Raw genomic sequence first — 121353 nt, forward strand, 5'->3', positions numbered from 1 at the left:
TATATATATATATATATTATTTAATTTATTTTAATATATATTTTATATTGTAATATGTATTTTATAAAAATAAATAACTTTTAATATAGATATAATATAATTGAATCAAAATATTATATCTAGTTCTAATGTAACAATAATGTTTTCTTTTTTAGGAAATTCCACATGCTACTATAAAAAAGGGTATTCAATCTCCATCCATTTTGCCTTCAAAATTGAAACTGCTATAAGCTAAGAACAGAAGTAGTGTACAAAAAATTGAACTTTCATTCTTTCTAACACTCTTGTTCATGAAAATGATGACGTGCCATAGTTTCATTTACCCCAATCATAATTATTATTATCATCATCAGAATTTCTACTTTGTGGCATTGGGAAGAGGAACTTCAATGGCTGCTGCAAGTGCTTCACCCACCCCTGTTCTCAGATCCGAGCTTAAACCCGTGGAACCCGTGGAACAAGATCTTCAAACTGCTCTTAATTTTGTATCCTCTCCTCGCCAAAGGGAGCTTGTTTTCGTTGTCAATCCCCAAGGTTTGTTGGTTCTTCACTTCCTCACTTACTGTTTTGTTTCTGAGAAAATTCCCAAGAGGAAAAAAAAATGTGATTTTTACTTATTTTTAGCTCAAATAACTGATGAGGTGTTGTGATTGGAGCCTGCCCATTATTTACTTTGTTGAAAGTTCAAATTTTTGAAAAATTGGAACCATGAAACTTGGGTTGCATATGCGAAAGGAAACTTTTTATATACATATATGTATATAATGTATATTTCTCCTTTGTTTTTGAGCTCAAATGAATGATGGGGTGTTGGAATTGGAACTTTACCACGATTTATTTGAGGGAAAAGTTCAGTTTTTTTTTTATTTATTTGTTACAAAACTTGCACTTTGATTTGCATGCAGGTGCTAATGGTCGCACTGGTAAAGATTGGAAGAAGTTGCTTCCATTTCTAAGGTCTCGCCTTGGTAATGATTACAATGTGAGTACACTATCAGCTTTGTCATCAGCCTATGTTTTGTTTTTAATTTTGAATCCGCAAATTCTGTTGCTTGTGTTTGTTTGCAATTTCACAATACTAGAGATTAACAGTTTTTGATTCTTCATTTTGTTTTTGTCCTTGATAGATTTGTGAGTCATTTACTACGGGTCCTCGTCATGCCATTGACATAACAAGAGAGGTTGGTTATTGATGAGCTGAAATCAATTGTGAATTTTATTTTTATTTATGTTGGTTCTTCTGAGTTATTAAGATGTTATTCTTGCCATTTAGGCTATAAGGGAAGGAGCAGAAGCAGTCATTGCTGTCGGAGGTGATGGAACTATTTATGAGGTGCACCCTGCGTTTTTCGCCCGTTATTTTTCTGTTTAAGTTTATATAATTGATTACACTATCGGACTATGAAAACGGACGACATACAGATAGACAAAGGACACATGATATACTAACATATATGTTCAAGATTTATATGATATTCAAGCATTCAAAAACGCCATAATACTAATAATCACTAATCACTAATATCTAAACTCACCCAATTATTTTTGAACCATTTTTAGTATATGTCATTTGTATCAATACTTGTAGCTACTAATTTCGTTTGAAAAATTTATACTAATATCCGATCTGTGTTTGAATTGGGTTTGAATTAGTAAAAGCAGAAGTAATTGGCCATGGCGGTGTCAGAGAATTGTCTTTTAACTGTCAAACATTGACATTTGTTGGATTCATAGACATCTTGCTTAGTTGGTGTGTCCATACTTCATAGGATTTGGTTGATGATATATTTAGACGGATTTCTTGCCATCTATATTACTACATACTTTAGTTTAACACTTGATGTCATTGAAAAACTTCTATCCGGGAGATGAGAATGTGTTCGATCAAGCTTGCCTTGAGCTTGTATTTGTAAAAGCTTTTGGTGATTTGGTAGCAATTAGTTTATTTTAGGCACACCGATTTCCATGATTTCAACATTCTTGATTGATTGTTCACCTAAGATATTTTGTTAAGAGACAATATTCCTCACGCATCACAGTATGTTATAAGCAGGTTGTTAATGGTTTCTTTTGCGATGGAAAACCTGTTGCTAGTAACAATAAAGAGAACTTAAAGGCAACTGCTCTTGGGGTGAGTTAATTTCCATAAGGACATGTAGTATTCTCATTTTAACTCAATCATGCGGTGTTTGATTCGGTTATCTCTAAGAAGATTGTATATGGGGCATGTTAAGAATATAACCATGTTCTGTCCTTTTGTAGGTGATACCCTTGGGAACTGGTTCTGATTTTGCAAGAACATTTGGATGGTTAGTTCCTGTTTATCATGAATTCATGATTCTCCTTTTGTTTCTAATGTACTTCATTTGCTCAAGAACAAGGAAGTGAATAGAAACATCTACTCTGCCTTTTTTTCTTCTCAGGAGCAATGATCCTTATGCTGCTGTTGAACGTGTTGCTAAAGGTTCAACCTCTTTTCTTGCGGTTTCTTTACCTTCATATCGAGCTTGTCTATGATTGCTGCACAATATTTGTTGCCATATCTATTTTTTAGTTTTCCACTCATGACATGTTTGAGTCTTTCTTAGGGATGAGATCAAGGGTAGATGTTGGTGTTATCACTGGACCCACCGGCGATCAGAATTACTTCATAAATGTTGCTGACATTCATTTGTAAGGTTAAATTGGGAGTTTCAGGTTAAGCATTCTGTCACGGACATCATTTCTAAATCGATTCGTGACAAAATTTATGCAGGAGTGCAAAGGCAGGATTTTACGCTTCTAAGTACAAGAAATTCGGCAACTTGTGTTATGTCATTGGTGCATTGCAAGCCTTCATGAGTCATTATAATCAGGATTTCAGGATCAAGGTCAGTACAACTTGGTTTTTCATCCCTCAGCTTTTGTATACAAAGATAAACATACAAACGTGTTTGGAATTGGGGACAAATATATGATAGTGTGTCCCAAAATACAAATTTTTTGTCTTTTTGTCTCTGTATACATGTCCTAGCACAGCTATCAAACGTAGCTTGTGCATATGAGGCCCAAGATGTGCAAGTTTTATGATTCAATAAAGTGCAGGTCAATGAAGGTGAGTGGGAGTTTTGTCCCCAAGTGACGGCCCTTTGTGTTGGAAATGCAAAATTCTTTGGTGGCGGTATGAAAATTACTCCCAATGCTGATCCTCGCAGTGGAAATTTATCGGTAGGCACCCTTATTATGCTGGTTAAAATCCTTTCTTTAACTCCTGTTAATATATTTTTCTCATGTAAATTCTGCAGGTTGTGATTCTTCAGCACTTCAAGTGGTACGATTTTATCCTAAACTTACATAAGATTTACAGTGGGACACACCTGAAGGTGAAGAATGTTTCTTCAAGAAGGTATAAGCTCTTTGGTGAAGATTGTCTTGGTTTATGACTCATGAATGTGTATATCATTATTATTTTAGTACTTATGCCTTGAATCGAAAGCATCCCAATTATAGAGACGCGAGGAAGGCAGAATTTTTATCCTTCCGTATGCTGGAATTTTTGACTTAGTTGATCTTACAGTCATCAGAAGTTTGACTTTGAATATCTTGTTATTATTGTGGATGTTGGTGAATGTTGCTAAGAAGATGATTGTTATGAGCGTTTGTGTAAAACAGAATTTCGTAAATAACTCTACCGACCTTTGTTTTGATTTGGATTTCTTAATATCAGCTAAGCCTTCTCCCACTAGGTGAGGTTTGGTTTGGCTACACGGACCAAACAGCACCGTGTATCCCACCTTGGCATAAAATATATAACCATGTCGATTCAATAGAAGCTAGTTCTTTTGTTAGCACTTTTAATTTCTTTTAGGCTTGCTTACGGTTGAGCTTGTACTAATTTGGTGCTTTCTTTGTGTTTGGTAGTGTAAATTCTATTGAGGTGGAGGACATTTCAGGCAGAGGTGGAGTATATATTCAATCTGACGGCGAGCATTTAGGGTTCCTTCCAAAGAAGATTTGTGTTCTTCCGTCCGCGATTGAGATGATATGCTGATTCAGCTCAATAATAACATAACAGGTTCAATGACAATACTTAAAAGCAGCAGAATATTAGTTTATCATAAGTTTTCCTTTTTGTTTGACTTGATTGCTGGCTTCAGCACCGGCGAATTGCACAGCTTTTGCAGCTCAGAGGCAACATTTTTTTCTGTGTAATTTTTGAGAAGGGAAAGATATATTAGTTTGGAACTTGAAAGTTTCTTCATGGATTGGTGAAAGCAATATTGTGTTGTTTCCTTTGTAATTTTAGTTGGTTCTAATTTCTAACGGAGGAAAAAAAAAAGAGAGAGAGATAGAGAGGGTGCTGGAGAGTGGTGTCTTATTTGGGGTTGCAAAAGCATAGCCTGGGACACAGTTGTTATTTTTTGAGTCAGCAATGTGTTGACAGTATAGTTTATCTATATTTACTGTAAAATGTTTCATAGTTCAATGCATAATTTATGAAATGGCATAACAGATTACAAGTTCAATACTTTTGATATCTTTTGTAAATATATTTACTGTATATTTTTAAGTTTGGATCAAAAGTTAGTTAGTTGTTACCTTTTTTTTTTTTTTTTTTCACGGTATCTCCTAAGCGCGATATACATGGTATCCATGTCTATCAGTGATGATATTATATCATAAGTTTATCCAAAAATAAAAAGTGAGTCATAGTTGGATAAAATATGAATAAAGTTTTGTAATATAATTTATTTATATCTTTAGATTTTTACGAAATACTTTTTTTACAATTAAAAGTGTCCAGAACATAATATCAAATAATAAAAAATTTCTAATTGTTATCCTAGTTAAAATCCAGAAAAAAAAAAAAAACTATGTTTGATAAAAAAATAAGAAACATATCAACTTCGAAGCTACTATATTTCTTATTGTTTGTTTTATGTGTGACAATTGTGCATATGAATATTGACTTCTCATTAAAAAAAGGGAAAAAAAGTTTTTGCTTTTAGCATTATTATTGTGTGGCTGTTATTTATTGATACCTTAAAGATATTTAAACTAGGAGCTTCTTCTTTCATATTTTGCACTCTAACTCCTAATGGCATTAGCAACCATAGCTTCTTTTCCTTCAATCAAATTCAACACTACTCACCAAAACAATTCTTTGATCTTTCTACCAAAACAACACCACAGCCATAGAATCTGTAAATTAAGAAGAATTCAATTCAATGGAACAGGACATAATCAACAAGAAGAGTCTCAACAACCACAGAACAATAACAATAATAATAACAATGCATTGTTAAAGGTAGCATGGTATGGTTCTGAGCTTCTTGGCATTGCTGCTTCTGCTTTGAAGCCATCTTCCAATGAGAAAGCTCCTCAGAGGCTTCTTGAATCCATTGATCGTGATGCTGTTGTGGATACTATCAAACAAGATTTTCAAAGGTCCTATTTTGTCACAGGTGAAACTGAAACCATACCCACCATTATTTCCTTCTTTTCTTATGTTAATCCCATTTTTTCCTATATATATTATGTGTGTATGGTTTGAAATTAGTACAATTTTGACTGTCAAAATGTGATTTTTATAATTCTACATTAGTGATATGGTAATGCCTTCATATACAATGTGATATCAAATTATCTAATTAGAGAAAACTTAGGTTTTTAAATTCCGGTTGTAGTTGTGGTTGAGATGGTTGTGATTATGGTTGTTGCAGTCGTCTCGATGAATTTGAGTCTTTTGCATAAACTTTTTCAGCAAAGTTCGAATTCTAAACTTTTAGTTTATAGAAGCTCTGATACCATATCATGAAACCACTTGTGCTAAAAGGTTAAGCTGATAGGAGAAGATATATGAACAGTTATTATATCTCTAACAGGCGCATTGCATGATGCAATCAGCAATTTTTAAGATCATATAGGCTAAAATTAAAGTCAAGCTAATATCAGTTGGTATTCTTCCAGCTAGTAATTTGAGTATGTTTATATGTTTCTCTAACCTTCTTCCAAACCTCTCAGGTGATCTCACATTAAATGCTTATGAAGACGACTGCGAATTCGCGGATCCAGCAGGATCCTTTAAAGGGCTTCAGCGTTTCAAAAGGAACTGCACTAACTTTGGATCTCTTTTGGAGAAGTCAAATATGAAGCTCATGAAATGGGAAGATTTTGAGGTGAATACAAACTTCAAACTTTTTAACATATTTCATAGTGCCTCATCACATGCTACACATTTGGATTTAGAAACTTGAATACTGAAAAAAACTTCATCTTTGTTATATGGTTTTTATGACAGGATAAAGGAATAGGCCACTGGAGATTTAGTTGTGTCTTGTCATTTCCTTGGAGGCCAATACTTTCTGGTACGAGAAACGATTTATCTTCCTAATAGATTCGCTTAAACATTGCCTTACAGAAAGAATTGGTTATTTTAGATGATGATTAAGAAGATTTTTTAAGAGACTATGCGATTAACTCTTCTGTTGCATTTCAAACCTTTTTCATTTCTATGCATTGGTTGAGCCATTGAAGATCATATATAATTAAGTAAACTTTTTCCTAGTAGATCTCTTATTACTTGAAAATAAATGAATACAATTGTGCATTGCTTTATCTGTTTTTCAGAGTAAACTTATTTCATATTTTAGTCATCATTCATTGCTAGTTTCTTGGTTTTAAGTTTTAACTTTTAATAAACATGAATAATATAAAATTTCTAATAAAATAATTAACAATTAATTCTTTGTTAAGAAAGATCTGTCTGTGAATATGTAGCCAAACGACTTTGCCTGGTAGGATAAGGCTTTGTTGTTGTATTCATGCAGCACGAATATTTATTATAATAAATTCAATTTGATCATGTTGATAATATGTTGCAGCAACTGGATACACAGAATATTATTTTGATCCACAATCAGGAAAAGTATGTAGGTGAGAAAAATTTTATACTTTTAATAATGTATATCCATGATTCGACATCTCTAGAAGGTTTAATTATTTTGTTGGTCCCTATAGTTTTACCAAATTTGTAATTAGGTTCCTATATTTTTTTTTTCCTTTCAACTGGATCCCTACATTGCTTTTAATTTTATAATTAGGTCCTTCCTAGTGTAAAAAATATTAGAGTTAACTGAATATTTTTTTGCAAATTGAAGGTATTCATAGTTAAAAACCTAATTAGATTTTCGACCTTATGTATTTTGGGAAAAATATTCTGTTAATTTTAACGTTTTTGACATGAAAAGGACTTAATTACAAAATTAAAAGCAATGTAGGGACCCAATTGAAATGAAAAAAAGTATAAAGATCCAATTGAAAATTTGGTGAATTATAAAGACCAACAGAGTAATTAAACCTCTCTAGAATTGATGTATTATCATTTTGGCAACTAATAAAATGCTTGAAAAATGAATGAATTCAGGCATGTGGAGCATTGGAATGTTCCAAAAATGGCTTTGTTCAAGCAAATTCTTAAGCCTAGCAGGGGATTTGGATTAAAAGACTATATGAATAGATGGTTGAAAGCATTTCAAGTGAAGATTTAGATTACTATGGTTTGATGAGTGTGTCAACATTTCAAGTCTCAAGATATAGCTTTATAAAACTGGAAACTTTGGATGCATGATGTATGCAACATGATGAAGATGGAAAGAGGATCAATTTGAGTAGCAAAATGATATCTCCACTCATTCGGTATAGGATATCGTGTCGATTCATGGTTCATTAGCTATTGTAATCTAGTTAATGAGCCAGGTCGACACGATGTCACTTGTTATTCGTGATTACTATATTGACCCGAAGAACTAATTCTTAGAATTGTATATGCTAGGAACTCACTAGATGGTGGAAATCTCATGTAGATATATGGTTTCCAGAGAATTATGTGTTCATGAAAGTAGCTTTTGTTAGAAGAAAAGTATTTGCTGCTGAAATTTGTCTTATGCTTCATTTTCTCTGTACAATTTTGCTAAGTCATTTTTAGTTATTTATTTGTATTTGATTTTGATTGAACTAATAATAATAGGATTTACCTAAGGTTTAGAAATACAATGATTTTGGGACATTGTAACTTGTGAGTGTTGTTCCTTATTAGTGCTAGATTAAACCAAATTATATATTGGTAATATTATATGGTTTAATTGATTAAACTAATGTGACACTAATTCAGTTAGCTATCTAAGTTGATCACCAACTTAGTTTTATTAATATTAGTGAAATTATGGTTTACCACAAATATTAATTTAATGACTCGGTTGCACAATTAATAATCATGTTATGAATTTGTTCATACTGTAGCCAGACCCAAAATGAATAAAGCCTCATCTAGAGATGAGATCCAAGCAACACTTGTCCGACCTCACACGACGACATCAGTTCAGTTCTACTTATCTAAATAAGTAACTAACTCCTAATATATCTCTTATAAATCTAGAAGGGAGATTTCAACAATTTCGCTAACAAAAAAGAACTCAATCTACTAGGAACTTGTTTAAACCCTTGCTAACTGAAGCATCGGTGTCCGAATTCGACTTGAAATACGAAACTCGCATAGCAATAACGTCACAATACCTGGCCGACTTCTTAGCCGAGTATACGGGAATCTAAGGGGACATATAGCCAAATACGTGAGTTTTTATTATCCAAGGATAGTTATTTACAATAAGTACTTACTATTTGTTGAGTTCCTCGTGCTATATGCTTCATATATCACAGGTAAGATCCAACTATGTCACTCCATTTTATGTCGTTATTAAAAATAACATGTAACTTATTTATCTTAGTTCTTGTAAATTTATAAAAGAAATATTTATAATGTTTTTATTTCATTTAGATTTGAATTGTTAGGTTTGCTAGGAATTTATTTCCTTCATCACTGGTTATAGCTTATTTTGGACAGTGACAATACAACACAAATTGCATTTTATTTTTAATCTTAACTCTTGATTGACTATGCAGTGTGATTGCAGGACTAGCACTTCGTGTGACCAATGGAATTATTGTCTTGGAGGTAATTTTGTTGCACAATTAAAACTTTTTCTTAGAAGCTTAATAATGCATGGCAATAGCGTGTGTGAATCAACAAAAATTATTCTGTTTGATCATAAAGATCCTTCCTGTGATAATGTTATGTATATATGGTCCAGACTCCAGAGACAAGATACTTAATTTATGTTAACATTGTACAATCATTTTTTTTCACTCTAAGGCATTACATGGGCACACTATGGCAATACTTAATAGCAGCACAAAATTAAAGAGAAGGCACAAAAATACAACACCAAAATTTAACGTGAGAAAAAATATCTCAGCTGTAAAACTTGAATAATCAAAACTTAGCATAAGTACTATCCTCTTTTTGGAATTTCTCAGCTGTAAACTATCAATCAGACTAAACTTGAAGTTTAAATCCACAAGCATGGTAGAAACTTTGATATCTCCATATACAAACAACAGGATGAAGAAATAAACAAGCCAGAAAATACTCAAAAGAATTTTCATCACAGATGTATTGATTAATTCATGTAAAGAACTCTAATAAATAGTTCATCACAGAGTTGGTTACCGTGGTTAATATACATCTCTTAAATTACAAGCATAGCCAATCATTGTGTGACACCAACAATTAGGCACATCACTGCAGTTTAAACATTCTAAAACAGTTATATTTTCAGTGCAATTAATTTACCTAGAAAATATCCTGATGGTAAATGATGTATAGATATATATTAATTTTTATTATGAAAGAATAGGATCTACATTCCAAAATTAGTGGTACAGTATAATTTATTGTTAATTATTGTTCACACTTGACACATAGTAAGCAAAAAGCATGGAGAATTTGAACAGTAGTTAAAAGAGAGGTGTTTGTTGAGGATAGTGGGATATATAGTAGATACTGCTAATGAAGCATAAGTTGTAGAGAATAATTTGATTGAATAGTTAAAATGAATATGTATATGTATGAATTTTTTTCAAAAAGAAGGTTTGCATTATCACAGTTAATTACCTGAGAGTCTGACATTGGCACAGCCCTGTATCAGTGTAAGTACCAAGAGATTAGTTCCTGTATACACCTATGGAAACCTTTTAAGCTAATCAATAATATATTTTAGCTTTGTTGAATATTGACATTTTTTAATCAATTGTGGAACTTTGGAAGACTAACTCTTATCCATTCATTTCTCCTATTTTGGTCTTTCATACTTGCTTTGTCATTTTTATTACTTCTGCAGCACAAGTATAAAAAATGATCCTAATGGATTTTTTCTTAATGAACTGAATTTCCTTTTGGAAGAGGATGATTCTTCTCTTTCATTTATTCAAGGAAGAGAGTAGTTCTTGTATACACCTATCAAAACCTTTTAAGATAATTAATAGTTGGTGCATTATTTTCAATATTCTTTGGTACAATCAAATTGAATTGCTTTTAGTTTCCTTTAATTCTTTTCTTTATTTTCTATAAAAAAGGAGAGAGAGAAAGCAGACAAAATGAAAGGTACATGGTATATTCAACCAAGCTAGACTCCAAGGCTTTATTTCCCCTACTTGTGTGCACATTTGGAATTTGGAAACATTAAGCTACTAGTTATATAGAATGTACCTCAATATAATTTATAGGCAAGATATTTAACATTGTAAAATGATCATTCATGATAGGAATAAACTAAACCTGTCAAAGGCATAATTTGGAAGCACCCAAACATAGTATAAGCACACTATGGCAATAGTTAATACCAGCAAATAATTGAAGATAAGACAGAACAACAGAACAACAAATTTTAATGTGGGAAAAAACCTCTCAATGTGAGATTAAAAAACCCACGGGAAGGTAAAAATTTTCACTATTTTCCAAATCAAAGCTACAAATAAGTCTCAAAACTTACAAGCACTACTAAGGATGCATGCAGAACTCCAGGTACAACAGACAATAGACGGCTGTTGCTTACAAACTTTTTGGCTAGAGAGCTCGGATTGTAGTCACACCTCAAAGTTGAAGGACTATGAATGAAGAACTCCAGGTAAACCAGAAAAGAATTTAACCATCCGATCATTCATTTGTTCAGGTTAATGCACTAATTGGGATGTAGAGGGACTCTCCAAAAAGTGTTTGCTTGGGCCTCACACAAAGGAAAATGATCATAACCTGCTTGATAAATACACAATGATGTATTATTCCTTTTTAGCTTCAAAAACAGAACGGAAAGGGACAAATTCAGCTTGAGAAGAGATTGACATCAAAATAATACAGAAATGCAAAATTTTACAGAAGTACTTACATGCTCACCAAGTTGCAATTGCCACAGAAACATGAATATTAGAGAATTACCTGCACAGAAATCTCTGTTTAGACGACTTGAATGGTTGGGATGTGAGAAATTTTGGGCCAAATCTGTTGATGCTTATTCTTGCAGTGTTCTTTCAGCAAATGACAGTGTTCAATTTTGAGTAGCAAGAGAGAGGGAGGCAGCTTTTCTCCTTCCATATTCTCCAGCTTTGGACACCAACGAATGGTCAATTGTTGAAGGGAGGTGAGGCGGAGAAGCTCGTTGCACTCCAATGTCTCCAGATTATGAAAGTATCCAATACGAAGAGTGGTAAGGGAGGGAAGGTGAGGGAGCGAACCCACCTCTGGGTATGACTTTATGTTCTCACACAAAGAACCATGAATGGTAAGATGAGTGAGGGCGTGCAAGTTGGGCATCCATGATAGATCCCTCATTTGTTGCTCACCAATTCCCCAAGAAAGTGATTTCAAGTTAGGCTGCAAACCACCCTCTGGCAATCTGCAAATGTTTGGGCAATCATATATCTCGAGGGACTGTAAACTTGGGAGTAGACTCTTCATATCACGTGGTAATGCCTCCAACTTTGAGCACCCACTGACATAAAGATGAGTCAAGTTGGGTGCAGCCAGTCCTTCTCCTGCAAATGACACTAATTTGTCGCACTCAATGATGGTGACTTCTTTAAGAGCAGCGTGTGGTGCCTCTGACATTGACACTGATTCCAGATTCCTACACCTGAATATGTTGAGATTCTTGAGATTGGGAAAGACATCCAACGACAAGGAGGTCAGTGAATCACAGCTGTGTATTCGTAGGTCTACCAAATCATATTTCTGCTGCTGTAGCTGGGGGAATTCTAGTTTTCTACACCTCTGGATGAATATTTCTGGGAGCCAACGTAGATGGTTGATGCTGATCTTTGCGTTAAATGCAGACTCCATCACAGATTCACTTCCCCCAATTGATAAAGTATCCTCATCAAGATACATGGCCACGGTGGGCAAAGAAGAAACTATTCTGAAGAATAGCCGATTAAGCATCTCTTCCTTCAACATCGGGCAATTTCTTATTTCAAGCTTTCTAAGTTGAGGAAAAGCTTTTGAGTCAGGTAAGTGCCATTCCTTCCAACATGCCATGTTATAAAATACCAAAGTCTCCAGTGAGGGAAACGGTGCAATATGCGAAGAATGATGATCTCCTTCATTCTCGTAAAACTCCTCGCCAATACTCCTCAGCTGATCCAAACCTTTAATGCGCAGGGACTTAAGAGATGGCAGCTGTCCAAGTGAAGGCAGCATGCAGCAATTCTTGCAAGACTCTAGAGATACACGTGTCATGTTTTCGTAGGAACAGTTCCCCAACCAATCTGGAAATATTGTACCCTTGTATCCCTCGATTTTCAACTCTTTCAACCCTTTATGCGGTTGCAAGTTATCGAGCATGTCTCTTTCTTTTTGAGTACTTGAAACCAAATCTTCACCTGAAGACCATTTTAAACATAATTCATCAATGTGCTTCTTATCCATTATCTTTGCCCTCTTTGCTTCTTTAACATCAACAATATTCTCCATCTTCTTAATCTCGAGGGATCCGTGAAGATTCACTAGCCCTCCTAGCTCCTGGATTCCATTGTCTTCGTGCTTGCCAACCACAAAGGAACTTAAAACATGCAACTGATTCAATTTGCTCATTTTTCTGGGCATTTCTTCCAAAGCAGTTTCTCTAATATCAAGATGGCGCAAACTCACAAGATTATGCAAACCACTAGGCAGCATAGTTAGCTCATAACAACGACGTAACTTCAATGTTTGCAAATTACACAAGTTGCACAAAGACTCTGGCAATGTCTTAATATCAGTCCAAGAGAGATCCAAGTAACGCAGATAGATGAATTCTCCTATTAAATTAGGCACCTCATCAAGTTTTGTAAGGGATAAAACTCTCAAGTATTTACACTTTGATAATATCTCACATGTTGCCGTTTCAATGTTGCAGTTGGGAGATGAGAAACCGCTAAACAATAATGTTCTCAAAGATTTTACTTTAGAAATAGAATTATAAAGTTTTGAGCTACAACGACGTAAATCTACACGCAAATGCCGAGTCTGAATCCTTATCTCCTCCTCTTCACCAAGTTCTTCTGAGTTGCAATAGAAATCTCCAGCAAGGAATATTGCTAAATCATGCAATAGATCATGCATCACAAAATAATCATCACCGTCTTTAATCTTCGTGAAAAATAATCTGGAAGTTAGTTCATCAAAACACTCACAACCAACTTCTTCTAAACTCTCTCCTCTCTTTGGTGGTGGTAAAAGATCTTCTGCTATCCACAAAAGGATTAATTGATCTTTTACAAATTTATAATCCTTGGGAAATAAAGTACAATAAACAAAACAACCCTTTAAATATATAGGAAGATGGAAGTAACTTATAAGTAATGCTGGAATAATCTTACTCTTCTCCACCGAAAATCCCCAAATATGACTCATTAGTATCTTGTTCCATTCCTCGACATCATGCTTTGTACGTAACAAGCGACCAAGTGTTTCTGCAGCTAATGGCAAGCCATCACACTTCTTGACAATCTTTCTACCTATTTCTTCAAGTGCTGCTTTCCCATTTGATTCTGTAAAAGATGCATTTTCTGCAAACACTGACCAACAATATTCCTCTGACAACTTCTTGAGAAAATAAGGGCGACAATTTTGAACTGCGGAAGCAACATTTTCCTCCCGAGTAGTCAGAAGAACAATACTTCCCTTATTCCCATTTTGTTGGAAAGGGGTCATAAAATTACTCCATTTGTCACCATCATCACTCCAAACATCATCCAGAACAATAAAGAACTTCTTATTGGACAATTCTTCTTTCAAAGCATTTTGAAGTGAATTGAAATCATCGAGACTACAAGTACCTCCATGGAGCTGCTTTATGACATTCCTTGTAGTCTCAACAACTTCAAACTCCTCCGAAACACAGACCCATGCTTTCAGATCAAATCCCTTCATGAACTCCCCTTCATTGTTGTACAGCCATTGGGCTAAAGTTGTTTTACCAACCCCACCTATGCCAACAATAGCAATCACAGACAAGTGGTGCTCATTGTTGCCATTCAGCATCTTCTTTAAGGCCTCCTGGTCATCCTCCCTGCCATACACATGCCCTTTTACAAGAGAAGTGGACGGAGTCCTCCATGATGAGCTACCAGTGGGAATCTTTTCAAGACCAAGGAAATCTTTTTGTTTTCCAAGATCCTCAATTCTTCTAACCACCACTTCCATCTTGTCTACCATCTCCCTATCTCGGTTGATGAAGAAGCTAAGGGACCAGGAAGAACTTGCATTCTTTTGAGTGGTGGCTTTGAGGAGGACAGCATCGAGCAAGTCCTCAGCACAGTAAACAGCATCCCGGAGACTATCGAGCCACTTCCTCACCAATGGCTTACCGAACTGCTTCAACTCAGCATCAGCAACAAGAGCTTCAGCACCCAACAGAGCAGTCTTCAGCCTTTCAACCAAGTCAGGGCCAAGCTTCTTTCCCAGGACCAAGTTGACCGCATCTTTTGTAAGGAGCCTGTCAAAGACAACATTAATGAAGCCAGAGAGGAAAGCTCCACCAACAAGTGCACCAGCCATGATATGATCTCAACAACAACAGAAAAGTGAATGAATTTGCAGAGAAAGGTAAGAGAACAATGGTTGCAGGGGGTAGTGAACTCAATAATAGATGGGTTCAAAGAAGGTAACTATAAAAAATTCAGTATCGGTGGAGTGCTTAGCTAGCTTTGCAATCAATCATGGTCTTATGTTAATAATATAAAACTAAGGAGCATGAATCTGCATATCAATCATGGTCTTATGTTAATAATATAAGTTAAAATGTGTTGGCAATAGACGTTGACTTTCACGCCTTCACGTGATGATAGCTAGCTTATCTATGAGGTTGCTTTAAAAAATATGTGATGCTTTGGGACTAATAATTTTTGTATTTTAACTCAGTACAGCATTAGGCGCTCATGATGATTCTTTTATTGGACTGCTGCATGTAAATATTATCTTCTTGTCAGAGAAATACAGATAAAACCAAGAGATCTTTCCAAAGAAAGTGGCATATACAAGCTACATAACCAACAGTTAAAATTCTTCTTTGGAAGGTACATCACAATTGAATTTTATCAGTATGTGCTGAGTCATACTCATAAGTCATAACTCATTCACACCTTTCTTGAATCTTCCCAGAAACTGCATCCCTTTAGGCTAAGGCAATGTTTTGCATTTGGGAGGAAATAAATTATCTTTCACTCTAAGAATGGAGGGAATAAATTAAACCTGTCAAAGGCATAATTTGGAAGCACCCAAACATAATATAGGCACACTATATATGGCAATAGTTAATAGCAGAAAAATATTGAAGAGAAGGCAGAAAAATAGAACACCAAAGTCTTATCCAAATGAAAGTTACAAAGATGTCTCACAACTTACAAGCACTAATAATCATACATGCACAAGGGCACAAACACATCAACAAAATGAAATCAATGATGCTTGTTTACAGACTTTCTGCCAGTCCTACTTGAGAGCTCAGATCACAACCACACCTCCAAATTGAAGAACTATGAGTGAAGAATCTCCATTCAAACAAGAAAACATTTGACCATCCGATTTTTCACTTGATGAGGTTAACACACTAAAAGGAACATAGAGAGAGACACTCCAAAAAGTGTTTGCTTGGGCCTCGGACAAAAGAAAATTATCAAAACCTGCTGATAAATACGCGATGATGTGCTCAACATTGTTGCATTTTATTTTAGCTTCAAAAACAGAATTGGTAGGGACAAGTTCAGCTTGAAAAAAAATTGACTTCAAAATAGCAATATCCCAATGGAAAATTTTACAAAAAGTATTTACATGCCGACCAAGTTGCAATTGCCATAGAAGCTGCCTAATGCACATTTTAATGGTTGAATCCATAAAGAAAGCAGATCCATCACCATCTTTTCTCCGGCAATATTCTCCAACCTGAAGTAAATTGTAAAGAGGAATAGAGTAAGTATACCAACCTGAAGCTAAAACAGAAATCACTTATTTTGATTCTGAACATATTAGTTCAGTTTACCCAAGGTAATGTAGATATGTTTGTATTGTATAAAGATTATGTTGTGCTGAAATCTTTGCCATCTGGGTACTTGTTCCTCAATAGAAGCTACCAGCAGAAGATGGTAAAAAGTAAAAACAGCAAATTTGATTCATCCATTTGTTTAACGGAAATGTTTGGTAACCAAAGAAAATCAGCCAAAAACAGCCATAACTTGCCTTATTTAGCATTCATTAATTGTTGCGATAATTAATTAATGCTAAATATGGCAAGTTCTGGCTGTTTTTTTTTTGTTTAATATGTCTAACGAAATTCTCAAATGCCGGATACACAAAATAAGATACTTACTGTCTTTCAATTTTCATTTCATGGTAATTAATTCTTATGCATGTGTAACGTGAAGATGAGAGAATTACCTGCTCAGAAATCTGTATTCAAAAAACTTGTTGGCCATTAACTAGAATGGTGGGAATGTGGGAAATTTTGGGCCAAATCTGTTGATGCTTGTTCTTGCAGTATTCTCCCAGGAAACGACAATTTTTAATTTCAAGTAGTAGGAGAGAAGAAGGCAGCTTTTCTCCTGCTATATTCTTCAACTTCGGAGCGTATATAATGTGTAAATGCTGGAGGGAGGTGAGGTGGAGAAGCTGGTTGGACTCCAACGTCTCCAGTTGCTGAAAACCCCTGAGATACAGAGTAGTAAGGGAGGGAAGGTGATGCAGTGAACCCACGTCTGGAAATGGCTTTGTGCTCTCATATTTATCTCCATACATGGTGAGATGAGTGAGGGCGTCCAAGTTGCTGATCGACGATAGAGTCCTCCATGGTCCCCCGATAGCAAGCTCTTTCAAGTTTGGTGGAAAACCCCCCTCTAGAATCGGGATACAATGCACGTAGAGAGAGTGTAATTTGGGGAGAAGAGCATTCATTTGATACGGCAATGCCCCTAACTTGTAGCAGTATTGGACATCGAGATTTGTCAAGTTCGGTGCAGCCAGTCCTTCTTTTGGAAATGACACAAATGAGTTGCAGTGATGGATGGTGAGACTTTGAAGAGCAACCAGTTTTTGCCTTGGAAATGACACAAATGAGTTGCATTGACTGATGATGAGACTTTGAAGACTTTGAAGAGCAACCAGTTCTTGCCTTGGAAATGACACAAATGAGTCGCATTGACTGATGGTGAGACTTTGAAGAGCAACCAGTCCTTCTCTTGGAAATGACACAAATGAGTTGCAGTGATGGATGGTGAGACTTTGAAGAGCAACCAGTCCTTCTCTTGGAAATGACACAAATGAGTTGCAGTGATGGATGGTGAGACTTTGAAGAGCAGCCAGTTCTTCTCTTGGTAATGACACAAAATTGCGGCATCCTTGGATGGTGAGACTTTGAAGAGCAGCATGTGATGGCTCTGACATTGATACTGATTCAAGATTTTTACACTCGAGTAAAGTGAGAGTCTTGAGATTGGGAAAGGCATCCAACGACAACGAAGTCAGTGAATCGCAGCTGCTACTAATGTATAGCTCCACCAAGTCACATTTCTGCTGCTGTTGCTCGGGGAATTCCAGTTTGCTGCAGTTGATGGCTGCCAGCCATTTCAGAGATTTGGGTAAACAATTGCCCGGAAAGGATATAGCAAATGAACACCCAGAGATTTTTATTTCTTGGAGACAAGTTTGACGGTCGATGCATATTGCCTTAAGTGCAGACTTCACGGATTCAGTTCCGCTAATTGATAAACCATTGCCATAATAACTGTAGAACTCATCTCCCTCTCCCAGTATCTCTAGTTGTCGAGTTTTGGAAACATCTGACAAAGAAGAAAGGGTTCTCAAGAATACCTGATGAAGCATCTCTCCCTCTAACATTGGACAGTTGCTTATTACAAGCTCCCTGAGTGGAGGAAAATCTTCAGAGTCAGATATGTGCCACACCTTCAAGGATGGCATGTTATAAAATTTCAATGTCTCCAGTGAGGGAAATGGTGCATATGGCAAAGAATGATGATCGCTTTCACTCTTGTAAAACTCCTTGCCAACACTCTCCAGCTTATGTAAACTACTAATCCTTAGAGACTTGAGATGTGGCAGTTGTCCAAGTGAAGGCAGCATGCAGCAATTCATGCAATACTCTAGAGTAATACTTGTCATATACTTGTAGGAACAGTTCCCCAACCAATCTGGAAATATTGTACCCTTGTATCTATTGATTCTCAACTCTTTCAATTCATAGTGCGGTTGCAAGTTAACGAGGATGTCTCTTTCTGTTTGTGTGTTTGAAACCATATCAGCACCTGGAAACCATTCCAAGCTTAATTCATCAATGTGCTTATCCGATATCTTTGCGCTCTCTGCCTCTTTCACATCAACAATATTCTCCAACTTCTTAATCTCAAGTGATCCATGAAGATTTGGAAGCCCTCCTAACTGTTGGATTCCATTGTGTTTATGCTTGCTGACGACAAAGTAATTTAAAGTTTGCAATTGATTCAACTTGCTCAGTTTTCCAGGCATTTTTTGCAGAGAAGTTTTTGTAATAACAAGATGCCGCAAACTCACAAGATGATGCAAACCACTAGGCAATGCAGATAGTAAACAACAATGCAACCGCAATGTTTGCAAAACACGCAAATTGCACAAAGACTCTGGCAACTTCTTACTATGATAATGAGAGAGAGTGAGGTAGCGCAGATGGATCAATTTTCCCATTGAATCAGGCAACACATCAAGTCTTTCAAGGGATAAAACTCTCAAGTATTTACACTTAGATAATATTTCATGTGTTGCCATATCATCGGTGTTCTTAGAAGAGCAGAAATCTTCAATAAGCAACAATGTCCTTAAAGATTCTACTTTAGAAATAGAATTATAAAGTTTTGGGCTACAACGACTTATATTTACGCACAAATGTCGAGTCTGATTGCTGATCTCCTCTTCACCAAGTTCTTCTGAGTTGCAATAGAAATCTCCAGCAAGAAATATTGCTAAGTCATGCAAGAGATCATGCATCACAAAATAATCACCATGATAATGAATCTTTGTGAAAAATAATCTGGAAGTAAGTTCATCAAAACACTCACAACCAACTTCTTCTAAACTCTTTCTTCCCTTTGAGGGTGGTAAAAGATCTTCTGCCATCCACAGAAGGATTAATCCATCTTTCTTAAAATTATAATCTTTGGGAAACAAAGAACAATACACAAAACAACGCTTTAAATGTGCAGGGAGATAGAAGTAACTAATGAGTAATGCTGGAATTATCTTACTCTTCTCCACAGAAAATTCCCAAATATTACTCGTCAGTATATCTTTCCATTCCTGAACATCATGCTTTGTACGTAACAAGCGTCCAAGTGTTTCTGCAGCTAATGGCAAGCCACTACACTTCTTGACAATCTCTCTGCCAATGACTTCAAGTTCTGCACTTCCATTTGATTGTGGAAAAGACGCATTGTCTGCAAACACTGACCAACAATAGTGTTCTGACAACCCTCCGAGAAAATAAGGGCGACAGTTCTGAACTGCTAAAGCAACATTTTCCCCGCGAGTAGTTAGAAGAACAATACTTCCCTTCTTCCCATATTGGAAAGGGGTCATAAAATTACTCCATTTGTCACCATCATCACTCCAAACATCATCCAGAACAATGAAGAATTTCTTGTTCAACAATTTTTCTTTCAAAGTATGGTGAAGTGAATTGAAGTGCTCAAGATCTTTAGTACCTGGAGAGATCTCCTTTATAACATTCTTTGTAGTCTCAGCAACATCAAAATTTTCTGAAACACAAACCCATGCTTTCAGATCAAATCCCTTCATGAACTCTTCCTCATTGTTGTACACCGATTGGGCTAATGTTGTTTTACCAACCCCACCTATGCCAACAATAGCGATCACAGACAATTGATCCTTATTGTTGTCATTCAACATCTGGACTAAGGCCTTCTTGTCATCTTCCCTGCCATACACATTCCCTTTTACAAGAGAACTGGATGGAGTCCTCCATGATGAGCTACCAGTGGGAATCTTTCCAAGACCAAGAGAATCTTTTTGGTTTCCAAGATGCTCTATTCTTGTAACCACCTCTTCCATCCTATCCACCATCTCCCTATGCCGGTCCTTGAAGAAGCTAATGGACCAGGAAGACCGTACCTTTTTTCCAGTTTTAGCTTTGATGAGGACAGAGTCGAGCAAGTCGTCAGCACAGTAAACAGCATCCCGGAGACTATCGAGCCACTTCCTCACCAATGGATTGCCGAACTGCTTCATCTCAGCATCAGCAACAAGAGCTTCAGCACCCAACAGAGCAGTCTTCAGCCTTTCAACCAAGTCCGGACGAAGCTTCTTGCCCAAGACCAAGTTGACAGTATCAGTTGTAAGGAGCCTGTCAAAGACAACGTTAATGAAGCCAGAGAGGAAAGCTCCACCAACAAGTGCACCAGCCATGATATGATCTCAACAACAACAGCAAAGTGATCGGATTTTCAGAGAAAGGTAAGAGAACAATGGTTGCAATGTAGTGAACTTGATCGAGTAGTTTTCTTAATCAAGTGTAAAAAGGTGTCAAGCAAGTCTTTGAGGTAACTTAAAATAATTCAAATTTCAAAGTAATGGAGTGCCCACCTAGCTTTGTTTAATTCATCTTTTTAAATTTTTGTTTGAATGATGAAGCAAGTTATTAAAAGAAAATAGCAACAAATTTATTTTATTTTTTTAAAAGAAGATTTTTCTGCACACTATGGTAATAAAACTATGAGTAATGCTACACATTTAGATTTTTTTATGAACTAGTCTAACTAAATTAAAAAATAAAACTTAAATTAATGCTAGTTATAACTGCTTTTTATGATGTTAAATAAACTTGATTAATAAAAAGACTTAAATATGTGGCATTTTTCTAAAATAATTTAAGGTTCATAGACATTGGTTCCCGCCAAAATTAGTTGGCCAAAAGACAAAGGCAATTGACTCAGAGTCTCCGTGGTAACATTAAAAAAATTGTTAGTGTGAAATGTCTTGCAGGCTCTTAATTATAACACTATACTTTTTAGTTTTTAATTGCTATTGTTAATTGTTAATTGTTATTTTGGAATGTGCAACGTTATTGCATAAAACCTTTAATCGTATCCTAACAAATTTTTGAAAGACGCGTGGAAAGTTCCACCCAACTTTTGAAGGACCAATGGAATTATAGTCTGTATGGAAAATTTTTTGTTAAAGTAAAAATCATATGATTCATGAGCTGTTTATGGTTCATATTCATAATAAAATAATGATGCTGATGCTGCAATGTTAACTTTCTTAATACTGATTAATTAAGGATTTAAGGTCTAGTTTTTCTTTTCTTATTCCCTTTGAAAATTGTTTCTAACAAACATGACTTCTATTTATTTATCTATTAGTAATATATTAAAAAATTAAAAATTGTTGAGTTAAAAAATTAACTAAATTAATTAGTGATGACAAATATTATTTAATTGGACAAAATAAATAATTAAATGTTGATTGTTTATAATTATATGAAGCTAATTATTTATTGTTGCAGGCCAAAATCAAATTAATACCGTAGCCTAAATTGAATGGAAAATGAAACAAGGCTGATGGGTTGATAACACAAACAAAGCCCAAAAGAAAACAAAGATAAGAAATCAAAACGGGCCAAATGAAGTGATCCAATCCAAGCCTGATTTGATATTCAATAAGCAAATTCCCTCTCACTTGCTTTCACCAACTCAACGTACACTTTTGCCTGCTTTGGTCAGAACTCAAAGAAAGTGAGAGAAAACTTCTTCCCTAAGCTAATCATCAAAGAAGCAAGAAAGAGAAAGACTAAGCTTGAAAGGCAGAAGTCTAATCAACCATTTCAAACCAAATCAAGCTTAGGTAAAGGTTAAAGGTAACCCATTTCCTTATACATGCATCAGAATATTAGATATTCTTCTCTTCATCTTCAATGTTACGCCTATCCATTCTGAGATACATGGGAAAGATGCTGTCTGTTCTTCACTGCTGTAAATCCACGGTCTCAAACATATCTTGGGGACCAAGTTGGTTTGCAAGGGCTGAATAAGGTTTTACCATTGGAAACATTTGGTTATGATGACTTGTGGCTTTCGGTCAACCAAGGAGGTTAGAAGCAAAGTCCCTAATTTGAGTAAAAATGGAAGAAAGTGAACGGCTAGGTTGGTGAAGCACAAAGCTCAAGAAATTGACCTAGGAAGAGCAACCAAGCAATATGCAAGGAGATAAAAGAGGTTTGCTGTTCATTCAGAAGCCAAGGATAGAAAACCAGAGTTTGGTAAGTTGTATTCTATGAAGAGTTCCCTGAAGAAGTTTCTCTACTTGGATAATGCTTTCTTTCAAAGAAGCATTCGGTCAATATTGAAGAACAAACTCAGAGACGTGCAAGTCTGGTTTATCACATAGCAAAGAGGTTGTTGAAGAAGTCAATCTCCTTCATGTTTTACAAATTGTAATGTACTTTTCAATGTTTATCTTTTTGTAATTTCTTGAGTGAAAAGGCAAATTGAGAGAACTCAAGTAAGAAGCCATGAGTGGAAAAAGGCTGAGTGATACACTTGAAAAAAAAGTCTAGAGTTATTTTCAGATTTCTTTAGGTAAGTTTGTGTCTTGTATCCAGTACCAGTGAGGTACCCCTTTCTTAGTTGGGTTAGCACTAAGAGTGAAGAGTTAGGTATTAGCATAGCCATTGTCAAGTTAGGTTAGGACTTGAGTGTGAAAAGATTGTGTCAATCCTGTAGAATTGGTGTATGTAATACTTTTAACTATAGTGAAAATTCTTCCATTGTTGTGGAGGAGACTGGATGTAGATTGCAGAGCACAAGGCAACCGAATCAGGATACATGCTTGTGTTAGCTTCTCTCTTCTCTGCAATGTTCTGTTTTCTAATATTCATGAGACAAAAATAAATTGTCTCATAAATTTTTCGCTGCTGAGTTCAAACAGAATCAGAATTCAAAGTTTGCGTTAAGGGATAATTTCAGTAACTAAAAGAAAGGCATAGATTCACGCCCCTCTAAGCCTACCACAACCTTCAATTGGTATCAGGAGCTAAGGTCTCAAGAATCAAGCTTCACCGCTTGGAGCAAAGATCCAATGGCGAACAACTTGGGCACAACCACAGTTGTCTACACCCTCACTGAAGGCCAATCAAACAACCGGCTACCTTTCTTCAACGGGAAGAACTATGCCTACTGGAAAGAGAGGATGAGGATCTTCATCCAATCTGTTGACTACAACATATGAAAGATTATTGTGAGCGGTCCAAAGATTCCAACAAAAACAAATGCTGATGGAGTGGTAACTCCAAAAGAAGAAGCTGAATGGAATGAAGACGATAAGAAGAAGATGGAGCTGAATGCTAAAGCCATCAACCTTCTTCACTGTGCTATCAGCTTTGAAGAGTACTGAAAGGTATCTAGATGCAAGACAGCAAAAGAAATATGGGAAAAACTCCAGGTTACACACGAAGGCACTAAACAAGTCAAAGAAACGAGGATTGATATGCTGCGAAAAGAGTACGAAATGTTTAACATGAAGGATGGAGAAAGCATTGATGAAATGTTTGAGAGATTCTCAACCATAATCAACAACCTTGATGCTATGGGTACAAACTATTCAGAACAAACCCTAGTAGAAAACTCCTTAGAAGCCTCACAAAAGAATGGAAAACCACTGCCACTGTCCTAGGCGAGAGCAATAACCTAAGCCCTATAACCTATGATGAGCTGAGAGGAAAACTCCTTGCCTATGAAACCATACACAAAAACCCGGACTCAAAGAAAAGGGAATAGCCCTCAAGTCAAAAATAGAACAAAAAGAAAGTGAGTCTAGTGATGGTATTTCAGATGATGAGCTCATGTTTTTTGTTAGGAGATTTAGAAGGATGATGAAGAACAAGGGCAAGTACAAGGGTTCAAGCTCAAAGGAATACAAGATGGACTTAAGCAAAGTGATGTGTCATCACTGCAAGGAGGCTGGACACTTCAAGCTAAACTATCCAAAGCTCAAGAAGGAGGACAAAGGAAAGAAAGAAAGGAAAAGAGTACTCATGGCAGCTTGGGAGGATCTTAAGAACGACTCCAATGAAGAAGAAGATTCTGAAGGTGAAGATAAAGACTGCTTCATGGCTGGAAACAATAATCTTGATGAGGTAAATTACTATGATTTGACCATAGATGATTTACATGCTATTATTGATGATCTCACTAAAAACACATCAAAATTGCTAGAAAAGTACAATAAGTGCAGATTTAAAAAAGATACTTTGAAAGCAGAAAATGATTTTTTGAAAGAAAAAGTGAAGGAAACAGAATGTGCTTTGGAGATTATTGAAGAAAATAGATTTCTAAAATCTGAACTTGAAAAACTAAAAGGAAAGCACATTATGGACCATTCTCATGAACTCATTGCTGAAAATGAGAGACTAAATGAAATGGTTAAGAAGCTGAATGGTGACTTAGCAAAATTTGATCAAAGTTCTAGTAACTTGGACAAATTACTTGCAAGTCAAATACCACTTTTTGAAAAATCTGGTTTAGGTTATATAACCAAGGAAAGTGCAGTTTTTAATGATTCCTCTATGAAATTTGTGGCTTCATCAAATACTAAATCCACATTCAAAAATTCTGGTATTGGACATGTTCCCACCTTTGAGGAGAAATTTGATGAAGTTTACACAAATGAAACTAAGCCTTCACCAAGAACCGAACTTACTTCAATTAGGCCAGGTTTGGGGTTCAATTCGAAAAATGAGGTAGCTTTTAAAAACACTGCATTTTACAACAAAACCTCTTATTCGAAAAGTCCAAATGTTCCAAAAAATTCTGGTTGGAACACTTTTGCAAAGAGGAGTAATTTCAACAAAAATCGGTTTGTCAAAAGGAAAGCACATCTTCCAAAAACCAGAAAATTTCAGCCCTTTAATCATTTTCAGTATGGTAGCTCATTTTATTTTCAGAAACATGCATCATAAAATCATTGTTTGAATTGCAAGAAATTTGGTCATTCACATTCACAATGCTTCATTGAAAAAAGAATTGTTGGAAACTAAATTTACAATGTTGTTGGTGATTTCAATGCACTTGGGCAACCAAGATGGATTAACTTCAAAGGATCCAAACTAATTTGGGTACCTAAGGTTAATTGAAGCTTTTCATGCAGATTTACCTAGCATCCAAGAATAAAAAGGATATGTGGTACATGGATAGTGGATGCTCAAGGCACATAACTGGAAGGTCAACTTACTTCATCAAACTAAACAAGTATGATGGAGGTTTTGTGACCTTTGGAGATGATGGTAAAGGTAATATTATTGCTGTTGGAAAAGTAGGTAATGAACACTCTACCTTCATTGATGATGTATTTTTGGTATGTGGTTTGAAGCACAATCTTTTGAGTATAAGTCAGCTGTGTGACTTAGGTTATTTAGTGACTTTCAAAAGATTTGAATGCTGTGTTGTAAATGAAAAGACCAATGAAGTGCTTTTTGTTGCCAAGCATTTTAATAATGTGTATGAACTTACTCTTGATGAACTAAAGGATTAAAATGTAGCTTGTTTTCATTCTAAAGAATCTGAAAAGTGGCTATGGCACAAGAGATTGGGCCACGCAAGTATGTTTCAAATAAACAAACTTGTAAAGAAAGGGTTAGTAAGAGGTCTTTCTTTGATAAGGTTTGACAAAGACATCACTTGTGATGCTTGCCAAATGGGAAAACAAATAAAAAGTTCATTTAAACCAAAGGAAGACATCTCTACTAAAAGGCCACTTGAATTACTACATATTGATTTGTTTGGTCCAACAAGAACTCAAAGTCTAGGTGGTAAACATTATAGTTTAGTAATTGTGGATGGCTATTCTAGGTTTGGTTGGGTTTTATTTCTTGCACACAAAAAATGAAGCCTCTTCGGCCTTTGAAATCTTTTGCAAGAAAATCCAAAATGAAAATGATTTAAAGATCTCTTCTATAAGAAGTGATCATGGAACCGAATTTGAAAACAATTTATTTGAATCCTTTTGTAAGAAATTTGGAATATCTCACAACTTCTCTTGTCCAAAGACACCACAACAAAATGGTGTTGTGGAAAGAATAAATAGAAGCATACAAGAAATGACAAGATCTATACTTTGTGAGAGCAATGTTCCAAAAATTTTTTGGGCTGAAGCGGTTAACACAGCTTGCCACATTTTGAACAGAACAATCATAAGGAAATTTTTGAAGAAAACCCCTTATGAACTTTGGAAAGGTTACCCACCAAACTTGGATTACTTGCACATCTTTGAATGCAAATGTTTTGTTTTAAATAACAAGGATAATCTGGGTAAATTTGATCCAAAGGCGTATGAGTATTTGTTTGTAGGATATTCTACAACTAGTAAAGCATATAGAGTTTATCATCAAGATGCTAGGATTATTGAGGAGTCCATACATGTTACATTTTGTGATAATAACTTGGTAAAAAGTATTTTAGAAGATTGTGATGCAGGAAATCATGCTCAAAAGGAAGATGAAACTGCTCAAAATCATGAAAATGAAAATTCTGGACAAGCTGAACCAGAAACTACAGCTGCTGAAAATTCAAGAGACAATTTCCTTTTGTCTCATGAATCTGAAGGAGATCCTGAAACCAGTAGTACTCAGAATGGAGATTCCTAAAGAATTATCCCGAGGAATTTGTTATTGGGGACATCTCTCATGGGGTGAAAACTCAGTCTTCAACTAGAAAAGAAAATGGAGGATCAAACATTGCCCTTCTCTCAAAAATGGAGCTTCAAAATGTTAAGAAAGCCCTTAGTGACCCTTCTTGGGTAAAAGCAATGGAGGATGAGCTTCTTGAGTTTGAGAAGAACCAAGTGTGAACATTGGTTCCAAGGCCAAGTGGAAAGAAAGTGACCGGCACCAAGTGGATATTTCGGAACAAGTTAGGAGAAGATGGCAGCATTGCAAGAAACAAAGCAAGGCTAGTGGCACAAGGATATGACCAAGAAGAAGGAATAGACTTTGATGAATCCTTTGCCCCTATTGCCCGAATGGAAGCCATAAGACTTCTCTTAGTTTATGCTGCTTTCTGTGGTTTTAAATTATATCAAATGGATGTAAAATGTGCATTTTTAAATGGTGTGATAGATAGAAAAGTGTATGTGGAGCAGCCACTGGGTTTTGAAAATAAAGAGCATTCTAACCATATTTTCAAATTATCAAAAGCTCTCTATTGTTTAAGACAAGCTCCTAGAGCTTGGTATGAGAGACTGATAAACTCCATTTTTAGGGTTTATCTTGTGCTGAATTTAGAGTATTTTGTCAATATTTTCTCACATTTACCCAATAAAATAGCATGGTTTCGTGATTGTCCATTAATTTGTGCTTAAGTGTAAAAACATGCTTTTAGACCCTTGAATTGATAATTTCAATCTTTCTTTGATTTCACTAGATGCCTTGATGTGTTTTGTTAGTAATTTCAGATTGAAAAGGGCTAGGAATGGATCAAAGGAGTGAAGAGAAAGCATGCAAAGTGGAGAAATCATGAAAAGCGAAAGATTTAAGACGCGCACGTGCAACATGCGCCTTCGCACGGATCGCGTAACACTCCAGGGACACGCACACGTGCTGTACGCATACGCGTCGATACCCGCGCTGACCTCTTTAATGAAATCGCCAGGCTTCTGGCCCAGTTTTGAGGCTAATCTTTGGCGGAAAAAGTCTAAAGAGACCAAGGACTAAAGGGGGAAGGCATCACTCAATCAATCAATCATTCATTCATTCAATCATACAATTTTTAGACATTAGTTAGGTTTTAGATGTAGCTTTTAGAGAGGGAGGCTCTCTCCTCTCTCTAGGTTTTAGGTTTTTAGGTTTAGTTCTTCTCAAATTCTGAATTCTATATTACTTCCAATTGGTTTCTCTTCTACTCTTATTGGTTCTAGCATTCTAGTTTATTCATTTCTCCTATTGATTACTTATTGTTACCAATTTAGTTCTTGCACATTTGATGTTAGATTCAATTTCCTTATTAATGCAACTTGACTTCCTTTATGCTTATTGCTTCTTCCTTCATTTGCTTTCATTGATGTTGAGATTGGTTGTTTAGATCTAATATTCTCTTATTAATTTCCTATGTTTTTATTGTGTGTACTCCAAGTGTTTGATGAAATGCTTGGAAGGATGTTAGAGTAGAATTTTATGTCATTGGCTTGGGATGGTAACTTAGGAATTCTTGAGTTACTAATGTCCAGGCAATGGATGATTGGAAGCCATTGACTCTAGTCACCACTGATTGAATTAGTGGACAGCTAGGACTTATGGACTTGGATCGATATAGCTCATTTAACTTTTCTCTACTTGTTAGAGGATAATTTAATGGGATTGATCCTTGTAATTATCATGTTATGGTTAGTGATAAGGATAGAGATCCTTGACCACCAAACCTTGCCAAGACCTTTTTGTTATTTGAATTTTCTTGTCATTTTACTTTTCTCATTTCCTATCCAAAACCCAAAAAATATACTTTCCTATAACCAATTATAAGCACACTTCCCTGCAATTCCTTGAGAGACGACCCGAGGTTTAAATACTTCGGTTATCAATTTTGTTAGGGGTTTGTTACTTGTGACAACCAAATTTTTGTATGAAAGGATTATTGTTGGTTTAGAAACTATACTTGCAACAAGAATTTATTGTGAAATTCTAGACCGCACAAAAAAATCCGTTCATCAAAATGGCGTCGTTGCCGGGAAACTTGCAAACGTGTGTCTTATTATTGGTTATTATAAATATTCGCTTTTGCTTGTTTGCTAATTTTTGTTAGCTTTAGGACTTAGTCGTTTATTTTCATTAGTTTTTGTTTTTATTTGCTACTATGAATTCTCATCCCTTTGGCTATGAGTTTGGTTCAAATTATGTTGTAGGGAATGGAAGCTATAATGATAACATGCATCATGACTGGAACAATCGAAGATGGGAGGAGTCACAAGGATTTGATCAACCCTTTCGACAACAACTTCCTCCGGGTTCGTATAGGTACAATTCCATTCGTTATGCATATCAATCTAATGGATGTGGTAGTCCTTCTTGCATGTGTCAACAACCACCACCACATACCTATAAACCCCCTCCTCAATATAGTTTTGAACCACCCTACCCACAAACCCCTTTTCGCCATTCACCTCCATATGACCCTAGCTCATACCCGCTATACCAACCACCTTATGAGCCAAATAACCCATACATAGAACCACCACAATTCCAACCCAATTACTCCTAAGAACCACCACCTCCATATCCTCATCAAGATAAACCACCTTCCTATTATGAACCCTCTCTCCAAAATAATGAACCCTCCCATCCACCCCAACCCCCACTGGGTGACAACGCCCTTAGTGTTATTCACCAAGAGCAAATAAAGCTTCAAACCACACTTACCTCTACTCTCACTAATCTCACCTCTACTCTCCAAGCTCTTATATCCCGTGTGGATGTATCAGCACAAGAGCAACATGATCACAATTATGCTATTGACACGGAACAAGAGAAGCACGAGGAAGCCCAAAAGTTGGAAGTAGTAGAGACCCTTGAAAGAAGTTGTCAAAGGGTGGAAGTCATCAAGGAGGAGTTCAATTTTGTACTAGAACAAATGGAGGAAGCCATAATTATTGAAGAGGAAGAAGTGGTTGAAGACTTAGGAGATGCTAAACCTCCATGGGAATCTAGAGTTGTAGGGTATTGGTACACGAAATTGTGATCGCACACTTTTCACACAACTCCGTGCAGCTGACCAGCAAGTGCACTGGGTCGTCCAAGTAATAACTTACGTGAGTAAGGGTCGATCCCACGGAGATTGTCGGCTTGAAGCAAGCTATGGTCATCTTGTAAATCTCAGTCAGACCGATTCAAATGGTTATTAAAAGATAAATAAAACATAAAATAGGATAGAGATACTTATGCAATTCATTGGTAGGAATTTCAGATAAGCGTATGGAGATGCTTTGTTCCTCCTAAACCTCTGCTTTCCTATTGCCTTCACCCAATCATTCATACTCATTTCTATGGCAAGCTGTATGTTAGGGGATCACCGTTGTCAATGGCTATCGTCCGTCCTCTCAGTGAAAATGGTCCAAATGCGCTGTCACCGCACGGATAATCATCTGTCGGTTCTCACTCATGTCGGAATAGGATTCATTGATCCTTTTGCGTCTGTCACTACGCCCAACACTCGTGAGTTTGAAGCTCGTCACAGTCATCCCATCCCAGATCCTACCCAGAATACCACAGACAAGGTTTAGACTTTCCAGATCTCAAGAATGCTGCCAATTAATTCTAGCTTATACCACGGAGACTCTGATCTCATGGAATGGAGGGCTCTGTTATCAGGAGAGGCAACCATGCATCGTGAACCAGGAGGCTAAGAGATACACACTCAAGCTATTGCAAATAGAACGGAGGTGGTTGTCAGGCACGCGTTCATAAGTGAGAATGATGATGAGTGTCACGGATCATCACATTCATCAGGTTGAAGTGCGAGTGAATATCTTAGAATAAGAATAAGCTTGAATTGAATAGAAAAGCAATAGTACTTTGCATTAATTCATGAGGAATAGCAGAGCGCCACATCTTAATCTATGGGGTGTAGAAACTCCACCGTTGAAAATACATAAGTGATAATGGTGTTCATTGGCTTCGGCCCCAGAGGGGGAACCAGAATAACCAAGACAAAAATAAAATAGTAAAAGGTCCTATTTATAATAAACTAGTAGCCTAGGGTTTACAGAAATGAGTAAATAATGTAGAAATTCACTTCTGGGCCCACTTGGTGTGTGCTTGGGCTGAGAATTGAAGCTTTCATGTGCATAGGCTTTTCTTGGAGTTAAACTCCAGTTCTGGTGCCAGTTTGGGCGTTTAACTCCAGCTTTTGTGCCAGTTCTGGCGTTTAATGCCAGAAAAGGGTCTCTTACCGGAATTTTGACGCCAGTTTGGGCCATCAAATCTCGGGCAAAGTATGAACTATTATATATTGATGGAAAGCCCAAGATGTCTACTTTCCAAAACAATTGAGAGCGCACCAATTGGGCTTCTGTAGCTCGATAAAATCCATTTCGAGTGCAGGAGGGTCAGAATCCAACAACATCTGCAATCCTTTTTCAGCCTCTGAATCAGATTTTTGCTCAAGTCCCTCAATTTCAGCTAGAAAATACCTGAAATCACAAAAAAATACACAAACTCATAGTAAAGTCCAGAAATGTGATTTTTGAATAAAAACTAATAAAAACATAATAGAAATTAACTAAAATATACTAAAAATATACTAAAAATAATGCCAAAAAGCGTATAAATTATCCGCTCATCACAACACCAAACTTAAATTGTTGCTTGTCCCCAAGCAACTAAAAATAAAATAAGAGAATATACAATAAATTCCGAAAACATCTATGAAGATCAGTCTTAATTAGATGAACGGGGCTATTAGCTTTTTGCTTCTGAACAGTTTTGGCATCTCACTTTATCCTTTGAAGTTCAGAATGATTGGCATCTATAGGAATTCAGAATTCAGATGGTGTTATTCATTCTCCTAGTTTAGTATGTTGATTCTTGAACACAGTTACTTTATGAGTCTTGGCCGTGACCCTAAGTATTTTGTTTTCTAGTATTACCACCGGATACATAAATGCCACAGACACATAACTGGGTGAACCTTTTCAGATTGTGACTCAGCTTTGCTAAAGTCCCCAGTTAGAGGTGTCCAGAGCTCTTAAGGACACTCTTTTTGCTTTGGACCACGACTTTAACTGCTCAGTCTTAAGCTTTTCACTTGACACCTTCACACCACAAGCACATGGTTAGGGACAGCTTGGTTTAGCCGCTTAGGCCAGGATCTTATTCCTGTGGGCCCTTCTATCCATTAATGCTCAAAGTCTTGGGTCCTTTTTACCCTTGCCTTTTGGTTTAAAGGGTTATTGGCTTTTTCTGCTTGCTTTTTCTTTTTTTTTTTCTTTTTCGCCATTTTTTTCCGCAAGCTTTTGCTTTTCACTACTTTTTCTTGCTTCAAAAATCAATTTTATGATTTTTCAGATCATCAATAACATTTCTCCTTTTTCATTATTCTTTCAAGAGCCAACAATTTTAACATTCATAAACAACAATATCAAAAATATGCACTGTTCAAGCATTCATTCAGAAAACAAAAGTATTGCCACCACATCAAAATAATTAAGCTATTTTAAAATTTGAAATTCATGTACTTCTTTTTCTTTTTCAATTAAGACATTTTTCATTTAAGAAATGTGAAGGATTCATAGGACATTCATAGCTTTAAGGCATAGACACTTAGACACTAGTGATCATGTAATAAGACACAAACGTAAATAAAACATAAAGTATAATTTTTGAAAAACAGAAAAATAAGAACAAGGAAATTAAAGAACGGGTCCACCTTAGTGATGGCGGCTTGTTCTTCCTTTTGAAGATCTTATGGAGTGCTTGAGCTCCTCAATGTCTCTTCCTTGCCTTTGTTGCTCCTCCCTTATGGCTCTTTGGTCTTCTCTAATTTCATAGAGGAGGATGGAATGCTCTTGGTGCTCCACCCTTAGTTGTCCCATATTGGAACTTAATTCTCCTAGGGAGGTGTTGATTTGCTCCCAATAGTTTTGTGGAGGAAAGTGTATCCCTTGAGGCATCTCAGGGATTTCATGATAAGGAATTTCCTCATGCTCTTGTTGAGGTCTATGAGTGGGCTCTCTTGTTTGCTCCATCCTTTTCTTAGTGATGGGCTTGTCCTCATCAATGAGGATGTCTTCCTCTATGTCAATTTCAGCTGAATTACAGAGGTGACAAATGAGATGAGGAAAGGCTAACCTTGCCAAAGTAGAGGACTTGTCCGCCACCTTGTAGAGTTCTAGGGATATAACCTCGTGAACTTCTACTTCTACTTCTTCGGATCTCATGTCGGATCTCTGGATATTCACTCTTCTTGAGCTTAAAGGGGACCTCGGGGATTACCTTTTTCTTTGCCACAACTTCATAGAAGTGGTATTGATGCACCTTTGAGATGAATCTCTCCATCTCCCATGACTCGGAGGTGGAAGCAGTTGCCTTTCCTTTCCTCTTTCTAGAGGTTTCTCCGGCCTTTGGTGCCATAAATGGTTATGGAAAAACAAAAAGCTTTAGCTTTTCCCACACTAAACTTAGAATGGTTGCTCGTCCTCGAGCAAAAGAAGAAAGAAAGGAGGAGAAGAAGAAGAAATGGAGGAGATGGAGGGTAGTGAAGGTTTCGGTCAAGGGGGGTAGTAGTGTGTATGTTGTGTGAAAATGAAGGTGGTGAGGAGGGGTATTTATAGGGTAAGAGAGAGGGTAGGTTCGGGCATGAAAGGGAGGGTTTGGGAGGGAAATAGTTTGAATTTGAATGGTGAGGTAGGTGGGGTTTTTGGGGAAGAGGTATTGAGGTGATTGGTTAATAGTGGGTGGGGAAGAGTGTTATGGAAAGGTGTGAAGAGGAGAGAAGAAGAGAGAGAGAGTTGAGGTAGGTGGGGATCCTGTGGGGTCTACAGATCCTAAGGTGTCAAGGATTTCTCATCCCTACACCATGTTGCCATGTAAACGCCCCTTTGAGTGCCAATCCTGGTGTTAAACGCCAGGTTGTTGCCCATTTCTGGCGTTTAACGCCAGCTTTTCTCCCCTTTCTGGAGTTAAACGCCAGCTTTTCTCCCTTTTCTGGCGTTAAACGCCAGCTTTGTACCCCTTTCTGGCGTTAAACGCCAGTCTGGTGCCCTTTTCTGGCGTTAAACGCCCAGAATGGTGCCAGACTGGGCATTTAATGCCCATTCTACTACCCTTACTGGCGTTTAAACGCCAGTAAGCTCCTCCTCCAGGGTGTGCTATTTTTAATGCTGTTTTTGAATTTGCTTTGATTTTTGTAGTTGTTTTTGTGACTCCACATGATCATAATCCTAAAGAAAACATAAAATAACAATAGAAAATAAATAGATATAATTAAATAAAATTGGGTTGCCTCCCAACAAGCGCTTCTTTAATGTCAATAGCTTGACAGTGGGATCTCATGGAGCCTCACAGGTACTCAGAGCATGATGATGACCTCCCAACACCAAACTTAGAGTTTGAATGCGGGGGCTCTATTTGAATCTGTATTGAGAAAAGCTTTTCATGCTTCCTCTCCATGGTTACAGAGGGAGATCCTTGAGCCTTAAACACAAGGTAGTCCTCATTCACTTGAAGGACCAACTCTCCTCTGTCAACATCAATCACAGCTTTTGCTGTGGCTAGGAAGGGTCTGCCAAGGATGATGGATTCATCCCTATTCTTCCCAATGTCCAGGATTATGAAGTCAGCAGGGATGTAAAGGCCTTCAACCTTTACCAAAGCATCTTCTACAAGTCCATAAGCCTGTTTCCTTGAATTGTCTGCCATCTCTAGTGAGATTCTTGCAGCTTGCACCTCAAGGATCCCCAGTTTCTTCATTACAGATAGTGGCATGAGGTTTATACTTGATCCCAGGTCACACAGAGCCTTCTCAAAGGTCATGGTGCCTATGGTACAAGGTATTGAGAACTTTCCAGGATCCTGCTTCTTCTGAGGTAATGTTTGCCTAGTCAAGTCATTCAGTTCTTTGGTGAGCAAGGGGGGGTTCATCCTCCCAAGTCTCATTACCAAATAACTTGGCATTTAGCTTCATGATTGCTCCAAGGAACTTAGCAACTTGCTCTTCAATAACATCTTCATTCTCTTCAGAGGAAGAATACTCATCAGAGCTCATGAACGGCATAAGTAGGTTCAATGAAATCTCTATGGTCTCTGTATGAGCCTCATATTCCCATGGTTCCTCAAAGGGGAACTTCTTTTCATTCAGAGGACATCCCATGAGGTTTTTCTCACTGAGAATCACGTCCTCCTCACTCTCTCTAGATTCGGCCATGTTGGTCATGGTTATGGCCTTGCACTCTCTCTTGGGATTTTCTTCTGTATTGCTTGGGAGAGTGCTAGGAGGAGTTTCAGTGATTCTCTTACTCAGCTGACCCACTTATGCCTCCAAATTTCTAATGGAGGACCTTGTTTCATTCATGAAACTTAGTATGGTCTTAGATAGATCAGAGACTATGGTTGCCAAGCCAGAACGGCTCTGCTCAGAATTCTCTGTCTGTTGCTGAGAAGATGATGGAAAAGGCTTGCTATTGCTAAACATATTTCTTCCACCATTATTGTTGTTGAAGCCTTGTTGAGGCTTCTGTTGGTCCTTCCATGAGAGATTTGGATGATTTCTCCATGAAGGATTATAGGTGTTTCCATAGGGTTCTCCCATGTAATTCACCTCTTCCATTGCAGGGTACTCAGGATCATAAGCTTCTCCTTCAGAGGATGCTTCTTTAGTACTGTCGGATGTAGCTTGCATTCTAGTCAGACTCTGAGAAATCATATTGACTTGCTGAGTCAATATTTTGTTCTGAGCCAATATGGCATTCAAAGTGTCAATTTCAAGAACTCCCTTCTTCTGAGGCGTCCCATTGTTCACAGGATTGCTCTCAGAGGTGTACATAAACTAGTTATTTGCAACCATTTCAATGAGTTCCTGAGCTTCTGCAGGCGTCTTCTTCAGATGAAGAGATCCTCCAGCAGAGCTGTCCAATGACATCTTGGATAACTCAGACAGACCATCATAGAAGATACCTATGATGCTCCATTCTGAAAGCATGTCAGAAGGACACCTTCTGATTAATTGCTTGTATCTTTCCCAAGCTTCATAGAGGGATTCACCTTCCTTCTGTCTGAAGGTTTGGACTTCCACTCTAAGCTTGCTCATCTTTTGAGGTGGAAAGAATTTGGCCAGAAAAGCACTGACCAGCTTTTTCCAAGAGTTCAGGCTTTCTTTAGGTTGTGAGTCCAACCATATTCTAGCCCTGTCTCTTACAGCAAAGGGGAAAAGCATAAGTCTATAGACCTTGGGATCAACTCCATTGGTATTGACAGTGTCACAGATTTGCAAAAATTCAGCCAAAAATTGATGAGGATCTTCCAATGGAAGTCCATGAAACTTGCAATTTTGTTGCATCAGAGAAACTAATTGAGGTTTAAGCTCAAAGTTGTTTGCTCCAATGGCAGGAATAGAGATGCTTCTCCCATAGAAGTCGGGAGTAGGTACAGTAAAGTCACCAAGCACCTTCCTTGCATTGTTGGCATTGTTGTTATTTTTGGCTGCCATGTCTTCTTCTTTTCCAAAAATTTCTGTTAGATCCTGTCCAGAGAGTTGTGCTTTAGCTTCTCTTAGCTTCCTCTTCAAGTTCCTTTCAGGTTCAGGATCAGCTTCAACAAGAATGTCTTTGTCCTTGTTCCTGCTCATATGAAAGAGAAGAGAACAAGAAACTATGGAATCCTCTATGTCACAGTATAGAGACTCCTTGAGGTGTCAGAGGAAAATAGGAATAGAGGGATGAGGTAGACAGAGAAGAATTCGAACATATAAAGAAGGAGAGAGTCCGAATTGCTAATAGAGGAGAAGTGTTAGTCCTTAGATAGAGGGAGGTGAGAGAGGGGGGAGAAGAATTTTCGAAAATAAATTAAAAAAGTATTTGAAATAATTAAAAGGAATTTTGAAAAAGTGGTTGATGGTTTTCAAAAATTAAAAGTGAGAAAGTAGTTAAGTGAATTTGAAAAAGATTTTTAAATTAGCAATCAAAAAGATATGATTGAAAATTATTATGAAAAGATGTAATTGAGAAGATATGATTAAAAAAAACAATTTAAAAAGATTTGATTTTAAAATTAATGACTTGGCTAACAAGAAATTTAAAAGATATGATTCTAAAATTCAAATATTGAACCTTTCTTAACAAGAAAGTAACAAACTTGAAATTTTTGAATCAAATCATTAATTGTTAGCAAGGATTTTCGAAAATAGTGAGAGAAAAATGGAAAAGATTTAATTTTGAAAAAGATATGATTGAAAATATATGATTTGAAGAAGATTTGATTTTGAAAAATTATGAAAATTTGAAAAAGATTTGAATTAAAAACTAACTTACCTCCTTTGTACTGTCCTGGCGTTAAACGCCCAGAATGGATACCATTCTGGGCGTTTAACGCCCAAAATACTACCCTTTTGGGTGTTTAATTCCCAGCCAGGTACCCTGGCTGGCGTTTAAACGCCAGAATTCTTCTTCACTGGGCGTTTTGAACGCCCAGCTTTTTCTCTGTGATTCCTCTGCTGTATGTTCTGAATCTTCAATTCTCTGTATTATTGACTTGAAAAGACATAATTTTGAAATTTTTTTTTTGAATTTTTAATAATGAGAGAGAACAACAACAAAATGAAACTAATCATGGAAAACTAAGATCAAATAAACAATGCATGCAAGACACCAAACTTAGAGATTTTCATATTAGAGACACTAATAAACTGAGAATGCACATGAGAAACAACAAAAGACACAAAACAAGAGAATTTAAAGATCAGACCCTAGAGAATCATCAAGATCAACTTGAAGATCAATGAAGAACATAATACATATATTCGAAAAATGCAAGAAAATTAAAAATATGCAAGACACCAAACTTAAAATGTGACACTAGACTCAAACAAGAAACACAAATTATTTTTTATTTTTATGATTTTATTAATTTTTTTTGTATTTTTTGAAAATTGTTTGGAAAAAGAAAATAAGGAATTCAAAATTCTTAATGAGAATTCCAGGAATCATGCAATGTTAGTCTAAAACTCCGGTCCAGGAATTAGACATGGATTACTAGCCAGCCAAGCTTTCAGTGAAAGCTTCGGTCCGAAACACTAGACATGGCCAATGGCCAGCCAAGCTTTAGCAGATCATTACATTCAACAGCAAGATTGATAGAAATCAACAAGCTCTTGTGATGATAAGTTGAAACCTCGGTCCAAAAGATTAGACATGGCTTCACAGCCAGCCAGACTTCAACAGATCATCATGAAACTCTAGAATTCCTTCTTAAAATTTTTGAAGAAAAAAAAATATATATATATATATATATTTGAATTTTTCGAAATTAAAAATAAAAACCTTAAACATAAAATAAAATTACCCAATCTAAGCAACAAGATGAACCATCAGTTGTCCAAACTCGAACAATTCCCGGCAACGGTGCCAAAAACTTGGTACACGAAATCGTGATCGCACACTTTTCACACAACTCCGTGCAGCTGACCAGCAAGTGCACTGGGTCGTCAAAGTAATACCTTACGTGAGTAAGGGTCGATCCCACGGAGATTGTCGAGTTGAAGCAAGCTATGGTCATCTTGTAAATCTCAGTCAGGCGGATTCAAATGGTTATTAAAAGATAAATAAAACATAAAATAGGATAGAGATACTTATGCAATTCATTGGTAGGAATTTCAGATAAGCGTATGGAGATGCTTTGTTCCTCCTAAACCTCTGCTTTCCTATTGCCTTCACCCAATCATTCATACTCCTTTCTATGGCAAGCTGTATGTTGGGGGATCACCGTTGTCAATGGCTACCGTCCGTCCTCTCAGTGAAAATGGTCCAAATGTGCTGTCACCGCACGGCTAATCATCTGTCGGTTCTCACTCATGTCGGAGTAGGATCCATTGATCCTTTTGCGTCTGTCACTGCGCCCAACACTCGCGAGTTTGAAGCTCATCACAGTCATCCCATCCCAGATCCTATCCAGAATACCACAGACAAGGTTTAGACTTTCCAGATCTCAAGAATGCTGCCAATTGATTCTAGCTTATACCACAGAGACTCTGATCTCACGGAATGGAAGGCTCTGTTGACAGGAGAGGCAATCATGCGTCGTGAACCAGGAGGCTAAGAGATACACACTCAAGCTATTGCAAATAAAACGGAGGTGGTTGTCAGGCACGCGTTCATAAGTGAGAATGATGATGAGTGTCACGGATCATCACATTCATCAGGTTGAAGTGCGAGTGAATATCTTAGAATAAGAATAAGCTTGAATTGAATAGAAAAGCAATAGTACTTTGCATTAATTCATGAGGAATAGCAGAGCGCCACATCTTAATCTATGGGGTGTAGAAACTCCACCGTTGAAAATACATAAGTGATAATGGTGTTCATTGGCTTCGGCCCCAGAGGGGAAACCAGAATAACCAAGACAAAAATACAATAGTAAAAGGTCCTATTTATAATGAACTAGTAGCTTAGGGTTTACAGAAATGAGTAAATGATGTAGAAATCCACTTCCAGGCCCACTTGGTATGTGCTTGGGCTGAGCATTGAAGTTTTCACGTGCATAGGCTTCTCTTGGAGTTAAATGCCAGTTCTGGTGCCAGTTTGGGCGTTTAACTTCAGCTTTTGTGCCAGTTCTGGTGTTTAACGCCAGAAAAGGGTCTCTGACCGGCGTTTTGATGCCAGTTTGGGCCATCAAATCTCGGGAAAAATATAGACTATTATATATTTCTGGAAAGCCCAAGATGTCTACTTTCCAACGCAATTGAGAGCGCGTCAATTGGGCATTTGTAGCTCGAGAAAATCTATTTCGAGTGCAGGAGGGTCAGAATCCAATAGCATCTGCAGTCCTTTTTCAGCCTTTAAATCAGTTTTTTGCTCAAGTCCCTAAATTTCAGCCAGAAAATACCTGAAATCACAGAAAAACACACAAACTCATAGTAAATTCCAGAAATGTGATTTTTGAATAAAAACTAATAAAAACATAATAGAAATTAACTAAAATATACTAAAAACATACTAAAAACAATGCCAAAAAGCATATAAATTATCCGCTCATCAGGTATTCCTCCAATATGCTTGAAATTGATGTTGAGGAGGGTAGTGCACAACCTCCAAGGCATATTCCATATGAAGAATTGGACGGAGTAGGACAAGAGGCAAGTTCCCTTGATGATGATGATTACAAATCAAGCCCCCCTAGTGATGTATTTGCATCCGCAATTGAACCCTTAAAGTTTTAAAAACCTTCCCCAAGTGAATTTGAAGATGATGTCGCGGTAGACTTTTCTCAACCTCCAACTTATGACTTGAGTAACGGGGAAGAATTGGAAGAATTTGATCAGGGCGCGGTTGAAGTTGAAGAGGCTTGCAAGGAGGTGGAAGAATTCAACGAAGAGCACCCAGGAGTGGAGCTTGTAAGGTCATTGGAAATACCTCTTCCCAAGCCATCACCATCCATCCTTTCATTCACGTGGGTAAACCCCTTATCTCTAAGCTTTATAATCCCACCTGAATATAGTTTACTTGAAACAGATGGTCAACTTCGAGCTCTTTGTGGCTTTAAGAGTAAAAGAGAGATGGTTAGTGGTAGAAGTTATCATGCAAGGTTTAATATGGTTGCACGCTCCAAGTTGAAGTGCAAGGATTGGTGTAGAGCTCAACTGAATGGGTCTAAGAAGTCATTTGGGTACTTCAGTGAGAATTCAGATTGTTTGCCGCCCGGTTGGAACAATGATGATCAACACAAAGACGGGTGCAAAAGCAAGGTTTGGGAACCCGGAATTCATTCTACCAGTCAACACTCTCGGGGCCTTGTCACTTGCTTGTACTTGCTTGAAGGTTTTGTGCGCCTAGTTTGGGATCCCGGACGCTATTGGAATTACAAACGTTGGTCGAGATTCCTAGACGAGTTCAAGCACAAGCCACCATGACAAGGAGCTCATCAAATGTCCAACTTAAGGACAATAACTAAAAGTGTTAGGTGGGAGACAACCCACCATGGTATGGTCTTTCAATTTTACTATTAGTTATTTGTTATTTTCATCAGTGTTAAGTCCTGCATACATACATTTATTCTGCGCTCAACATAAAAAAAAGAGAGAAAAAGAGAGGCGACCCATGCGTGCGCGGGAGCCACGCGTGGGCGTCGATGAACATTCTGCTCTTCCATCCAACGAACAGAAAGTTGTGGTGGAATCATGTGGCTGGTGTGCTAGAGGCACAAATAGACCCACAAGATGCGTACGCATCCCTTGCAACGTTGTCACACACGCGCACGCGTCGCACGTACAGTTCGCCCCATTCAATCTGAATAGAGAGTTGTGCGAAAACGGCACTGGAAGCGTGTGTTTCGCACAACATCAGCCCACGCGAACGCACACATCACGCGTACGCGTCCATGCCCATATCGCCATCCACGCGTAGGCGCGCCGGACGCTTCCGCGTCCCGCCCTTCCTTCGCCATCCACGGGGACACGTGCAGGACGCGTACGCGTGGATTTGAATTTCATAACCCCCCAGGGACGCGAGAGCCCCCTCATTCGCGTGCCCTAACCCCCATCCCTCCCAATGTCTCATCTCCCCCTCTCCTCTATAACCACCACCCCAGAGTTCTGCGACCAATGCGCTCGCCACCACTCCGGCCGGCGACCTCAACGCCGCCGTCGCCAACCCACCCTCTTCTTCCCTCCTCTCTTTCTTTCTTCCCTTCTCTTTCTCTCTCTTGCCGCTCCTCCCCCCACTCCTGTTAGTCATCGCTGCGGCTACACCAGCGCCGCCGGCGCCCCCACCTCCCTCACCACACTCCCTTTCCTCCTCCATTCCTCCTCCTTACCGCCTCCGTCCGCGCCGCTGTAAATTTCTGTCGTCGCCGCGAAGCCCACCGCTACCGCCACAACTGCTGGGCGGCGCTCCTTGCTTCTTCCCCCCATTCCACTTTTCCAATTCTGCTTCTGCATTCTAGGTTCCCGTGCCTCGTCACTGCCTCTCTATTTTGGTTTCTTTTTCTCTAATTTTGCTTGATTAATTTTAGTTAGTTTCAATAATTACTCTGCTTTGCCTAGGTTAGATAGAAATGCATGTTGTTAGGTAGTTAGGATGTGGTTAGAGGATTCTAGGCCTGATAAGTGCTCCGTTCCTGTTTACTATCTGAATGTACACTGCTTATTTGCTGATGATGTTGGCTTGATGTTTTGTGTGCATCATGTACTGGCTGTGCTGTTTTGTTCAATGCTACCTTGCTAAACTTCAGTTTTATGATTGAGCTTCTTGCTGACTATGCATATGCAATCCATGTTTCTCTCATGATTGATCTATTTTTGGATTCATATGTGATTTTTGTTGTTTTCTGTTATCCGAGAACGTCCAACTTACTGCCGGTATGCTGCCCAACTTTTTAGAAATTGTTTTGATCTTCAACTTGCACCCTAGGCATTGAACTTGGCACTTTTAATTTGACATCTACCTATCCTACACCAAGCTCAATTCCTAGGCTGATTTGGTTAGCATTTCCATGTTTGTTCTGTTTCCCGTGATATGCTTTGAACCTTGAATATGGCTCATTTTTTATTTTTGCATTGATTGGTAGACTTCACTTGTGTAACCCTTTTCATTCAACTTGGTTCTTAACTTGCTTTAGTTCCACTTAGTGCATTTTAACTTTTTGCAATGCCACTTATTGCATATTCAGTAACCATGACATTGTTGATGACTTATTTTCCTATTATATGCTTTTATGCACCATTTCTTATTTCATCATCGATGACTGCATCTTCCTTTTGTTTTCTGCATATGTCAATCCTTGCTTTCTATTCCTCTACCTGGCTTAATTGTTTATGTCTTGTATATCTGTTTTTCAGGATGGCTGACAGAGGGAAGGCCAAGGTTACCTCTAGAAAGAGAAAGACACCTCCTGCCCCCACTCTCTCTCCTTTTGCCAACTATGCTAAAAATCCTCTTTCAGAAAAGGATAAGGCGGATCAGTAGCTACCACCCACAGATACAGACAGGTTTCCTAACTTGTATTGTGAGCTTCGCTTCCCCAACTATCGGAAGAAAAATTTGAACATTGAGAAAAAATTGCCCCTTCCCACAGACCTTAGGCCATCCATGGAGGCCCGCATTCAGGGGCTGGGTCTAGGTTTTGTTGACAGAGAGTTGGGCAAGGTGAACACCTCTTGGGTCAAAGAATTTTACTGTAATTTCTTCTGAGGGACCCTTGAGTCGGTTTATCTGAGGGGCGATCAGATATTGGTTACGGAGGCTGCTATCGAGGATACCCTCCACTGTCTACCTCGGACCGGTGACACATGTGTCTATCAGCAGGCGGAAATAGCAATGAACTCTATGACCTTTGACTATGATACCTTGAGATGTGTCATTGCCACCCCGGATGCCCCTTGGGTGATGGATGCTGATAATAGGAGACCCAAGGGAATGCTGTTTGCTCACCTGTCGAGAGAGGCTCGGACATGGCAGTAGATGTTTGCCTCCTATGTCATGCCTACCACACATTTCACTGAGATTCCGATCGACATGCTCATCCTGATCGGGCGTGTTATGGAGGGGAAGGAGGTATACTTCTCCCGATTAATTCGGAGGTACATGTGGCGAGCACATATCCGTGGCTTACTCCCATTCCCCACTCTGGTCACTAGGATGGCTGAGCTAGCCGGTGCTCCCTGGAGAGAGGACGATGTATCACCGCCACCCCCGGACGACGGTGACAAGGATGTTATTTTGTGGGGGACATGGGTGCATGAGAAGCCCCCATCCCGGCGTGCTTCTAGAGCCCGCGTCAGAGCGTTACCAGCAGCCGGTCCTTCTTCTTCCTCCGCAGCAGCAGGACCTTTATCACCAGCAGTACCACCACCACCACCTGCACCCCAGCCGACATATCTTGTGGTCCAGCGTCTGTTCCGCTTCATCGAGCACACTGAGCGCCGCATCATGCGACGCCTGGACCGAGTAGACCAGATGTTCGTGGCGCTGGGCGTTGAGTTGCCCCCTCTCCCCGACTCTTCCGCATCTGAGGAGGAGTAGCACGAAGAGGCACTAGCTCATTCAGAGGCACCTCCTGAGGAAGCGGCACCCCCAGAGACACAGGCCCTCCCAGAGCCGCAGCAGCCCCCGGAGGAGCCCCAGCCTGAGGCCCAGCAAGATGTGACCGTTGACCCCCATTCTGAGCCCGAGCACTAGCATCGAGGACGATGCTTCATTCTAAGTATGGGGAGGTCACCGTCGGTGGATAGCTCTATTTTGGTGAACTATTTTAGACTTTTGTCCTATTTTGCGTTATTTTGTATTTTGCTTTATTTTGTTTTATTTCTCTGTTAGTACTTGCACACTTCTATTTTATTGTACTTTTTTTTACTTTGTTGCATTTTGCATTTTGGGCTTGTATATATCTTAGATATTTAGCTTGAATTGCACTTTTAGTTATTAGTTGTGATATGAAAAAATGTGGATTATTGAGCTTAGTTGACCCTTTTTGCATATGAAGTTTGTGATGATTGAATAAGGGCTTAAACTAAGGAAAATTTAGGATTTCTCAATCACAACATTGTGTTCAGAATAAGCTTAGTCAAACAATGGGATTTTTCAAGAAATTTATCTATAGGGCATCACCCCAATTGATTGGAAACTTTTGATGAACTTGCTTGAATTTTATATTTTGTGAAGCATGTTTTGAGCTAAGAACACACAACCTGTGAGATTTTGAGCTTAATTGTATGGTTACGTTATTTAACCATGATTTTCTTCTTGTGTGTTTTTTTCTCTATGATTGCAATCTCTGCTTTGCTTCATTCTATATGTCCATTATTTAGTGTATATTCATGCATACATATGATTGAGGCCATCATTTGTTATTAGCTCACTTATCCTAAATAGCCTACCCCTTTCATTTGCCTTTGTTTGCCACTTTGAGCTTTTTTAACCCCCAATTGTTCTTTATGTTACCACATCACTAGCCTTAAACGGAAAAACAAGTAATTACTCCAATTGAATCTTTGGTTAGCTTAAGATAAAGAGTGTGTGTTACTTAAGTGTGGAAAAATGTGGGAACTTTGGTTGACAAGAGTGCGTATTGTTTTATTGACAAATAGTGAGAATTTGGGTGCTACTCGTGTGAAAATTATGAACATCATATGCATTGAAAAAAAAAATTTAATATCTAATATAGGGGAATAAAACCACCCCAGATGTTAAGTTCAATAAAAGGATCAATGCATATGAGATGAACGAAAAGAACATTTAAATACATGAGTATGTGAAAAATACAAAAGTGAGATTATGGGTTGCTGGGCATGATTTTTAGAAGCATCTAGAGTGTGCGTGTGTGTTAGGTGAGAACTTAGGTTAGTCAAGGATTCAATTTATAGCTCACTTGGCCATACATACATCCTCACCCTTACCTTAGCCCATTACCACCTTGGAAAGACCTCATGATGTTTGCATTAGTACACTAGATAATTGTAGATTGGTTAGATGAAGAGCAAGGTTTTAGAAAGCATGATTAGAGGAGACTAGAGTGAATCAACCCCTAAACACTTAAGTGACTAGAGCGGATACACATTCGGAGAGGGTTCGATTGCTCAATCACATATATTCACCACTGTCTTCTATATTCTTTCAAGTTTGTAAATCCTTTTGATAATTCAATACAATTGTGGGTTGGATTTAATTCCTATTGCTTTAGCCCTTATGCTTACATCGTTCTCTTGAAAAGCTGATTTATTTTTACCTAAGCATTTACATTGTTCATAAGTAGTTGCATTTAGATAGTTTGCATATAGTTTAGTTGCATTGAATTAATGTCATACCCCTTATTTCCTTCTTAGTTTAGCATGAGGACATGCTAAGGTTTAAGTGTGGGGAGGTTAATAAACCCCATTTTTAGGGTTTATCTTGTGCTGAATTTAGAGTATTTTGTCAATATTTTCTCACATTTACTCAATAAAATAGCATGGTTTCGTGATTGTCCCTTAATTTGTGCTTAAGTGTAAAAACATGCTTTTAGACCCTTGAATTGATAATTTCAATCTTTCTTTGATTCCACTAGATGCCTTGATGTGTTTTGTTAGTAATTTCAGATTGAAAAGAGCTAGGAATGGATCAAAGGAGTGAAAAGAAAGCATGCAAAGTGGAGAAATCATGAAAAGCCAAAGATTTAAGATGCACGCACGCACTATGCGCCTCCGCGCGGATCGCGCAACACCACAGGGACGCGCACGCATGCTGTACCGTACGCGTCGATACCCGCGCTGACCTCTTTAATGAAATTGCACCTGGCAATTTCAGAGGGGCTTCTGGCCCATTTTTTAGGCTAATCTTTGGCGGAAAAAGGCTAAAAAGACCAAGGACTGAAGGGGGAAGGCATCACTCAATCAATCAATCATTCATTCATTCAATCATACAATTTTTAGACATTAGTTAGGTTTTAGATGTAGCTTTTAGAGAGGGAGGCTCTCTCCTCTCTCTAGGTTTTAGGTTTTTAGGTTTAGTTCTTCTCAAATTCTGAATTCTATATTACTTCCAATTGGTTTCTCTTCTACTCTTATTGGTTCTAGCATTCTAGTTTATTAATTTCTCTTATTGATTACTTATTGTTACCAATTTAGTTCTTGCACATTTGATGTTAGATTCAATTTCCTTATTAATGTAACTTGACTTCCTTCATTTGCTTTCATTGATGCTGAGATTGGTTGTTTAGATCTAATATTCTCTTATTAATTTCCTATGTTTTTATTGTGTGCACTCCAAGTGTTTGATGAAATTCTTGGAAGGGTGTTAGAGTAGAATTTTATGTCATTGGTTTAGGATGGTAACTTAGGAATTCTTGAGTTACTAATGTCCAAGCAATTGATGATTGGGAAGCCATTGACTCTAGTCACCACTGATTGAATTAGTGGATAGCTAAGACTTATGGACTTGGATCGATATAGCTCATTTAACTTTTCTCTACTTGTTAGAGGATAATTTAATGATCCTTGCAATTATCATGTTGTGGTTAGTGATAAGGATAGAGATCCTTGACCACCAAACCTTGCCAAGACCTTTTTGTTATTTGAATTTTCTTGCCATTTTACTTTTCTCTTTTCCTATCCAAAACCCCAAAAAATATACTTTCCCATAACCAACTATAAGCACACTTCCCGGTAATTCCTTGAGAGACGACCCGAGGTTTAAATACTTCGGTTATCAATTTTGTTAGGGGTTTGTTACTTGTGACAACCAAATTTTTGTATGAAAGGATTATTGTTGGTTTAGAAACTATACTTGCAACGAGAATTTATTGTGAAATTCTAGACCACACAAAAATCCGTTCATCAGAGACTTAGCTCTTTCCTTTTGAAAAATGGTTTTCAAAAAGGCACCACAGACACAACTCTATTTATCAAGAATTCTAATGACTCCTTCATTCTGGTCCAAATATATGTCAATGACATTATTTTTGGATCAACCAATGAATCCTTTTGTTCTGAATTTAGAAAACTCATGACAAGTGAAATTGACATGAGTATGATGGGTGAACTTAATTGTTTCCTTGGGCTTCAAATTAAATAAACTAAAAATGGTATTTTCATTCATCAAGAGAAGTAAGCCAAGGAACTAGTTAAGAAATTTGGTATAGAAAATGCCAAACCCATGGGAACTCCCATGTACCCTAGTTCAAAATTTGATAAGGGAGAAACTGAGAAAGATGTGGGTGAGATTAGGTATAGAGGAATGATTGGCTCTCTTATGTACTTAACTTCCTCTAGACCCAATATTTCTAAAGGTGTTGGAATGTGTTCAAGATTCCAATCTAAACCTAAAGAGTCTCATCTTTCTGTAGTTAAGAGGATCATTAGATATATCCATGGCACATCCAATTTTGGTCTTTGGTATCCTAAGATTGATAATTTTTCTACAGTTGGTTATTGTGATGCAGATTTTGCCGGTGATAGAGTTGATAGAAGGAGCACTTCAGGTTTATGTTGCTTCCTTGGAAAGTCCTCAAATGTTTGATCAAGTAAGAAGCAACCAACAGTGGCTTTATCCACTGCAGAGACTGAGTATAAAGCTCCTTCTTCTTGTTGTTCTCAGCTTATGTGGTTAAAAACACAGCTTGCTTATTACAAGTTAAATGCTGAAAATATTCCCTTGCTGTGTGATATCACGAGTGCCATCATTATTTCTAAAAATCCAATTTTGCACTCTAGGACTAAAATATTGAAGTTAAATTTCATTCAATAAGAGAACATGTTCAAAAGGGGGATATTAGCATTCAATTTGTTAAATCAGAAGAGCAATTAGCAGATATTTTCACAAAACCACTAGTTGAGGACAGATTCTGCATGCTTAGGACTTGTCTAGGTATTTTAAGTTATGATTCTTTGTTTGAAAGTCGCTGATATGTTTGTTGGAGTTTTTGTCTCATAAACAGGTATGAGACAATTCTGGGCATGTGAAGAATGTTCCCTTCAATCAGCGTGTTCTGGGCTTGTTGCAAGTGAAAATTGATCTGGGCCAACCTCAAAAATCAGATCTAGAGTGGTCCAATGTGTTTCCTTAAATCCAACTATCTCTGGGCCCAATATGAATGTTACATATTGTTTGCAGTTTGTTTTTGTTGGCTTGTGTGTTTAAGTTTTCTTTTTCTCCAAAAAAAAAGGTTTTCATTTTGATTTAATTTTTTTTTGTCCAGAAAGTTTTTTCAAAATTTAAAATTAATTTTGTTTTTAATTTTAAAATAAAATCAAATCTTTCTCTTTTATGATGTCAAGGCTTTTCAAGTCATATCAAAAGGTGATGCAGTTGCATGGTTTGTGAAAATCTCTTTTGGGTACGATTACCAACACTCCCTCTCTTCCCTCCATTAACTTCTCCTCAACCCCTCGGTTTCCTCCACTATCTTTACTGCTTCTCTTCCCTCAAAAGCCCGAAACTAACCAAATTAGGAAGAAAGTTATTGCAAAAAGAGCACCGCGTGAAAAGATTCATAAGCTTCCAGCAAATCCTCGACCCTCAACACGCTCTCAGGACCATACATTCACTCCCTCACTTTCTCCTCCTACCTCTCCTCCACGAACCGACCCTATGGCTCGCACGAAGAATCCCTTCAGGGTTCCACCTTCAGCCAAACCAACGCCTCCTCCAAAGGAACCTCAATCAAGGCCTGGCTCGTCGAAACCCAGCACCTCGAAAGGGAAACGTCCAGCAGCGCCTGAACCTGCCTCTGAGCCCTCACAACCTAAGTCAAGGTCTGTTCCATTACGTTCTCAGCGAGGTAAAACTCGAGTTCCTCTTAAATCTGTTAGAGAACCAAACATTGGCCCTTTTGATCACAAATCTCATTTCTTGACTTCTCATTCGAACTATAACCCTTATAGATTCAAATCTGCCATGAATAATGACTTTTATGATGGAATTATTAAGTATCGTACCCTGTGTCCCTCTTTTCTTGCTGATTTACCAACTTTTCATCTATTTGACATCAAAAAGCTTGTTTATCCTCTTTTGGTCAAAGAGTGTTATGCTAACATGACATATCATGAAGGCACTGTTCACTCATATGTAAAGGGCCGAGACATAGTTTTAAATAATGAAACAATCAGTGATTCATTGAAGTATACTGATGTTGGGCCTTGTGCTTATGCTTCTGTTAAGTGGGATGAAGGAGTTGGTGTTTCTTACAATGATGCTTTGGCTAATATTTGTGAACATGTCTCCTTGATTGATGGTATTACACCCACTCACAAAGTCCTAGGATATGAACGTGCTCAGTTGTACCGAATTATCAACCACATCATACTTCCTCAAAGTGGTTCATATCAAAGGGTTTCCTACACTGACACTCTTGTTTTATATGCCCTTCTCACCAAAACAGAAATTTCATTTGCATATTTGATGGTTAGATACATGTTCGACTCTGTTAGGAGTGAGAAAGACAAAGTACTTCCTTATGGCATGTTTCTAACTTGCATATTTGAGTATTTTGGTGTTGACTTGACCAATGAGGATTATCAAAATAGACATTCATATCTAAAGGGAGGTGGTGCAGTGAAACAGCATAAAGGACCTACTCGATCTGAAAGAGTGGTTCTATATGATGATGATGAAGAGTTCATTCCTGAGGACTCTCCTCCTCCTTCCACTGAGGGTACTTCCATCTCTATTGGCCAAAAATCTGCTCTGCTGAATGTTGTCAAGGATGTTGTTTATGAAGTTCATTGATAATCTTAACCAAGATGAAGATCCTGCCACTGATGTTGAAGAGAAAGCTAATTCAGAGGGGACCGGTTCTGATGCCTAGATTTGTCTCATGAATTTGGTACTGCCTGCTCTTGTTTTGTCTCATGAAAAATGTTTCTTTTGCTTTTCTAGACCTAGTTTTTCTTTGTATTGGATGACTGTAATAACTCTGACTATTGCCACACTTAGTTTTAATTTATTTTTTTACTCTGCTCTAACAATTTCTTGCAAGATTTAAGTTGCTATTTTTGTTGATCTTGCTTACTATCCGCCCTTGATGACAAAAGAGGGAGTGAATGGAAATGGGATAAGTAGCATTTACATGTGAATTCAATTGTGATCTTTTGATCTCTTGATTGCTGCTACTGTTTTCTGTGTTTTAAAACTGATGGTGACAAAATGGTTTGGAAATGGTTTTGCATTTGATTTTTCCTTTGGCATGTATATTGGAACTTGATGTCTTGTTTTTTGTTGCTGACATGACATCTTGCATTGAACTCCTTTAGTCAAAGATGAATTATATGCAGATCCTTTTAGTACTATTTATAAGTATAATGTAAACAATAACAAAAAAGGGAGAGCATAAATTTAGGGGGAGCTACTCTTGAAAAGAAAAGGGAGAGCAATACAAAAACAAGCAACATTATTCAAAGGAAAGTTTCCTAATTTTTCAAAAATTCAATTCTTTTTTTATTAATGTTTTATCATATTTGTCATCAATGGTTGCAATGTAGTGAACTTGATCGATGAGTTTTCTTAATCAAGTGTAAAAAGGTGTCAAGCAAGTCTTTGAGGTAACTTAAAATAATTCAAATTTCAAAGTAGTGGAGTGCCCACCTAGCTTTGTTTTAATTCATCTTTTTAAATTCTTGTTTGAATGATGAAGCAAGTTATTAAAAGAAAATAGCAACAAATTTATTTTATTTTTTTAAAAGAAGATTTTTCTGCACACTATGGTAATAAAACTATGAGTAATGCTACACATTTAGATCTTTTTATGAATTAGTCTAACTAAATTAAAAAATAAAACTTAAATTAATGCTAGTTATAACTGCTTTTTATGATGTTAAATAAACTTGATTAATAAAAAGACTTAAATATATGGCATTTTTCTAAAATAATTTAAGGTTCATAGACATTGGTTCCCGCCAAAATTAGTTGGCCAAAAGACAAAGGCAATTGACTCAGAGTCTCCGTGGTAACATTAAAAAAATTGTTAGTGTGAAATGTCTTGCAGGCTCTTAATTATAACACTATACTTTTTAGTTTTTAATTGCTATTGTTAATTGTTATTTTGGAATGTGCAACGTTATTGCATAAAACCTTTAATCGTATCCTAACAAATTTTTGAAAGACGCGTGGAAAGTTCCACCCAACTTTTGAAGGACCAATGGAATTATAGTCTGTATGGAAAATTTTTTGTTAAAAATCATATGATTCATGAGCTGTTTATGGTTCATATTCATAATAAAATAATGATGCTGATGCTGCAATGTTAACTTTCTTAATACTGATTAATTAAGGATTTAAGGTCTAGTTTTTCTTTTCTTATTCCCTTTGAAAATTGTTTCTAACAAACATGACTTCTATTTATTTATCTATTAGTAATATATTAAAAAAATTAAAAATTGTTAAATTAAAAAATTAACTAAATTAATTAGTGATGAAAAATATTATTTAATTGGACAAAATAAATAATTAAATATTGATTGTTTATAATTATATGAAGCTAATTATTTATTGTTATAGGTCAAAATCAAATCAATACTGCAGCCCAAATTGAATAGAAAATAAAACAAGGCCGATGCCCAAAAGGAAACAAAGATAAGAAATCAAAACGGGCCAAATGAAGTGGTCTAATCCAAGCCCGATTTGATATTCAGCAAGCAAATTCCCTCTCACTTGCTTTCACCAACTCAATGTACACTTTTGTCTGCATTGGTCAGAACTCAAAAAAAGTGAAAGAAAGCTTCTTCCTTAAGATAATCATCAGAGAAGCAAGAAAGAGAAAGACTAAACTTGAAAGGCAGAAGTCTAATCAACCATTTCAAAGCAAATCAAGTTTAGGTAAAGGTTAAAGGTAACCCATTTTCTTATACATACATCAGATCTTCTTCTCTTCATCTTCAACGTTCTGCCTATCCATTATGAGATACATAGGAAAGATGTTATCTGTTCTTCACTGCTGTAAATCCACGGTCTCAAACATATCTTGGGGACCAAGTTGGTTTTCAAAGGTTGAGATAAGGTTTTACCATTGGAAACATTTGGTTATGATGACTTGTGGCTTTCGGTCAACCAAGGAGGTCAGAAGCAAAGTCCCTAATTTGAGTAAAAATGGAAGAAAGTGAACGGCTGGGTTGGTGAAGTACAAAGCTCAAGAAGTTGATCTAGGAAGAGCAAATAAGCAATATGCAAGGAGATAAAAGAGGTTTGTTGTTCATTCAGAAGCCAAGGAGAGAAAATCAGAGTTTGGTAAGTTGTATTATGTGAAGAGTTCCTGAAAAAGTTCCTCTACTTGGATAATGCTTTCTTTCAAAGAAAAATCTAGAGTTATTTTCAGATTTCTTTAGGTAAGTTTGTGTCTTGTATCCAGTACCAGTGAGGTACCCCTTTCTTAGTTGGGTTAGCACTAAGAGTGAAGAGTTAGGATTAGCATAGCCAATGTCAAGTTAGGTTAGAACTTGAGTGTGAAAGGATTGTGTCAATCTTGTGAAATTGGTGTATGTAATGCTTTTAACTATAGTGGAAATTCCTCCATTGTTGTGGAGGAGACTGGATGTAGGTTGCATAGCACAAGGCAACCGAACCAGGATACATGCTGGTGTTAGCTTCTCTCTTCTCTGCAATATTCTGTTTTCTGATATTCATGAGACAAAAATAAATTGTCTCATAAATTTTTCTCTGCTGAGTTCAAATAAATTGCGTTAAGGGATAATTTCTGTAACTAAAAGAAAGACATAGATTCAACCCCCCTTCTCTAAGCCTACCACAATCTTCAAAGATAAGATAGTCTCTAAATATTTACCCACATATGGGTCAGTTAAATATTTTGTAGAATGGTTAAGGAAAAACATTCAAAAAATCAAGAAAGAGGGTAAAGAGATGCAGGACGAGTTAATAAGCAGTTTGGGGTTTCTATGTTAGTTAGTGTGGAAGAGCAGAAATCAGTATGTGTTTCAAAATATAAGAATTAATCCAAAATCAACAATTATCAGAGTAGTTATCCCAAAATCAGAATTCAAGAAGGTCAAAGATAAAGTTTATACAGAACAGAGTAAGAGAGAGAAACAGAAGAGTTACCTGGATAGCACCTCCCAAAGACTGGTTGAAAATTAACATTGATGCATCCTTTTGCAACCAGACAGGAAGAGCAGCAACCGCAACTGTTGTAAGAGTCAGTGATCACTAGTTCAATAACAAAAATTATGATAAATTCCAATTTGTCAACTGAAGCCTATGCTTTCAGGGAGGCATTAATTATGGTGCAAAATCTGTAATTGGACAAATCATTAATAGAAACAGATTGTCAAGTTCTTGCTCAAGCTTTAAAATAAAAAAGTTAAATAGAAAATTGATGCAATTATCAGAGATATCCAGGATTTGATTAATGAAGTTCCAGAAATAAGGATAACATGGTTCCAAGAGAAGGAAACAAATTAGGGGAGGGAAGTGAAGTTTGAAACGCAGCCTGAAGCCGGGTCGGGTTCTGCTGCTGTGTTGTTTGGGCCTGGGCCAGGTTGTTGGCCCGTTTCCCTGACAAAAAAAGCAAAAAAAAAAAAACCGGGTCTTGAGAGGAAAAACCAAAAAGAGGAAAACTGTGTAGAACTCTGGAGAGGGTGAAGTCACAGTGAGTTCCCAATTTGCATTGCTCCTCGCTCTTGTTCCATTCATTGCACTTTGTAGAACGAAAGCTACCTCATTTCTGATCTCTCCTCACTTTCCTCGAATCGAAGATACTTTTGGGGTCAGGTAAAAATGCTCTTTTTCTTTTTCTTCTAACGTTGTTTTTGTAGCTTCGGTTTTACTATTGGGTAGTGTTGTTATCTGCTTCGTTGTTGTTGTTTTATTTATTTTTGTTGGAATTTCTAAATAAGCTGAAAGGAATCAAATGGGGTTGCATACTGAAGTGAAATGTGATCTCTTGTGTAGTTTTGGTGTTGATATGGAATATGCACACAAACTGTTTGCTTGTTTTCCTCAGTGAAAGGAGGAGGAGTTCAACCTTTTTTTTTTTGGTGAATTTAGTGAGCAGTTGTGTTATTCTTCCTTTTTTAGAGTTTCGGTTCAATTGTTGTTCTGTTTTACTTTGATATTAGTGTATATGTTGAAACCATGTAGCTGGACTTTAGAATTTCTATCAAAGAGTGCAATGTGTCTCTCTCAAGCTCCTTGCCTTTTTTTATTGATTAATGCTGTGCTTATTTGTTGAGTGATGTTGGCTATGTTGTGCGTACATCCAGGATGAGGATGTCATTGATTCGGCCTCTGTTGGCAAGGCGAGGTTTCAGCACAAGCTCTGAAAAACTTGTTGCTTCTGTGCTCTTTGAGAGGCTGCCAGTGGTCATTCCCAAAGTCGACCCTGTAGTTTATGCATTTCAGGAATTTTCGTGAGTCTCAATTTCCATTGGTTTCTATAATTTTGTGCTGTTTGAGTATGAAAACAAAGAGAGGAAAAATAATTTTGTTTTATGTTACGGAATTTATTAATATAAGTTTTAAGTCACAATATTTATGTCACTGTGGGAGGGATTTAAAGGAGGACGAACCATAAGCTGAAGTGATGACATGGGATCTCCTAATCTGTGTGAGTTGGGTGTTGTGCAAAGTAGGTGAAAGATAAAGTATCCTCTTGGTGTTTGTCCATTGTTTGTAGTATTTTCATATAATTCTTAATCCTAATATTTAAATACTCTAATCTTTGTTGGATTCTTTTTTGGATCCCCATTCTGTCTTATCATCCGTGTTGAATTCTTGTGTGCCCAAACTATAAGAAATTATTGGAAACAATTAATAAATGGTATAAATTATGTCTTTAAATATTGTTCCTTTCGTCTGACCTATTGTTTATTAATTATCTTGCTGATATTTTGGTTGTAGCTTGTCATGTTTTCTATATTTATTTTTCAATTTTGGATTTTTAGATTTCGATGGCGCCAACAATTTCAACGCAGATATCCTGATGAATTTCTAGACAAATCTAATGCTAGGTATGTGTACTTAGGATTTATGTATTCCATTTTCGTTTTCTTTTCACATACTCATGTTAGAATTATGTTACTTCCAGGGGCAAAGGTGATTATCAGATTGACTACGTGCCAGCACCACGAATCACCGAAGCTGACAAAACGAATGATCGAAAGTATGCACCAATTTGAGTAGACCCCCTATGATATTACAAATTCTGTATTCCAATTATTTTTTAATATATGTAGGAAAGATGAACTAAGACTGCATTAAAGATGCCAACAATTACTATTTCTCTTATGAAATATGTACTTGGTTCTTCTCTTGTCCTCATCTTGGGAGTGATCAAATTTTCCGTATTCACTTGGTTTCTATTTTCAATTGCTTTCTGGCAGTATTGGTAATTGAATGAGTTTAGCTATGAGTAGTTTCGCTAGGCCAATCCAATGCTTGGCTAGGTAATATTCAGATACTAAAATTTGAAAGCTTTAGGATAGATAGAAGCTTATTCAGGCCTTTTGCTTGTGCTTGTAAATTTTGGGTTAGAACTGCTTGAATTTTTCTTCAGACATTATTGCTTAGTTATACATATTCTCATACAGTCTTACTGCTTGTTGCTATAGGTCATTACAAAGAGCTCTTGACCGAAGACTTTACCTTCTTCTCTTCGGTAATACATATGGGGCTCCAAGTGGGAAGCCTGTGTGGCATTTTCCGGAGAAAGTTTATGAATCAGAGGAGAACATGCGCAAGGTGAACTTTGGCTTTAGTATCCTTATTTTGTTTTCTTCTTTCCTCTCCTAATTTTTGAAATTTTTTGCAGTGTGCTGAAACTGCATTGAAATCAATCATAGGGGATCTTTCTCATACATATTTTGTTGGAAATGCTCCAATGGGTCATATGGTTGTTCAGCCTACAGAAGACACATCTAAATCCACCCCTTTTAAGGTATACTATTAGAAGCTTGACATGTTTCAATACGTCGGCATACGAGAGCATTTTCTTGAACCTTCTGAATCTAGCTTCTGGAGTGCTTATATCTGTTCTCTCCATGTGGATTTCAATTAAACTTGCTCATTCTTTTTTTAACTGAAATCTTTTTTCAGAGATTCTTTTTCAAGTCACAAGTAATCGCGAAAAACAAGTTCAACATTGGAAAATGCGAGGATTTTGTTTGGGTGACAAAGGATGAATTGTTGGAGTACTTTCCAGAGCAAGCCGAGTTTTTAAACAAGATGATCCTCAGCTAATTACAGCAGAGGACGGTTGTTTCATTAGGATAATTGCAAATTAGTTCATACAATGCTGCAGGACCCTGAAAGATTATCAAGCTAACATATAGTTTATGGTCAAAATAGAAGTTTATTCTTGTTTTGGAGATTTATGAGTTTATGGTGCTCAAATGCTATTGTTTTGGATCTCTTCTTTCCTTTTATTTTCTACCCCTTTTTTCATCTGTATTTTCTGCCAGTTTTGCTGTAATAAATGAGTTGCCTTTGTGATCTAGTGTTAGAATGTGTTGCCCTATTTTGTTGAGAGTCTCTCTGGGTATCATCACATCTTTATCAGTTCACCAACTTTGTGCCTCTTTTGGGATTTAAAAAATTAGCACTTTTTCCCTGTCATGCTAGGAAGCTTCAACCATTTCTTAGGGCTATCTTGATTTAAAAAAAAAGTATTTTGCTATTTCCAAATATTTGGTTTTATCTTTCTATAAACTTATGTTAGAAGAAAATTTGCATTGCATTTGTAATATTTTGATACCATACTACTGTAAATGTCACAATTATGTTCATACCTAGAATTTAGGGCTTAAATAATAACTATAAAAATACTACTCAGTATACTAAAATTCAATTGCCAGTCAAATTAATTATTAGGTATTTATGTATATTTATACATATTGATTTATATTTTTTTAACTAAATAATTAACTTTCTATAGGTAATTGCTGATTGATTGTTGATTTTTATATACGCATAAAGTAAATAAATAAATAAATATTGAAGTAACCAACTTGAGTTGGTCGAGTGGTTAGTTCACTCGTCCGCTTAAATAAGTGTTGGGGGTTTAAATCCCGCCTTGTACATGTAGTAATCCATTGACCAGCAGCAGACCTTTAAATAGAACTCAAATCTACGACAATTTAGTTATTGATCTGTCGGGTTGGGAGATACTGTCTGCAACCAAAAGAAAATATATATTAAAGTATCAAGTGTTGAAAAAGAGTGCCGAATTCCTAATGCAGTTTGCACTTTGCACGTGTATTTAAATTCAAGATTAACTTGAATGTTGTTAAGCCACTACAGAAATTACAATTGTGAATATTCATCATCTCAAAAAAAAAATTTCAAAGAAAAATTGTGTGTCAAAGCATATATGGTCAGTCAAACCCACGTTTTACCGGTTGGTAAACATTATAACTACATAATTTAATTATGTGAGAGGAAATTGGAGGACAGAATTAATGTGTTCCAAACAAGAAATGTTTGTTCTGGTGAGTTAAAAAAGTGAGACGAAATTAAGGACACCAAACTATATAACCCAAAAAAAAAAAGAGTACACCCATCTCTTTTAAAATTTGGTACAATTTAATCTATAATTTATTTCTCAAAAAAATATTGACCTTTCATGATAATAATATATTTAATAATCTTATATTTTGTAAAATATAATACTAAATGGGAGTTCTCATGTAGTGGAATAAAAAATTCTTAGAGAAATAATATTATTGAGCAAAGAAAATATGACATGTAGAAAGATTTTGTTATTTAATTAAACAGAGTATACTTATAAGTGTAATTTTTTTTTTTTTTCAAAAAAATGAATGGTTCTCAATTCTCTAGTACTTATGGTGAGTTCCCTATATCTTGCACCCAATTCTAAATCCACCAACTAAATTTCAACTACTTTCTGTTGAACTGCCATCTAAGTACACACAATAACGCTCTTATGACAATGGTGACGTGACCAACATACATACCCTTAGTTATCGTTCGTTATCCCCAATGAATAATGCTCTTACCTTATTATTAATCGATTTAATATAGTTTTAATAAATTGTCAATTAAATTTTTATTTTTTTTTACTTATATTCTTATATTATGTCAAATTTTGTAAGTAAATTTTTACTACGACAAAAATGTTAAAATTTATGGAATATTCTATTAAATTATACAGAATATTCAGTCTAGTGTTATGTATATTTGTTTGAAAAAGTATATAGAACCAACTTTAAATCAGCCAAGAATGAGACAACTTAATTAATTATAAATATAATAATTTGTTTTGTTTATTTATAATTTAAAATATTGGTTATTAAATGTTTCACCACATTCAAATTAGGAGGAGATATGTTCAATATCATTGTAACGTGAATCACGGAAATTGATTTAATTAGCTTCCGTCTCTTCACCCTCCTTCCGACCTTCTCTCTTCAAATGTCTAAAACATGATAAATCAGAAAATAGATTCAGAACCATCCAATTTACAAAGAAAAAAAAAACATTCTAATACCTAGCATAAGCACCATCCATATAGAGGTTTTTGGATTCACTCAAAGATATTTGGCTGATTTTTAGCTGAAACCATCTTAATTTCCTAATATTATTGTATTTGTTTTGTTTAATAGAAGACTTAATTACAAAATCTAATATAATATAAAAATTTAATAAAAAAAATATAAAAATTAATAGAATAATTAAATCTTATTAATCTAATGTTTCTATATATTGTACACGTACACATACATGCGTGTACCTTTATATGTATAATAAGTTGGCTGCCCTACCATTTCTACCTTCCACCACCCTTAATTAATCTCCTTTATATTAATCTTAACCCTAAAACATTCCCATCTTTCCATTCCCATCATTGTTCAAATGGAAAACCAAGATCCTTCACCACCACAATTGTTGCTACCACCACCACAACAAGATCATCATCACTCTCATAATGATAATAATATTCATGACGAGTCTCAATATAATCCATTGTTCTTCTTGCCACCACCACCTTCTCCTTCTTCCTCCATCATGATGATGCAAAACCCTTTGGTGCAAGAAAATATTGATTGGGTTAGTTTCCTCTCTAATGGAGAAAACAACAACTTGTTTATTGGAGATAATCATAATACCAATAAAGAAACAACAATGGAATGTGCTTCTTCTTTTTATGCTTCTACTTCTACCTCTACTACTTCTATGCCGTCTCTGATGACTGAGGTTCATCAGAGCGGCGAGGACGAGAAAAAGAAAGGAGGAAGATTGATGAAGAAGAAGACGAAGCCGAGGTTTGCATTTCAAACAAGAAGTGTGGATGATATTCTTGATGATGGTTACCGATGGAGAAAATATGGACAGAAAGCTGTGAAGAACAGCATGTATCCAAGGTACGTACGTAGTATAAAACAAAATTAATAATAATAAAAAAATATAAGTAGACAATGAAAATACTAAATAATGTGAACAATGTATACATTGGATGTTCATTTCACTAGGTATACGGATGATTATTCTAATATTAAGATTTAGATGGGTAATTTGGAGATGTCATGTGTTTTTATTTGATTGGTGGTTGTTCATGTTGTTCAAAAAAGTCATTGATTACCTAACATAACCCTAATAATAATAATATGCCATGTTCTTTAATTTGTCGTTGAAAGCATGAATCTCTAACATTAGACAATATTAAGAAAAATAAAAATGTTATTTGTGTACTAAAATCAGCTACTAATAAAATCAGTCATCAATGTATTTATGTGTTAATACATAATTTAATTTATTTTTAATATATATTTATATTTTAACATATATTTTATACTAATAACTTATTTTTGTAACTAATTTTAATGTACACGTAACATAATTATAAAAAAATTTATAACAAAAATAAGTTAATAAAAATTTAGTATATCATCCAAAAATTGAAAAATTGTACTATGTTCAAAATTTAAAAGCTAGATATTTAAATTTTATATTGAATAAATTTTTATTATTTTCTCATATCTACTATATATATTATACAATATTAATAAAGAGGATTTAAGAATATAATCACTTTTTGGTGTCTAACTTAGCTTTAATTTTAGAAATAATATTCTATTTTTTTAAAACAAAACAGTTATTTATTTGATATCTTTTCTTTTTTTTTTTTATTTAACTTTTTTCAGTTGTATACAACAACATAAATTTCAAAACTTGTCTATTGAATAATGATGAGCTTCAAAAAGTAAAATAAAAAAAAATGAAATGAATTGACATATAGGTATGACATTAAACTGGACAAGAGGGCACCAATAATGTAAAAAATTATATATATATATATATATATATATATATATATATATATATATATATATATTTGACGGTATATAAATATTAAACTATTCTCTCATCCAAATATCCAATTGTTTAGTTTTGACAATGATTAAAAAAAATTATTTACGTCTATATCAGACTTGGAAGCTGTGTGACTTGAGATTCTTTGGCATCAATGATAAAGGATTATATAACTAAGATGAAATATGATGAGAAAAAACACAATTATGTAATGTTTAGTTTGATAATAATAAATCAATCAATCACTCATATTCTCATATAATTTTTTTTGTTACAAAACATGGATGATGGGGCAATGAATTAAAGAAGCTACTACCGGTGCACTCATCATACATGCAATGTGAAGAAACAAGTTCAAAGGTTGTCCAAAGACACAAGCATAGTGGTGACAACTTATGAGGGAATTCATAATCACCCATGTGAGAAGCTCATGGAAACCCTAACTCCTCTTCTCAAGCAAATGCAATTTCTAGCTAGCTTCTAATAATAAAGTATAAAGTTCTAACGGTGACATTACTGAAGCTTCTCTATATCTTCTTAGCAACATGCACATGTAATTTATTTAATTAGTTTTAGTTTATATATATGTATCTCTAAATCTCTAATTATGTAATTTTCCAACAATAAGTACAAATTATACACATTACAAGTTGATTTTTATACTTTTTATGTACCCTAGCCCTTGAATATAATTAATGTTACTGAAACTCTAGGCACACAAAATGTTTATTGTTACTTATTTGATAATTTTCAATTTATAATAAGAGGAATGCTGGGCCAGCAACTTTTGTGATCTGTAGTCATTAAATAGCTATCAACGATGATTTTAATGGTGTGAGATTGGTGTGAGATTTTATTTAATGACTCTTTTTTTTTTGCTGATTACATACTGGCCAAAATTTAACAAAGTTGCTGGCTCCCTAGACTATATAGTGTAAAAGATCGTAGCTTCTTCTTTCATATGATACATACATTGTACCATGAATATATCAACTTGGTTAATTTATTCTTGGTGGATTTCGTTTTTCTTAATTATATACTTTCAATATATATATTGAAGCATAAATAAATAAATAAATAAATAAAAGTAGTCTACATTGATGTCTAGTTGAACAAATTAAATCAGGCTTGTTTGAGATAAATCCAAGGCTATTTGTAAAGAGGTGAAGTTCTTGATGTAAAATCTAAGAATAGTATTAGGAGGAACCACCACTAAAACTAATAAAATTGAAACTTAATTCATTGGGGAAAAAGAAAAAAAAAAACTCTTAATCTACCAAAAATCAATATTAGTTGATAAAATATTCTAAAATATTTTTATTTTTCTAAATTCTGAACATTTTAATCAAATATTTACTATTTTTTTAAAATTAAAGGTCATAGGTAGGTGTATGTAATTTTCTTCAATAGTAGTTAAATTATTAGTGCTATAATTTCTAAGAGTCAAAATTTGATTGTTTATTCATAGTAATATACATGAATATAGATATATAAAGTTACAAGTTAAAGAATATTTAAAAAAAAAAAAGCCAAAGAGAAGAGAAAAAGGAAGCTGATGGATTACTCTTGTTTTATGGTCCAAGAACTTAAATAATTCTTTTTCGAAAATAACAATATATAAAAATATCATATAAATATTTTTTAGAAAATTATATAAAATCAACTCCAAATCAGTCAAAAATGGAACAACTTAATTAATTATAAATATAGTAATTAATTTTATTTATTTATAATTTAAAATATTAGTTATTAAATGTTTTACCACATTCAAATTAGGAGGAGATACGTTCAGTATTATTACAACGTGAATCATGGAAACTGATTCAATTAGCTTCCGTCTCTTCGCCCTCATTCTCTCTCCAAATGCCTAAAACATAACAAATCAGAAAATAGATTCAGAACCATTCAATTTACAAAGAAAAGAAACATTCTAATTTCTAGCATAAATACCATCCACGTAGAGATTTTGGATTCACCCAGAGACATTTAACTGGTTTTTGGCGAAAACCATCTTGATTTTCTAGCATTATTGATTTTTTTTTGTATATTTTTCTAATATTTTGTATTTTAATATTATGAATATTTGATAAAAAAAAATAATTAAAAATTATATTTTAATATTTAAAAAATATAAATATATATAATACAATTATCACTGATCATCATTATTTTTATGCTGATGAAGCAAAGAATAATGCATGGTGAGTTTAACTTTAACACCTCATTTATTTTCACCCACACACTTGCATGCAATCAGAGATATTCATGTAAATGTCTCATACCGTGCATGACAAGGACCCTTCCCGCTTTCAACACGTGTCCATCACGTGTCGGCATAGCATAACGAAAACCCACACGTGTCAGTATCAGCAACATCGCATAGTTATAGGATCAAGATCAGTAAGCCTCATCCACTCCTATTAAAAACAAGAACCCATATTGAAGATGAATGAGAGTTAATTAGTTCTTGTTTGTTTCAATTCATAGTTTGTTGTTATTATTGAAAATGGCTCAGTTATTGGATAAAGCGAAGAACTTTGCAGCGGAGAAGATGAGTGATGTGGCGAAGCCTGAGGCGCATGTAACTGACGTGGACTTCAAGCGCGTGAGCAAGGATCACATTGAGTATTTGGCCAAAGTCTCTGTTCAGAATCCTTACTCTGCTTCTATCCCTATTTGTGAGATCAAATACTCTTTCAAAAGTGCTTCAAGGTATTTTTCATTATTCTTCATCTCATGTTTTTTTTTTTCTTCTTAGCTTCATTCTTAACTAACAGATGAATTATCTCTACCAATAGTTGTCAAATGAATATGAATCTATGTATATGCTATATGAATGTAATAGGTTTGTTAAGTATGGATTTTAATTACATGTTAATTGAGAACAACAATTTTTTTTTTAATTTTAATTGCAAATTTTTTACTCTAAAGAGAGAATAAGTTTTTTTTATTTTATTTTAAAAGAACTTATTCTCTAAAGAGTTATTCATATATTGAATCAATTGTGATAAAATATATTTATATCAAAAATAAAAAATTAATTATTATATTTTAAAATACAATAATAGGAGTGTAAATTACCTAACCGAACTGAATCGCAAAATCGAGCCGAAATTTACAACAATAGAAAAAATCAATTTTTTTATTTTTAATTTTTTTCGAATTAAACTGATCGGTTTGGTTCGGTTTTCGGTTGGATTCGGTAAAAACCGATCCGAACTGAAGAAGTGGCTTAGTAATGATTTGAAATGAAAATTTTAGACTTAACAATTGTTTTATGTTCAGTTGTTAGAATGAATTGAAATTGTATTGAATTTGAATGTAATGTTATTTCAGTTTATTGATTGTTTTGAATATTATTTTATTGAGATTAATTTTCTATTAGTTATGATTTAAAAACCAAAGAATCAACCGAATCAAATCATTTTTGGTTCGGTTTGATTCGGTCGTTGCACAGACAACAAATCGATTAATTGGTACTCTATGAAAACCGAACCGATTGGTTCGGTTGGTTTTTAGTCTAAAATCGAACCAAACTGAACCGATAACATCCCTAACAATATATATCAATGATATTGATTTAAATGAGTTAAATAATATATATACAAAAATTTATAGTGTTTGATTTGATAGTTAATTTAATTCATGCACATAATATTTTTTATATCAAATTCAGTTGATGTTGCTTTTTTTTTTCCCTGAAAATTGAATTTAATTCGATATGGTTGAAATTAAAGGGAGATAGCAACAGGGAGAATACCAGACCCAGGATCACTGAAGGGTAAAGACACAACAATGGTGGATGTGCCAGTGAAGGTACCTTACAATGTATTGATGAGCTTAGCCAAGGACGTTGGTGCTGATTGGGACATAGATTACCAATTGGACATTGGTCTTGTTATTGATCTTCCAGTCATTGGAAACTTCACTATTCCTCTCTCTCACAATGGAGAGGTCAAGCTTCCATCCCTCACTAGCATGTTCAGCAAAGAAAATTAATCAAAAATAATAATAATTTATTATAACAATTAATAAATATTAAATAAGTTAAGTTTTATTTTTTATTTTTTATTTTTGTCTCTGTAGTATTATAGGAAAGTTTAATGTTTTTTTTTAATTTAAATTAGTGTTGGGACACATGTACATGTGCAATTGTGCATGCATAGTGCGTGCATATGCTTGTAAGTAGTAGTGCTAGTTTGTTCCATACATGTGTGTATCTATGATTGTACGCATATATAGTATATGCTTTTGAATAATTATATTATACAAGAGGCGTCTTGTAATAGTATTCTCTTCGTAGCTTCAAGCAGGTTGATCTATTGGATGGAAGATTCTTGTGATTTTCATGGTTGTGTTGGTGTACAAGTTACTAAGAGAAGAGTATGCGTTGAACTAAAAGTTTCAATTGAATTATAAAATAATTTACACGACAGAAACAAATAAGCAAAAGTAAGAATGATAAAACTAAAGTAAGACTTAATAACAGAAAGGGGATGTAGCTCAGATGGTAGAGCGCTCGCTTAGCATGCGAGAGGTACGGGGATCGATACCCCGCATCTCCACCAAAAAAAAAGTTTTTTTTTTTTAATTTTTTTTCTTTCCCAGTGATCAGTTTATTCGTTTGAATGTGACAATCAATTTGTACTCGGTTATGGAATTTATAATATAAAAAAAAGAGAGAGAATCTGTGTCAAATTTAAAAATGACAATAGTTCTGGTAAACTCGTCATTTCAATCTTAATTTTGACAGTGGACACTTTAAATTAATCATAATTTGGACTAATGGAGTTTTGATTTTGAAGTAGAATATATCTCTGACCCATCATGACTAGAGGTTGAACAAATTTTCCAATTTTTTCTGTTCATGATTATTTTCTTAGTCATGTACAATGTGTTCATGCAACTTCTTTTGTGTGCCGCATACACCATATTTATTATAATATAATCCCATCACATTCATCTTTCATTGTTTTCTTCGTTTTAGCCTTTCTTATTGTAGTTCTTATTTTTCTTGAAATAAAAAATCATCAAGGTTCCATTGCCTTTAATTTCCATCTTAAAAGTGTGCCTTTTGGCATGAGTTGACTCTTATTATGAGAAAGTCTAAGACATCAGTAATTTTTGTATTTTGTGACCAACATTTAACTATCAAAAGAAAAGTGAGTAATTTCTCACCATTGAATTTAATCTCACACCATTAAAAATACTATTGATGACTAATTGATAGTTACAAAACACAAAAATTTTTCTAATAGTTAATTAGGAATGCAAATTTATCAACGCGGTAATGGCCACCTTCTAGAAGTGTATGTGATCCATTAATTTGTTCAGACATACAATGGAAAATATATAAGCCAAGGTTCTACAGAAATTAATTAGTACATCACCGCTATCTTATTTCATGTCCCTGTCTTAGGCTTGTAGCACAATCTATATATCTATTTGTTGTAAATATCGAGCAAAAAAAAAAATTAATTAAAAAAATTTAGTTATTCACTTGTCGAATTAAAAGATGACATGAGAGAAAAAAATTAGCGTTACACTAGAAAATAAATAGCCTTTTCTTTATTTATTTAGATAATTGAACAAGATGTATAATACAGCCTTTTTTTTTCAACAATACTATAGAAATTTAAATTCTATAAGGTGAGATAATTTTATCGTTTCGGCCAATAAAATTTAAAATAAAAAGGATTTGCAAAAGTTCTATTAAATCCAAAGGAAAATTATTCTTTTCTTTTCTCGTGTTTAAAATTATAGATGTATGATGTTGTTACTCTTGCTTTGTATATTTATTTGTACCTTCTGCTACACTTACAAAATAGGTACCAAACTAAGCTACTTATAATTCACTCTAAACCTTGTTGGTAGTGATATTATACTTCATATGAAATTCTATTGAATAATCTTATAATTTACATGTAGATAACAGAAACAATTTGTTTCCATATGCAAATGCCCACGTGTAATAATAATACTAGCTAGTACTAGTGCTATTTATTCAAGGCACAAAACAAAGTGTATTAAAGTATTGGCACAAATGACAAAACAACATTATGTAATAATAAGACCGTGTCCAAATAGCGTAAACATAAATAAAAACAGGCAATGTTGTTTACATGTTTTTAATTAATTTTCTTTTTAATTTAATTAGAAAGTCTTTATTTTATTATCCGATCCCTTACTAACTTCAAATATATAGTTGCAATTTTACACTTGACTAGATATGAGCTGTCGCAGATGTATTATGAAGAAAGAAAAGAATGTAATATTTTTTGTATAGTACGATAAATTATTCATATATTTATAGGGTTTAATTTTGATGCACTGACAATATGAAACATTTTACACAGTTGTATAATTACAACTGTTTTTTTGAATAGTCATTTATGCAATCAATGTAAAAAATAATTATTTTTACTAATATGGTATTATATAATTGAACGTACGTGTAAAGCGGTTTTACACTGACAGTGCATCAAAAATTAAATTCATATTTATATGCTAAAATAAATATTTAAATTAAATTTTTATTATTATTAAAAAATTGGTCAATTAAAATATAAAAAACGTTTCATGCCAATAAATTATAGCTTAAATTGTATAGTCTCTTCATACTGATTTAAGAGATTGTGAGTTCGAGTCTTCTATCTTTGGTAAAAATAAAAAAATAAAAAAACGTTTCAGTAAAAGTTGATTAAGCAATTTTATGCAATTTATTTTTAAAAGTGCCACAATCTGTGAAAAATAAATGTTCTCTTTTTAATTACACTTATTTTTAGATAATGAAATATTTAAGATACCGCATTGCTTTTCTTAATGCATCCACATTCCTTCTTTCTTTTTCATTCTTCTTAAAAAGGTCAAAGAGTATAAAGCAAATTTCAAATCAAATTAATTAACATGAGTCACATGCTTGTGTGACCAAAAAGAAAGGGAAAATAAACACAACTACTATAAATATTCAAACTAAGTAACAAACAAAAATAATTCAAAATCCAACCACATCTTCATCAATTTCTCCATTCACTTCTTCCCTTTATCAAAACCTCGTCAAAACCTCATCAAATCAACCATGGCAGAAATTGATCAAGTTAGACCCTTAGCCCCATCAAGAGACCAACAAAGTAGTAGTGATGATGAAGAAGCTCTCATCAAAACCAAACATCTTAGGAGAATCAAATTATGTGGATGTGTAAGTGCAATTTCTTTCTTAATATTTGTAATAGTAAGTGTGATTTTATCATTCACAGTTTTTAAGGCCAAAGATCCCATAGTTACAACTAATAATATCACACTCACAAACCTAGACTTTAGTGTAAATGTAAATCCAATGACTCCTAGTGTAAAGGTTAATATGTCTCTTTTAATAGACATGTCTATTAAGAATCCTAATTCAGCATCCTTCAAATTTCGTAATGCAACCACGGCCATCAGCTACCGTGGGGTGGCCGTGGCCGAGGTGAAGAATCCGCCGGGGATTGCTAAGGCCAGACGGACATTTAGGATGAATGTCACGGCGGATGTGTTGGCCGACCGGCTCGCTACTAGGCCGGAATTGTTTTCGGATGTTATGTCTGGACACATGACCTTAAACACCTACACAGAGATTTCAGGGCGTGTTAAGGTTTTGGTAATTAAGAAACATGCTGAGATTAAGATGAATTGCACTGTGAATGTTGATTTTTCAAGTAAGCAAGTTCAGGACATGAATTGCAAACGTAAGGTGAAAATTTAGACATTGTTTGAATTTTTGTTGTAATAATTGTTCTTCAATATATCTTCTCTTTATTTATTTATAGCTGAGTTTGTTTAGAGTGTTTTATTTTTGCTCTGCTTTTCTAGGCCTAAATTTATGTAATAATAGAAATTAATATAATTATTCTAGATTATACATCATATATACATATTCCAATTATCCCGTTTGTTTTACATAAACATGGTACAAAATAATCTAGTTATGATTTTCTTCTGTTAATTTTTGCATATAAATTTCATTAATTAGTAAATTGTACCTTCTTCTGCATATGAGCTATAAGGCCACGTTTGGATATAACAAAAGGATAGAGATATTAAAATTAATATTTTTATATTTTGTTTGACAATAAACTAAATATAAAAAAAATTATGCAAATTTAATTTACTTTCATTTTTTTCAGTTTCCACACAAAATTTAAAAAAATATATAATAATAAAAAATATAATTATGAAGAATCAATAAAAATAATGAAAAAATAAATTAAAAAATAAATTATAATTTTACTAGTGTCTATATATATTCTTTCTGTTAAGATTAACATAAAATACACTAATTTAAAATCTCAAAATACACTAATTCTAAATATAATTTTATATCTTTATATTTTTATTTCAATCTCTTATGTTTATAAACAATCAGAACCTTAGCTACTAGAGCAATAAAAGATTAACTTGAATATCAATTTTTATTAGGCAAAAACAATTGACCATGAGTGTAAGACTAATAAGTAATAACACATGCATGGTGCATAAGACTATAACCAAAACACAAAAACAAGATATAATAAAGACAAGATGACTCAAAACACAATCTCTAACCAAATTATCATCGTTCCTTTGAGACATATAATAAATTTGTTATCAATTTTAAATTTGAGTTTATTTGTTTAATTTAGGAATGAGTTTAGGGTTTATGTTGATCACTTTGTTATTTAATAAGTTATAATTGTGATCGCTTTTAGTTAGAGTTACAATAAATTTATTCACACCTAGTACATCAACTACTTGAATGAATAATGGATTATTTCCAACCTCATCATTATCTTTGTTGAAAAAAAAATCCTATTTATTTCCAACTCAAAATTCGGAATAATATATTCCTTCAATTCAAATTCAATATTGCCGTGGACAAATGGGTATTCTATAATCTAGCTATAAAATTACAAAAAAATGTTCGTTACATAAATATTTTACGACAAAATAGTTAAACTTTTTTATAAATATAAAAAATAGTCATTATTGCATCTTTTATTTTATACATATCTTAATTATAAACATAACTTTACTTTAATCATATTATTTATGACATTTTTAGTATTTATTATTTTATACAGCAAACTTAATTTCAAAAAGACTATTTATCCTTCTCTCATTAAATATGGGGTAAAAATAATTTAGTTAATAGTTGGTAGTTGGTCCAATAAAATATAGATATGCACATAAATTTTCTTAATTCACACATTAAATGAGTCGAAGGCAAATCCTACTAGTATATATATGAACTTATCATTTTTATGAGATAAATAATCATAAAAAGTTTTTTTTTTAATGACCGGTTAAAATTTTCAGTTTATTGAATTAAAAAATGAAAAATATATATTTTTTAATTTAGAATATATTTTTCAATGTATTGATGATTTTTTCCATTTACTTAAAAAAAAAAAAAAAAACTTAGCGGAAAAGATTTAGGATGATTTTAGTTGAAAACTTGTTATCAATAAATATCATAGTTTGGCAGATTTTGGAATTACATTACGGTCGGGTCCAGAGGTTATTAGTAAGGTTATTTATTTTTGTGTTCTGAACAAGACTGGATAGAGATATTTCACCTAACATCCTTCCAAATCACAATATTCACCATACATAATCTTAATCTCCCTCTCTCTCGAATACTTTCATACCTTCAATTTTGCAGATAGATAAAAATATAATATTAAAAAAAATATTATGTTACTAATTAGGATATATAGCATATACAATTAACGTTTACTAGTCCACTTAAATAGTATATAAAATTAACTTTTACTAGTTCGCTTAAGCAAGTATCGAGAGTTTGAATCATGTGTTGTGCATATAGTAACTTATTGATCAATGACAAAATCTTTAAATAGAATTTTGATTTACAATAAATCAGTCTTTAACTTATTATGCTGAAGAATACTCTCTCTCTCTCTCTCTCTATATATATATATATATATATAGCATATATTAGGTATTAGAAAGTTGTGTAGATATATATGAAACACGAACATTTTGCTGAGTTTCTGTGTTCGCGTGTCGGACACATTTCGGACACGGTACTCACCGACACTCGTTCGACATGCGTGTCTACTATATCCAACCGTATTTTAATAAAAAATAAAAAAATTTACTCCGGACACACTTAAATACCATCACGTGTTAGCGTATCCAATCTTATTCTTAACATATATTTTTGAAATAAATTTAGATATAGTATATATTATTATTTATTAAAACAAAAAAAATATTTTAAATACTTGATATATATAATTAAAATAAGATATTAAAAAATTTTAAAAATTAATTTATATTTTAATATCAATAAAAAATCAAAATATCATTATGATTTATCTAAAAAATACTTTATATTTTATATGTACGTGTATCTCCGTGTCTTATAAGATTTTAAAATTTGCGTGTTGGCGTATTTTGTGTCCCGTGTCCGTGCATCATAAGTAGATATATATTGTAGATTACTTCTTACTTGTCTTTTTTATTTCTTGGTTAATATACCTATCATCTTATATAATTAATGTTACAAGAATACTAGAGAATTATCGAAATTTATTATTTTTTGTTATTAATTAGTATTATTATTTAAAAGTGTATAATAAATTATATTATTAAATTGCTAGACTAAAAAAATTAATTAATGGATCAGTTATACATAATGAAATCTTACTTCCAAAATTATATGCCATTAAAAAAATTTGATAATACATCTAACAGTTTTGTATTTTCTTTTATGAGTTACACTACCATTTTGCTCGTTAGAAGGCTCTAACCTTAATTACCCAAGTGATTTATTGGATAACTGACTTTATCTACAAAAAAATATATACCGTATATACCATGTAAGAACAAAATATGAAAATACAGATAAAAGTAAAACAGAGGAGGATGGAGTCATGGAGACACAAATTAAAGGCACAAATTTGACACAAAATAAAAACTCTCTTTTTCTACCTATAGTCCATATGACATTTAAGAAAAGTGGGCACCTTCTACATATAATACTCAAATCCTCTGAAATCTGAACTGTTCTTACTCAAATCATCATACACATTAAACGGCATGCATGCACTATAATTAAGCATAAAAATAGAAAAAGAAATTGATACTACATACTAATATATACTATACTACTATAAACTATGAAGAATAACTAACTAAATCACTAAATGCATGCATTTATTATTATGCAACTACATATGCGAGTTAAGTGCTTGCAATTTATGGTGCCAACAAAAGTACATGCATGAATTGAGAAGCTCTAAACTCGTGTAATGTAATCATCAAAATGTCATAGACATGCATGATATATCGGGATTAATTAAGCTACTAATAAGTATTGTGCTTATAGAGTTTATTAAACTTTTACATGTAAAAATAGGAATTCACTTTAATAAAGATACTAAAAATGTCTTTTTTTTTAAGACGTTTATATATGTTATGTTATTATTGGATATTTTTATTAAACTAGTTAATAATTTATTTTTTTTTAAATCAGAACAAAATCGGTTTATTATAGCAATAATAATAAATCCAATTGTTTGCATTATAATTATTAGACCTGATTTGATCCGATCGAATTACACGATCTAAATCGAATATCTTTCAATTTTTTGATAAAAAGATAAATATATCCCTGATTTTTTGTTTTGTGAACATTTAAATCCCTAAAAATTTAAAAATACAATTAAATATCTAAACAAAATGAGTTTATTGTTATTGTTATAAAAAAATTGGTTTTATTCTAATTTATTAAAAAAATTTAAAATAATTGGTTCATTAATACGTCCAATAATAATGCAAAACATAAGTATCTTTACAAAAAGACGTTTTAAGCATCTTTATAGGAGCATCTCCCGTAAAAATATTACGACAACTATATATGTTACTACATGTTATCTATATATTAAAAATTAATTATTTGAGTAAAATATATATTAAAATATAAATATATATATATTATATACAAATATATAATAATTAATAATTTTTAGTATATATATAATATTTTTATTTAAATTTTTTAAAATATTTATTAATAAAAAAACTAGAATATCAATAATTTTTAAACAAATAACCGTAATAAATACTTTATGAATTGCCAACTGTAACAAACTGGGATGTGGTGTGAATACGTGATTGACTCTAGAAGATATGTGATTCATGAGATAGAAAAATATCAAAATTATGGGCTTCGGTATATATATATCTGTGTGTTTATATGTTTTAATATATTATTGATTGGAACGTATTTATTGTAGTTTCTGAGCTTTTAAATCTTCTTCGATCCAAGATTCAATGAATATCAATTATACAGATATGTTTGAATGTGAAATACTGTTACTCTGTTACATGATAAACCAACCAATAACTTAGGCAAAATAGAAGATACGCATATATGATTCAAATATAATTTAAGTAGTTTGGGTCGTGAATTAAGTGGTTTTATTTGGTCCAAAAGAAAAGTCTGGAACAACTAGCACGAAATATTAATTTTAAATTGGTCCCTCCAATTTTTACTCCATGATGAGTCAATTTGTTTAATAACATGTCATGTGATAGTTCATGTTATACATACATCAATCTTTTGTTAATTATGAATTTAATTTTTTATCTATTGACAACATAAAAAAAATTTACACAAATATTATTCAATAATACATTTAATTTTTAAATTTATCAGTTAAAAATATTTAAATTTTAGAGAATAAGTCAATTTTTGGATCTATATATGCAAGTTGAAAGAATTTTTGGAGAGATGCATGTATAAGAAAGGAAGGGGCGAAGGGCAAATGATCTTTAAAATTTCATATAAACCCTAGTTAACATAAAGAGTGTAAAGGTGCAATGATAAAAATACATTTTAAAATGTTTTTGTAATATTAACCGAGATTTTATGAAAAAATTGTAACTAATTTAGGAACTTCATTAAAATATTAAATTTTAAAATGTAAGAACTTATTAATTATGATAAATTTTTAAAAATAAAGACTAATTAAATAATCTAACTTAAATAAATCTTATTAAATAATAGTTTAAAACTATGATACCCAGGCATTTGACACGAACACCATACGATACGACACAACACATAGACACACGAATTTAAAATTCTTATAAGACACGGAAACATAACATATATATAAAATATAAAATATTTTTTTAAGATAAATTGTAATGATATTTTAGTATTTTATTGATATGAAAATATAAATTAAATTTGTTATTATTTTTATATCTTTTTTTATTATATAAAGTATTTAAAATATTTTTATTTTAATAATTAATAATATTTTTGTTAATACTCAATTTAATTCTTAAAATTTAAGGTCGGATTCAATTTGATCTTCAAAATTTCAATAGACTCAAATTGGATCCCGAAATTTATAATCGTAACTCGTATTAATCCTTGAGTTGATTTCCATTAAGATTTGATACATTAACTTATTGTAATTTGAATTCTTTGCTCTAGTTCTACGTGATCAAGACCTATTAGAACTTTTAGAAGTTTGAGTGCTGCTCCAAAGCCTCATATTTTTCAAATTGAACTTGTTATTGTCGTCTTCGTAAGAATGTTAAGAAGTGTGTCAAATTTTAGGAGATCTAATAGATCTCAATCATATAAAAGTATGAAACTTAGGTGAGGAGTCTAAATCATGGCAAGTTAATATGCAAAATTAACACACCCTTCACAAAAATTAGTTCAAGGGTGGTCACAAATTACTATTATAAATTTTAGGGTCCAAATTAAGTTAATTGTAATTTTAGGAATCAATTTGAATTCGACCTCAAATTTCAAGAACCAAATTGAGTATTAACTCAATAATATATACTATTTTTAAACTCATTTCAATAATATATATTAAAAATATAGCTGGACATGCTAATATATAATGATATTTAAGTGTGTTCAAATGTATCTGGTAAAATTTTTTTTATTTTTTTATTAAGATACAATTGGATACAAAAAATACACATGTCAAACACATATTATTAAAAATCGTATCTGAAATGTATCTAACACGTGAATACAATAAATTAAAAAAGTGTGCAAACTTTATATATAGATTTAAAATATTTAACAGTAATATTAAAGAGACAAAAAAATAAAAAAATTTATTTTATTTAATATTTATAAATACTAAATAAAATAAATTCAGACAAATTTTAGTTAATTTATTTTAGATACCAAACATTTTCGAATACTTAGTTTAATTGCATCAAAATTCAACTAATTGGATAAAAGACCACACACATCTAATAAATTAAAAAGATTGATAAATATACACTTGAATCCACTATAGCAACACATATAATGCACCTATATGTGCAAAGGCAAATCATGATCTAAAAATTTAATGCAAGGTTGCTCCATGAAAACAACCTTCTCTTAAATGCTTCATCTAACGCTTCCACCCACCCCACTCCCCCACTTCACCATTCTCCTTCCATCACCCAAATTCTCTTCCTTCTCCTTCCACAAATGGATTATTCCCCTTTTTACCCCTCTCTTTTTCCTTCTATCCCTTCTTCTTCTTCTCCTCTTCCTCCTCCCCCATGTCCTCTTTCTTTTCCTCTCCTCCACCGCCTCCACTGCCACCACCACCACCATCCGCCGCCGCCGCCGCCTACGTCACCAACCTCGGATTCGGTTACTCCATAGCCATAGCACTCGGCTTCCTCTTCCTCCTCTCCACAATCATCCTCTCTTCCTACCTCTGCTGCCGCGCTCTCCGCCACAACAACGACAACAATAACCGCCGCAGGAACCAAAACGACGGTGTCGTTTTGCCGCGTGTCATTTTCGTAGCTGAGAACGACGTTGAAAATAACCAGCCTGGTGGAGGAAACGACAGCGCCGTTTTGGGTCTGGACCAGATCGTAATTAACTCGTACCCTAAGTTTCAGTTTAACGGCAACAACGACGTCGATGTTGACAGCGTGTGTTCGATTTGTTTGTGTGAGTACAAGGATTCGGAGATGCTGAGGATGATGCCGGAGTGTCACCACTGCTTCCACGTGTCATGTCTTGATTCGTGGCTCAAGCTTAATGGTTCTTGCCCTGTTTGCCGGAACTCTCCGATGCCGACGCCGCTACCCACGCCGCTGCAGGAGGTGGTGCCGCTCTCTCTCTATGCCGCTGATAGGAGGGGAAGGAGTTGAGTTGAGTTGAGTTGACTTTTTTTTATTTAACAAAAAAAAAAAAAAAACTTTACTTGAAACTATGTTTAGTAAGTATTTTAGTATAAAAATTAGAATTTAATTTTAATATACGGAATATTTTTACACGTGCAATCAATAAAAATAATTATTTTTTTTATTGATCGTGTGAATAATTATTTAAAGGGTAAAGTATATTTTTTGTCTTTAAAGTTTGACAAAAGTTTCAAAAATATCCATAAGTTTTATTTTGTTTCATTTTTGTCCCAAAAATTTTCGATTTGCATCAAATATACGGTTAATTTTTCAAAAAATTTAAGACCAATTCAACAACAATTTCATAAGAACAACCCTCAATACAAGCAAATCAAACATAATTTTTATACATTATTGTTAAATTGGTCTTAAATTTGTTTGAAAATTTAGCCGTCGAGGGTATGTTTGATGCAAATCGAGAACTTTTGGGGCAAAATTGAAACAAAATAAAATTTATGGGTATTTTTGAAAATTTTGCCAAACTTTAGAGACAAAAAATATACTTTACCCTTATTTAAAAGAACGGATATGATTGCATAATCAGTGCATCAAATTAAATTCTAAAAATTATATATAGAAACATGTTCTTAGTTCTTTTTAATGGATGATTACTGATTAGATTGTTAGAATAATTTTCATATAAAAATAATTTGTTACGTCAAGTAGTTTAATTTATAAAATTAGTTAGTATGTTAATAAAAATACTATTCTAACAAATATTTATATGAATATTGAATAGGCACCTTTTAATTTATAAAATCTCAAAACTGTAGCTAGTTTTATAATTGTCTCTAATTGTAAATGTCTTTATGTTTATATTCTGTTCTATACAACTATATATTAAACACATTGTTCTAAGATTTCTCTTCTTGTGAAGATGAAGGTCTATAAGTATTTTTAGTTGCTAAGATAGTCATGTAGATAGAGTGTATTCATTTTATACAATGCCAAGTAATTCATGTATGTACTTCATGGATTGGATCAATGTGTTAACATTCTACTTGGTGGCATATATATATGATCTAGTATATGTGGCCATTATTATAAAATCGAGTATAATGAAAAATTTTTTTGTCAAGAAAACATTAAAAGAGCTTTTGTTATGAAACATTATTCAATTTTTTTTACTATAATCTTGCAATCTCGAATCTACTATCTCTAAATAAATATAAAGAGCTTTTGTTAAGGATTAATTCGTCGCAAATTGAAGTTTTATTTAAGAATCTGTCGCTAATCAATGAGTTACTGCATGCATAAGGCGAAATTCAAACCTCCGACACTTGTTTAAGCGGACGAGTGAGCTGACCACTCGACCAACCCAAGTTGATTTTTTTTTTCTTTTAGACTTAGTACTTTTACTACTCCATAAAATCCTATAAACTCTGCAAACTTTTTGGTAAACCTACTCTTCTTGTTACTCTTTCAATTTTGGGGCCATCTTCAGAATAATAGTTAGTCAGTTACTGTTAGTAGGGTCCAGACCCATCTACTTGTTGTGGTCATTAGTGGGAATCTTTGTATTATTTGAGGTATCACATTCATTCTCAGAACATGTGTTGTGTCCTGTTTTGTTGATCGCTAGTTGAATTAAATATTCAATTTTTGTGATAAAAAAAAATTGCATAGAATCATAAATATCCTACTTACTTGAGTAAATTTTATGATCACTTTTTGCTAATTAAAGTTGAGTATTTGTTAAGCGATCATCATTACATGACATTGGCTTGTTTGATTGAGTTTCTAAAAAAATATTTTTTTTAGTTATTTTTTTTTTAAAAATTTTATGGAAAAATAAAAGTAATTTTATGTTTAAATATTTTATACAAAAAGATCTTTTTATCTATCAATTATGTTTGGATATAACAATATAAAAATATTTTTTTATTTATTTATTATATGAAAAACATCTTTTTTTTAAGAAAAATATCTTTTTTTGCTTTTCAAAAAAGATTTTTTTTTCTACTGCTTTTATTTTTACTACTAAAAATTTGTCAAACACACTAAAAAATAAAAAAGATATTTTTTTATTGAAAAAAATTTTTTTTATCAAAATAATGACGGATAAACAAATAAATTGCATCATCCACAAGGAAGCTTTTGATTTGTGTAGGAGACAGAAATTAATCAGGGTTAAAAAGAGAAAAAGGAAGAAAACCTCTATTCTATTTGTGTGGTAAATTAATCCCATTTTAAATTTTTATGTACATAATTTTTTAATTTTTACATTAATCTCCCCTAGTTTTATTTGTTCTCCTCTTCTAAAGTTATATCCTTTTTATATTCGCTCCCTCTAAAAAACTATTTTAACTCCGTTCATGTAATGTCATTGGTAATAGTGGCTGGTTTGAATTCCCAATAGTCGGAGATGATGAGATAAATATTTGTTTTCATTTTTTAGAAATATATAATCATAGAATTGTTTAATTCTATAATATTATATCTTTGTCTTTCATTTCAAAATCACTTTTTGCATTTATTTTTGTATCTTTATCTTAAACATAAACCAAACCCTACCTATATAGTGTTAAACTCTCTTTCATTAGCATTCTTTTCTTGTTTGTTGTTGAACACCAAATACGTGGAGGACATACAAAAAATATTTGGACGCTTAAGTTAGCGAAAGAATAAAAATTCAAAAAACTTTTATAAATAAACTCAGATTCCAGTTGTTGCAACAAGAATGTAACAGTAAAAGAAGAATTAATGCAGAATTTGATCAAAAAGAAAAGAGGGGGGAGGGGATAGGATTTGGATCCAAACTCTAATTTTAAGTATGAGTTGAGAATATTATAATTCTAACTCTATTCATTCTTAATTCGCGGGTACCCAATTTTACAGGCTACTTACAAAAAAGATGTAACATTTTTTTTCAAAGTCAAGTAGTATTCATTTCATAATTCAAGAAATACAAGAAGTTCATGTAGGACAAAAAAAAGAGAACGGAGAACTCCCAATCAACTCCCGTGCTGAGTTATATAGCAACATAATAAAAGGAAGAATTACAAAGGGTATAATAAAAGGACAGAAGATCTAAATGGGGCTTTAATCCCTAACGTTTCACTAGAAGGGAATTGGAGAAAGGGAGTCACTCAGATAAAGATGCTGAAAACGTCTTTTTATAAAGATGTTTTTTAATAATTAAAATTTAACACATATAATCGATTAAATCGTGTTATTTTTATCAAAATTAGGCTAGACAAATTGATTTGACTGAAAAATGGTGAATCAAATCTTGAATTGGTCTAAATTAATATTATTTTTTATAGAAAATGACTACAATACCCTACTATAAAAAATGATTAAAATATTTTTATTATATATATTAATTTTGAGAATTTTAAATTTTAGTCCTTTATTTTTCTATCGTAGGACTAGGATTTAGAATTTTTAAAATTAATATATCTATATATAATAAGAGTATTTTAATCATTCTCTATAATAAGGGTATTGTAGTCATTTTTTTATAAAAAAAAATATTAATTTAAACCAGTTCAAGATTTGATTCACCATTTTTTTGTTAAATCAATTTGTCTAGCCTAATTTTGACAAAAATAACATGATTCAATCGATTATATATGTTAAATTTTAATTACTGAAAAACATTTTTAAAAAAGACGTTTTATGCGTCTTTATTTGAGTGGCTCCCTTGGGGGAATAGTCACCACTTCCATTAACATTCTTCGAGAAATTCGGTCTGTCTCTTCCGGTAAAATTTTTTCATGTTCAAAGACCAAGCAGTTTCGAGCTCTCCAAATATTTCGGTACATAATTTCAACCAAGAGCAAGTTTTGTTAGTCACTTCCACTCCCTCATAGGTAAGCTTTCTTCCTCCTCCAACATCGATAGAATTTCTCTTCCTCTTCTCCTATCGTCACACCTGCAAATGGACTTTTGAACCATACTTCTTTTGCCTTATTGCAGGTGAATAAGCAGTGCATAGTCGATTCCTCTCCTATCTAACATCGGGGACAAATTGCAGAAACTGATGGAATTCGTCGCTGGAGATTCAACAGGACATGAAGTCTTCCATGAAGGGCACGCCAGAGGAAGAATTTGATCTTCGGAAGTAATCTCATTTTTCATAAATCTTTTCAAATATTACTACATTGAGCTGTAGGTGAATAGAACTCAATTGGTGGGTGGTGAAAATGGTAAGCCACTTGATATACTGATACTACTTTATAATTACCAGACTTGTGAAAAATTTAGGATATTCGGTCCTCTCGGTCTTCAATATTAACTGAAAGAATACTTTGAGTAATTTTTGGAGAAAACAAACACTGTATTAATTGATTATTCCATTCCTTGTTCTTAGTTAAGAGTTCTTTTACCCAAGTCACATTTTGCCTTGTTGTTGCAGATTGTATAGGAGCACAATGGGGATGAGGAGATGGCAGCCATGGATCTACATAAACATGGATACTTTTTCCTGACCCTACCTTCCAGAGCAAGCCTTTTTCAAGAACTTTACAGCCCTCTAGGACGCTTCTCCAACTCCACGAAAGTACTGTTCCTACTCTTGCCTTCATAATAGACTGGTATATGTAGTACTTTCCTTTTAGCATCTTAGTAAATAGAGATTTTGGTCTGATAGCTATTCTCCAACACAGTTTTTCTAGAAGTGCCAAATTTTGGGCTCGCAGGTCCTTAAATATAATTTGATGATAATTTAAAATAGAACTGATTTTTATGTAAAAAAAAATCTATTAAATTATCCATTAATGATCTTCTCTTAGTGATTTAGGATCCATTTAGTGAGAAGTCTTTGATTCAACATTCACTTGAAATATACTTTTATATAAATATAGAACATATACATATATAGGGTGCAGGTTGGTCGAGTAAGATTGAGACTCAACCCACACCCGACCCGACCCGCACAAGAACCCTACCCACACCCTATACTACCCGCTGCGAATCAGATTGGCAACTCTACCCGACTAGGTTGAATCGGGTTAGGTCCCCACTGGTAAGGTGCATGTTGCCACCTCTCAATTCTCTGCCTTCGAATTCAGGAAAAATGAACTCCACTCGTAACAAACTCAACCATTTCTTACGTCCCACTATCCATCCTCTCTCACTATATTTCCATGGAGTCCTAACTAACTCTCTCTGATGCATTAGTTGGGTTTGTCATTGGGCCTTCCATCGAGTCATTTTGTTGAACCGGATCAGAGTTGACGTTCTCATTAACTATCCCCTGCCCGATAAGGACCTTGTCCCCAAGGTGATTTGAGAAAAAAACATTAGAGCTCATCTTTGTCAACCCAAGCTGTCTCTTCGCAAGGTGACCCTGCCCATTCCACCAACACCTATTCGATCGGCGCCCCCTCTCGCCTGACGATGTTACATCCAATAATCGCAGTTGGGAGGGGCTGGAAAGTCGTGGGTGTCGCTGTTAAAGTCGGACTTCTCATTGGTGGATTCCCATGATACTCTTTCGGCATAGAGACGTGGAAGACTAGGTGGATAGTGCTCCCCTCCGACAACTCTAACCGATATGCGAGCTTCTCAACTCGCCAATGCACGTGGTAAGGCTCGAAGAACCATCGACCTAATTTCGGGTGTTCCTTGAGAAAGAAAGAAATCTACCGGTACAGTTTAAGGTTCAATAAAACCCAATCATTCTCCTTGAACTCCTTATCTCTGTGATTTTTATCTACGTGCTTTTTTATTCTCTGCATTGCTTGATGCAGGTAAAATCCCAATTCATCATTAAAGACCTATGTAGCAAAATTCAGCCTAAGGAAGGAAGGAAACTCAACACTGTGGTCGAGAATGGATGAATGCTAGCAAATACTGCTCCAAGGAGCAATATGTGACTTCAGTTTAACCATCGCTTTGGAGATGATAAGTCGTACTATAATGTAGTCTAGTTCCATTATACTCAAACAAGTTCCGCCAAAATCAAATGAGAAAAATTAGGTCATGATCTGAGACAATGACAACAGAGAAGCTATGAAATTTGACTATGGACGCAATGAAGACCTTAGTAACAGATGCAACAGTAAGACCAAAACGCAGAGCTTTAAAATGGGTTGTCTTGCTAAAGCGCGCCGTCGACGACCACCATGATAGCCGAGTTATGCTAATTGCATCAAAATCCAAACCTAATATACACTTTGTCCAGATTATGTTTTACCAAATTTATATTTTTTTTTCTAAAATTATTTTTAGTTTGATGTTATAAGGTTTTATGAATAACATCTTTTTGAGCCGCATATGTTGCTGAGGAAGGGAGGTATTACACTCACCTTTGAGTAACTACTACTTTTCTTTGAGAATACATTAAATTGATTAGGATACTCATAACATGCACAAATAATTTACAAAGTTTTTCTTGTACAACTTCTGAAATTTCAATCAAATATCCAAATTCCAAACATGCACTAAATCCAAAAATAAGACATTGGTAGACCATAACGATTTTTTTGCCCCTCCTCTTTATTCTGGAGTTAAAACTCGAAAATATCTTTTGTTTTGTGTTAACAAATTGAGACCAAATTCTTAATTTTGTGTTTTGCTCTTATCATAAAAATGACCGTTCAAATTAATATGTTAGTAATAAGCTTAAATATTAGAATTTGGTTCAATCATTTTTTTTAGTCAGATTTAGACACTTCTAATTCTATGTATTACATCATAAATTTACACAATAATATTTGAATTTTATTCATTATTTGACCATCATTAAATCAAATATTAGAGTTTGATTCAATAATTTTTTTAGTCGGATGAATTGAACATTTTTAATTTTATATATTACATAACAAATTTATATATATAATATTTGGATTTTATTCATTATTTGACCATCACTAAATTTTCAATTCGAATACAGTATATTAAGAGACTAAATATACAGCCACACAACCAAAGCTTAGGTTGCAAAGTTCAATGCTTATTCATTCGTGTACTTTCCAAAACGAATGGTGGAAAAATGTATGTTATATGCCTTTCATTCTGGACTTATTTCCAATTAGTTTGTTAAAAATGACAATGAGTAATAGCTCAAATGGTATAGTCTCCTCATACTCAATTAAGAGGTTACGGGTTCGAGTTCTTCTATCTTTGGTAAAAAAAAAAAAATTAGTTTGTTAAAAATGTATGTCATATGCATATCACTCGTTCCTAGGATCTTTTTGGTGCACCTTGTTAAGAGGCACACAGATCCTTCACAAGATGGAACCTCAAGCTTGTGTTTTTTTTTTTTTTTCAGTTTTTGGTCTATGTAGTGAAGTTAGCCCAATTTCAACATAGCGGTACAGTCTCTTTTACCATAAAACAAATACAAAAAATGAAATCTACAATTTTTTTTTTCACTTTTTAACCAAATTAAGTACCAATTATTTAGAGTTTAGACACCATAGAATTTTTCTAATAGTATATTGTTGTATTGAAATTATTAGTAGGCAACCAAAATGTACCTTTGTTGAGTGACTACATATTGACACAGCCTTGTATAGTTAATTATTTTACCAAAACTAACAAGATTGAATTATTTACTTGCATATTATAGTTAATCTTTTGATTAATAGCCATATTTTGTAGATAATATCCTTTATTACGAATAAACAAATTTAAAAAAAAAAATTCTAACAGTTCAATACTTAACAATTTTTGGATGACTACAGATTAACCTTGATAATTTAACATCAATCTTGGTATTATGAGTATTATTTGAAAATTAGTGAGGCCTCAACGTGGAAGACACTAGACAGTACTATGACGTTAGCTCCACCTTCCACCACAAAAAGCACCAAGCCGACCAAGACCCCAATTCACCATTTAGTCCAATCCGTAGCCGCCACGTGTTTCATCCCATTCAGCTATCAGTCACTTCTTTCCGAAAGGATCCACTCTCAGACAAGGAGTAGTACCATGCTAATTGCTAACTTTGGCACAATTTGAATTGGGTTAGCAACTTAGCAAAAGGCTATTGTTGGTAGTAACATTTAAAAAAAAAATAATTATTGTTATTTTATCTGTATATTCTTTTATCCACATTTTTATTTTTAATATTAAGTTAACAATGATGTTTTTTAAATTGTGATCTACTATGTCACAAAAAAAAAAAATTGTGATCTACTATAATATTTTTCTAAAATGTGGGATAATTTAATTTACGGAGTACAAATTGGACCGTCTGATTTTTAAGAGGTATAGAAATCGAACCGTTTGATTTTTAGATTCTCCAAATTTTTTTAATTTTTTAAACACAAATCGAAAGAACCTCCTATAATTTTAAAAAACACAAAAAATTACTACGTTAAGAATTAAAATATAACACTCATCTTACCACGATATGGTTATTTTAATTATTGAGTACTGTCATTTTAATGTTAGTTGGTTGAAATGGAGTATTATATTTTTTATACTAAAAATAATTATTATAAAAACCATAGAACTAATAATTGATTCAATAATTGCACGGAATGCCATTATAGTAACATCATGTTCAAAAACTAGTTTTGAATGAAACTTTGAAAAAGATCTTATAAAAAAGGTAACAATTAATTAACTTATACTTAGGTGCAAAATATAAAATTATATATTTTATTTATTAATTTAATTCTTTATATAGTAAAGTTATCCTTTTTTTTTCAACGTTAAAATTATACTTTCTAAGGAATAAATTTTTCTTTAATTAGCTATATTCTTTAGGAAAAAATTTCAACCAAAAGGATTACTTTTAATATATTGTAAATACAAAATATTTTATAATTCTAGTTAATCATATTTCATTATTTAAGTAATTTTTATACACTTATAGTAAAAGTGTAAACTTAAAATTTATTTGAGGACATTAATCAAAACGGCGTTAAAAGCCTGGACTCTATCAAAACGCATGCCGCTTAATTCACGTCCGTTTCTCTATGTACCAGATTCAAATTTCTCCGAACCTTAGGCTCGGTTTCCGAGCCTCGTTCTCCGCAACACTATAAAATGAAAGCGAGAGATTCTCGTTTCGAACCCTAACATTTCGCTATCACGTTTCACACACACTCCAGCTCAAAAACAAGCTTAATAGTGTGAGCTTCGTTTTCTTCATCTTTTTAAATCTGAATTCGAAGATTTAGGGTTTGTGTTTCGGAGAGAATGGCTGAAGAACAGGAGAGCACTGTGACCAGCCAGGAGTCGTTGATCGAGAAGATCGCCGATAAGATTAAAGGCCACGATTCTTCATCATCGTCCGATTCCGATTCCGATTCCGAGAAAACCGCAGCTTCGTCAATTAAGGAGAAGGTGTTTCGCCTCTTCGGTAGAGAGAGGCCTGTTCACTCCGTCCTCGGCGGCGGAAAGCGTATGAATCTCTCTCTCTCTCTCTCACTCTCTCTCTCTCTATGATGTGCTTACACGTGGTAGTGGTAGATCTGTGATTTGAGCTGATTCTGTATCTGATTTAGTTTGTTTATTGAGAAAATGTTTATAGGAAATGATGTTAGTGCTACATTTTGTTGAATTATTCTATAGATCTAAGTTTTTAGCTGAAATCTAAAATCTAAAATGTGATAATTGTAGAATAAAATGTGAAATGATTCGAGTTTTTTTTATATTCTAATTTTATGTACCTGGAGCTGTTTATTATGCTTGATTTCTATTACAACTAAAAGTGACAATGTGAATACATAATTAGAGAATTAATAACAGTTAGAATCTTATGATGTTTTTTTTATTTTATTTTTTATTTTTTTTATAGTCCGTATAATATAAATAGATAAATCGCAAACCATTAAGAAGATAATCTTGACATTATGTCTAATCTATACATAATATATGCTATTTTTACTAAGATATCTTATGAAAAATCTTTCAAGTGTTAATGTATATATATCTTTGTGGAATTCATATACAACATCATATATTACTACACATATATTATATCTTGTTTATCTCTGTGATAAACTTATTCTTACATTGTATAATTTTGATGCACTGCCGCTAAAGATGTATTATGTATGCATTCAATTATACATTAACTAACTACGTACTACACCATGTGAATGGTCATCTAAAAGATCTTTGTGATAGGATAAAATCTCTCCGTGTCAGTGTATCAAACATAAAATGAACGATATATTCCAAAAATTTTACATAGTTTTATTTTTTAAATATTGTTCTTATGGTTTTGAATATTGTTCCAAAAATTAATTGTTTACAGCTGCTGATGTGCTATTATGGAGGAACAAGAAGATATCCGGTGGTGTGCTTGGAGGAGCCACTGCTGTTTGGGTCTTCTTTGAATTGCTTGAATATAACCTTCTCACTCTTGTTTGTCACATTTTGATCCTGTTGCTTGCTGGTTTGTTCTTGTGGTCCAATGCTCAGACGTTCATCTACAAGTGAGACTCGAAACTTGTTAGCATAGAACTGACAGCATAGTCATGTGGGTTTAGATCATGTTGTTTTAACTAATCACTTGCGTGTAATGTCAAATAATGGTTGTAGGAAGGAGCCTCACATCCCACATGTTCATATTCCAGAAGAACCATTCCTGCAAGTTGCATCTGCATTGAGAATTGAAATCAACGCTGGATTTTCTGCCTTGCGTAACATTGGTGCTGGAAAGGATTTGAAGAAATTCCTAATTGTATGTAGTCTAAAACCTCCTTTCTGTCATTCCTAAATACTATTTATAACTAATTTTCACAAATTTTGTATTAAGTTTAATTTCGGCATTACTAAATACTGAGGATTGTTTTTTGAAAATATCAGGTTATTGCTGGCTTGTGGGTTTTATCTATTATTGGTAGCTGGTGCAATTTCCTGACCTTGTTCTACATAAGTAAGTACAGTTTACAGGCATTTTATATAATTTTTTTATTATTATATTATTATATATTCCTTTTTTGGTTTAGAGATTTTACTGATTTGCTTAACCTTCATTTGGTTTGAGCAGCTTTTGTTTTGTTGCACACCGTCCCTGTTGTGTATGATAAGTACGAAGATAAGATAGACCCCTTGGCTGAAAAGGGTTTCATTGAGTTTAAAAAGCAATATGCTGTGTTTGATGAAAAGGTGTTAAGTAAGATCCCTAAAGGTCCGTTGAAGGCCAAGAAGTTAGCCTAGTGTTTAGGGTTGGTGTGCCCCATAACCCAACACAATAGAGTTGCTCTGCTTGAGTACTTTTATATACCAGAGCCTCGCATCTTTTGTCGTATAACCATGGCCTTGTTAAAGTTTGGTTTAAGCTTCAATATTTAGTTTTTAAGTTTTGTTACAGGCATGTATGGATTTTGCTGTCTATGTTTTCTGGGCTTGTTTTTAGTCCTTGAATCAGTAATTCTTATTGTGAGCTAAAAAACCTCACCTCTTGTTCTTATTGCTGACTTCGTGGTGCTTGCTGGTAAATAGAATTGCCGGTTCATGATTACGGAAAAGTTTTGTTCTTTACAAAAACAAAACTCAGGCTCTTTAGTTTCCATACTTTTATTTGTTGCCCACTACTTTTTATATTATTGTTGTACTTTGACTCGTGATTTATTTTGTGTGTACGATTACTTATTTTTAATTGTGTTATCAGATAGTATTATATGCTTTGATTCGGAATGAGGTTCTAAATAATACGTAACATTAGCTATTGATTAGCAAATTTACTAGATGATTCCTGAGTTTCTTGTTTTGTTATTAGACCTTATGTTTTGATTCGTAACGTGATTCTAAGACTTCTAAATAATGTGTAACCTTGGTTATTGATTAGTTAATTCACTTGCTGATTCCTAGGCGTTCTTTAAAATTTTGTTGAATCTGAAGGTAGTGGAAATGTCGTTACGGGTATGTATACATGCATTGGGTTGTTAGCTTCTCGTCTCTACGGTTCACATTTTTAATTTTGAAAAATATTTAATTCTAATCTAATTCATCTCCTTGATTATTTTTTTAATTATAAAAATTAAGAAATAATATATTGTATGAATTTTCACTCATTTATATTTTAAGAGAAAAATAGTTGAGAAGATGTATTAGTCTTTGTAATCATTACTCTTATTTTAACCGGATGAATTGATACAATTAAGTAATGGTAGTGATAGCGTTCTAAGGCCTAGTTTGGGCATACAGTTAAATTAAGTTCTTTTTAAAAAAATAGTTTAAACAATAAATATTTGTATTAAAAATAATTTATAAATAAGTTATTTTGTATTTGATTTTTTAGTTTTAAAAATATTTAATTTAAAAAAAATGTAATAAAAAAATTTTATGACTGAGAGAAAATTTTTTTTTTTACCTTTTTTATAAACGCTTATTAAGAAGTTAGAATTTTTTGAAAGCTCAAAAAATCTAACTTTTAAAACTTCCAAATGGTCCTAAGTATTAACAAAGACGTCATACCAAACATCGCGATCGTTACACTACATTAACAAGGGAGTCGAGGACCACATTCTTACAGGTCAGTTTGCAATGAACAAATAAGACAACAAAAATATCGCTGAATAGTGCATACGAATTGATATGCATCACAAAATTGAGCATATAACCTTAAATTTTTAAACTATGTACACGTGAATCCACCCGATATGACGACGGTAATGTTTAAATTAAGACTAATTTTGAATGTGAAAGAATTAATTGAAAATCATTGCATGCCTACATTTTAACCACCAATGATCTATACTTTTTTGATTAATTACATAGTTCCACTATTTAAAATCTTGGAAGCAGGTCTGAACTAGAAGGTTTTTCATCAGACGGGGTAAGAGGAACTGTTGAGAACTCGGAGTTAAAATTAGAGATACGAGGGGGAACACTAATTTTCTGATTAATTGAGAAAGCAGAAGCTGTTCTATTGCCAAGCCTGTGGTTGGAAAATGGTGATATTGGTGGAGCAGCAGGAACAGTATTTGGACCTTTATCTGGTGAATCCTCAATAGGGTCAGCAGTATTTGCTGTTGATGATTCCCTCTTTTCTCGTTCTTCGGTTTCCTTGAGAAGAAAATCAACCCACAGATCCGCAATGGACTGAAAAGGGGGAAAACGCTTCATTAAATCTCAAATCACATTGCAATATTTTTGCCAAAAAGAGTAAGTACTTGTAAGTGGTTAACTAGAACAACTTACCTGATCATTGGATCCCGCACTTGCAGCTGTGTCAGTTGAACTTCCTCTCAAGATGCCTCCAACCAGGCGACCCGGCAGACCAAGAACTCCACGAACTTTACCACCTTGTTGAGCAGCACCTATTCTTTGCTTGTCTTCATCAGAGAATCCAAGCATGCGAACCATTAGATCCAAAACCTGTACCCCAATATCACACATTATGAGCAGGATCAAATATGACTACAAATTGCGGAAAGTGATACAAGAACACAAACAATAGTGGTACTTTTACAGACATCAACTAACATAAGTCAAAACAGAGCGAGGGTTTTGTGCAGAGAACGAAGGAAAAATCCTTCCCTTCCCTTCTGCATATTTCACCTAAAGCAATAATAATTATACCTCTTTGCTGTGATTTCTCTGGAAATAAGTTACCAGTAATTTTATAACAATGCGCCTGCAACGAACAGCATAATTTGGATTAGTATAATAATTTGCAATCTCAACAAAAATAATTGAAACAAAGTCTCTCAAGTCTAGAATTCAATCAAAATTCATATATGCAGGACTTCGTTAATTAACTTTGATGAAATTAACAAGGAAAAGAATGTAGACAAATCATATGAACTTAGAGGTGGCGAAATGGGTTGAACGCAGTTGAGATCAAGTCTGCTAAACTCATACAGCCAAATCTACTAATTTCGACAGGGCTCTACCACCCTACGGCCTGCTAGGATTTTGTTTTTGTTGTCTTTTTTATGATTGACGGATGAGTACTACAAGAACATATATACGAAAGTTAAAAATTAAGATTTCCAAATACATCTCTTTCACTTTTATCCTTTTTTATTCCTTTTTTGTTTTCTTTATTAATTTTATTTTGCACCCTTTATATATATGTTTCAAACTATGCGACTTAACTTATTTCTCAAAACAAAAATAGTTTTTTTGTTTTTTTTTTAATCACAAAATTATGTTTCTATATTTTTGTTGTGAATGACTGAATGTCGTTTCAAAATTGCTGTAATTTGAAAATCAAGTTAAAATTGTTATTTTTTTATTCTTTGTATGACTAAACTACTAAAATAGTACTCAAAAGTTCGCATTGCTGACAAAACGAATCCCAAAAGATGCTAACAACAAATAAGCCCCCAAAAGATTTATAAAGTACAACAAAAAGAACTAAATATTAAATACATATTCTAAAAATCGACTTTAGAGATCAAATTTTGATACAAATTTTTGCAATCATTATTAAAAAAATAAGATCTTTTCATCTTTAAAATTTGGTAATTTTTTGTCAAGTGAGTTTTTAAAAACAAAAATTTTATTGTGAATGACCACATTTCTTTGAATGGAAAAAAGGACAGAAACAAGCTAACCTGTCAACAAGATAATCTGAATCCAGAGACATTCTATTTAGTTGCATCATACTTTGCTCAAGAGCTCGCCTAACTTTGGAATTGTCTTCCTCGAGTTTAACTACTCTGCTTCTCCATTCAGTTTGTACCTTCTCAGAATGCGCAAGCTGGGCTAAAACTTTTTCATTCTCAGTCCTAGATACATCTACTTTATTTTCGGCATCCTGATCATGGAAATAATAATTTAATCGCCTTGTTACCAAATCAGACACCACAAGTTCACTTATCTTTTTCGATTGAGAAAATATAATAAATGGCAGACTAGGGTAAATCACTTAGAAGTTACATTACATAAAAATTTTACGGTACTGAATGAAAACAAAAAAGAAATAAAAAAAATTCTAATATTATTCCATATAAACTTAATTTGAGTGTATCGCTTGAACTATATATAGAATATTTAGAGAGTAAGAAAGAGAATCATACTCTCAGAAGTTGAGTAAGCCTAGCTGTTTCTTCTCTTGCACGAACCAACTCTCCTTCTAAATGTTCCTGAGGACAAAAAATATATGAGCCTCTCCACAGAGGGAAGTGTAACAACTTGAGTATTCTCTGTGAATTTTGTTACTGTAAATAATAATAAAGAGAAAACAGTGGCATATTTTTATACCTTGGCTTCAATTTCAGCATAGTACTGCCCAAGAGCGGTCTGTAGATTCAAAAGTTCATGATTCTTAGCATCTATTGTTCTGATACAGTTTGAAAGCTTCTTGTCCAGGTCGTCGATGATTTCTCTAGACTTGAGAACTTCGCTGTTGTTTGCCATCTTCAGTTCTTCCTGACTTAAAACTGCCTGCTTCAGGGTTCTCTCAAGATTTGATACTTGAGCCCTTAAATAATCATTGCTTTGCCTTAGATCTTCAATAATTTTGATGTCTTCGTCCATTTTTTCTGATTCTTCGGCTTCCTAATGACAAGCAGCATGGAAAACGTCTTTCATATCGCAGCAGGATTAATATATTAAATCTACTCTATCTTGAATATCATGCTTTATTATCACTGGTTCCGCTTTTAGAAAATAAACTATGAAGGATGAAACCTTTTCCAACAAATGTTGTTTAAGGCGGGTCAATTCCTGTACTGCTTTCTCCTTTTCTCGCTGTGTATCCATCAAATCTTTATTTAACTTTTGTATGGATCTTTCCATTTCTTCCTTTTCTGGAAAACTTTTGGAAGGATCTGACATCTGTTATAAAAAGCGAATGCCGGCATTCCAAAAAGTAATTATTTACATTATCAAAAAGCCATTATATTGTTAACATAACTGATATCCCTTGAATGCTTGACCTGTACCTGAGAAGCACTGGAAAGGACATTAGCCGCTAAAGATTTCCTGCTAGTTTCAAGAGCAGCCTCAATTTCATTCTTTTCCATCTAACAATAAGGAGAACAATGGGTTATAGTAGAGTGCATTTTAGAGGTAAATATCACAAATTCACAACTAAAAAATATGTCTTTTACTGATAAGCAATAAATTTAGGGGACAGAAGGTGACAAATCTACTAACCTTAAGAGTGGCATTTTCCTTCTCTAAGGTTTTGACAAGTCTTTTCAAGCTATCCACTGCCTCACCTGCTACGTCACTTTCCCTTCTAGTTAACTCAATTTGTAGTCGCTTTATTTCTGACACTTTCTCATTTAGTTCATCACGTATTTTCGTCATCTCCATAGATGTCTTCCAAGCAATAATATGATGAGTTTAGCTAACAAAAATCTAATAAACACCCATGGCATTAGAGAAGATTGCAAGTAAACCAGTGTGATCCTTGTCAGTAGTCCTATTGCAATATAAGACTTTAGAGTGTAAGGAAGAACAATTTATGATGAACTTCTAAGAGATTGTTTTACAACTTTATAGTGAGCTAAATCATTGTCAGCAATAAAACAATGATAAAAGTATCAAATACAGAAGAAATCTCCAACTGTACAGCACAGTGAAATGCCATGTATAGTTGTACACCTTTTGCTTTATCTCGATTAATAGCTCTATCTAATTTTAAGTTATGACCTCCCCATAGTATAACTACAAACAGAATGATTCTTTTCATCTCACACACTTCTAACATAGATGATGTGTTGGGCTAGATGAGTACGGTGAGCAAAAGAATGCTTCAGTTACAATGACGAAATATATATAATATAAACTCACTTTGTCTCTATCCAACTTTAATATTTTAAGCTCCTCCTGAAAGGACTTGTTCAATTTCTGTTCCTCTGACATTTAAGTGTAGAATCAAATCGTTAGGCAACTTAAATATATAGACCAAAAATTACAATAACATTTAGATTCCAGATGAAGAATAAAAACCTTGGCATTTTAGCTGAATCTTTGCCAATCGAGCGCGTTCTTGCTCCATTTCCAACTTCAACTTTTCTATCTCAGCTGTATGTTGTACAGCATCTGCTGTTGGCCTATTTCTTCCATCAACTAAATCTGCAAGCTCCTAGAAGGCATTCATACATCTGTTGTCAAATTCACTCATCACTAAAAGTAAACTTACAAAAAAATATTAATAAATCAAAGTTCCCAGATAAATAAGATTTTAATAGATATAGGACGAAATCAGGAAATTACTTAAATTCAGAAATCTAAGTTGTCATTACCTTCTCATTTCCTTGTAAATTTGAATTTTTAGATTCCGTCTTACTTTGGGTTGTGAACTTATTCTGTCGATTGGGTGATTGGTCATTACTTCCCTGCACAAATATTTTAAAGCAGTCGGCATGAGTACTTATGTATATGTACAGACCAGAAATGCACCGAAAAAAGGAATACTCATGATCAGATTACAACAGAAACATAGCATTCCCATAGTTGTGAAGGAGAAGAGATCAATATTCGAAGGCTAATAACATGCATTTCAAAACAGTACATAGATCTTAAAGTCCACTCTCACACATAACATAATATGTAAGAGAATATTGAGAAATGAGAAGAGACATATATACCACAAACAAATATTATAAAAAGAAAGAGCTTAAAGATCCTAATGGGGGATAAATCATTAAGTCAGGAGAGATTACAATGCCATAGCCTTTGAATGCATAGAAGTGGCAAAGATAATGCTATTTCATATTGGTAAGTATAAATCTCTATAAGAAAAAAAAATATATCTTTCAAAAAAGTAAATTAAAAAGTGGATTCACTCAGGAAATAACCCTATCTTCCTGCTCAGAATTGAGGCTCACGAACTCTCAACTTAAAACTAAGACACAGCAAGGAATATGGAATTGCTCATCAAGCATCCTTCTCAATCACTAGTTAAATAAAATCTCATACAAATAAGCCAAATGTGTAGGTCTACCTTGACAGAATAAGTTCCACTTGTTGATGCTTCAGTTCTGGAGACTCTCAATGCAGCGCTAGTAGCATCCAAATGCTGTTTTAATGAGCCATTTTCTTTATTCAATCTAACAATGTGATCCTGTACAGTTGGAATGAGTGTGGTTAATCTAATCAAAGGCCATCAATTAAAAAAAGGGGCTAGTTAATTAACAATTAAGGTAAATTGTTAACTGACCATTTGAAACCTCCATGTGAGATACCACCTATTTAATATATAATTGTATTATGCATTGAAGAAAAAGAAATACCCTCATGTTACAGGGGAAGGTGGAAAGGATAATAGCTCTAGATTTAGGAAGCAAAAAATCCAGAATTTCTAAAGATATTTTTATTTCAAAACGCAAAAGCTCAATAGAACCAAAAGTAAGAATGTATGCAGCAAAATGAAATAGATCATTCAGAAGAGACTAGTTCATGTATTCCATGAGTAAAAATCATACCTCCTTTTCTTTTAATAGAGCTGCATAGTTAACTGAAAGAGCTTTAATTTCTGCCTCTGATGCCTGAAGTCTCTTGATTTCTGCTTTGTATTGTTCTATCTACAAAAAGCACTGGAAAAATTGAATTGACATGTTTTTTTCTCTTACTCTACCAAAATGGCATCTTATTAACCAGCTGTAGTCAGTACTAAATATAAAAGCAGACTATCAACTCCCGAAAGGTTTCTGTGTAAAAAATCGTAAGAAAAGGTAACATATATCTCTTAAGTAACTAATTTTCTATAGACCAGTCTAGACAATGGTTCATTGGCAACTTCTTGAAGTACAATAATTAATTAATAATGAGTTGATGACTTGATGACAACAAGAACCAAGCCTTTTTCTGACTTTTCTCACCGGAATGGCTTCCTCATAATCTAAGCTTAAAACTGGAGTGAGATGTCACACTGCCTCTAATTGTTCCAGTTTATATCTAAGCTTAATAAATAACATTAACTAAGCTTACAATGTTGACACTTAACAGTACGTTATAACACTAATTTAAAAAAAAACGTTAGAATTAATTATCCATAAGCGTGATAAATTAAATTATAAGCGAATAAGAAGCTCGTATATCTAAATACTGTCTTCTTCCATTTGTTTGTTTTCGATTTGATAATATCTCGTAAATCTATCTCTAGTCACTTTCTCTAATAATAATATCTCGTTAATCTCAATTGCATGAAAACTAAAACCCTAGAGCTAGCTCAATTCCAGAACCAGATTTATTTCCACCTAAGCTTATCAACGATTCGCGCGTTCATTCATTCACATTCCTCATAACAGCTTCCAGAACCTCAAACAGTTAAAAATGCTTCAGAGAGAGAGAGAGAGAGAGAGACCTCGGAAAGAGACGGATGCGCGTGATCGGTGCCATTTGCGAGGGGACGAGATCTAACTGCCGGCGATTTGGAATGAGCGGAGCCGTGAGAATTCCGACGATCGGAGACGGCGGCAGGACTTCCGGCGTAGATGCTAAGGATTTCGTCATCGTCGTCGTCGTCGTGAACGTCGAGTGCGATCTTGTTCAAGTTCTCCTTCAAATTAGCAATGGTGCCCCACATCTTTCAAAATTTTCCCAAATTTACATCAAATTTGAAAACCAAAAATAATAATAACAAAAATAATCGATGAAGTATTATAATAAATATATTATTAGATGAATGGATAGAGATAGATGCATCTGTGATGATTGTGGAATCGAATTTGAAATTGAAATGAGTGAGAGTGAGGGAGCTACTTCCAATAATGGCAATGCAATTTCGGGATATTTGTGTTTCTCTTTTTTTTCTGATGAGCTTAGATCTCAGATTTAAACGGAGAAGGAGACAAGTAAACAGAAAAAGAGAGGGACCCTTCTAAATTGTATTTCTTCTCATTTTTTTTTCAAATAAATAAAATTTGAATTTTATTTTATTATTATTGACATTTTTTTTTAATTTTGAGCCACGTGGTGTGGTACGTCCAGGTGCAGCTACATTGAAGCTGAAGAGAAGTGTTTTGGCAGCAAATCGTTTTTCGGTTCTTTTTGTATTTTACCAACCAATATATTTTCCCTTTATATGTTATTTAAGTTTCTTATTTACTTATATATATTATTAGGTAAAAATTCGCAAGTAATTATTTTATGTAAAATTGATATTTAAGAACTATTAAATAATTTGATAAATTTAATTAAATTATTATTTAATAATTTTTAATTATTAATTTTATATAAAAATAATTATATTTAAATTTTATTTTTTAATAATTAAGCATGTGAAAAGTTGAAGTTAATTTTAAAGGATTTATCATATATTTTATTAGTACAAGACTACAAGTTTTACATTCATAGGAAGATTGATAATTAATATTAAAATTAAAAAAAAAGTTTATAAAAATCCAAATTCCAAATCCAACTGGCATAGAATATTCAGTTGTTGACTATTCAGACACAATCACACAATTGACTACCCACCACTACATGCACTATTTTAACAAAAAATCTAAAAGAATATTCTTCTGGGTTTTTGGGGTAATCGGGTACAATTTGGGCTTTAGGCCCGTTTCTTCTGAAAAAAAAATGTGTTAGTTTCATTAACATTGGGGGTTTAGCACGTCCAAAAAAAAAAAAAAAAAAAAAAAAAAACATTGGGGGTTTAGCACTTTAGCTATATATATAAATGGAGCATGCTCGTTCAGCTAACTGCTGCATCATCTTCTCTGCTTCTATTGTGTTAACGAATTTTAGGGTTTTCATTTAGTTGAAGCCGCAGCTACGTGTTCTTCGTTTTCTCTATTCTCAATTCATCGTTAGTTTATTCTAAGCTGAATAATTATAATAAGATAAGATGCTATGAAGAGAAACAAGGAAGGATGGTTAATTTCAACCATCGATTGCGGATTTATCTGCAACATGATCCCTTCCAAGTTATTATGGTTCGTATTCACTGAGCATCTTCTTCGTCCTTCATCCTTCATCGTTCATCAATAACAAACCCTAGTTTTTTTATTTCGTTGTTTAATTTGAGATTTGGAAATGGAATCAGTGAATCGAAGGTCCTATGGAGGATGCGCCATAAATCAGTGCGTGATTCTTCAAGTTTGCTTTCGTACATTGATCGATTCGATGTCTCGTTAACGAATCGAATGAGTTTTAATCGTTTGGTTCGGTTTAACGGTTAATTTAGATAATCGCACACATTTATGTAACTTAATTAGGTACTTAAGTGTTAATTAAGTAGCATTAGTATTTAATAAACCGAATGCGAAGATCCCAGCAGAGGGGCGAGTAGCTCTTCGTTAATGAGGCCTCTCTAACTATTACTATCAGTAACCTTCGCAGATTGATTTGCCGAATCGTAGGATTGCCAAAATGCTTCGTATTTTTGGTGCATCTGGAAAATTCGGCTACATCCAAAAATAAAACAAATCACTTCAATTTATTCAACTATAGCTAAATCCTTTATTACACTATGAGTTCAACTTTTTCAAGGTGAAAACGGTTATGTATTGTTTATAGGATTCTGTTAATGATGATCTAATCCCAAGTTCATAGATTCTGAATGAAGCGAGACGATTTTAGTCAGAATAAGTTTAATGACACTTAATATAAAAAAATAAAAATAAAAAGGTGACATAATAAATTCAGGGGCAAATGACCCATATAAACCAAGCTGATTAGTACAATTCGAAATATACCCGGTGCTTGGTTTATATGGTCATTTGCCCTAAATTCAGTAATTATGTCAAGCTTTTATTGACAATTGACATCAAAATATCAATTGAAATATTATCTGAAAAAAAGAAGTACCTGCATTGTTGGGTTGCATCAAATAAATTAGAGTTAATAGAAAATGAAGGACCAAATATATATAGCAGAATTTTCTAATAAGTAGCAATGTAGCATTATGTGTAGAAGTGAGTTTTCTGTTTCTCTGGCCCTAGATCCACCTAGAGACATTCATATGAATGCTGAGAGCCTAACAGTAACTTCAAACCTTTTCAATTTTTCCCTTAGAGGCTAAAATTAAAGTACTCAGTAATAACTTAATAAGGCCAACTAGAACAAAGCCTTAATTGCTAAAATACATGGACAAAATTTATGTAACAGAAACTTATCCGGTGTAAAAAGGTGCTTTCCGGTTGTTATACACGTTGGAGCATCACCATAGTAAAGTTACAACAAAACAGCAAAACCTTTTCACCACTAAAATCTTCTGGGCTTGTTTTGCCTTTCTAATATACCACCAAGATTGGCCAATGCATCACTAAATTTTTGGATCTTGAGGAATCCCCTAATCATAGATGTTTCCCCCTGCGATAACTTTGCTTTCTCCATCACCATATTGATGAGTTCAATGAGTGTCTCCTCCCTGGACAAAGAACAAAGACCTTCTGCCAAGAAACAAAACGACGGGAACTCTGGCAATATTCCTTTCTCCAGCATCTCGACGGTGAAGTCGACAGCCTCTTGTATGGAACCACCACCATTACAAAGGCCGCGGAAAACGATTTTGTACGTTAAAGCATCCGGAGGATCAGCTTTCTCCATCATTTCTCTAAACAGCCTCATACCTTCTTTTATTCTCTTTCTTTTAAAGAGTGCTTGAAGCACCGGGTTATAAGTGCGCGGAGTCAAGACCATACCTTTCATCTGAACTGATCTGAGAAGCCTACTTGCAACCTCTGTCCTACCAGCCTTACACAGTCCTTGAACAAGGGTCCCATAGGTTACAATATCTGGTTCAATCCCATTTGAACTCATGGTCTGCACAATTTCAGCAGATTTCTTTATATCCCCATTTCGGCAATAGTGTGCAAGCATTGAATTATAAGTGTACTTATCCGGCTTTAATCCTTCCGTTATCATCTGATCCATAAGTTGTGCAGCTTCTTCTGTTCTTTTACTTTTGCACAGGCCATCAATGAGAGTGTTATAGGTTACTGAATTTCTTGACACACCCTCAAGCTCCATCTGGTCGAAGATCTCCTCAGCTTCTTTAATCCTTTTGTTCTTGCACAAACCATCAATCAGAGTATTGTACACTACCACATTCCTAGTGCAGCGATTTGCCTCCATTTCTTTAAGTAGCAACAAAGCTTCTTTAAGTTTCCTCTCGGAGCATAGGCTGTCAATCAATATACTGTATGTGAATTCATTCGGCCGACACCCTCCTTTCTTCATCTCCTTGAACAGCACCATAGCAATTTCGCGATTACTGGCCATGCAGAGGCCTTGTAGCAAAGTATTGAACGTGGAAACATTGGGCAAAATCCCCCAAGAAGTAAGCACGTGGACGAGTTTAGTGGCTGCCTCAACATGGTTCTCCTTGCACAGAGTGCTAATCAGCATGTTGTAAGTTTCAGTGTTCGGTGAACAATCCTTTGAAAGCATCTGCTCAAGAATCTCAACCGCCTCATCAACCTCGTCTGACCTACACAACCCAAAAATCAATGAGTTGTACGTGTGCACATCCAAGTCGAACCCTCTCTCGAGCATGAAATCCATCATCTCCAAAGCCTCCTTGATATTCCCAGTCTTGCACAATCCATTCACCAATGCATTTAGTGTAACTTGATTTGGGGAAAAACCTTCGTCAGAAACCCCGTCAATAAACCTCAACGCCTCCTCAACTCTCCCATCTTTGCAAAAACCATTCACGAGAACATTCACCGACACATTCGTCATCAGGCACCCAGACTCAACCATCTGTTCCTTGATCCTCAAGGCACCCTTCATGTCACCTTCCTCAATGAAACCCTGCATCAGTGTTGTGTATGTCATCTCATCTGGCACCAGACCATAACTCCCCATATCCTCAAGCATCAAAATTGCAGGTCTCAACTGATGCACCTTGCACAGAGCCTTAATTAAGATATTGAAAGTTGAAACATCAGATCTAACTCCATTATTAATCATCTTCGAATGCAAATTTTCCACTAGCCTAAGCTTTCCGCCTTCAACAAGAGCATTTAAAGCAATGTTATAAAAATGTGTATCAGGCTTCAAACCAAACTCATTTTCCATCAATTGGAAGAGTTCGATAATCCTTTCATGTGAGTTAAAATTAGCATAACTCTCAATGAAGATTATAAAAGTACTTGAATCGACAGTGCAATTTGTAGACTTCATTTCACCAAGTACATTTAACATTGAATCTAAGTAACCAACATTGCCAAGATGACGAAGGATTTCATTGTAGACGGTGAGATTGGGTGAGAAATTGGGCTGCTTTGCCGCCCATTGGAAGATGCGAATTGCAGACAACTCATCGTTTTGACAGCGCAAGAGATCAAGGAGTTCGGTGGGTGAGAAATTTGGTGGGAGCGGGTGTTGATGGTGTTGGGGTGTTATTGCGGAAGCTGAAGACGAAACTACAGAAACTTTGAACGTTTGAATGGAAGAAAAAGAAGGGGGAGTGAAGAGTTTTGGGTGAAGTTTTGTTGTTAGTGTGTGGGGGAGGAGAGGGTGGTGGTGGAAGTGAAGTGATGACAGAGCCATTGGCAATGGAAGCTACAGCAGCTCACAGGAGGTTGCAGTGCAGCAATGTTTGTTCAGAGTCTTCAATGTAATGCAGGATTGCATTGCACTGGTTGTGATTTACAATGCATGTTCTACTTTGAAGCTGTTTGGGTCCTGCATTTGCATGAAAACTTGCATTACTTTCTTTAAGTATTCTAAATCATTAGATAACTCCCAACCTATAAATCACATCATACATCACTTATTTAAAGAATATCGCTATCTCAGTAAATTTACAGTTAGTGAATACATATAGTTAGTTAGTGATATTATTAACATTGTCCCTTTTAATATCTAAACCAATAACTGTAATTTACAGTTTCTGATATCACTAACTATTTGAGTTATCACTAACTGATTTCAATGCCTTTGGCTTTATTCAATATGCAACCTGCCTAGGAAAATACCCATTTACAAATTCTAATTAATTACTCAAAATCAGCGTAATTTTAAACAAATACTATATCGAATTATCAACAATTCAATATCAACTTTGAACTTCAGAAAAATTAACTAGCAAATAGATCAAACTAACAATTAACTTTTAATAGATATAAGAGATTTTTTAGAGATTAGAGATTCAAAACAATTTTTTGTACCTACGTGGCTAGAACGGCGACACTGGAGAGAGAAAGAGAGGAGAGCAGCGGCACAGCTACGAAGGAAAGAGCAGAGCGGATAAGGCACGGCGGCGGAGGCGAGGCAGAGGTGGCGAACGGCGAGGAGAAAAAGGGTGCTTCAGGCGGATAACGTAGTCTGCCTCCAACCTTCTAGCTCTCTTAGGCTGTTGCAGATATCACCGCGTCTCTTTTCCTCTTCTTCTTCTTTTATTATTTTTTTTTTCTTTTATCTTTTCTTAGTCTTTAGACACAAAAACAAAAAATCATTTAGTATGATTATAAATACATAATGTGTTATTATCTAATTATGTATATAATTCTTACTCTAATATTTTATTCATAATATTCTGAATAAATAATTGTCCAATTTATTTTTGTTAAAAAAAATGATTTCTTTTTTAAAAATAATTTTCCATTTTCAAAAATTCTATTTTATATTATTTTATTATATATAATTTAACTCTTATTAAAATTTAATTGAACTTTTCCTAAAAGTTCTCTTAAATCTTACTTGGTGACTTATACTTGAAAAGAGGTGTAGATGTCCTATATAGAAAATAAATATAACTCAACAACAAAGAAAACTTCAATTATAAAAACAAAACTTATGGCTATTTATGTCTTTGATTACACTATTTATATCTTCAAATTAACAATACCATGCAAACAATTGCAAACTAACTCAAAGATGATCAAACACCAAATCTGGAAAGGATTAAAAAGTTTCCCATCTTGAGTTGCATAAAAAAATTATGTGAGATTTATGCCATAAGTTCTCCAACATGTTCTTGGCATTCAACCTCCACAGAACTACATCCCAAATCTTTCGTCAATTGTCTATCTTTCATCATTCCCCTTACTTTCTCAACATCACTCCATCTTCCCATCTCTGCATACAGATTAGACAGATGAACATAATATGCAGTGTTATCTGGCTCCAATTCAACTAGCTTTCTGGCTGCCAATTCACTCAACTCCAAGTTACCCTGAGATTTTGAACTAGCCAACAAGGAACCCCAAATAGCTTTCGTCGGTTCAAACGGCATATACCTTATGAACTCAAAAGCCTCCTGCAACCGGCCGGAACGACCTAAAAGGTCAACCATGCAAGAATAGTGTTTAACATTAGGCTGAAACCCATACTTGCCATTAACCACGTACCTGAAGATCTGTCTACCAGTCTCTACCAATCCTGAGTGGCTGCAAGCAGAAAGAACAGCAACCAAAGTCAAATCATCAGGTCTAAATCCATCTTTCTGCATTCTATCAAACCACCAAATTGCCTCCTCTCCACTCTTAGCTAAAGCAAGTCCCTTGATAACTGCATTCCAAGTATATAAATTCTTCTCCTTCATGCTCCTGAAAACACTCATCCCCTCTTCAACTCTGCCACATTTGGCATACATCTCGATCAATGCTGTCCCCAATACAACATCCAATTCCCACTTGTTCCTCCTCACAATATCATGTATCCAAGTCCCCATCTCAATAGCACCAAAATTAGCAGAAGCAGCCAAGGCATTCACCATGGTGACCCTATTAGGCTCCACACCAGCATACTGCATTTGTTCAAACACAAGCAAGGCATTGTCATACTTGCCAGCTTTCCGGTACCCCATAATCATCACAGTCCACGATACAACATCTCTGTGGAGCATTTCATCAAACAGTTTCTGACACAACCACATATCCCCACACGACGCATACAAATCAAGAACCGAATTCTGCACATAAACATCATTCAAATGCCCCAATTTGACAACGTGAGTGTACACGCACTGGGCACCAATGAGGTCGCACGAGTCGGACAATGACTTAAAGAGGAAAGGGAAGGTGAAGTTGTTGGGGACAATGGAGTTGTTGTGCATGTGGGCGTAAATGGATAGAGGGGTGTGAGGGATGTTGGAGTGGGAGAAGGCTCTGATGAGAGAGTTGCAGATGAAGACATGAGGTTTTGGAAGGAAGAGGGTAAAGAGAAGAGTTGCAGAGTTGAGGAGGCCATGGTTTTGGGATGCAGAGATGAAGTGCTGAGCAATGGTGGTGTGGGAATGGAGGTTGTGTACAATGAGTTGTGCTTGAATCTGCTGAACCTGAACAACACTATGGCAATGCTTCAGCAGACTCACTATTCTGTCAGCAAAAGCATTCACCTTAGACATGGTGCTTGTCATTCTCTTTAGTTTCTTTAAGTATTCTCAACCATAAGTGGGTGGCTATTTGCATATAGTGAATGTATCCCATTAGATAACTCCCAACCTATAAATCATAATGAATACCACAATCTCAGTAAATTTACAGTTTGTGATTACATATATAGTTAGTTAGTGATATTATTAACATTGTCCCTTATTATATCTTAACCAATAATTGTTATAGTATCAGGTATCACTAACTAACTATTTGAAGAACCAACTTAGATTGGTTGAGGAGTTTGCTTACTTGTTCGCTTAAGCAAGTATCAGTAGATTGAACCATGTCTTGTGTATACAACTTTTCATTGGACAACAACAAACCTGAGAAAGAAGCCAGATCCACCGCAGATTATTCCTTAACTTGCTGGACTGTGGGATAGCAAAAAAAAAAAAAAAAAACTCTATTGAGCTATCACTAACTGATTTCAATGCCTTTGGGTTTATTCAATCAGCATAATCTGCCTAAGAAAATACCAATTTTACTTGCAAATTCAATAGCAAATTCAGCTACACAAATTCTAACTAATTACTCAATCAGAACAATTTTAAACAAATACTATATCAAATTATCAATAATTCAATATCAAGTTTGAACATCACAAAAATTAACTTTAAAATAAAACATATGTAAAAGCAATTGATTAAATAAATACAAATGGAATGGATATATAAATATATGTGGAACAATATAATAAAAACATAGCATAATAGTACCTTTTTGAAAATCGGTGTTACTTTCATATAAACTAACACTCAGTAAAATTTTTGAGAAGCTGTTTACATATAAAATAGAAAACTTAAACACTAAACTAACTCAAAGAATGGTTAACAGTGCTAATAGCATAAAAAATTTATGATTTATCATAGCAAACTCACGAGAAATATCATCATAGTTAAAATCATAATCAACTCTAATAGAAATTAATCCATCTTCTAAAATATCAAATTGAGAATCTTGAGAAAATAACTTAATCCCATTGATCACATGTCGTCCAGAAGATAAATGACAACTTGGATGTGCCCTAAATTTCTTTGTATTTGAATAAACTTGACCAGCAGAGACTCCACATTGAAATGCATTTGGATTAAAAAATGTTTGTGTAAAATCTAGTCTTTCAAGCTCATCAATCAACATAGGTGCTGGTAGGTATGAAGTATTTGCAACAAACTCTCTATCCTTGCAGTTTTTTCTTAAGTTCTCACCAATACCGATAAAAACCTTTTTCTTTTTTGACTCTATTACTCATATCAGCTAACACTTTTCTTTTTCCTAAGTTTTTCATATTCCTTTCATCAATTGAGAGTCATTAGTTCTTTTTTGTTGTCCTCTTTTTAGTAGTAACATTTATTTTCTTCTTAATCTAGTCTTTTTGCACTAATATTTAGTAGAATTCTTTTTTTTCCTTCTAATAATAACTGCAAAAGAATTAAAATAAGATAAATTAATAAGCCCTAATACCAAATACTAAAGAAAAAAATAATAATTCATAACACAAAGGAGATATAAATAGTCACTATTGATTAAAGAAGATCAAATAGAATTTATTATCATTTTCCAAGAAGGAGTGGGAACTTACAATGTCACTTCACTTTTTCATTGTATCTCGGTTCTCATGTGCCTGAAACTGATCATATATAAGAGATCGGATTAACTATAACTGGTTAATTTGTCTGTAAGTAGTTATATCCAATGAAGAAGAATTAAGTTTAGGCTTAGCAATTCATCAAACATGTAATGTGCAAGAAAAAGAAAGTAAAGCAATTCACCAATCACTCCAATAAGTTGAACAGTTGAATCAATAAGCTCCAATATCAAACACTAAAGGAAAACATAATAATTCATAATATAAAGCAATTCATCAAACATGGAATGTGCAAGGAAAACAAAGTAAAGCAATTCACCAATCACTGTAATAAGTTGAACAGTTGAACCAATAAACTCCAATATATCAAACACTAAAGGAAAACATAATAATTCATAATGTAAAGCAATTCATCAAACATGTAATGTGCAAGGAAGTAATGCTAAAGAAAATAGAGTAGTTATATCCAAGGAAGAAGAATTAAGTTTAGGCTTAGCAATTCATCAAACATGTAAAGTGCAAGGAAAAAAAATAAAGCAATTCACCAATCACTGCAATAAGTTGAACAGTTAAACCAATAAGCTCCAATATCAAACACTAAAGTAAAACATAATAATTCATAATGTAAAGCAATTCGTTAAACATGTAATGTGCAAGGAAGTAATGCTAAAGAAAATAGAAAAAAATTATAATATAAAGGAATTCATCAAACATATAATATGTAGAAAAAAAAAAAAGAAAAGCATGTCATCATCAATCTCTAACTTGCATAGAAGCACACAATTATGAACAAATCCACTCTCTAATCATATTAGGATCAAACTAAAAGTACACTGGAACATATAATTACTCACACAAAACTAAAGGAACACAGTGGTAAGGCGGTCGTCAAGGCAAAGTGCAGCGGGTGAAGCGACTCCATTGGTGGTAGAGTAGGGAATTTCTGTGACGATGGAAGTGGAGAACGATGGTGAGGATAACTTGGAGAGAAACAGAGTCCTGAAATAGCGAGTGAGATTTCTATGATGATGGAAGTGGAGAACGATGGTAAGGATTGTTTGAAGAGAAATAGAGTTCTGAAATAGCGAGATATTTAACATCAGAGAAGAATTTTATTTTCTTTCAAGGGAAGAATTTATTTTTATTTAAAATTTAATTCTATAATTTAAAATGATTATAATATATTAATAAAATAAAATTTACATTTAAAAAATATGTAAGTCGATTTAAAAATCAGATTTATAAAAAAAATGAAAATTAAAATTAAAAAAAATTAAATTATTTATTTTTAATTATTTCAAAAAAAACTTTTAAATAAATTCTAATTCTTAGCCTTTTAAACAAGTTAGATGAGAAATTGATCGCAGTGGAGCAGAGGGAGATCGAGGAGATAAAATTGCACGAAAGATTATATTATGAAGCCTATAATTTACAATTGGAAAAAAAAGGCGGACAATATTTCTGATTTAAATATAATTAGGAGTAGGAGTGTGCATGTTCGGCTCAGTCTCAAGATTTGGTCCGGTATTGAATATTTTAGGGGCTAATTTGCTCTGATTTCATCGGATTTATGATCGGATAAAGGTCTCAAAAATAGACTCAGTCATTATTTTGGGTCGAGTCCGGGACATAACTCGGGTCATTCGAACTCGACGCGGTGACCTATCATCATACACAATTAATATTTTGTGTTATTAGTGATAGATGATGGTTATTTTTTGTGTTATTAGTCCTTACAAGACTATAAGTTAATGTTTTATGTTTAAAATGCATAAGACTAACTAGACTAATGCATAGTATTGTGTTATTTGTATTGATTTAAATATTTGGTGTTATTAGACAATATTAGTATTGATTGTGGTTATGTTTTAATTTTAGAGAATGGTTGGTTCTTGTTATATTTTTCTAAGTGAATTTTATCATGTCAGATAATGGTTGGAGTCTTAGAAATTTGGATATTTTTACATGCTCGCTTACAAGAAGGTAATTTTAATGGCCCAATTTTTATCCGATTTTTTTTTTTTCGTAAAATCGTGGCCCAAAAATGTGTATGTTTTTTATCAGATCTAGGGCCGAGTTCGAATCTAACGAATAGACCTGGTATATATTTCGGTCAAGTCTATGTCACATCAAATCTGGTTTCACTCGATTCATGAACACTCATAATTAAAAGATGCCACCTTACAATTTTTTATTGCAAAATTAGAATAAGATAATAAAAATAGATTAACTTCTCATAAAAATAAGAGGACAACTTATGATATCACTTTAATGATTTGATACAAAATAAAGGACCAAATATATACCGCATAAATTTTTAAGATCCAAAGCAGCATTATGTGTTTTTATTTTACTTTATACTTTTATGGACTAAATTAAATAATTGGAACATGCAATTGTCTATAAAGTAAGTCAACATCATATATATCTTTTAGAAACCAAACTATTTCTCATTCACCTTCACGAGTATGTTTTGAAGGAAATATTTATATTAGTATGGTCTAAATAACACTTAGTTTGTACCAAGTTCTATTATCCTTAATTTAAGGGGTTGAATGAAATATTCTAATATCAACAATCAAATGGAGTGTAGCTCAATAATCCTCTATTTTCACGCAAACATGCACAAGTGCTGAAATTATATATATTTTAGCCATGCCTCATCTTCACTTTTGTCAGCATTCACAAATTTAGCTGTGCATGTGGCTGTAGCACTTTCTTAAACCAGTAGACATATATTAATTGATTTATAATAATACTATTCATGCACCAAAAATACTTATATTGATATAAAAATATAATTGTTATTAATTAATTATGTATTTAAATTATTTTTAATGAACAAAACAAAAAGAATATGTTAGTCGTTAAGAAAATATTGATGTCAAAATGCAAGTTAATACTCAAGATTTATTAGAACTCTAAAAATTTAATTGTTACTTTTAGAACCACAAAATTTTTAAATTGAACTTGTTATTATCGTCTTCATAAGGATGTTGGGGACTTAGCCACATGGAATCTAAATTAGAAGTCTAAATCTTAGCAAGTTATCGTGCAAAATCAACACGCCATGTACGAAAATCAACTCAGAGAATTTTGAAGACCGAATTGAGTCAATTGTAACTTTAGAGATTAATTTAATTCCGACCTCAAATTTTAAGGGTCAAATTGAGTATTAACTCAGTCAAAATGTTATCTACTATAAAAAGTATACACACAATGGGATTGATTAATTTATAATATATAAGAAAGTTGAAATTTTGAACATGTGCATATGCCTTGATGCAAAGCCTTGTGGCACTAGTTGTTTCCACCCTCAGCTGCATTATTTTCTAGTTTCTTGCTACCAGAAATTCTCTAGATCCGTGAAATACTTAACTCATATTGTTTACTTGTATTGTCCAAAATAATAATAGAGGATATAGTTTCATGCTTTGACAATTCACCTTTTTTGCTTATTGAAACAAAGTATTTGTCAAGCAATCCTTGGAATGCTTGCAATATCAGCTAGATAAGTACCCTTTATTAGCATTCTTAGGAATATTGAATCCAAATTCAACACCCCTCTACTCCATGCTTCTGATTCTGGTTTACCAAATTGATGCTATAACACTATATCTTCACTGATAGTATCTTAATCCATGCCATGATCCATTTTCTTGTTCTTTCCTCAATTTCAGTCTTGCTGCTATGGCTTCATGAGTATATCCTCTTTGAAGTGCAAATGCTGAATCATTTCATAATTTGAAACATATGTCATTACTTTCACATTTAAGGATACATGAAATCTTTAAGGATTCTAAGTCCTGAAGATCCTGCAATGACAAAGCAGAATGTTAACACAACAAAGTTGAAAACATGGAGACGGGTTTACTTTCTAATCTTTGTCGCGGGGGCTGTTGCTCTTCTCCTTTCTGGTGCTGCCATGTCCAAGTTCTTCTCCTTGAAGTCATTTCTCGGCAATGAATCTTTCTACTCCAGTTTCAACTCCGGGAACCAAAATGAAGTGATTGAAACTGTGCGAACCGTAATTCAGAAAATTCAAGAGGAGCTTGAAAATCTGAGAACAACAGAGCTGGATCCAACTACTTCAGCATCTGTATTCAAACAAGGAGCCTTTCTTGCTGATGTACTAGGACTTCTTGAGTCGGCAGTGGCTTCTCACGATGAAGGGAAAAATCGGCGAACCAGTAATTTCGATGTTCATCCTCTGTTTAAAGAAAAGAAACGATCCGATGATGAACCTGCAGATTACTTTCTGCGAGAGGAGATTCGCAAGTACGTCAAGATCAAGCCTAACAGATTAGGAAAACAGAATTTCATGGGGGCAAATGCAACCTTCACCAGCATAGGACACGCTTGCTTTGCCATAAAGGAAGAACTAGAGGAGTACATGGATTATGATGTTGGCGAAATCTGCAATGATGACTGGAAACTAGCTCAACGGCTTATGGTTCACGGCTGCGATCCTCTGCCAAGGAGAAGGTGCTTCTCAAGAGCCCCTAAGCTGTACAGCCAACCGTTCCCCATTAACGAGTCCATGTGGAAACTCCCGGACGATAGAAATGTCAGATGGAGTCAATACAGATGCAAGAACTTTAAATGTCTCGCAAACACAACCACCACCAGTAAAGGATTCTTCAAGTGTTCAAACTGCTTCAATCTCACCCATCATGAGATGCCGAGATGGGTAAGATTGGATGGTGATTCAAATCAGACATCCGATTTCCTCATAACCGATGTTCTAGGAATCAAGCCAGGAGAGATCAGAATAGGGTTGGATTTCAGTGTTGGAACAGGTACTTTTGCAGCTAGGATGAGGGAATTTAATGTGACTATAGTTTCAGTAACTATCAACTTTGGGGCACCCTTCAGTGAAATGATAGCTCTTAGAGGACTTGTTCCTCTATACTTGACTATAAATCAAAGGCTTCCATTTTTCGACAACACCTTAGATTTGATCCACACAACAAGGTTTCTAGATGGTTGGATTGATTTTGTGCTCTTGGACTTTATATTGTATGATTGGGATAGAGTTTTGAGGCCAGGGGGGTTGCTTTGGATTGATAGCTTTTTCTGCTTAAAGGAAGATTTGTATGATTACTTGCAGGCATTCGAAATGCTGCGATATAAGAAGCATAAATGGGTGGTTGTTCCAAAGCTGGACAAGGATGATCGGGAGATGTTCTTTTCTGCCGTGTTAGAGAAGCCTCCAAGGCCATTCCGGTGATCTTTGCACCACGATATTTACCTTCTTTCTTTGTGGTTCTCAACATTCTTATTCTGGATTAGTATATACGGAAAAGTCATTTGTAGAGTGGTCTGCTCTAATGCTACAATAAATCGAGACCAACTTACCTTTTTTTTTTCTTTTCTAAACACAGAAATGACTGTTCAATATGATATATGTCAATTACATAATAGTCAATGTTGAATATATTTCAATTCCTAATCATTGAGGCATTTCCATATAAGGATTCAAATTAGTATGCACTAAATCTTATTTCTCTTGCACTTTCTGCATGCTTGAAATTTTAGCTATTCTTAACTTCTACTCTTATTCATTTGTTCATGTTAGTTATATCCAACAAGCTTCAACACAACACAAAACACGATAGCAAATGTCAATCCGTGCAGGTTCTAAAATCTGAACTAATGTTCCAAATGGGAAATGATCCCAATAAATAAATAAAATAAAATCACCCAAATCTAAAACAAAGAAGCAAATATCAACCTGTAAGCATTAAAATTTGGAACCTAACATAGTAAAGTCTTCACTTGTGCTTCACTCTTTTCTCTCTAAACATTAACAATGGGACCAGATTCTAAGTTTGGGCCTGTATTCTATGCAACAACATACTCTTGCTTCTAAACAAGAAAATTGCTATATCCTCAGAATCAAATCCTCGGTGCAAAAACTCCGGGTGTTTATTATTGGAATTTTATAATTTACATACACCAGTGAACCACTGAAAAATCCATCAGCTAATTAAGTGTATCAATCAATGTAAAATGACACAACATACAATGTATCAAACCAAAACAAGGATTCTAACAAGAGCATCCTTAAGCATAACACAACAAGGACAAAAATAAGGAGAAAGATATGTTAACCTCTTATCCTTCATTGACTTCAGAAGGTGTCTTTGCTACAATGGACAATGCATGAAGCCCAGACTGCAACTCATCATCCAAGAGCTTATAGATAAGCCTGTGCCTCTTAACCAAACTCTTCCCTTCAAACTCCTTAGACACAACCCTAAGATTGAAATGTGTTTCTCCATCACCACTCCCTCTAACACCAGCATGCCCAGCATGCTGATATGAAACATCTTCAACTTCCAATTCAACAGGATCAAGCTCCTTCTCAAGCTTCTCCTTTATCCTCCTCCCCCTACCACTCAATTCACCACCACTTGAATTCTCAACAAAGCTTCCACCTTTGACCTCAGAACTTGAGGTGAATTCAGCACCTTTTTCACCTGAACTTTGTGACACTGATTCACCACCAGCCCCAGAACCCTTTGAATTCTCAACAAAGTTACCATCTTTAACTTCCAAACTCGAACTTGAACTTGAACCCAATTCAGAAGCACCCTTTTCAGCTTCAACAAAGAGCATCAGTGCTTTCTTCTGCATCAACTTGAGCATATTCAAGAACCCATTATTCCTCGAAGGTGTCAAACTCTGCTGTAACCCAAGAAGGTGAACAAAATCGGGTTTGACTCGAACAATCTCGCTAACGGGTCGACCCGAGAACCCGGTTACAAGCAAAGCGGCGAGACCCTTTGTGAGGAGCGAGTCAGAGTCAGCTTCGTAGACAACAACGTTGTTGTTTTGTTGAGGGTCGAGGTAGGCTCGGACCCAAACCTGGGAGACACAACCTTGGACCTTGTTGTCGTTGGTTTTGAATTGCTGTTCGAGGGGTTTGAGGCTCTTGCCATAGAAGAGTAGCTGCTCGTACTTGGCTTTTGGTTCCTCAACGGATTGGAAGAGCTTCACAATTTCTTGAAGCTTTGGGGGAAGCTCTTCAATGGGTTGAAGGGAATTTTCTTCGGTAGTTGATGGTGACGGTGTTGTTGATGATGATGATGATGGTGTTGTTGGAAGCTTCTGGAAGGTTATGGGTCTGAATGAGAAGAAGGTGTGGTCGTTGTTTTTTCTGGGTATTTGGATGAAAGATGGGGTTTTGAGAAATGGGGTTTTGGGGATTGTTCGAGTTGTGAGGAATCGGAGAGAGGAGCAAGAGGAAATAGAGTTAGCGGACATGGTCGTAGGTTGCAGCTACCACCAAACAGAGGAAGTAAGAGGATCATTCATTTTTCAGTTATAAGATTCTGTTTTTGGAGTTGGGCCTGCCTGGCCCGTTATTTAGCCCATTAATTTCAATTAACTTTTTGTCTGATTTGTTTTAGAAATAATTTTTTATTTCTCATGCTATCTCTCAATCAAAGAGGGGATTATAGGATGTCAATGGGGCGGAGCGGGGCGGGGGCAAGGGATGCCTCCCTGCTCCCGTCCCTGCCCCCAGAATTAATTCCCATCTCCGTCCTGATCCCCACCATGAGGGGATAATTGTCCCCATCCCCATTTTCCGCGTTCCCCATATTTTCCGCAGGGCCCCATTCCCCATCCTCTTATATTTAACATTCATATGAAAATTATAGTAAAAAATATCAAAAAAATAAAAAACAAACTACAAAATACTATTATAAACACACAAACATATCTTATCCAAGATTATAAGTCCAGAAATACAACATAACAAATTATAATCCATAAAATAAAATCTTAAAATACAACTTCCATTCTAAAAAAAAGCAATAAGATATAGTCTTTAACATTAAGTATTCTTTGATGGTCACCATACTCAGCAAGAAAAATCATAATTGCTTTAGATACATAGAAGGAGAGAAAATCAAGCAACTATTACAAAATCAAACCCTAACTATTTCAAAATTATAAACCCTATATGTCTAATTGCTTTAGATACATCAAAATTATACAACACAGTGAGTAGAGAAGACTGAATAATAGGGTTAGGGTTTTTTTAATTGGTAAAATTACTAAAAAACCCACCTATGTTAGAAATAAAAGTAAGGTTATTTAAGAAATTTTAAATATTCGGGAAATTATCGGGGATGGGGCGGGGATCCCCGCTTGGGTCCCTGCGCCTGGGGGAATTTTGCTCCCCATCCCCATCCCCACGGAAAAAATTTTCCACCAACGGGGCCCATTCGGGGCGACCCCCGCGGGGATCCCCGCCTCTTGGGGATTTTTGACACCCCTAGGGGATTAGGAGAAGCACTAATTTGGAGTTCAGATTCACGGCGAACTAGTCTTTAACTTATTTAATTAGGGTATACCGTAGACAACATAATAAAAAGATAAGGACTAATTTATCGTGAATTTAAATTCTATTTAAGGATTTATTATTAGTCAATCGATTGCTATGCACACAAGACAGAATTCAAACATTGACACTTATTTAAACCAACAAATGAACTAATCACTCGATTAACTCAAATTGGTTGTTAATTCCTTTATGCATGTACTCTTTGACATCATTATTTTATTAATAACCGATGGAAAAAACTCACATTTAGTTATTTTCATGTGAAAGTTGCTCGTTGAGAATTGTTAGATGATTTGATATGTTTGACTAAACTATTATCTAACGATCTCAACTAGTAACTTCACATGAAGACAACTAGACAACTGTATGTAAGTTTTTAATGTATTATACTTTTTGTTAATTAAAAAAATATTTTGAATGTACAATTACTTAATAATAATTGTTGTTAATTAAAAAATAATTTAAATATAAAATTACTTAATAATAATCATATTTTTATATCGATTTTGATGTATAGACAGTGTAATTGTTTCCCAATTAATCTTTGTTCTCGTTGAAAAAGAAAATTAGAAAAGTAGCATTATCAATTAGAGAAGGAAAACATCTAAAGGTTTTTTTTTCTTATATACACAAAAAGTGTAAGTAGGATTTGACCAAAAACAAAAAGTTTAAGGAGGATTAGTAAGGTGATTGCATCAAGATTATGATTCTAAGCTCTTAATCGTTTATTGTATTATAATTCCAAAATGACATATTTTGAAATGAAAGAAATTCACAACAAAACCAGCATTTGAAATCCTAATCAATTAGCCTCTAACTTGTTCCACCTCTTGAGAATTCAGAAGAGGAGGATCAAATAAACTAAATGCTCTAAAAGCTGAAATCACTGCCAAAACCAAGAAGCAGCCAAAGGTAAAAAAGTGTAGAATCAAAGCCAACTTCACTCTATTGCAGAACTTGCCATAGGAACTGCAAGCTTCACTCCATGAATCTTCTTTAGCTCCATTATAAGCTAGGTAATATATCTCCATTACTGCAGCAACTGATGTGACAACTAAATAAGCTAAAATCTGTAAAATAGAAAATCAATTATATAGAATAATCAGCTCATGAACCAATTTTAAAAGGTTGAAACTATAATTAGTAGCACCAAGTAAAAAAATTATACAGAATATACCTCTAATTTGTATACTCATTTTACTTGGGTATAATTTGTATAATATATTAAAAGATCAATGACTAATTTATTCATTAATTTTCTTATTAAAAGCTAATTCGTCCGAAACAAAAATATAGAGATCATTTTAAGTGTTTATCTAATAATATATAATAAAAATTTTTAATTTATAAAAATAAAATTTCTAATACCAAAAGAAACCTAAACAGTCTAACTTATGCAAGTGGAAATGTGTGCATATATATGGTAATAAGTTATAAGCCTTAAGCATCAAACCTGATCAGAGATAAAGAAAATCCATGCTTTAGATACTGCATATTTGACCCAAGAGCATGCTACAGCAACAAGAGCATAACCAGCACAAAGGGCACTGATGAAAACCATATACCTGTCAACAACAAATTAAGAGTTCATTTGAATGTGTTTTATTGGAATAATTTAAAAAAAGAAAAAAAATTATTTCCAACTTTTTTTTTGTTTCTTATATGTAACCTACTAGCCGACTAATTCGAATTAAATTCATTATAGAGACGATCTTTTCAACTCAATTGTTTTATTTATAATAGCAGAATTTGAATTCTTGACATGACTTAAATTATTAACATTTTAACATTTTAAATTATATAAAACATTTAAGTCAGAGAATTTTTTTTGTTTTTCTGGAAAACAAAATAGTAATAGAAGATAAAAAAGAATTTTTTTTCTTACTTGAGACCTGAGAGATTGCTATACTTCAACATTCCATAGCTGCTATTATCCTCCTTGTTAGTCACAGTAATCCATATGGTTGCCACAGACAGAGGAACCACAAAGAGCCTCAGAGATGAATCAAAAAGCTTCAGCATTGCAAAGTGATTCTCACTAGATGAACTATGCTCAATATGTGAACTAATATTTCATATGAATTGAAAGGGGAGAGATCTCACTATATACATGTATATGTATATAGTTGTATCATTAAAGGATAAGGATTAGTGGAGTTGGTGAGAATAGTGGGATACACTTTTCTTTCAGACCATAATCATTGCACATTTGGTTGGTGAGTTTGTTTTGTTGGCTTTTTATGATGTTATAAAATCCATGTTCACACAATCACACTTAGCTAGTAGCAGCTCAAGTAAAGTCTTTTTCTTTTTACCTTTTCTTTGCCTACTTGATTCTTAGACAAACAAGATTAAGTATCTAATATGGTAATGATTTTTTAATACATGTACATTTATCAAAAGCGACTTATATTCCTTTGACATATGGATTATAAGCTAATTTGTATCCATATATTCTTAAATTTCTCAATCTTTTTTTCATTTTTGTTAATTTATATCCTAATATCCTTAGCCAATCATGTAACTATTTCATTGAATTACACATCATATATTCAATGCTTTACAAGCTCAACTATTCACAATAGCAAAGAGAACCCTATATATAGTGATATAGATAGGCTATTATATACTTGTGCTAATAGATTCTAGAACCATGTAAGGCAAGTTTCTCACAGCTATATGTATTCAATATATTTATCCATAATATGCACAATTTACACCAAAACTTTCTGAAGAACTTGAGCAATATCATGTTCTCTCAGTAGTTGAAGATACTTCAAAGTAAGTTGGTTTTGGGGTTGAGGGACACCCAATAGATCGAATTAGTTCTTCCACACTAAGAACTTTAAACTTGGGAGGTGAATTCAAAGCAATGTTGTCGACACGGTGCTCGTATATCTTGCCTTGTTTGTCAAGTTTGTACACAGAGGTTCCATCAAACCTACCTCGACTCTCCCATGGGACTCGTGGGATCCCATGAACTGTCCAGCGAACCATAATGATGTCCTCAACAGGCTGCCACACGGTACTTATGTCGATCCACAGAGCTTTGAAGAAAATCCTGCCATGAAAGCGTAGCGCCCAGAAAATCGATTTGTAATTCTCAATGCCCATGAAAGTATTCAGCGGATCTTTGAATACAATATCATCCCTGTAAAATATAGAGATATTTAAAGTTAGTCGCTTTAGCATAGCAGAGAAAAGCAGATGCTCAGTTATATGAGCAGTTACACATGAAGATGACTGAGCCTAACATCACATAACAGAAGACTAACCGCGTTCCAAAGAGAAGATTTAAACATTTGTGAACACGAATCTTGAAAATGGTTAGAAACCAAACTGAAAATAATTGCGTAAATTATCAAAACAACTATCTCAGCTTAAAAAATAAAGTCAGCACAATTCTTGGTGCTGTAGTTTCTGATAACCAGGAAAACGATATGCAAAAGGAAAAAGAAGCATAGCTACAAAGGGCATGCATCATTACACATTTTTGGGGGTAAAGTAACATTACACTTTCAACTGCTATTCAACTTGTAATTACCAACAGTTCAAAACTATCAATGACAGAACAAGTTTATTCATTTAGCATAATCCTCTTGCTTTTCCAAAACCAATCCCCTCACTTGGTTCACTATCAATAAATCCATGTAATACTCTTTTTTTAAAATAAATAGCTAAAACCACAAGTTTGGCAGCTACTAATTAAGAACAGATTAGCAAAACCTATAAGACTACAATTATAAATTGGTAGAAGGTCACAAAAGATTAGCTCAACAGGAAACAAAGAAAATTTAGATGAAAGCAACTATATACCAAAGATAACTATTCTAACTTGACACTTGAACTAAACGAAAAAAACTCAACCAAAACACTTAGAAAAAAAAGAGGGACAAATTACAATGAGCTGCCCTTATATTAGGTCATGCACTCATGCCTACACCTACATTTTACAAAATACAAGAGTACCAAGTATCATATAACCTAAACCTTAGAAAGCTTAGTGTATAAGCCTGTATGTTTGATTTTGAGATAATAACTGTATCAATCAAATCCTTCTTCAAATGTTACGTTACAATATTGAAAACAATAGACCAAAATTAAAAAAATAATAATAATAATAAAAATAAGGCAACCAATTTAAACTCATGAAAATATAGAAAGCACCGAATTTGCCACTCTCCTACTATGCCCAACAATATTATGCAAAAATTGATGAAAATTTTCCCAAAAAAAAAAGTACCTGTAGATGTCAAAGCTGAGTTCCTTGTAGAACAAATCAGGGAATTCTTCCCTCAAGGTTCGGATTGCGTATCCCAAATTTACATAGTAATTCTGCTTCTCTTCCTCCTCTTTGCTCTGTCTCGAACTTTTCTTAACATTCTGATCTAAACCCACATTCAAAACGCCCAATTCCTTCACTTTGCAAGAGATTTTCAGCTCACGATTCGACCCAATTGCCTTAAGAGTACCCTTCTTAGTGTAGGGTCTGAAGCTGTAGAGCTTGCTCAGATTAGGGTTAGGGTTTTTGACAATTTGGGGGGCAATTGACATTTCCGGGTAGTGTATTAGAACGGCCATCGTAAATTGGAATTCTTTTCCTATAAAGATACAGTGAATTGAAATCAGAAGAAAATCGAGCGAGAAAATCTCATTTTATTTTTCCGGGAAAATGTGACTCGGGAATTTTCTTTTTTGGGTGAAATGAAAAAGAAGGGTTATGTTATGGTTTTTTTGGATAATTGGGACATTATTAAGTAAGAAAAATACGCGATTGGTTGGATTTTCCTTCTGTTTTTTCCACATCTATTCTTTTGTAAAACAAAAGTACAAAATTCTAGAGGCTATGGAGGGACTAAATCCCACTAGATTGGGGAATTACATAATCTAGTGATTAATTTACTAATTTATTTAAATAAATATCAACACTTAAATAGTAAGAATCTAATAAAAATAATAGTTAGATTATGATTGTGGTGTCGATATAGGTTTCTATGATTACAATAAAATTTTATATTTAAATAAAATATTTAACTAAATTTAACTAAATTATTATAAAAAAATTTTAAATTACGTGTCTTTTTCTTTTTAAATTTGCGCACACAGATTCTTCTTCTTTCTTTCTTCTTCTTATACTCCTCTTCCTTATTCTTCCAAATACATGTACATAGGTTCTTTTTTTTTTGTTATCGTCATCACCAATAACACTAATATTTTACAAACATCTTTATTAGTTTTGATTTTTTCTGCTGTCATCATTAAATAATTTCGGTTCATTTTTTAATTTATTTTGGTTCATTTGTGTGTTAATTGAGGTTCACTTAATGCTGCTGATAAGTATTGACCAAATTTTTTATTTCTTAAGTAATTTCGGTTTATTTCTTTGTTTAATTGAGGTTTATTTGGATTCAGAAATGAATTCAATGTGTTTTTATTAATGATTGAGTCCTTTTGACTATTTGTTCAACTCTGAACTAATTTAAGTTCATTGTGTGCTAATTGAGGTTCACTTGATACTACTAATAAGTATTGACAAAAATTTTTATTTCTTAAGTAATTTCGATTCATTTCTTAGTTTAATTGAGATTCATTTGGATCCAAAAATGAATTTGATGTGTTTTTATTGATGGTTGAGTTTTTTTTATTGATTGTTCAAATCTGAACTAATTAAATAGAATAGAGTGGAATCTAATGCAATCCAATAAAATGATAATGAACAATTTCATTCTTCTTTGCTAAAAAAATTTAGTCAATACTTATCAGTAGCATCAAGTGAACCTCAATTAACACAAACACATCGAATTCATTTATGGATCCAAATGAACCTCAAATAAACTAAGAAATGAATCGAAATTACTTAAAGAATAAAAAATTTAGTCAATACTTATCAGTAGCATCAAGTGAACCTCAATTAACACAAACACATCGAATTCATTTATCAGGGGCGGAGCTAGAAATTATTTTGGGAGGGGCTAACATGAAAAATATAAGTTAAGAAAAAAGAAAAATTAAAAATTAAAAAGAGGTTAAACTAAAAAATTAAAAACTTATACATACACCTTATTAGTTTGGGGGGGGGGGCATTGCCCCCCTTGCTCATAACGTGGCTCCGCCACTGCATTTATGGATCCAAATGAACCTCAAATAAACTAAGAAATGAACCGAAATTACTTAAGGAATAAAAAAATTAGTCAATACTTATCAGTAGCATCAAGTGAACCCCAATTAACACACAAATGAACCGAAATTAATTCACAAATAAACCGAAATAAACTAAAAAATAAGTCAAAATTATTTAATGATGGCCTCAATGAAAATCAGAACAAATAAAGATGTTAACAAAATGTTGGTGTTGTTGGCGATAACGATAACGAAAGAGAAGAAGAGAAGCAGAAGAAGAACCTATGTGCGCGAAGAAGAAGAAGGAGGGAAGACGAAGAACCTACGTGCGCGAATTTAAAAAAAGGAGGAAGAGGAGGAGAAGATGAAGACGAAGACGAAGAAGGATATGTTTTGTGTTATTGAAACGCACATGTATATACGCTGATATGATTAAAGTGGTTTTTAGTGAGTTTGGACCAACTTGGTTGAATTTAGTTGCAAAAAATATTTGGATGTGTAGTTAGGCTGCTATAAATATGGTGGTAAGTGATTTTAAACATAAAAAAAGTATGGCTAAAAAGAGAGATAAATAATAATTTAAAGTAGTTTTTGTATAGTAATAATCTCTCCATTTAAGATAAATATAGTTAAAATTATTAAAAGAGTTTTATTTAATCCATAAATAAAAAAAGGTGAGTTCTACTTAATTCCCTCTAAAATAACATGTAGATTATTTTCTATGACATGGCTCATTTTAATTGGATGTTTAGTTTTAGTTTGAGATAATTTAATCCAATAAGAGTTAACATCTTAACTAAAGTAAGATTATTTTGTAATTACATATTTTTTCAAGATGTGTGATTATATAATTTTTGTAAATACTTGTTCATTCACATTCATCTCATTTACTTTCAACTTCAAAATTTGTACTCTTTTCTTGTCTAAATTATCTCTCTAACTACCCATAAATCAAATCTTAGGTCTTGACAAAGTTAAAATCCAAACTCTTAATGGTAGTTGAAAATATCAGAAATTGTATACTCTCTGAAACTAAGAGAAATATGCAAATATAGTATAATTAACAAAGTTCAAATTAGCCATAAAAATTTGTTGTGCCGGATTGACAAGACTAAGCTAATCTTCTTTAGTCGAAATTGCACAACAGCTATTATGATAGGAGCGAGTAACAAATAGTGTTATGCAACCATGGCTAGAATAAATCTACACCAAAAACAAATGTAAGAGAATTATGAGGGAATCGTCAAAACTTTTTCCAACTTTCATCCTAACAAATTTAAGAATGTACATCAATACGCGAAATTGCAGCTTCGTCATTAAGGGATGAGAGAAGACAGAAATAGAGATCGAGTAAGAGGGAAGGATAGTTGAGGACGGCGGCGCTGCTTGTGACGACAGCAATAGCAGTGCTTTGGAGGTTGGCAATGGCACGACAAACGGAGAGAATAAAACACCCATTGAAGAGATTATGCTCGGGTGGTGCGACGACGACGGAATGGAAGAGGAGCAACAAGCCATAAGTCATTACCGAGAATTAGGATTTATTCTCTGGAAGCATGATTTGGGAAAGAAGTAAAATTTAGTTTTTAATATTTTAATAAATTATATAATTATTTATTTTAAAAAATAATTTAATTACAAAATAGTTTAACCATAATTAATATAATAACCAATTAAAAAGTGACATTTTATAAAGGATAATTTATATGTTATTATAAAAATAATAGAATAGAATTTACCGTAAAAAAAAATGGTGATCATGAAGATGGTATAATCACAATAATAATCCACTTTTTCAAGTTCCATTACTAATGATTAAGGTTGAGTATTAGGTCATTTGCAAAAGTCTCAAGTAAGAGACCACTTGAATCTAGCTATGCCTTCTTTTGTGATTTGGAGATCACATACAGTTGCTTATGAAATAATCTTTTGTTAATAGTATCAGTCCATATTGCTTCTAATAATAATATTTAAACATATGAGAATTATTTGTCACTTCATTTTTAAGAAATGCAAATATAGGTTTTTCTCAAACTTGTTAGTAATTAGCATGTTATTACCATTTCAAAATTTCAATACATGCATATGCTATTATAAGTTTGAACTCTATAAATGAACTGTCCAACGAAATAATATTTTATTAAATCAGAATATA

The 121353-nt window shown here is 34.1% G+C and overlaps 17 protein-coding genes and 3 non-coding genes across 29 annotated transcripts; 12 read left to right on the plus strand and 8 right to left on the minus strand.

Annotated features, from left to right (window-relative positions):
• The first annotated feature begins 142 nt into the window (after positions 1-142).
• Positions 143-4505, plus strand: LOC112726361 (sphingoid long-chain bases kinase 2, mitochondrial). Its single transcript, XM_025775717.3, has 12 exons — positions 143-534; positions 906-982; positions 1128-1181; positions 1274-1333; positions 2054-2131; positions 2263-2309; positions 2424-2464; positions 2589-2673; positions 2756-2870; positions 3085-3207; positions 3285-3385; positions 3901-4505. Exons 1-12 carry the CDS (start codon positions 291-293, stop codon positions 4028-4030), a joined length of 1155 nt encoding a protein of 384 aa, XP_025631502.1. The 5' UTR covers positions 143-290; the 3' UTR covers positions 4031-4505.
• Positions 4506-4578: 73 nt separating this feature from the next.
• LOC112726362 (uncharacterized) lies at positions 4579-7916 on the plus strand. Of its 2 annotated transcripts, none has more exons than XM_025775720.3 (5): positions 4579-5444; positions 6004-6158; positions 6281-6347; positions 6864-6915; positions 7406-7916. In XM_025775720.3, exons 1-5 carry the CDS (start codon positions 5078-5080, stop codon positions 7527-7529), a joined length of 765 nt encoding a protein of 254 aa, XP_025631505.1. In that variant the 5' UTR covers positions 4579-5077; the 3' UTR covers positions 7530-7916. The 2 variants fall into 2 exon arrangements, with proteins under 2 accessions (XP_025631505.1, XP_072066180.1); XM_072210079.1 differs by having other exon boundaries at positions 4685-5444; positions 6864-6907.
• A 2728-nt stretch (positions 7917-10644) lies between these two features.
• On the minus strand, positions 10645-15113 carry LOC112726363 (putative disease resistance RPP13-like protein 1). The gene is made up of 2 exons (XM_025775721.3): positions 11312-15113; positions 10645-11128 (listed from the first exon to the last, which is right to left on the minus strand). Exon 1 carries the CDS (start codon positions 14906-14908, stop codon positions 11330-11332), a length of 3579 nt encoding a protein of 1192 aa, XP_025631506.1. The 5' UTR covers positions 14909-15113; the 3' UTR covers positions 10645-11128; positions 11312-11329.
• Positions 15114-15700: 587 nt separating this feature from the next.
• LOC112729501 (putative disease resistance RPP13-like protein 1) lies at positions 15701-53949 on the minus strand. 4 transcript variants are annotated; one of them, XM_072210080.1, is made up of 4 exons: positions 53609-53949; positions 52409-53209; positions 16784-20750; positions 15701-16291 (listed from the first exon to the last, which is right to left on the minus strand). In XM_072210080.1, coding segments are annotated over exons 2-3 (3951 nt in total). In that variant the 5' UTR covers positions 52411-53209; positions 53609-53949; the 3' UTR covers positions 15701-16291; positions 16784-16801. The 4 variants fall into 4 exon arrangements, 3 of the variants coding, with proteins under 3 accessions (XP_072066181.1, XP_029146318.1, XP_025635461.1); XR_003812522.2 differs by lacking the exons at positions 52409-53209; positions 53609-53949 and having other exon boundaries at positions 15701-16083; positions 16181-16291; positions 16784-20981; XM_029290485.2 differs by lacking the exon at positions 52409-53209 and having other exon boundaries at positions 53609-53941.
• LOC112731264 (small nucleolar RNA R71) lies at positions 36076-36183 on the plus strand. The gene has a single exon (XR_003167051.1). It is a non-coding gene; the product is annotated as a small nucleolar RNA R71 (small nucleolar RNA).
• A 148-nt stretch (positions 53950-54097) lies between the features above and the next one.
• Positions 54098-56999, plus strand: LOC112726364 (uncharacterized). 2 transcript variants are annotated; one of them, XM_025775722.3, is made up of 7 exons: positions 54098-54277; positions 54769-54915; positions 55450-55515; positions 55593-55667; positions 56116-56245; positions 56316-56441; positions 56600-56999. In XM_025775722.3, exons 2-7 carry the CDS (start codon positions 54770-54772, stop codon positions 56741-56743), a joined length of 687 nt encoding a protein of 228 aa, XP_025631507.1. In that variant the 5' UTR covers positions 54098-54277; position 54769; the 3' UTR covers positions 56744-56999. The 2 variants fall into 2 exon arrangements, with proteins under 2 accessions (XP_025631507.1, XP_072066182.1); XM_072210081.1 differs by having other exon boundaries at positions 54102-54272.
• Positions 57000-59340: 2341 nt separating this feature from the next.
• On the plus strand, positions 59341-61609 carry LOC112729102 (probable WRKY transcription factor 75). Its single transcript, XM_025779468.3, has 2 exons — positions 59341-59883; positions 61139-61609. Exons 1-2 carry the CDS (start codon positions 59375-59377, stop codon positions 61314-61316), a joined length of 687 nt encoding a protein of 228 aa, XP_025635253.1. The 5' UTR covers positions 59341-59374; the 3' UTR covers positions 61317-61609.
• Positions 61610-63197: 1588 nt separating this feature from the next.
• On the plus strand, positions 63198-65120 carry LOC112726365 (desiccation protectant protein Lea14 homolog). The gene is made up of 2 exons (XM_025775723.3): positions 63198-63544; positions 64570-65120. Exons 1-2 carry the CDS (start codon positions 63339-63341, stop codon positions 64829-64831), a joined length of 468 nt encoding a protein of 155 aa, XP_025631508.1. The 5' UTR covers positions 63198-63338; the 3' UTR covers positions 64832-65120.
• Positions 65121-65324: 204 nt separating this feature from the next.
• Positions 65325-65397, plus strand: TRNAA-AGC (transfer RNA alanine (anticodon AGC)). The gene has a single exon. It is a non-coding gene; the product is annotated as a tRNA-Ala (tRNA).
• A 2428-nt stretch (positions 65398-67825) lies between these two features.
• Positions 67826-68734, plus strand: LOC112729103 (late embryogenesis abundant protein At1g64065-like). Its single transcript, XM_025779469.2, has one exon. It carries the CDS (start codon positions 67911-67913, stop codon positions 68571-68573), a length of 663 nt encoding a protein of 220 aa, XP_025635254.1. The 5' UTR covers positions 67826-67910; the 3' UTR covers positions 68574-68734.
• A 6450-nt stretch (positions 68735-75184) lies between these two features.
• Positions 75185-76166, plus strand: LOC112726373 (RING-H2 finger protein ATL67). The gene has a single exon (XM_025775736.2). The coding sequence runs from the start codon at positions 75404-75406 to the stop codon at positions 76007-76009; it is 606 nt and encodes a 201-aa protein (XP_025631521.1). The 5' UTR covers positions 75185-75403; the 3' UTR covers positions 76010-76166.
• Positions 76167-84816: 8650 nt separating this feature from the next.
• LOC112726372 (reticulon-like protein B5) lies at positions 84817-87554 on the plus strand. Its single transcript, XM_025775735.3, has 5 exons — positions 84817-85346; positions 86205-86385; positions 86492-86633; positions 86759-86828; positions 86943-87554. Exons 1-5 carry the CDS (start codon positions 85142-85144, stop codon positions 87110-87112), a joined length of 768 nt encoding a protein of 255 aa, XP_025631520.1. The 5' UTR covers positions 84817-85141; the 3' UTR covers positions 87113-87554.
• A 912-nt stretch (positions 87555-88466) lies between these two features.
• Positions 88467-95602, minus strand: LOC112726367 (golgin candidate 3). 2 transcript variants are annotated; one of them, XM_072210082.1, is made up of 16 exons: positions 95564-95602; positions 95166-95360; positions 94285-94383; positions 93804-93923; positions 93103-93195; positions 92807-92942; positions 92648-92712; positions 92006-92173; positions 91792-91872; positions 91538-91684; positions 91109-91405; positions 90925-90990; positions 90460-90662; positions 89480-89534; positions 89099-89275; positions 88467-88999 (listed from the first exon to the last, which is right to left on the minus strand). In XM_072210082.1, the coding sequence occupies exons 6-16, from the start codon at positions 92853-92855 to the stop codon at positions 88685-88687; spliced, it is 1623 nt and encodes a 540-aa protein (XP_072066183.1). In that variant the 5' UTR covers positions 92856-92942; positions 93103-93195; positions 93804-93923; positions 94285-94383; positions 95166-95360; positions 95564-95602; the 3' UTR covers positions 88467-88684. The 2 variants fall into 2 exon arrangements, with proteins under 2 accessions (XP_072066183.1, XP_025631511.1); XM_025775726.3 differs by having other exon boundaries at positions 95166-95567.
• Positions 95603-97067: 1465 nt separating this feature from the next.
• On the plus strand, positions 97068-97222 carry LOC112731782 (small nucleolar RNA snoR145). Its single transcript, XR_003167542.1, has one exon. It is a non-coding gene; the product is annotated as a small nucleolar RNA snoR145 (small nucleolar RNA).
• Positions 97223-97654: 432 nt separating this feature from the next.
• On the minus strand, positions 97655-101403 carry LOC112726366 (uncharacterized). Of its 2 annotated transcripts, none has more exons than XM_025775724.3 (2): positions 100927-101403; positions 97655-100441 (listed from the first exon to the last, which is right to left on the minus strand). In XM_025775724.3, exon 2 carries the CDS (start codon positions 100304-100306, stop codon positions 98012-98014), a length of 2295 nt encoding a protein of 764 aa, XP_025631509.1. In that variant the 5' UTR covers positions 100307-100441; positions 100927-101403; the 3' UTR covers positions 97655-98011. The 2 variants fall into 2 exon arrangements, with proteins under 2 accessions (XP_025631509.1, XP_025631510.1); XM_025775725.3 differs by having other exon boundaries at positions 100931-101198.
• Positions 101404-101708: 305 nt separating this feature from the next.
• Positions 101709-103106, minus strand: LOC112726370 (pentatricopeptide repeat-containing protein At5g66520). The gene has a single exon (XM_025775730.2). The coding sequence runs from the start codon at positions 103104-103106 to the stop codon at positions 101709-101711; it is 1398 nt and encodes a 465-aa protein (XP_025631515.2).
• Positions 103107-107947: 4841 nt separating this feature from the next.
• LOC112726371 (sufE-like protein 1, chloroplastic/mitochondrial) lies at positions 107948-112401 on the minus strand. Of its 3 annotated transcripts, XR_011868999.1 has the most exons (4): positions 110837-112401; positions 109061-110005; positions 108597-108980; positions 108085-108449 (listed from the first exon to the last, which is right to left on the minus strand). XR_011868999.1 is itself a non-coding variant. In XM_072210084.1 (2 exons), the coding sequence occupies exon 1, from the start codon at positions 111989-111991 to the stop codon at positions 110840-110842; it is 1152 nt and encodes a 383-aa protein (XP_072066185.1). In that variant the 5' UTR covers positions 111992-112401; the 3' UTR covers positions 108085-108449; positions 110837-110839. The 3 variants fall into 3 exon arrangements, 1 of the variants encoding a protein (XP_072066185.1); XR_011868998.1 differs by having other exon boundaries at positions 107948-108449; positions 108597-110005; XM_072210084.1 differs by lacking the exons at positions 108597-108980; positions 109061-110005.
• LOC112726368 (probable methyltransferase At1g29790) lies at positions 108449-112022 on the plus strand. The gene has a single exon (XM_025775727.3). The coding sequence runs from the start codon at positions 108504-108506 to the stop codon at positions 109950-109952; it is 1449 nt and encodes a 482-aa protein (XP_025631512.1). The 5' UTR covers positions 108449-108503; the 3' UTR covers positions 109953-112022.
• Positions 112402-113779: 1378 nt separating the features above from the next.
• Positions 113780-115578, minus strand: LOC112726375 (CASP-like protein 2D1). Its single transcript, XM_025775738.3, has 3 exons — positions 114964-115578; positions 114532-114643; positions 113780-114148 (listed from the first exon to the last, which is right to left on the minus strand). Exons 1-3 carry the CDS (start codon positions 115098-115100, stop codon positions 113885-113887), a joined length of 513 nt encoding a protein of 170 aa, XP_025631523.1. The 5' UTR covers positions 115101-115578; the 3' UTR covers positions 113780-113884.
• An 8-nt stretch (positions 115579-115586) lies between these two features.
• On the minus strand, positions 115587-117960 carry LOC112726374 (uncharacterized). Its single transcript, XM_025775737.3, has 2 exons — positions 117322-117960; positions 115587-116229 (listed from the first exon to the last, which is right to left on the minus strand). Exons 1-2 carry the CDS (start codon positions 117657-117659, stop codon positions 115827-115829), a joined length of 741 nt encoding a protein of 246 aa, XP_025631522.1. The 5' UTR covers positions 117660-117960; the 3' UTR covers positions 115587-115826.
• Between the last annotated feature and the right edge of the window lie 3393 nt (positions 117961-121353).

Source organism: Arachis hypogaea, chromosome 12 (genome assembly GCF_003086295.3).
Source record: "Arachis hypogaea cultivar Tifrunner chromosome 12, arahy.Tifrunner.gnm2.J5K5, whole genome shotgun sequence".
Taxonomy (NCBI): Eukaryota; Viridiplantae; Streptophyta; class Magnoliopsida; order Fabales; family Fabaceae; genus Arachis; species Arachis hypogaea.

What these genes read in the sequence shown, in the direction of transcription:
- LOC112726361 (XM_025775717.3), top strand. Translation starts at nt 291, where the DNA reads ATGAAAATGATGACGTGCCATAGTTTCATTTACCCCAATCATAATTAT. An exon ending in TAAAGGCAACTGCTCTTGGG is followed by an intron (nt 2,132 to 2,262) that starts GTGAGTTAATTT and finishes GTCCTTTTGTAG; the next exon opens with GTGATACCCTTGGGAACTGG. An exon ending in TTTGCAAGAACATTTGGATG is followed by an intron (nt 2,310 to 2,423) that starts GTTAGTTCCTGT and finishes TTTTCTTCTCAG; the next exon opens with GAGCAATGATCCTTATGCTG.
- LOC112726362 (XM_025775720.3), top strand. Translation starts at nt 5,078, where the DNA reads ATGGCATTAGCAACCATAGCTTCTTTTCCTTCAATCAAATTCAACACT. An exon ending in TGAAATGGGAAGATTTTGAG is followed by an intron (nt 6,159 to 6,280) that starts GTGAATACAAAC and finishes TTTTTATGACAG; the next exon opens with GATAAAGGAATAGGCCACTG. An exon ending in CAATCAGGAAAAGTATGTAG is followed by an intron (nt 6,916 to 7,405) that starts GTGAGAAAAATT and finishes GAATGAATTCAG; the next exon opens with GCATGTGGAGCATTGGAATG.
- LOC112726363 (XM_025775721.3), bottom strand. Translation starts at nt 14,908, where the DNA reads ATGGCTGGTGCACTTGTTGGTGGAGCTTTCCTCTCTGGCTTCATTAAT.
- LOC112729501 (XM_025779676.3), bottom strand. Translation starts at nt 20,812, where the DNA reads ATGGCTGGTGCACTTGTTGGTGGAGCTTTCCTCTCTGGCTTCATTAAC.
- LOC112726364 (XM_025775722.3), top strand. Translation starts at nt 54,770, where the DNA reads ATGAGGATGTCATTGATTCGGCCTCTGTTGGCAAGGCGAGGTTTCAGC. An exon ending in CTAGACAAATCTAATGCTAG is followed by an intron (nt 55,516 to 55,592) that starts GTATGTGTACTT and finishes TGTTACTTCCAG; the next exon opens with GGGCAAAGGTGATTATCAGA. An exon ending in CTAAATCCACCCCTTTTAAG is followed by an intron (nt 56,442 to 56,599) that starts GTATACTATTAG and finishes ATCTTTTTTCAG; the next exon opens with AGATTCTTTTTCAAGTCACA.
- LOC112729102 (XM_025779468.3), top strand. Translation starts at nt 59,375, where the DNA reads ATGGAAAACCAAGATCCTTCACCACCACAATTGTTGCTACCACCACCA. An exon ending in AAGAACAGCATGTATCCAAG is followed by an intron (nt 59,884 to 61,138) that starts GTACGTACGTAG and finishes AATGAATTAAAG; the next exon opens with AAGCTACTACCGGTGCACTC.
- LOC112726365 (XM_025775723.3), top strand. Translation starts at nt 63,339, where the DNA reads ATGGCTCAGTTATTGGATAAAGCGAAGAACTTTGCAGCGGAGAAGATG. An exon ending in TCTTTCAAAAGTGCTTCAAG is followed by an intron (nt 63,545 to 64,569) that starts GTATTTTTCATT and finishes TTGAAATTAAAG; the next exon opens with GGAGATAGCAACAGGGAGAA.
- LOC112729103 (XM_025779469.2), top strand. Translation starts at nt 67,911, where the DNA reads ATGGCAGAAATTGATCAAGTTAGACCCTTAGCCCCATCAAGAGACCAA.
- LOC112726373 (XM_025775736.2), top strand. Translation starts at nt 75,404, where the DNA reads ATGTCCTCTTTCTTTTCCTCTCCTCCACCGCCTCCACTGCCACCACCA.
- LOC112726372 (XM_025775735.3), top strand. Translation starts at nt 85,142, where the DNA reads ATGGCTGAAGAACAGGAGAGCACTGTGACCAGCCAGGAGTCGTTGATC. An exon ending in GCTCAGACGTTCATCTACAA is followed by an intron (nt 86,386 to 86,491) that starts GTGAGACTCGAA and finishes TAATGGTTGTAG; the next exon opens with GAAGGAGCCTCACATCCCAC. An exon ending in ATTTGAAGAAATTCCTAATT is followed by an intron (nt 86,634 to 86,758) that starts GTATGTAGTCTA and finishes TGAAAATATCAG; the next exon opens with GTTATTGCTGGCTTGTGGGT.
- LOC112726367 (XM_025775726.3), bottom strand. Translation starts at nt 95,387, where the DNA reads ATGTGGGGCACCATTGCTAATTTGAAGGAGAACTTGAACAAGATCGCA. An exon ending in CGCATCCGTCTCTTTCCGAG is followed by an intron (nt 94,384 to 95,165) that starts GTCTCTCTCTCT and finishes TGCTTTTTGTAG; the next exon opens with ATAGAACAATACAAAGCAGA. An exon ending in AGGAAAATGCCACTCTTAAG is followed by an intron (nt 91,873 to 92,005) that starts GTTAGTAGATTT and finishes CCTTATTGTTAG; the next exon opens with ATGGAAAAGAATGAAATTGA.
- LOC112726366 (XM_025775724.3), bottom strand. Translation starts at nt 100,306, where the DNA reads ATGGCTCTGTCATCACTTCACTTCCACCACCACCCTCTCCTCCCCCAC.
- LOC112726370 (XM_025775730.2), bottom strand. Translation starts at nt 103,106, where the DNA reads ATGTCTAAGGTGAATGCTTTTGCTGACAGAATAGTGAGTCTGCTGAAG.
- LOC112726368 (XM_025775727.3), top strand. Translation starts at nt 108,504, where the DNA reads ATGAAATCTTTAAGGATTCTAAGTCCTGAAGATCCTGCAATGACAAAG.
- LOC112726371 (XM_072210084.1), bottom strand. Translation starts at nt 111,991, where the DNA reads ATGTCCGCTAACTCTATTTCCTCTTGCTCCTCTCTCCGATTCCTCACA.
- LOC112726375 (XM_025775738.3), bottom strand. Translation starts at nt 115,100, where the DNA reads ATGCTGAAGCTTTTTGATTCATCTCTGAGGCTCTTTGTGGTTCCTCTG. An exon ending in AGCAATCTCTCAGGTCTCAA is followed by an intron (nt 114,644 to 114,963) that starts GTAAGAAAAAAA and finishes TGTTGTTGACAG; the next exon opens with GTATATGGTTTTCATCAGTG. An exon ending in TTTTCTTTATCTCTGATCAG is followed by an intron (nt 114,149 to 114,531) that starts GTTTGATGCTTA and finishes TCTATTTTACAG; the next exon opens with ATTTTAGCTTATTTAGTTGT.
- LOC112726374 (XM_025775737.3), bottom strand. Translation starts at nt 117,659, where the DNA reads ATGGCCGTTCTAATACACTACCCGGAAATGTCAATTGCCCCCCAAATT. An exon ending in CTCAGCTTTGACATCTACAG is followed by an intron (nt 116,230 to 117,321) that starts GTACTTTTTTTT and finishes TATATTTTACAG; the next exon opens with GGATGATATTGTATTCAAAG.